We start from the raw sequence: 144,179 nt of genomic DNA, 5'->3' as shown, positions 1-144,179 counted from the left end.
CGCCGGAAAAAAGACTAAGTCCAAAAAAAAAATTTTTTCAACTTTTTTCAATTTTATGCCCGTGCGATATATATTCTACCCACACACATTTGGAACTCTCCTGGGGTACTCTCACACATATTATTCCCTCATTTAGCGGATATTTTCACAAAAAAGAGAAATTTTCAAAAATTCAGAAAAATGGCTGAAAACGACTAAATATCAAGGACTCATCGGGCGAATCGCTCTAGATCTGAAATCGGAATGCTCACTGACATTTCCCCTATCTGAAAGTCTGATAAACACCGGAAAAATGAATAAGTCCCAAAAAAATTTTTTTTCAACTTTTTTCAATTTTACCCCCGTGGGATATATATTCTAAAAACACACATTTGGAACTTTCCTGGGGTACTCTCACACATATTATTCCCTCATTTAGTGGATATTTTCACAAAAAAGTGAAATTTTCTAAAATTCAGAAAAATGGCTGAAGACGACTAAATATCAAGGACTCATTGGGCGAATCACTCTGGAACTGAAATCGGAATACTCACTGACATTTCCCCTATTTGAAAGTCTGATAAACGCCGGAAAAATGACTAAGTCCAAAAAAAAAAATTTTTCAACTTTTTTCAATTTTATCCCCGTGGGATATATATTCTACCCACAAACATTTGGAACTCTCCTGAGGTACTCTCACACATATTATTCCCTCATTTAGCGGATATTTTCACATAAAAGTGAAATTTTCAAAAATTCTGAAAAATGGCTGAAACGACTAAATATCAAGGACTCATCAGGCGAATCACTCTGGAACTGAAATCGGTACGCTCACTAACATTTCCCCTATTTGAAAGTCTGATAAACGCAGGAAAAAGGAATAAGTCCAAAAAAAAAATTTTTCAACTTTTTTCAATTTTACCCCCGTGGGATATATCTGCTACCCACACACATTTGGAATTCTCCTGGAGTACTATCACACATATTAATCCCTCAATTAGCGGATATTTTCACAAAAAAGTGAAAATTTCAAAAATTCCGAAAAATGGCTGAAAACGACTAAATATCATGGAGTCATTGGGCGAATCACTCTGGAACTGAAATCAGAATGCTCACTGACATTTCCCCTATGTGAAAGTCTGATAAACGCCGGAAAAATGACTAAGTCCAAAAAAAAAAATTTTTTCAACTTTTTTCAATTTTATGCCTGTGCGATATATATTCTACCCACAAACATTTGGAACTCTCCTGGGGTACTCTCACACATATTATTCCCTCATTTAGTGGATATTTTCACAAAGAAGTGAAATTTTCAAAAATTCAGAAAAATGGCTGAAAACGACTAAATATCATGGAGTCATTGGGCGAATCACTCTGGAACTGAAATCGGAATGCTCACTGACATTTCCCCTATCTGAAAGTCTGATAAACGCCGGAAAAATAACTAAGTCCAAAAAAACCATTTTTTAAACTTTTTTCAATTTTTCCCCCGTTGGATATATATTCTACCCACACACATTTGGAACTCTCCTGGGGTACTCTCACACATATTATTCCCTCATTTAGTGGATATTTTCACAAAAAAGTTAAATTTTCAAAAATTCAGAAAAATGGCTGAAAATGACTAAATATCAAGGACTCATCGGGAGAATAGCTCTGGAACTGAAATCGGAATGCTCACTGACATTTTCCCTATCTGAAAGTCTGATAAACGGCGGAAAAAAGACTAAGTCTAAAAAAAAATTTTTTTCAACTTTTTTCAATTTTATGCCCGTGCGATATATATTCTACCCACACACATTTAGAACTCTCCTGGGGTACTCTCACACATATTATTCCCTCATTTAGCAGATATTTTCACAAAAAAGAGAAATTTTCAAAAATTCTGAAAAATGGCTGAAAACGACTAAATATCAAGGACTCATCAGGCGAATCGCTCTAGATCTGAAATCGGAATGCTCACTGACATTTCCCCTATCTGAAAGTCTGATAAACACCGGAAAGAAGAATAAGTCGCAAAAAAATTTTTTTCAACTTTTTTCAATTTTATGCCCGTGCAATATATATTCTTCCCACACAAATTTGGAACTCTCCTGGGGTACTCTCACACATATTATTCCCTCATTTAGCAGATATTTTCACAAAAAAGAGAAATTTTCAAAAATTCTGAAAAATGGCTGAAAACGACTAAATATCAAGGACTCATCGGGCGAATCGCTCTAGATCTGAAATCGGAATGCTCACTGACATTTCCCCTATCTGAAAGTCTGATAAACACCGGAAGAAAGACTAAGTCCAAAAAATGACTAAGTCCAAAAAAAAAAATTTTCAACTTTTTTCAATTTTACCCCCGTGGGATATATATTCTACCCACACACATTTGGAACTCTCCTGGGGTACTCTCACACATATTATTCCCTCATTTAGCGGATATTTTCACAAAAACGTGAAAATTTCAAAAATTCAGAAAAATGGCTGAAAACGACAAAATATCAAGGACTCATCGGGCGAATCGCTCTGGAACTGAAATCAGAATGCTCACTGACATTTCCCCTATCTGAAAGTCTGATAAACGCCGGAAAAATGAATAAGTCCAAAAAAAATTTTTTTTCAACTTTTTTCAATTTTACCCCCGTGGGATATATATTCTAACCACACACATTTGGAACTCTCCTGGGGTACTCTCACACATATTATTCCCTCATTTAGCGGATATTTTCACAAAAAAGTGAAATTTTCAAAAATTCAGAAAAATGGCTGAAAACGAGTAAATATCAAGGACTCATTGCTAGTGTTGAGCCACCCCCGTAGTGTTCGAGTTCGGTTCGGTTCGTCGAACACCCGTGTGTTCGCCGAACTGTTCGTCGAACTGTTCGTCGAACACCTTCGAACACCGTTAAAACCAATGGCAGGCAAACAAAAACACATAGAAGCACATAGAAAACACCTTCAAAGGTGTCCAAAAGCTGACAAACTGCTCAGAAGACACAACTAACACATGGAAAAGTGACAAGTACATATAGTCATGCGAAAAGAAAAGAGGTGGAGGAGTAAAAGGAGGGGGAGACACAGATATAGGCATGTCATGCCCTTCTAAAATCCAAAAAGTGAGAAGCCGACACGTTCAGTCCGTTCCTGCCCGTGCCACCTCCGCATCGCCGGGTTTGTGCCAGAGCCGCGGTGAACCCTGACGGCCAGCCCCCCTCTCCCAATACTGGTGCCTGTCCGCTGGTGGGTCGAGCGAGCCCCCCTGTGGTGGAGGCAGCTCTAAGCTTTTTAATTTAAATTGTCTCTCTAATTTGAATGAATACACTTTAAATCCATTTACAAGGATCTATTGGAGGGCAAGTCTCATGCCAGCAGCCACGTAATTCCAGCTCCAGTAGCGTCCACTAAAGCTGCTGCAGTTAAAAAGCTTTTATAAGGATCGAGCTCGGCTGTCCACCGCAAGGCATCCTACTGCCAGTCCCAGCCCCTATGCCTTGGGGTGCCTCCTGATGCTCTTCACTGAGTATCCCATGGTCCCGAAGCATTTCCTTTGAAAAAATTAAGTGTCCAAACTACAGGTGGTGTAGCTTGCTTAACAGCCGGGATAATCCGCTGACTAGCAGACACTGCTACTAGGCACAAAGTATTTCCTGGGCTAGATGCAGTTAAAAATTTGTAATTAGATACTCTCGTTGGATGCTGAGAAAGCATTCCATAGAGTCTCCTGGCACGCCATATATGATTCTCTTAAAAAGCTTGGGGTAGGGGTCTAGGGGACCCTTTTATAGCCAAAATCACGGCCATGTATCGCAATACGTCACCTAGGCTGAAGATAAATGGAACTGTAGCACCCTGAGGGCTCGGTTGCTACAGAGGTATTGCACCTCACCCAGAGGTGTGCTATCTTACTCTCAGGTAAACATGTAGTGTGGATCAGGACCCGACACCTGCATGCATTACACCACATTGCCGTGGGGCAGGGCGACCAATATGCCCCTGAGATGGGCACGACAGTCCCTGTCCCTGGCTGGAGTGGGGGGAGGGAACACTGAGGAAGGGGAACCCTGTAGTGCAGGAGCAGGGAGGAAGCAGTTCCTGGGTGCATTGAGAAGGGAGTATAAAAGGTGGGCACCATCTTAGTTCAGTGCAGAGAAGTCTGAGCAGAAGTGGCAGGGAGCAGGGGCTCTGCATGAGCTCTGCTCCGGAGGCGGGCCTAGTAACAGAGGCCCAGGCCTCGAAGAGGGAGAAGGAAGGAAGAGGAGCGGAGAAGGCTCCAGGAACGAGGAACGAAGGGATCCCAGGGCTGCGGACGGGCGAGTCGCCACCGCACGCCCGAATCCACCTGCATGGAGGGGTCAGGCCAAAGGGGGAGACCGGTCCCCGAAACTAGTGGAGGCAGGAAATGACCCTCAGCTAGAAACAGGAGGTTGTGACATTTTATGTGGCGCAGCCCCTCGCTACACCCACTAGGAAGGCACCACATAGGGTCAGGGAAACTGGCGCCAAGTTTACCAAGAGGAGGCCCGAGGCAGCCGGACAGAAGGGTTGGTAAGAAAGGCCAGACAAAGGACACACAAAGGGGGTCCTGTGAAGCGCTCCAAAGTTATCTGGGAGTTGTCTGAGCCCCTCACCTGGTGAGCACAGTACAACGTGGGCAGCCGTTACCTGCAGACGTGGTCTAGATAATAAGAACCGTGAGTAAAGGCCCTGGACTGCATCACTGACTCCGTGTCGTTACTGCTGCTGCCCTGCACCATCACCCCCATCCTCCGCATACACTGCCCTGAGGCTATACTCCTCCCGTGGGGAGTTATGCTACGCTCTGCTGCACCCACAACACCAGCCTCAGCGGTCTGCCCTGGAGCGGCGGTTCACTCTGACCGCAATCCACGGGTGGCGTAGTCGGACATTTAAACATCAAAACCACATAAATAGTTCCGCCACTGGTTTGACCGCCCTGAGCCACGGAACCGGGTCGCCGCCACGGAGACTACAACCACCAGCATCCACCAAAAAGGGTCCGGCTCCGGGTGTCCCAAGGCCCAGGGGGCACGTCAGAACATTTTCATCACCTTTCACAATCACCAATGGGACAAGGCAGGGATGTTCTCTGTCCCCTCTCTTATACATCCTAGTGACGGAGCACCTGCTCTCATCAATTCGCCATAACCCCAATATTAGGTGGATTGAGGTGGGAGGCACCGAGTACAAGTGCTCTCTATTTGCTGATGATGTCCTAGTATATATCACTCAATCACATATATCCATCCATGCTGTTATGGCTGAAATAGATCACTTTGTTACCTGGTCAAATTTTAAAATCAATGCAGCGAAGTCTGAGGTTCTCGATGTCTCCCTCCCCAAATCCATATAGGATTCCATCCAGTCCAACTTTCCCTTTGCCTGGCCCTCACAGGGTATCAAATACTTAGGAATTCCTATTCATAGAGACCTCTCCCATCTATGTTATCTTAATTTTGGGCCTTTTATTGAACAACTCCATACAGACCACGGTTGGCAAGTTAGAACTGTAAGATTCACTACGTGAACCACTGGTGTTTTGTGGAAAAGCACATGTGCACTGTGTTCCAAATTATTATGCAAAAAGTGTTTAGGAGTGATAAGGGAAGAATTTGTTTGTTTGTCAGTTAAACTCATTGATGGTGATGTGTGTCAGGGCTCTTTATATCACTGTAAGCAATTGCAGACACCTGTGCTAATTAGTTTGGCAGGTGTGCCCAATGAAAGGCAAGACTACTTAAGAAGGCTGTCTCACATTATTAAGCAGCCTACATTTTCTGCCAAAATGGGAAAGAAAAAGGATGTGTCGGCTGCTGAGAAGCAACAAATTGTGGAGTGTTTAGGTCAAGGCATGACTACAATCAACATTGTGCGATGATCAGGATGAAGTGTCTTGGCAATCAAGAAGTATGTAGCTGATTCACAGTACACACGTGTGCGTGCTGATAAGGGCAAATTGAGGACTCTTTCCTACAGGCAATTACATCAGGTTGAAAGAGCAGCGGCAAAAAAGCCTTGTCATAGCAGCAGACAAGTTTTTGAAGCTGCTGGTGCCTCCAACGTCCCCCAAACAACAAGATGCAGGGTCCTTCAGAGGTTTGCAGCTGTGCATACGCCATCCTGTCGACCTTCTCAATCCACTTCACACAAGCAGAAACGGCTCCAGTGGGCCAAACATTACATGAAGACTGATTTCAAAACTGTTTTGTTCACGGATGAGTGCCGTGCAGCGCTCGATGGTTCAGATGGATGGAGTGGAGGATGGCTGGTTGATGGACACCCCACGCAAACACGGCTACAGCGCCAACAAGGAGGAGGTGGAATAATGTTTTGGGCTGGAATCATGGGGAGAGAGATTGTCGGCCCCTTTAGGATCCCTGAAGGCGCTAAAGATGAACTCCATAATGTATGTGGATTTTCTCAAACAGCACTTCCTGCCATGGTTCAAGAAGAAGAACCGTGTATTTCACAGCAAGATCATATTTTTGCATGATAATGCACCATCTCGTGCTGCACATAAAACATCTGCATCTCTGGCTGATATGGGCATAAAAGGGGACAAACTTATGGTGTGACCCCCATGCTCCCCTGACCTCTACCCCATTCAGAACCTTTGGAGCATCATTAAAAGGAGTGTCTATGATGGCGGGAGGCAGTTCACATCTAAGCAACAGCTCTGGGAGGGTATTCTGTCCTCATGCAAAACAATTGAAGCAGAAACCATCCAAAACCTGACAAATTCAATGGGCGAGAGAGTTCAGAAGCTCCTTTCGAACAAGGGGTCCTATGTGAAAATGTAACATCACCTAGAATAAAGTTTTGAGTTGAAAACTGTTTGATTTCAGTTTCTAACAACCTGCTAATGCTTATAATTTCAAAAATGACCATTTTTTTGGTCTTTATTAAAATGAAAAGGTTGATCGAAAAGTTTGGGGGATCTAAGCGTGTGGCAACCCAGTAGTCATGATTACTTCGAATTCTGACAATATGAGGGTCATGCTGCAGGTAGTGCAGCAAGAAGGCACTTATGTGTCTTGCGCATCTCGGAGCCCCAAAATTATTTTCCGGGCTAGATGCAGCTAAAAATTATTATTAATTTTAAATCTGGTGAAGCTTTAGTATAGATGGCCTAATAGGATCAGTGCTGCACACTGCTACAAAGCCCAAATTATTTTCCAGTCAAGATACAGATAAACATGATTAGTAATTTTAAATCTGGTGGAGCTTATTATAGATGGCCTAATAGAATCAGTGCTGCACACTGCTACAAAGCCCAAATTATTTTCCAGCCAAGATACAGATAAACATAATTAGTAATTTGAAAGCTTAAAACGGTTGGTAGGGTGATTTTAACCAATCATCAAGCTTTTACTCTCCCCAGGATGACACAGGGGTAGAAAAGTCGTTTTGGATCCATGATTTGTTCATCTTTATGAACGTGAGTCTGTCTACATTATCAGTGGAGAGCTGCGTGCGCTTATCTGTCAGCACACCATCAGCAGCGCTGAACACACGTTCAGACAGAACGCTGGCTGCGGGGCATGACAAGATCTCCAAGGCGTAAGTGGCTAGCTCCGGCCATTTATCCAGATTGGAAGCCCAAAAAGAGCAAGGGTCCAGTGACACAGTCATGGCTTCAATGTTTACTTGGAGATACTCCTGTACCATCGTCTCTAGGCGTTGACTATGTGTCAGATTTCTTGTCTCCTGTGGCCTTGCAAAGGATGGGCTAAAAAAGTGGTGAAATGATTCCGCAAAATTGATGTTACCAGCAGATACTGTGGTTCTGTTATGGTTTGAGTGCTGAATACTTGACGGTCCCACGGTTGGCAAGTTGGAACTGTGAGATTCACTACGTGCACCACTGGTATTTTGTGGAAAAGCACATGTAAGATTCTGCAACAGTCTCTGCTGATACTCCTGCATGCGTGCATCCCTTTCTATGGCAGGAATAATTTCTGCAAATTTACTTTTGAACCGGGGATCTAACAGTGTGGCAACCCAGTAGTCAGGATTATTTCTAATTCTCACAATTTGAGGGTCATGTTGCAGGTAGTGCAGCAAGAAGGCACTCATGTGTGTTGCGCATCCAGGAGCACCAAGTCCCTGTTGTGTTGGTGGCGAGGTAACAATCATGCTTCCTTCCTCTATCCTCTCCCCCCAACCTCGCACAACAGAAATGTGATCAAGGTCTCCCTCATCTGATGAGTAGTGTTGAGCGATACCTTCCGATATCAGGAAATATCGTATCGGATTGGATCGGGCCGATACCCAAAAAGTATCGGATATCGCCGATTCCGATACCGGAAACCAATGCAAGTCAATGGGACACAAATATCGGAATGAAAATAAACCCTTTCTTTCCTTGTAGGTTAATTCTACATGAAGTAAAACAACTAAGAATAATGTAGAATGACATGAAAAGCCGGCAATTCATCAGCGGCATTCACCGGTACCCGACAATTTACAACAGAAAGAATAGAGCTTCACACATAGATTAGATAGATAGAAACATGTCAGTCACATATATATGAAGTACAGTGACAGTGTTGCTTACTGTACTTGTCATTTAGTGTAAAGGATTTATTAAAAAAAATATTAGTGTTTTCGTGCACCGTCTCTTTAAAAAAGCCGGCCGGCAATTCAGCATCTGTACCCGACAATTTATAACAGACAGAATAGAGCTTCACACATAGATTAGATAGATAGAAACATGTCAGTCACATATATAAGAAGTACAGTGACAGTGTTGCTTACAGAACTTGTCATTTAGTGTAAAGGATTTATTTAAAAAAATAATAGTGTTTTCATGCACCGTCTCTTTAAGAAAGCCGGCCGGCAATTCAGCATCTGTACCCGACAATTTAGAATAGAAGGAATAGAGAATCACACATAGATTAGATAGATAGAAACATGTCAGTCACATATATATGAAGTACAGTGACAGTGTTGATTACTGTACTTGTCATTTAGTGTTAAAATAAAGGATTTATTTAAAAAAAAATTGGCGTGGGGTTCCCCTTAATTTTAGGCTCTAGCGGAGGTTAAGCAGACAGCTGGGGCAAATGTTTGAAGCCTGGGAAGGGGGTAATACCCACGGAGCTTCCCAGGCTACTAATATCAGCCCCCAGCTGAATACCTAGCCTTTACTAGCTATTAAAATGGGGGACCCCCCCAAAAAAATGACGTGGGGTCCCCCCTAATTTAATAGCTAGCACAGGCTAGGCAGACAGCTGGGGGCTGATATTAATAGCCCAGGAAGGGTGCCATGAATATTGGCCCCCTCCCAGGCTAGAAACACCAGCCGTCAGCCGCCCCAGAAATGGCGCATCCATAGGATGCGCCAATTCTGGCACTTAGCCTCGCTCTTCCACGCTGCCCTGGTGCGGTGGCAGGGGGTAATAGGGTTGGGGTTGATGTCAGCTTATAATGCCAGCTGACATCAAGCCCAGGTTAGTAATGGAGAGGCGTCTATAAGACACCCCCATTACTAACCCCATAGTCAAAGTTAAAAGAAAACACAAACACCCAGAGTAAAGTCCTTTAATTGAAATAAAGACACAATTCTTTATTGTTCTAAATTAAACCATACTTACCATCACGCCCATTCCAGCTGAAGCCAACGATCTCCTGCAATAAAAGAAAAATAATAAAGCAACCTCATCCTTACCTTTCGATGGTTCCCAGGACAGCTTCAGCTCTGCTACATCGAGATGACAGGCTGGACCGCAGCAGAAAGCTGCCATCCAGCCTGTCATCCCGCAGACACTGAGAAGCGCAGGCATGCTTGCGCTCCTCAGTGTCTCTCTGTGACGTCATCCAGATGAGCCGAGTTCATGTCCAATGAACTCAGCTCACCTCATGCACGTCACTGACAGCGTGGGAAAATTCTCCTGCACTCAGCGCTTCAGCGTGAGAATTCTCCCACGCTGTCAGTGACATACATGAGGTGAGGTCATGTCCAATGAACTCAGCTCACCTCATGCACGTCACTGACAGCGTGGGAAAATTCTCACGCTGAAGTGCTGAGTGCAGGAGAATTTTCCCACGCTGTCAGTGACGTACATGAAGTGAGCGGAGTTCATTGGACATGACCTCGGCTCATCTGGATGCCGTCACAGCCAGACACTGAGGAGTGGAAGTATGCCTGCGCTTCTCAGTGTCTGCGGGATGACAGGATGGATGGCAGCGTTCTGCTGCGGTCCAGCCTGTCATCTCGATGTAGCAGAGCTGAAGCTGTCGTGGGAGCCATGGAAAGGTAAGGATGAGGTTGCTTTATTATTTTACTTTTATTGCAGGAGATCGTTGGCTTCAGCTGGAATGGGCGTGGTGGTAAGTATGGTTTAATTTAGAACAATAAAGAATTGTGTGTTTATTTCAATTAAAGGACTTTATTCTGGGTGTTTGTGTTTTTTTTAAATACTTTACTAGAAATTCATGGTGGTCATGTCTAATATTGGCGTGACCCCATGAATTTTGGGCTTAGGGCCAGCTGATAATGCCAAGCTGGCCTTAACCCCTTTATTACCCAGTGAGCCACCGCACCAGGGCCCTGGATGAGTTGGGTACAGCGCCAGAAGATGGCGCTTCTATGAACGCGCCATTTTCTGGGGCGGCTGCGGACTGCAATTTGCAGCGGGGGTGGCCCAGAAAGCTTGGGTCTCCCTGCGCTGCGGATTCCAGCCCCCAGCTGCCTAGTTGTATCTGGCTGGGCACAAAAATAGGGCGAAGCCCCACGCATTTTTTTTTAAAATTATTTCATGAAATTCATGGAATAATTAAGAAAAAAAGGGCTTCCCTATATTGTTGTGTCCAACCAGGTACAAATAGGCAGCTGGTGGTTGGGGGCAGCCCATTCCTGCCTGCTGTACCTGGCTGGACACAAATATAGTGCGAAGCCCCACGTCAATTTTTTTTTAATTATTTCATGAAATAATTTTTTTAAAAAAGGGCTTCCCTATATTGTTGTGTCCGGCCAGGTACAAATAGGCAGCTGGTGGTTGGGGGCAGCCTGTTCCTGCCTGCTGTACCTGGCTGGACACAAATATAGGGCGAAGCCCCACGTCAATTTTTTTTAAAATAAGTCCTTTATTTTAACACTAAATGACATTTGAGGAGTTAATAAAGATGCAGTCCCTAAATTATTATTTATTTTTTAATTAATTTTTCCCAAAACTTTTGACGTGGGCTTCGCCATATTTTTGTATGCCAGCCAGGTACAGCATCCAGCTTCTATGAACGCGCCATTTTCCGGGGTGGCTGCGCACTGCAATTTTCAGCGGGGGGGGGGGGGGCAGAAAGCTTGGGCCTCCCTGCGCTGCAGATTCCATCCCCCAGCTGCCTAGTTGTACCTGGCTGGACACAAAAATAGGGAGAAGCTTCACGTATTTTTTTTTTTTAATTATTTCATGAAATTCATGAAATAATTAAGAAAAAAAGGGCTTCCCTATATTGTTGTGTCCAACCAGGTACAAATAGGCAGCTGGTGGTTGGGGGCAGCCCGTTCCTGCCTGCTGTACCTGGCTGGACACAAATATAGTGCGAAGCCCCACGTCAATTTTTTTTAAATCATTTCAGGAAATTCATGAAATAATTTAAAAAAATTGATGTGGGGCTTCGCCCTATATTTGTGTCCAGTCAGGTACAGCAGGCAGGAACGGGCTGCCCCCAACCACCAGCAGCCTATTTGTACCTAGCCGGACACAACAATATAGGGAAGCCCTTTTTTTCTGAATTATTCCATGAATTTCATGAATTTAAAAAAAAAAAAACGTGGAGCTTCGCCCTATTTTTGTGTCCAGCCAGGTACAACTAGGCAGCTGGGGGCTGGAATCTGCAGCGCAGGGAGGCCCAAGCTTTCTGGGCCCCACCCGCTGCAAATTGCAGTCCGCAGCCGCCCCGGAAAATGGCGCGTTCATAGAAGCGCCATCTTCTGGCGCTGTACCCAACTCATCCAGGGCCCTGATGCGGTGGCTCACTGGGTAATAAAGGGGTTAAGGCCAGCTTGGCATTATCAGCTGGCCCTAAGCCCGAAATTCATGGGGTCACGCCAATATTAGACATGACCACCATGAATTTCTAGTAAAGTATTTAAAAAAAACACAAACACCCAGAAAAAAGTCCTTTAATTGAAATAAACACACAATTCTTTATTGTTCTAAATTAAACCATACTTACCATCACGCCCATTCCAGCTGAAGCCAACGATCTCCTGCAATAAAAGAAAAATAATAAAGCAACCTCATCCTTACCTTTCCATGGCTCCCACGACGGCTCCAGCTCTGCTACATCGAGATGACAGGCTGGACCGCAGCAGAACGCTGCCATCCAGCCTGTCATCCCGCAGACACTGAGAAGCGCAGGCATACTTCCACTCCTCAGTGTCTGGCTGTGACGGCATCCAGATGAGCCGACAATGAACTCGGCTCACCTCATGTACGTCACTGACAGCGTGGGAGAATTCTCCTGCACTCAGCGCTTCAGCGTGAGAATTTTCCCACGCTGTCAGTGACGTGCATGAGGTGAGGTCATGTCCCATGAACTCGGCGCACCTCATGCACGTCACTGACAGCGTGGGAGAATTCTCACGCTGAAGCGCTGAGTGCAGGAGAATTTTCCCACGCTGTCAGTGACGTGCATGAGGTGAGCTGAGTTCATTGGACATGACCTCGGCTCATCTGGATGACGTCACAGAAAGACACTGAGGAGCGCAAGCATGCCTGCGCTTCTCAGTGTCCGCGGGATGACAGGCTGGATGGCAGCGTTCTGCTGCGGTCCAGCCTGTCATCTCGATGTAGCAGAGCTGAAGCTGTCCTGGGAACCATGGAAAGGTAAGGATGAGGTTGCTTTATTATTTTACTTTTATTGCAGGAGATCGTTGGCTTCAGCTGGAATGGGTGTGGCGGTAAGTATGGTTTAATTTAGAACAATAAAGAATTGTGTCTTTATTTCAATTAAAGGACTTTTTTCTGGGTGTTTGTGTTTTTTTTAAATACTTTACTAGAAATTCATGGCGGTCATGTCTAATATTGGCGTGACCCCATGAATTTCAGGCTTAGGGCCAGCTGATAATGCCAAGCTGGCCTTAACCCCTTTATTACCCAGTGAGCCACCGCACCAGGGCCCTGGATGAGTTGGGTACAGCGCCAGAAGATGGCGCTTCTATGAACGCGCCATTTTCCGGGGCGGCTGCGGACTGCAATTTGCAGCGGGTGGGACCCAGAAAGCTTGGGTCTCCCTGCGCTGCAGATTCCAGCCCCCAGCTGCCTAGTTGTACCTGGCTGGACACAAAAATAGGGCGAAGCGCCACACATTTTTTTTTTAATTATTTCATGAAATTCATGGAATAATTAAGAAAAAAAGGGCTTCCCTATATTGTTGTGTCTGGCTAGGTACAAATAGGCAGCTGGTGGTTGGGGGCAGCCCGTTCCTGCCTGCTGTACCTGGCTGGACACAATTATAGGGCGAAGCCCCACATAATTTTTTTTTAATTATTTCATGAATTTCCTGAAATAATTAAAAAAAAATTGACGTGGGGCTTCACACTATATTTGTGTCCAGCCAGGTACAGCAGGCAGGAACGGGCTGCCCCCAACCACCAGCTGCCTATTTGTACCTAGCCGGACACAACAATATAGGGAAGCCCTTTTTTTCTTAATTATTCCATGAATTTCATGAAATAATTAAAAAAAAAAAAACGTGGAGCTTCTCCCTATTTTTGTGTCCAGCCAGGTACAACTAGGCAGCTGGGGGATGGAATCTGCAGCGCAGGGAGGCCCAAGCTTTTTGCCCTCCCCCCCCCCGCTGAAAATTGCAGTCCGCGGCCGCCCCGGAAAATGGCGCGTTCATAGAAGCTGGATGCTGTACCTGGCTGGCATACAAAAATATGGCGAAGCCCACGTCAAAAGTTTTGGGAAAAATTTATTAAAAAATAAATAATAATTTAGGGACTGCATCTTTATTAAGTCCTCAAATGTCATTTAGTGTTAAAATAAAGGATTTATTTAAAAAAAAAATGGCGTGGGATCCCCCATAATTTTAGTCTCTAGCGGAGGTTAAGCAGACGGCTGGGGCAGATGTTTGAAGCCTGGGAAGGGGGTAAAACCCACGGAGCTTCCCAGGCTACTAATATCAGCCCCCAGCTGAATACCTAGCCTTTACTAGCTATTAAAATGGGGGACCCCCCAAAAAAAAATGACGTGGGGTCCCCTCTATTTTAATAGCTAGCAAAGGCTAGGCAGACAGCTGGGGGCTGATATTAATAGCTCAGGAAGGGTGCCATGAATATTGGCCCCCTCCCAGGCTAGAAACACCAGCCGTCAGCCGCCCCAGAAATGGCGCATCCATAGGATGCGCCAATTCTGGCACTTAGCCTCGCTCTTCCACGCTGCCCTGGTGCGGTGGCAGGGGGTAATAGTGGTGGGGTTCATGTCAGCGCCAGCTGCCATGAAGCCCAGGTTAGTAATGATGGCCGTCTATATGACACCCCCATTACTAACCTACAAAGTGTTAAAAAGAAAAAACACACTACACCCAGAAAAAAATAATTTATTTGAAATAAAACACCATTTTATTTAATTCTTAGTTTACTAAAAAAAAAATAGTTACCTGTCCACGTTCCTGCGCTGATCTCCCATGCACAGCTGTCACATCTGGAGATGGTGACAGCTGTGCATGGCTGCTGTAAGCTCACGCTGCCGGGAACACGTCCGCTCCCGGCAGCGGGAGCCACTGACTGAGGTCACCGGAGTGCATTCAGGCAGCGCAGCTCCGGAGACCTCCTTTACGGCAGTGCTGTACCGTGGGAATTTCTCACGATACAGCAGTGCCGTAAAGGAGCTAACCGGAGCAGCGCTGCCTGAACTCCGGTGAACCCTTACGGCCCCGTCATTCTAGCGGCGGCAGCGGTTCAGAGCGGTCACATTCTATGTGGCTGCTCTGAACTGGAGATCTTCGTGGGACACTCGTGGACTACTACGGAGGGGTAAGGATAAGGTTGTGGTTTATTATTTTATATTTTATTACAGGAGATCGATGGCTTCGGGGAATTAGGTGTCTAGGTGAGTATAGGTGTAGTTTTTTATTTTTTACTTTATTTCAGGTGGCGATCGGCGGGGACAGGTAATGTATGAACTAATTTCTTTTAGGTAACCACTGGCCACCAATGACATGTATTTAACATTTATTGGGGACACAGTAGGGCAATTTAAATAGCAGGATCAGGCTGATGGGAACTACTGCTCCCATCGAGCTGATCCTGCTGGCAGGAGTGGACGGGGGACAGACATAGGCCGATGGGAGTAGTAGTGTCACATCGGCCTATGTCTGCCCGCACACACACCCGCACACACACACCCCGCACACACACCCCGCACACACACACACCCCGCACACACACACCCCGCACACACACACACACCCCGCACACACACACCCCGCACACACACACACACCCCGCACACACACACACCCCGCACACACACACACCCCGCACACACACACACCCCGCACACACACTAATCATGACGGGTCCGGGAGGTGAGGCTGACCTGTGCGGCCGTGGGAAAGTTGATGTGAGTTCATGCAGTCAAGCATGAACTCACATGAACCCTCTGAGGGCACCGCGGCTACTTCAAATGAACAGCTGATCGGCATCACCTGATACCTCAGCTGTTCATTTGAAATAACCGGCGGGAAAGCGCAGCACAGAACGGGAAAGCCGGCGGTGAAGTCTTTTCACTGCCGGCTTCCCCGCCCGGGTCCTTCGCTCCTTGGTGCTGCGCTCCCCGCCCGGTCCTAATTTACGATCGGGATGGGAGGTGGCGAGGGGAGCGGAGGATCGGGGTGGGAGGCTGCGGGGAAGCAGTATGGGGCTGCGTGATTGTTTAAAAGCCGGCGGCTTTTTACCGCGCGCCGGCTTTTAAACAATCAGGAGAATTCTCCCACGCTGGGATGGCATTCTGATGACAAGCTGGATCGCAGCTGAGCGCTGCCATCCAGCTTGTCATCCTTCAGAGACACTGCAGAGCGCAGGCATTATGGGAACTTCCGATTCCGGTATTCGATATTATAAAAGTATCGGAATTAAGTATCGGAATTCCGATACAGTGAATATCGGCCGATACCCGATATTTCAGTATCGGAATGCTCAACACTACTGATGAGTCTTCCATCAGTTCGTCCTCCACTTTTCCTGGGCTCCTGCACCTTCCTCACTAGTTTGGCTGCTACCATGCGCCCTGGTAAAACCATCACCCCACCCTCACATGCCTGCCGCCTTGGTGCTGCCGACCGTCTGGACCTTGCAGATGTTAGCCCTTCCGCATACAACTCCTACTCCTCTACTTCCTCCACCTCCTCTTGTGCCACCACCTGACTCCGAATTCTGTTTAACATGTGCTCCAGCATGTAAATCACCGGAATAGTCATGCTGATAATGGCATCGTCAGCACTAAACATCTTCATCGCCATTTCAAAACTGTGCAGAAGGGTGCATAGGTCCCTGATCTGAGACCACTCCTCCAGCGTGATTTGCCCCACCTCTGGATCTCATTGGCCCAGGCTATACGTCAGAACGTATTGCACCAGGGCTTGTCGGTGCTGCCACAGTCGCTGCAACATGTGCAGAGTTGAATTCCACCGGGTAGGCACATCGCATTTTAGCCGGTGAAGTGGCAGGCCCAACGACTTCTGTAGAGATGTAAGTCGCTGAGCTGCGGGATGCGAACTGCGGAAGTGAGCACACAGCGACCGTGCCCTCTGCAGAAGGCCATCTAGTCTGGGATAGTGGGCTAAAAATTGCTGGACAACCAGGTTCAACACGTGAGCCATACAAGGCACGTGTGTGACATTGCCCCGGCGAAGGGCCGCACCCAGGTTTGCAGCATTGTCGCACACGGCCTTCCCTGGTTTCAGGTCCAGTGGAGACAACCATTCATGAAATTGGTTCTCCAGAGCTGACCACAACTCCTCAGCTGTGTGACTCACATTTCCCAGACATTTCAATGTAAAAACCGCCTGATGACGTTGAGCTCTACTGCCAGCATAGTAAGGAGGTGTGCAGGATCCCTTCTGCGCAGTTAGAAAGCTTGTGGCATGACCAGACAGGCTTTGGGTGCAGGTGGAAGACCGAGAGGAGGTTGAGGAGGCAGAAGCAGTGGAGGAACTTTGACATAAAGAGGATTGATGCACAACTCGTGGGGACGGCAAGACTTGGACAGCAGCACCTTGTCCTGCTGTCACCATAGTTACCCAGTGCCCAGTCAGCGACAAGTAACGCCCCTGTCCATGCCTACTCGTCCAAGTGTCTGTGGTGAAATGCACCCTGTCACACACAGAGTTTCTCAAAGAAGCGGTGATGTTGTGTGCGACATGCTGGTGGAGCGCAGGCACACCTTTCTTTGAGAAGTAGTGCCGACTGGGCATCTGGTACTGGGGCACTGCGACGGACATAAGGTCTCGAAAATCCTCTGTGTCCACCAGGCAGAAAGGCAGCATTTCTGTAGCCAAGAGCTTGCAGATGGTGAAATTCAACCTCTTAGCTTTCTCATGGCTAGGAGGAAATGGTCTTTTACTTGTCCACATCTGAGGGACCGAGAGCTGGCTATTGTGCTTAGACGGGGTTGATAAGGGTGTCCCCGGCAAACTGCCGGTCTGTGAGGAAGATGCAGGCGGACATGTTAGGTTGCCTTGATCCAAAGGTGGTGCTATCGATGTCGGACAGCGCTCAACACCAGCTGGTGTTACCACCTCCAAAGAAAATGATGACCTGCCAATCACGCTGGCTGTTGCGGGTAAAGAGGTGGCAGGTCTGCGCCCCAAAACAGGTGTGACTGCTGTCCCCCCAGTCACAGAGGATGAAGAGGCCGCGGATGCACAAGATATGGCAGACGGTGGTTGGCCCGGCCGGCTAGGCCGCATTGTAGCACACTGAGCTTCCCACTGCAACTTATGCTTCATGTCCATGTGCCGGTTCATGCATGAAGTACTCAAACTATGTATTTTTTGGCCTCTACTTAGCTTTTGCTGACAAATGTTACAGATAACACGAGTTGGGTCATCTTTATCGATCTGAAAAAATGCCCAGGCTATGCAAGGCTTAGCACCCATGCGACCTGAAGAGCCACCACGACTTGTGGTGAGAGGCAGAGTTGTGTTTGAGGATGCAGTTGTTGACGTGCTTCCAGTACTACGTCTCTGTCCAGGAAGGCGCAACCTGACCTCGTCGTCACTAGCATCTTCCTCCACCTCCTCTGCTGACCTCATCTCTTGGCTGACTGTGGGTTGACAGTAAGTGGGATCTCCAACCTCATCATCATCACCCTGTGCGTTATCACACCCGTCGTCCTCAGAGCCAACCTGTTCCTGCCCTGACAAAAAACTAAAGTTGTCGCTCCAATCAGGTATTTGAGTCTTATCATCATCTTCCTCATTGTCTCCACCAACAGGAGTTACAGTTTGGGAATGAGGGTTTACATTATGGTCAGAACCTTCTGCGTCTGGTCCTGGATCCGACTCATAAAGATTCTGGGCATCAGTGCAGATCATTTCCTCGTCTGGATTCACAGAAGCGCTGGAGTCGACCTCTGATTCCCAGGCTATAGTATGAGTAAACAGCTCTGCAGACTCAACCATCTGTTCTACCTCATACTCAGACGGGCAGCTGGAGATTTGGGAGCTGTGAGGAAGCAAGTGCGATTGGGGTGACACCTTTGAGGACTGGAGTATTTGTGATGTTGAAGTTGATGTGGAGGAGAGCCCACTTAAAGGAGCACTTGATATCCGTTGAAGCACCTGCTGTTTTTGTGCCTCATCTGGAATTTGTAGCGATTGGCGTGGCCGTAAGAAAGGGATCTTATCACATTGTCCGCTAAAAGAAGTAGACATTTTAGTTTGGCTGGAAGATGGTCTTTCTTCTGCAGATGTTACTGTTGCTTTAACACCTACCCCACGGACACAACCTTTTTTCCCCATCCCAACACGCCTATTCCCCTTTCCACCAGCAGCAGGCCTTTTTCCACTCATTTTGGTGGTTAACTAATTCACAACTCTGGAGTTGTTTGCACAAAAAAACAATGGATGGGAACCGAGCAGAGCTGAGTGGCCAAACTGTGGTATTAGACCAAAACTATTGGCTGGGTTAGATGCAGAAAAAAATTATATTCAATTTGCAACCTGATGGAGGTCAGTATAGATGGACTAATAGAACAAGTCCCAAACACAGCTAGAAGCCCAAATATTTTTTCAGAGGTAGATGCAGAAAATTTTTTTATTCAGTTTGCAACCTGATGGAGGTCTGTATAGATGGATTAATAGAACAAGTCCCACACACAGCTACAAGCCCAATATTTTTTCAGAGGTAGATGCAGAAAAAAAATATATTCAGTTTGCAACCTGATGGAGGTCAGTATAGATGGACTAATAGAGAAAGTCCCACACACTGCTAGAAGGCCAAATATTTTTTCAGAGCTAGATGCAGATAAAAATTATATTCAATTTGCAACTTGATGGAGGTCAGTATAGATGGACTAATAGAACAAGTCCCACACACAGCTAGAAGCCCAAATATTTTTTCAGAGGTACTGTAGATGCAGATAAAAATTATTTTTAATTTGCAACCTGATGGAGGTCAGTATAGATGGACTAATAGAGAAAGTCCCACACACTGCTAGAAGGCCAAATATTTTTTCAGAGCTAGATGCAGAAAAAAATTATATTCAGTTTGCAACCTGATGGAGGTCTGTATAGATGGATTAATAGAACAAGTCCCACACGCAGCTAGAAGCCCAAATATTTTTTCAGAGGTAGATGCAGATAAAAATTATTTTTAATTTGCAACCTGATGGAGGTCAGTATAGATGGACTAATAGAGAAAGTCCCACACACTGGTAGAAGGCCAAATATTTTTTCAGAGCTAGATGCAGATAAAAATTATTTTTAATTTGCAACCTGATGGAGGTCAGTATAGATGGACTAATAGAGAAAGTCCCACACACTGCTAGAAGGCCAAATATTTTTTCAGAGCTAGATGCAGAAAAAAATTACATTCAGTTTGCAACCTGATGGAGGTCAGTATAGATGGACTAATAGAGAAAGTCCCACACACTGCTAGAAGGCCACATATTTTTTCAGAGGTAGATGCAGAAAAAAATATATTCAGTTTGCAACCTGATGGAGGTCTGTGTAGATGGATTAATAGAACAAGTCCCACACACAGCTAGAAGCCCAATATTTTTTCAGAGGTAGATGCAGAAAAAAATATATTCAGTTTGCAACCTGATGGAGGTCAGTATAGATGGACTAATACAACAAGTCCCACACACAGCTAGAAGCCCAATATTTTTTCAGAGGTAGATGCAGAAAAAAATATATTCAGTTTGCAACCTGATGGAGGTCTGTATAGATGGATTAATAGAACAAGTCCCACACACAGCTAGAAGCCCAATATTTTTTCAGAGGTAGATGCAGAAAAAAATATATTCAGTTTGCAACCTGATGGAGGTCAGTATAGATGGACTAATACAACAAGTCCCACACACAGCTAGAAGCCCAATATTTTTTCAGAGGTAGATGCAGAAAAAAATATATTCAGTTTGCAACCTGATGGAGGTCTGTATAGATGGATTAATAGAACAAGTCCCACACACAGCTAGAAGCCCAATATTTTTTCAGAGGTAGATGCAGAAAAAAATATATTCAGTTTGCAACCTGATGGAGGTCAGTATAGATGGACTAATACAACAAGTCCCACACACAGCTAGAAGCCCAATATTTTTTCAGAGGTAGATGCAGAAAAAAATATATTCAGTTTGCAACCTGATGGAGGTCTGTATAGATGGATTAATAGAACAAGTCCCACACACAGCTAGAAGCCCAATATTTTTTCAGAGGTAGATGCAGAAAAAAATATATTCAGTTTGCAACCTGATGGAGGTCTGTATAGATGGATTAATAGAACAAGTCCCACACACAGCTAGAAGCCCAATATTTTTTCAGAGGTAGATGCAGAAAAAAATATATTCAGTTTGCAACCTGATGGAGGTCAGTATAGATGGACTAATACAACAAGTCCCACACACAGCTAGAAGCCCAATATTTTTTCAGAGGTAGATGCAAAAAAAAATATATTCAGTTTGCAACCTGATGGAGGTCTGTATAGATGGATTAATAGAACAAGTCCCACACACAGCTAGAAGCCCAATATTTTTTCAGAGGTAGATGCAGAAAAAAATATATTCAGTTTGCAACCTGATGGAGGTCAGTATAGATGGACTAATACAACAAGTCCCACACACAGCTAGAAGCCCAATATTTTTTCAGAGGTAGATGCAGAAAAAAATATATTCAGTTTGCAACCTGATGGAGGTCTGTATAGATGGATTAATAGAACAAGTCCCACACATAGCTAGAAGCCCAATATTTTTTCAGAGGTAGATGCAGAAAAAAATATATTCAGTTTGCAACCTGATGGAGGTCAGTATAGATGGACTAATACAACAAGTCCCAAACACAGCTAGAAGCCCAATATTTTTTCAGAGCTAGATGCAGAAAAATATTATATTCAATTTGCAACCTGATGGAGGTCAGTATAGATGGACTAATAGAATGATGCTATGCCCAAAAGATTTTACTTCACTAGGTGCAGTAAAAAAATTGGTATTCTATACACAGGTGGTATATCTTGCAACACAGATAGGCTACTCCACTAACTAACACACTCTGCAATAGGCCAAAAAGGATTAGCTTTGCTAGATTCAGCCAAATGCTGTGAAAAAAACTTGCAGAGCACTGGCACAGACCTGCCTGGCAAAAACTGATAGGAACTGATGTAACCTAGTCCTGAAAAGGACTCCAATTACAATTAGTCTTTACTCCCACAATCTATTTAAGAGCACAGACCTGCCTGATAAAAGTCGTAGGAAATGCTGTAACCTAGTCCTTAAAAGGACTGCAATCACAACTATTCCCTACTCCCAAGCTATCTGTAGATTTGTGCGAAAATTGGCTTGAAATTAACAAGGTATAGCGCACACAGCAACAGCGGTGCCGTCTAACACGCAGCTGCAGCAGTGAGAAAATGGTGGCGACGGGGAAAATGGCTTGGTCTTATAGGGCAAGGACATGTGACATACACTGCCAATGACACATGCCCTTGCTTGTGTGAAAAAAAGCACTTCGCTCCGTGTGTGCGCTGCTGATAGGCTGACAGATTGCACCTCCCCACTGTAAATGCGGGAAAGAGAAAAAAAAAATGGAGATCTTCATTGTTCCTGCAGAGATCCATCCCCTGCCCCTCCCCCCACCCCGCTGTACACTCAAACTGCGTATTAACATTAATTTTCATCATTACTGAGAAAAAATCCAGTTATGATTTTGGTGCACGAACAGTTATCGAACATAAACTCGAACAGCCGAATTTTTCTCAAATTGTTCGTGTTCGCCGAACGGCTCGAACACCGCCCAAAACAGCTCGAATTTGAGATTGGCGAACAGTTCGAGTAGAACAACGCTCATCTCTACTCATTGGGCGAATCACTCTGGAACTGAAATCGGAATGTAAATTTTTTTACACTTTTTTCAATTTTTCCCCCGTGGGATATATATTCTAGCCACACACATTTGGAACTCTCCTGGGGTACTCTCACACATATTATTCCCTCATTTAGCGGATATTTTCACAAAAAAGTGAAACTTTCAAAAATTCAGAAAAATGGCTGAAAACGACTAAATATCAAGGACTCATCAGGCGAATCGCTCTGGAACTGAAATCGGTATGCTCACTAACATTTCCCCTATCTGAAAGTCTGAAAAACGCCGGAAAATAGACTAAGTCCAAAAAAAAAATTTTTTTCAACTTTTTTCAATTTTACCCCCGTGGGATATATATTCTACCCACACACATTTGGAACTCTCCTGGGGTGCTCTCACACATATTATTCCCTCATTTAGCGGATATTTTCACAAAAAAGGGAAATTTTCAAAAATTCAGAAAAATGGCTGAAAACGACTAAATATCAAGGACTCATTGGGCGAATCACTCTGGAACTGAAATTGGAATGCTCACTGACATTTCCCCTATCTGAAAGTCTGATAAACGCCGGAAAAATAACTAAGTCCAAAAAAACAATTTTTTTCAACTTTTTTCAATTTTTCCCCCGTGGGATATAAATTCTACCCACACACATTTGGAACTCTCCTGGGGTACTCTCACACATATTATTCCCTCATTTAGCAGATATTTTCACAAAAGGAAACTTTCAAAAATTCAGAAAAATGGCTGAAAACGTCTAAATATCAAGGACTCATCGGGCGAATCACTCTGGAACTGAAATTGGAATGCTCACTGACATTTCCCCTATCTGAAAGTCTGATAAACGCCGGAAAAATAACTAAGTCCAAAAAAAAATTTTTTAAACTTTTTTCAATTTTTCCCCCGTGGGATATATATTCTAGCCACACACATTTAAAATTCTCCTGGGGTGCTATCACACATATTATTCCCTCATTTAGCGGATATTTTCACAAAAACGTGAAAATTTCAAAAATTCAGAAAAATGGCTTTAAATGACAAAATATCAAGGACTCATCGGGCGAATCGCTCTGGAACTGAAATCAGAATGCTCACTGACATTTCCCCTATCTGAAAGTCTGATAAACGCCGGAAAAATGACTAACTTCAAAAAAAAAATTTTTTCAACTTTTTTCAATTATACCCCCGTGGGATATATATTCTACCCACACACATTTGGAATTCTCCTGGGGTACTCTCACACATATTATTCCCTCATTTAGTGGATATTTTCACAAAAAAGTGAAATTTTCAAAAATTCAGAAAAATGGCTGAAAACGACAAAATATCAAGGACTCATTGGGCAAATCGCTCTGGAACTGAAATCGGAATGCTCACTGATATTTCCGCTATCTGAAAGTCTGATAAACGCCAAAAAAAAGACTAAGTCCAAAAAAAAAATTTTTGCAACTTTTTTCAATTTTATGCCCGTGCGATATATATTCTACCCACACACATTTGGAACTCTCCTGGGGTACTCTCACACATATTATTCCCTCATTTAGTGGATATTTTCACAAAAAAGTGAAATTTTCAAAAATTTAGAAAAATGGCTGAAAACGACTAAATATCAAGGACTCATTGGCGAATCACTCTGGAACTAAAATCGGAATGCTCACTGACATTTCCCCTATCTGAAAGTCTGATAAACACCGGAAAAAAGACTAAGTCCAAAAAATGACTGAGTCCAAAAAAAAAATTTTTCAACTTTTTGCAATTTTACCCCCGTGGGATATATTCTACCCACACACATTTGGAATTCTCCTGGGGTACTCTCACACATATTATTCCCTCATTTAGCGGATATTTTCACAAAAACGTGAAAATTTCAAAAATTCAGAAAAATGGCTGAAAACGACAAAATTTCAAGGACTCATCGGGCGAATCGCTCTGGAACTGAAATCAGAATGCTCACTGACATTTCCCCTATCTGAAAGTCTGATAAACGCCGGAAAAATGACTAAGTTCAAAAAAAATTTTTTTTCAACTTTTTTCAATTTTACCCCCGTGGGATATATATTCTACCCACACACATTTGGAATTCTCCTGGGGTACTCTCACATATATTATTAACTCATTTAGCGGATATTTTCACAAAAAAGTGAAATTTTCAAAAATTCAGAAAAATGGCTGAAAACGACAAAATATCAAGGACTCATCGGGCGAATCACTTTAGATCTGAAATCGGAATGCTCACTGACATTTCCCCTATCTGAAAGTCTGATAAACACCGGAAAAATAACTAAGTCCAAAAAAAACCTTTTTTTAAACTTTTTTCAATTTTTCCCCCGTGGGATATATATTCTACCCACACACATTTGGAACTCTCCTGGGGTACTCTCACACATATTATTCCCTCATTTAGTGGATATTTTCACAAAAAAGTTAAATTTTCAAAAATTCAGAAAAATGGCTGAAAACGACTAAATATCAAGGACTCATCGCGAGAATAGCTCTGGAACTGAAATCGGAATGCTCACTGACATTTCCCCTATCTGAAAGTTTGATAAACACCGGAAAAAAGACTAAGTCCAAAAAATGACTGAGTCCAAAATAAAAATTTTTCAACTTTTTTCAATTTTACGCCCGTGGGATATATATTCTACCCACACACATTTGGAACTCTCCTGGGTTACTCTCACACATATTATTCCCTCATTTAGCGGATATTTTCACGAAAAAGGGAAATTTTCCAGAATTCAGAAAAATGGCTGAAAACGACTAAATATCAAGGAATCATCGGGCGAATCGCTCTGGAACTGAAATCGGTACGCTCCCTGACATTTCCCCTATCTGAAAGTCTGATAAACGCCGGAAAAATGACTAAGTCCAAAAAAAAAAATTTTTCAACTTTTTTCAATTTTACCCCCGTGGGATATATTCTACCCACACACATTTGGAATTCTCCTGGGGTACTCTCACACATATTATTCCCTCATTTAGCGGATATTTTCACAAAAACGTGAAAATTTAAAAAATTCAGAAAAATGGCTGAAAACGACTAAATATCAAGGACTCATTGGGCGAATCACTCTGGAACTGAAATCGGAATGCTCACTGACATTTCCCCTATCTGAAAGTCTGCTAAACACCGGAAAAATGACTAAGTCCAAAAAATAACTAAGTCCAAAAAAAAAATTTTTCAACTTTTTTCAATTTTACCCCCGTGGGATATATATTCTACCCACACACATTTGGAATTCTCCTGGGGTACTCTCACACATATTATTCCCTCATTTAGCAGATATTTTCACAAAAAAGTTAAATTTTCAAAAATTCAGAAAAATGGCTGAAAACGACTAAATATCAAGCACTCATCGGGAGAATAGCTCTGGAACTGAAATTGGAATGCTCACTGACATTTTCCCTATCTGAAAGTCTGATAAACGGCGGAAAAATGACTAAGTCCAAAAAAAAATTTTTTTCAACTTTTTTCAATTTTACCCCCGTGGGATTTATATTCTATCCACACACATTTGGAAATCTCCTGGGGAACCCTCACACATATTATTCCCTCATTTAGTGGATATTTTCACAAAAAAGTGAAATTTTCAAAAATTCAGAAAAATGGCTGAAAACGACTAAATATCAAGGACTCATTGGGCGAATCACTCTGGAACTGAAATCGGAATGCTCACTGACATTTCCCCTATCTGAAAGTCTGATAAACACCGTAAAAATGATTAAGTCCAAAAAATGACTAAGTCCAAAATAAAAATTTTTCAACTTTTTTCAATTTTACCCCCGTGGGATATATATTCTACCCACACACATTTGGAACTCTCCTGGGTTACTCTCACACATATTATTCCCTCATTTAGCGGATATTTTCACCAAAAAGGGAAATTTTAAAAAATTCAAAAAATGGCTGAAAACGACTAAATATCAAGAACTCATCGGGCGAATCGCTCTGGAACTGAAATCGGTACGCTCCCTGACATTTCCCCTATCTGAAAGTCTGATAAACGCCGGAAAAATGACTAAGTCCAAAAAAAAAAATTTTTCAACTTTTTTCAATTTTACCCCCGTGGGATTTATATTCTATCCACACACATTTGGAAATCTCCTGGGGAACCCTCACACATATTATTCCCTCATTTAGTGGATATTTTCACAAAAAAGTGAAATTTTCAAAAATTCAGAAAAATGGCTGAAAACGACTAAATATCAAGGACTCATTGGGCGAATCACTCTGGAACTGAAATCGGAATGCTCACTGACATTTCCCCTATCTGAAAGTCTGATAAACACCGTAAAAATGACTAAGTCCAAAAAAAAAATTTTTCAACTTTTTTCAATTTTACCCCCGTGGGATATATATTCTACCCACACACATTTGGAACTCTCCTGGGGTACTCTCACACATATTATTCCCTCATTTAGCGGATATTTTCACCAAAAAGGGAAATTTTAAAAAATTCAAAAAATGGCTGAAAACGACTAAATATCAAGAACTCATCGGGCGAATCGCTCTGGAACTGAAATCGGTACGCTCCCTGACATTTCCCCTATCTGAAAGTCTGATAAACGCCGGAAAAATGACTAAGTCCAAAAAAAAAAATTTTTCAACTCTTTTCAATTTTACCCCCGTGGGATATATATTCTACCCACACACATTTGGAATTCTCCTGGGGTACTCTCACACATATTATTCCCTCATTTAGTGGATATTTTCACAAAAAAGTGAAATTTTCAAAAATTCAGAAAAATGGCTGAAAACGACTAAATATCAAGGACTCATTGGGCGAATCACTCTGGAACTGAAATCGGAATGCTCACTGACATTTCCCCTATCTGAAAGTCTGATAAACACCGTAAAAATGATTAAGTCCAAAAAATGACTAAGTCCAAAAAAAAAATTTTTCAACTTTTTTCAATTTTACCCCCGTGGGATATATATTCTACCCACACACATTTGGAACTCTCCTGGGGTACTCTCACACATATTATTCCCTCATTTAGCGGATATTTTCACCAAAAAGGGAAATTTTAAAAAATTCAAAAAATGGCTGAAAACGACTAAATATCAAGAACTCATCGGGCGAATCGCTCTGGAACTGAAATCGGTACGCTCCCTGACATTTCCCCTATCTGAAAGTCTGATAAACGGCGGAAAAATGACTAAGTCCAAAAAAAAATTTTTTTCAACTTTTTTCAATTTTACCCCCGTGAGATTTATATTCTATCCACACACATTTGGAACTCTCCTGGGGCACACTCACACATATTATTCCCTCATTTAGTGGATATTTTCACAAAAAAGTGAAATTTTCAAAAATTCAGAAAAATGGCTGAAAACGACTAAATATCAAGGACTCATTGGGCGAATCACTCTGGAACTGAAATCGGAATGCTCACTGACATTTCCCCTATCTGAAAGTCTGATAAACACGCTAAAAATGACTAAGTCCAAAAAATGACTAAGTCCAAAAAAAAAATTTTTCAACTTTTTTCAATTTTACCCCCGTGGGATATATATTCTACCCACACACATTTGGAACTCTCCTGGGGTACTCTCACACATATTATTCCCTCATTTAGCGGATATTTTCACCAAAAAGGGAAATTTTAAAAAATTCAGAAAAATGGCTGAAAACGACTAAATATCAAGAACTCATCGGGCGAATCGCTCTGGAACTGAAATCGGTACGCTCCCTGACATTTCCCCTATCTGAAAGTCTGATAAACGCCGGAAAAATGACTAAGTCCAAAAAAAAAAATTTTTCAACTCTTTTCAATTTTACCCCCGTGGGATATATATTCTACCCACACACATTTGAAATTCTCCTGGGGTACTCTCACACATATTATTTCCTCATTTAGCGGATATTTTCACAAAAAAGTTAAATTTTCAAAAATTCAGAAAAATGGCTGAAAACGACTAAATATCAAGCACTCATCGGGAGAATAGCTCTGGAACTGAAATCGGAATGCTCACTGACATTTTCCCTATCTGAAAGTCTGATAAACGGCGGAAAAATGACAGTCCAAAAAAAATTTTTTTTCAACTTTTTTCAATTTTACCGTCGTGGGATTTATATTCTACCCACACACATTTGGAACTCTCCTGGTTATACCCTCACACATATTATTCCCTCATTTAGTGGATATTTTCACAAAAAAGTGAAATTTTCAAAAATTCAGAAACATGGCTGAAAACGACTAAATATCAAGGACTCATTGGGCGAATCACTCTGGAACTGAAATCGGAATGCTCACTGACATTTCCCCTATCTGAAAGTCTGATAAACACCGTAAAAATGACTAATTCCAAAAAATGACTAAGTAGAAAAAAAAAATGTTTCAAATTTTTTCAATTTTACCCCCGTGGGATATATATTCTACCCACACACATTTGGAACTCTCCTGGGGTACTCTCACACATATTATTCCCTCATTTAGCGGATATTTTCACCAAAAAGGGAAATTTTCAAAAATTCAGAAAAATGGCTGAAAACGACTAAATATCAAGGACTCATTGGGCGAATCGCTCTGGAACTGAAATCGGAATGCTCACTGACATTTCCCCTATCTGAAAGTCTGATAAACACCGGAAAAATGACTAAGTCCAAAAAATGACTAAGTCCAAAAAAAAAATTTTTCAACTTTTTTCAATTTTACCCCCGTGGGATATATATTCTACCCACACACATTTGGAACTCTCCTGTGGTACTCTCACACATATTATTCCCTCATTTAGCGGATATTTTCACCAAAAAGGGAAATTTTCAAAAATTCAGAAAAATGGCTGAAAACGACTAAATATCAAGAACTCATCGGGCGAATCGCTCTGGAACTGAAATCGGTACGCTCCCTGACATTTCCCCTATCTGAAAGTCTGATAAACGCCAGAAAAATAACTAAGTCCAAAAAAAAAAATTTTTCAACTTTTTTCAATTTTACCCCCGTGGGATATATATTCTACCCACACACATTTGGAATTCTCCTGGGGTACTCTCACACATATTATTCCCTCATTTAGCGGATATTTTCACAAAAAAGTGAAATTTTCAAAAATTCAGAAAAATGGCTGAAAACGACAAAATATCCAGGACTCATCGGGCAAATCACTCTGGAACTGAAATCGGAATGCTCACTGACATTTCCCCTATCTTAAAGACTGATAAACGCCGGAAAAAGTACTAAGTCCAGAAAAAAAAATTTTTTTCAACTTTTTTAAATTTTATGCCCGTGCAATATATATTCTACCCACACACATTTGGAACTCTCCTTGGGTACTCTCACACATATTATTCCCTCATTTAGCGGATATTTTCACAAAAAAGAGAAATTTTCAAAAATTCTGAAAAATGGCTGAAAACGATTAAATATCAAGGACTCATCGGGCGAATCGCTCTGGATCTGAAATCGGAATGCTCACTGACATTTCCCCTATCTGAAAGTCTGATCAACACCGGAAAAATGAATAAGTCCAAAAAAAAAAATTTTTCAACTTTTTTCAATTTTATGCCCGTGCGATATATATTCTACCCACACACATTTGGAACTCTCCTGGGGTACTCTCACACATATTATTCCCTCATTTAGCGGATATTTTCGCAAAAAAGTGAAATTTTCAAAAATTCAGAAAAATGGCTGAAAACGACTAAATATCAAGGATTCATTGGGCGAATCACTCTGGAACTGAAATCGGAATGCTCACTGACATTTCCCCTATCTTAAAGTCTGATAAACGCCGGAAAAAATACTAAGTCCCAAAAAAAAAATTTTTTCAATTTTATGCCCGTGCGATATATATTCTACCCACACACATTTGGAACTCTCCTGGGGTACTCTCACACATATTTTTCCCTAATTTAGCGGATATTTTCACAAAAAAGAGAAATTTTCAAAAATTCTGAAAAATGGCTGAAAACGACTAAATATCAAGGACTCATCGGGCGAATCGCTCTGGATCTGAAATCGGAATGCTCACTGACATTTCCCCTATCTGTAAGTCTGATAAACACCAGAAAAATGAATAAGTCCAAAAAAAAAATTTTTTTCAACTTTTTTAAATTTTATGCCCGTGCGATATATATTCTACCCACACACATTTGGAACTCTCCTTGGGTACTCTCACACATATTATTCCCTCATTTAGCGGATATTTTCACAAAAAAGAGAAATTTTCAAAAATTCTGAAAAATGGCTGAAAACGACTAAATATCAAGGACTCATCGGGCGAATCACTCTGGATCTGAAATCGGAATGCTCACTGACATTTCCCCTATCTGAAAGTCTGATAAACACCGTAAAAATGACTAAGTCCAAAAAATGACTAAGTAGAAAAAAAAAATGTTTCAAATTTTTTCAATTTTAGCCCCGTGGGATATATATTCTACCCACACACATTTGGAACTCTCCTGGGGTACTCTCACACATATTATTCCCTCATTTAGCGGATATTTTCACCAAAAAGGGAAATTTTCAAAAATTCAGAAAAATGGCTGAAAACGACTAAATATCAAGGACTCATTGGGCGAATCACTCTGGAACTAAAATCGGAATGCTCACTGACATTTCCCCTATCTGAAAGTCTGATAAACACCGGAAAAAAGACTAAGTCCAAAAAATGACTGAGTCCAAAAAAAAAATTTTTCAACTTTTTTCAATTTTACGCCCGTGAGATATATATTCTGCCCACACACATTTGGAACTCTCCTGGGTTACTCTCACACATATTATTCCCTCATTTAGCGGATATTTTCACGAAAAAGGGAAATTTTCCAGAATTCAGAAAAATGGCTGAAAACGACTAAATATCAAGCACTCATCGGGAGAATAGCTCTGGAACTGAAATTGGAATGCTCACTGACATTTCCCCTATATGATAGTCTGATAAACGCCGGAAAAATGACTAAGTCCAAAAAAAAATTTTTTTCAACTTTTTTCAATTTTACCCCCGTGGGATATATATTCTACCCACTCACATTTGGAATTCTCCTGGGGTACTCTCACACATATTATTCCCTCATTTAGTGGATATTTTCACAAAAAAGTGAAATTTTCAAAAATTCAGAAAAATGGCTGAAAACGACACAATATCAAGGACTCATCGGGCAAATCGCTCTGGAACTGAAATCGGAATGCTCACTGACATTTCCCCTATCTTAAAGTCTGATAAACGCCGGAAAAAATACTAAGTCCCAAAAAAAAAATTTTTTCAATTTTATGCCCGTGCGATATATATTCTACCCACACACATTTGGAACTCTCCTGGGGTACTCTCACACATATTTTTCCCTAATTTAGCGGATATTTTCACAAAAAAGAGAAATTTTCAAAAATTCTGAAAAATGGCTGAAAACGACTAAATATCAAGGACTCATCGGGTGAATCGCTCTGGATCTGAAATCGGAATGCTCACTGACATTTCCCCTATCTGAAAGTCTGATAAACACCGGAAAAATGAATAAGTCCAAAAAAAAAATTTTTTTCAACTTTTTTAAATTTTATGCCCGTGCGATATATATTCTACCCACACACATTTGGAACTCTCCTTGGGTACTCTCACACATATTATTCCCTCATTTAGCGGATATTTTCACAAAAAAGAGAAATTTTCAAAAATTCTGAAAAATGGCTGAAAACGATTAAATATCAAGGACTCATCGGGCGAATCACTCTGGATCTGAAATCGGAATGCTCACTGACATTTACCCTATCTGAAAGTCTGATCAACACCGGAAAAATGAATAAGTCCAAAAAAAAATTTTTTTCAACTTTTTTAAATTTTATGCCCGTGCGATATATATTCTACCCACACACATTTGGAACTCTCCTTGGGTACTCTCACACATATTATTCCCTGATTTAGCGGATATTTTCACAAAAAAGAGAAATTTTCAAAAATTCTGAAAAATGGCTGAAAACGACTAAATATCAAGGACTCATCGGGCGAATCGCTCTGGATCTGAAATCGGAATGCTCACTGACATTTCCCCTATCTGAAAGTCTGATAAACACCGTAAAAATGACTAAGTCCAAAAAATGACTAAGTAGAAAAAAAAAATGTTTCAAATTTTTTCAATTTTACCCCCGTGGGATATATATTCTACCCACACACATTTGGAACTCTCCTGGGTTACTCTCACACATATTAGTCCCTCATTTAGCGGATATTTTCACGAAAAAGGGAAATTTTCCAGAATTCAGAAAAATGGCTGAAAACGACTAAAAATCAAGGACTCATTGGGCGAATCACTCTGGAACTGAAATCGGAATGATCACTGACATTTCCCCTATCTGAAAGTCTGATAAACGCCGGAAAAAATACTAAGTCTAAAAAAAAAATTTTTTTCAACTTTTTTAAATTTTATGCCCGTGCGATATATATTCTACCCACACACATTTGGAACTCTCCTTGGGTACTCTCACACATATTATTCCCTCATTTAGCGGATATTTTCACAAAAAAGAGAAATTTTCCAAAATTCTGAAAAATGGCTGAAAACGACTAAATATCAAGGACTCATCGGGCGAATCGCTCTGGATCTGAAATCGAAATGCTCACTGACATTTCCCCTATCTGAAAGTCTGATAAACACCGGAAAAATGAATAAGTCCAAAAAAAAATTTTTTTCAACTTTTTTCAATTTTACCCCCGTGGGATATATATTCTACCCACACACATTTGGAACTCTCCTGGGGTACTCTCACACATATTATTCCCTCATTTATTGGATATTTTCACAAAAAAGTTAAATTTTCAAAAATTCTGAAAAATGGCTGAAAACGACTAAATATCAAGGACTCATTGGGCGAATCGCTCTGGAACTGAAATCGGAATGCTCACTGACATTTCCCCTATCTGAAGGTCTGATAAACACCGGAAAAATGACTAAGTCCAAAAAATGACTAAGTCCAAAAAAAAAATTTTTCAACTTTTTTCAATTTTACCCCCGTGGGATATATATTCTACCCACACACATTTGGAACTCTCCTGGGGTACTCTAACACATATTATTCCCTCATTTAGCGGATGTTTTCACCAAAAAGGGAAATTTTCAAAAATTCAGAAAAATGGCTGAAAATGACTAAATATCATGAACTCATCGGGCGAATCGCTCTGGAACTGAAATCGGTACGCTCCCTAACATTTCCCCTATCTGAAAGTCTGATAAACGCCGGAAAAATGTCTAAGTCCAAAAAAAAAAATTTTTCAACTTTTTTCAATTTTACCCCCGTGGGATTTACATTCTACCCACACACATTTGGAATTCTCCTGGGGTACTCTCACACATATTATTCCCTCATTTAGTGGATATTTTCACAAAAAAGTGAAATTTTCAAAAATTCAGAAAAATGGCTGAAAACGACACAATATCAAGGACTCATCGGGCAAATCGCTCTGGAACTGAAATCGGAATGCTCACTGACATTTCCCCTATCTTAAAGTCTGATAAACGCCGGAAAAAATACTAAGTCCCAAAAAAAAATTTTTTTCAATTTTATGCCCGTGCGATATATATTCTACCCACACACATTTGGAACTCTCCTGGGGTACTCTCACACATATTTTTCCCTAATTTAGCGGATATTTTCACAAAAAAGAGAAATTTTCAAAAATTCTGAAAAATGGCTGAAAACGACTAAATATCAAGGACTCATCGGGCGAATCGCTCTGGATCTGAAATCGGAATGCTCACTGACATTTCCCCTATCTGAAAGTGTGATAAACACTGGAAAAATGAATAAGTCCAAAAAAAAAATTTTTTTCAACTTTTTTAAATTTTATTCCCGTGCGATATATATTCTACCCACACACATTTGGAACTCTCCTTGGGTACTCTCACACATATTATTCCCTCATTTAGCGGATATTTTCACAAAAAAGAGAAATTTTCAAAAATTCTGAAAAATGGCTGAAAACGATTAAATATCAAGGACTCATCGGGCGAATCACTCTGGATCTGAAATCGGAATGCTCACTGACATTTCCCCTATCTGAAAGTCTGATCAACACCGGAAAAATGAATAAGTCCAAAAAAAAATTTTTTTCAACTTTTTTAAATTTTATGCCCGTGCGATATATATTCTACCCACACACATTTGGAACTCTCCTTGGGTACTCTCACACATGTTATTCCCTCATTTAGCGGATATTTTCACAAAAACGTGAAATTTTCAAAAATTCAGAAAAATGTCTGAAAACGACTAAATATCAAGGACTCATTGGGCGAATCACTCTAGAACTGAAATCGGAATGCTCACTGACATTTCCCCTATCTGAAAGTCTGATAAACACCGGAAAAAAGACTAAGTCCAAAAAATGACTGAGTCCAAAAAAAAAAAATTTTCAACTTTTATCAATTTTACGCCCGTGGGATATATATTCTACCCACACACATTTGCAACTCTCCTGGGTTACTCTCACACATATTATTCCCTCACTTAGCGGATATTTTCACGAAAAAGGGAAATTTTCCAGAATTCAGAAAAATGGCTGAAAACGACAAAAAATCATGGACTCATTGGGCGAATCACTCTGGAACTGAAATCGGAATGCTCACTGACATTTCCCCTATCTGAAAGTCTGATCAACGCCGGAAAAATAACTAAGTCCAAAAAAAACATTTTTTAAACTTTTTTCAATTTTTCCCCCGTGGGATATATATTGTACCCACACACATTTGGAACTCTCCTGGGGTACACTCACACATATTATTCCCTCATTTAGTGGATATTTTCACAAAAAAGTGAAATTTTCAAAAATTCAGAAAAATGGCTGAAAACGACTAAATATCAAGGACTCATCAGGCGAATCTCTCTGGAACTGAAATCAGAATGCTCACTGACATTTCCCCTATCTGAAAGTCTGATAAACACCGGAAAAATGAATAAGTCCAAAAAAAAATTTTTTTCAACTTTTTTCAATTTTACCCCCGTGGGATATATATTCTACCCACACACATTTGGAACTCTCCTGGGGTACTCTCACACATATTATTCCCTCATTTATTGGATATTTTCACAAAAAAGTAAAATTTTCAAAAATTCTGAAAAATGGCTGAAAACGACTAAATATCAAGGACTCATTGGGCGAATCGCTCTGGAACTGAAATCGGAATGCTCACTGACATTTCCCCTATCTGAAGGTCTGATAAACACCGGAAAAATGACTAAGTCCAAAAAATGACTAAGTCCAAAAAAAAAATTTTTCAACTTTTTTCAATTTTACCCCCGTGGGATATATATTCTACCCACACACATTTGGAATTCTCCTGGGGTACTCTCACACATATTATTCCCTCATTTAGTGGATATTTTCACAAAAAAGTGAAATTTTCAAAAATTCAGAAAAATGGCTGAAAACGACACAATATCAAGGACTCATCGGGCAAATCGCTCTGGAACTGAAATCAGAATGCTCACTGACATTTCCCCTATCTTAAAGTCTGATAAACGCCGGAAAAAATACTAAGTCCCAAAAAAAAATTTTTTTCAATTTTATGCCCGTGCGATATATATTCTACCCACACAACATTTGGAACTCTCCTGGGGTACTCTCACACATATTTTTCCCTAATTTAGCGGATATTTTCACAAAAAAGAGAAATTTTCAAAAATTCTGAAAAATGGCTGAAAACGACTAAATATCAAGGACTCATCGGGCGAATCGCTCTGGATCTGAAATCGGAATGCTCACTGACATTTACCCTATCTGAAAGTCTGATAAACACAGGAAAAATGAATAAGTCCAAAAAAAAATTTTTTTCAACTTTTTTCAATTTTACCCCCGTGGGATATATATTCTACCCACACACATTTGGAACTCTCCTGGGGTAGTCTCACACATATTATTCCCTCATTTAGTGGATATTTTCACAAAAAAGTTAAATTTTCAAAAATTCAGAAAAATGGCTGAAAACGACTAAATATCAAGGACTCATTGGGCGAATCACTCTGGAACTGAAATCAGAATGCTCACTGACATTTCCCCTATCTGAAAGCCTGATAAACACCGGAAAAAAGACAAAGTCAAAAAAAAAAAATTTTTCAACTTTTTTCAATTTTATGCCCGTGCGATATATATTCTACCCACACACATTTGGAACACTCCTGGGGTACTCTCACACATATTATTCCCTCATTTAGCGGATATTTTCACAAAAAAGTGAAATTTTCAAAAATTCAGAAAAATGGCTGAAAACGTCTAAATATCAAGGACTCATTGGGCGAATCACTCTGGAACTGAAATCGGAATGCTCACTGACATTTCCCCTATCTGAAAGTCTGATAAACGCCGGAAAAAAAACTAAGTCCAAAAAAAAAATTTTTTTCAACTTTTTTAAATTTTATGCCCGTGCGATATATATTCTACCCACACACATTTGGAACTCTCCTTGGGTACTCTCACACATATTATTCCCTCATTTAGCGGATATTTTCACAAAAAAGTTAAATTTTCAAAAATTCAGAAAAATGGCTGAAAACGACTAAATATCAAGGACTCATTGGGCGAATCGCTCTGGAACTGAAATCGGAATGCTCACTGACATTTCCCCTATCTGAAAGTCTGATAAACACCGGAAAAATGACTAAGTCCAAAAAATGACTAAGTCCAAAAAAAAAATTTTTCAACTTTTTTCAATTTTACCCCCGTGGGATATATATTCTACCCACACACATTTGGAACTCTCCTGGTGTACTCTAACACATATTATTCCCTCATTTAGCGGATATTTTCACCAAAAAGGGAAATTTTCAAAAATTCAGAAAAATGGCTGAAAACGACTAAATATCATGAACTCATCGGGCAAATCGCTCTGGAACTGAAATCGGAATGCTCACTGACATTTCCCCTATCTGAAAGTCTGATAAACACCGGAAAAATGAATAAGTCCCAAAAAAATTTTTTTTCAACTTTTTTCAATTTTACCCCCGTGGGATTTATATTCTACCCACACACATTTGGAACTCTCCTGGGGTACCCTCACACATATTATTCCCTCATTTAGTGGATATTTTCACAAAAAAGTGAAATTTTCAAAAATTCAGAAAAATGGCTGAAAACGACTAAATATCAAGGACTCATTGGGCGAATCACTCTGGAACTGAAATCAGAATGCTCACTGACATTTCCCCTATCTGAAAGCCTGATAAACACCGGAAAAATGACTAAGTCCAAAAAAAAAAATTTTCAACTTTTTTCAATTTTACCCCCGTGGGATATATATTCTACCCACACACATTTGGAACTCTCCTGGGGTACTCTCACACATATTATTCCCTCATTTAGCGGATATTTTCACAAAAAAGTGAGAATTTCAAAAATTCAGAAAAATGGGTTAAAACGACAAAATATCAAGGACTCATCAGGCGAATCTCTTTGGAACTGAAATCAGAATGCTCACTGACATTTCCCCTATCTGAAAGTCTGATAAACGCCGGAAAAATGACTAAGTCCAAAAAATGACTACGTCCAAAAAAAAAATTTTTCAACTTTTTTCAATTTTACCCCCCGTGGGATATATATTCTACCCACACACATTTGGAACTCTCCTGGGGTACCCTCACACATATTATTCCCTCATTTAGCGGATATTTTCACAAAAAAGGGAAATTTTCAAAAATTCAGAAAAATGGCTGAAAACAACTAAATATCAAGGACTCATCAGGCGAATCGCTCTGGAACTGAAATCGGTACGCTCCCTGACATTTCCCCTATCTGAAAGTCTGATAAACGCCGGAAAAATGACAGTCCAAAAAAAAATTTTTTTCAACTGTTTTCAATTTTACCCCCGTGGGATTTATATTCTACCCACACACATTTGGAACTCTCCTGGGGTACCCTCACACATATTATTCCCTCATTTAGTGGATATTTTCACAAAAAAGTGAAATTTTCAAAAATTCAGAAAAATGGCTGAAAACGACTAAATATCAAGGACTCATTGGGCGAATCACTCTGGAACTGAAATCGGAATGTTCACTGACATTTCCCCTATCTGAAAGTCTGATAAACACCGTAAAAATGACTAAGTCCAAAAAATGACTAAGTCCAAAAAAAAAATTTTTCAACTTTTTTCAATTTTACCCCCGTGGGATATATATTCTACCCACACACATTTGGAACTCTCCTGGGTTACTCTCACACATATTATTCCCTCATTTAGTGGATATTTTCACGAAAAAGGGAAATTTTCCAGAATTCAGAAAAATGTCTTAAAACGACTAAATATCAAGGACTCATCAGGCGAATCGCTCTGGAACTGAAATCGGTACGCTCCCTGACATTTCCCCTATCTGAAAGTCTGATAAACGCCGGAAAAATGACAGTCCAAAAAAAATTTTTTTTCAACTTTTTTCAATTTTACCCCCGTGGGATATATTCTACCCACACACATTTGGAATTCTCCTGGGGTACTCTCACACATATTATTCCCTCATTTAGCGGATATTTTCACAAAAAAGTGAAATTTTCAAAAATTCAGAAAAATGGCTGAAAACGACTAAATATCAAGAACTCATCGGGCGAATCGCTCTGGAACTGAAATCGGTATGCTCCCTGACATTTCCCCTATCTGAAAGTCTGATAAACGCTGGAAAAAAGACTAAGTCCAAAAAAAAAATTTTTTCAACTTTTTTCAATTTTATGCCCGTGCAATATATATTCTACCCACACACATTTGGAACTCTCCTGGGGTACTCTCACACATATTATTCCCTCATTTAGTGGATATTTTCACAAAAAAGTGAAATTTTCAAAAATTCAGAAAAATGGCTGAAAACTACTAAATATCAAGGACACATTGGGCGAATCACTCTGGAACTGAAATCGGAATGCCCACTGACATTTCCCCTATCTGAAAGTCTGATAAACGCCAGAAAAATAACTAAGTCCAAAAAAAAAAATTTTTCAACTTTTTTCAATTTTACCCCCGTGGGATTTATATTCTACCCACACACATTTGGAACTCTCGTGGGGTACCCTCACACATATTATTCCATCATTTAGTGGATATTTTCACAAAAAAGTGAAATTTTCAAAAATTCAGAAAAATGGCTGAAAACGACTAAATATCAAGGACTCATCGGGCGAATCGCTCTGGAACTGAAATTGGAATGCTCACTGACATTTCCCGTATCTGAAAGTCTGATAAACACTGGAAAAATGACTAAGTCCAAAAAATGACTACGTCCAAAAAAAAAATTTTTCAACTTTTTTCAATTTTACCACCCGTGGGATATATATTCTATCCACACACATTTGGAATTCTCCTGGGGTACTCTCACACATATTGTTCCTTCATTTAGCGGATATTTTCACAAAAAAGGAAAATTTTCAAAAATTCAGAAAAATGGCTGAAAACAACTAAATATCAAGGACTCATCGGGCAAATCGCTCTGGAACTGAAATCGGAATGCTCACTGAGATTTCCCCTATCTTAAAGTCTGATAAACGCCGGAAAAAATACTTAGTCCAAAAGAAATTTTTTTTCAACTTTTTTCAATTTTACCCCCGTGGGATATATATTCTACCGACACACATTTGGAACTCTCCTGGGGTACTCTCACACATATTATTCCCTCATTTAGTGGATATTTTCACAAAAAAGTTAAATTTTCAAAAATTCAGAAAAATGGCTGAAAACGACTAAATATCAAGGACTCATCGCGAGAATAGCTCTGGAACTGAAATCGGAATGCTCACAGACATTTTCCCTATCTGAAAGTCTGATAAACGCCGGAGAAAAGACTAAGTGCAAAAATAAAAATTTTCAACTTTTTTCAATTTTAACCCTGTGGGATATATATTCTACCCACACACATTTGGAATTCTCCTGGGGTACTCTCACACATATTGTTCCCTCATTTAGCGGATATTTTCACAAAAAAGGGAAATTTTCAAAAATTAAGAAAAATGGCTGAAAACGACTAAATATCAAGGACTCATCAGGCGAATCGCTCTGGAACTGAAATCGGTATGCTCCCTGACATTTCCCCTATCTGAAAGTCTGATAAACGCCGGAAAAATGACTAAGTGCAAAAAAAATTTTTTTTCGACTTTTTTCAATTTTACCCCCGTGGGATATATATTCTACCCACACACATTTGGAACTCTCCTGGGGTACCCTCACACATATTATTCCCTCATTTAGCGGATATTTTCACAAAAAAGGAAAATTTTCAAAAATTCAGAAAAATGGCTAAAAACGACTAAATATCAAGGACTCATTGGGCGAATCACTCTGGAACTGAAATCGGAATGCTCCCTGACATTTCCCCTATCTGAAAGTCTGATAAACGCCAGAAAAATTACTAAGTCCAAAAAAAAAAATTTTCCAACTTTTTTCAATTTTACCCCCGTGGGATTTATATTCTACCAACACACATTTGGAATTCTCCTGAGGTACTCTCACACATATTATTCCCTCATTTAGTGGATATTTTCACAAAAAAGTGAAATTTTCAAAAATTCAGAAAAATGGCTGAAAACGACAAAATATCAAGGAGTCATTGGGCAAAACGCTCTGGAACTGAAATCGGAATGCTCACTGACATTTCCCCTATCTGAAAGTCTGATAAACACTGGAAAAATGACTAAGTCCAAAAAATGACTACGTCCAAAAAAAAAATTTTTCAACTTTTTTCAATTTTACCCCCGTGGGATATATATTCTACCCACACACATTTGGAATTCTCCTGGGGTACTCTCACACATATTATTCCCTCATTTAGCGGATATTTTCACAAAAAAGTGAAAATTTCAAAAATTCTGAAAAATGGCTGAAAACGACAAAATATCAAGGACTCATCAGGCGAATCGCTCTGGAACTGAAATCGGAATGCTCACTGACATTTCCCCTATCTGAAAGTCTGATAAACGCCGGAAAAAAGACTAAGTCCAAAAAAAAATTTTTTTTAACTTTTTTCAACTTTTTACAATTTTATGCCCGTGCGATATATATTCTACCCACACACATTTGGAATTCTCCTGGGGTACTCTCACACATATTATTCCCTCATTTAGCGGATATTTTCACAAAAAAGTGAAAATTTCAAAAATTCAGAAAAATGGCTGAAAACGACTAAATATCAAGGGCTCATCGGGCGAATCGCTCTGGAACTGAAATCGGTATGCTCCCTGACATTTCCCCAATCAGAAAGTCTGATAAACGCCGGAAAAAAGACTCAGACCAAAAAAAAAATTTTTTTAAACCTTTTTCAATTTTACCCCCGTGGGATATATATTCTACCCACACACATTTGGAACTCTCCTGGGGTACTCTCACACATATTATTCCTTCATTTAGCGGATATTTTCACAAAAAAGAGAAATTTTCAAAAATTCTGAAAAATGGCTGAAAACGACTAAATATCAAGGACTCATCGGGCGAATCGCTCTAGATCTGAAATCGGAATGCTCACTGACATTTCCCCTATCTGAAAGTCTGATAAACGCCGGAAAAATGACTAAGTCCCCAAAAAAATTGTTTTAACTTTTTTCAATTTTACCCCCGTGGGATAGATATTCAACCCACACACATTTGGTACTCTCCTGGGGTACTCTCACACATATTATTCCCTCATTTAGAGGATATTTTCACAAAAAAGGGAAATTTTCAAAAATTCAGAAAAATGGCTGAAAACGACTAAATATCAAAGACTCATCGGGCGAATCGCTCTGGAACTGAAATCGGTACGCTCACTCACATTTCCCCTATCTGAAAGTCTGATAAACGCCGGAAAAATGACTAAGTCCAAAAAAAACATTTTTTCAACATTTTTCAATTTTACCCCCGTGGGATATATTTTCTACCCACACACATTTGGAATTCTCCAGGGGTACTCTCACACATATTATTCCCTCATTTAGCGGATATTTTCACAAAAAAGTGAAATTTTCAAAAATTCAGAAAAATGGCTGAAAACGACAAAATATCAAGGACTCATCGGGCGAATCGCTCTGGAACTGAAATCGGAATGCTCACTGACATTTCCCCTATCTGAAAGTCTGATAAACGCCGGAAAAATGACTAAGTCCAAAAAAAACATTTTTTCAACTTTTTTCACTTTTACCCCCGTGGGATATATATTCTACCCACACACATTTGGAACTCTCCTGGGGTACCCTGACACATTTTATTCCCACATTTAGTGGATATTTTCACAAAAAAGTGAATTTTTCAAAAATTCAGAAAATGGCTGATAACGACTAAATATCAAGGACTCATCGGGCAAATCGCTCTGGAACTGAAATCGGTATGCTCCCTGACATTTCCCCAATCAGAAAGTCTGATAAACGCCGGAAAAAAGACTCAGTCCAAAAAAAATATTTTTTTAAACCTTTTTCAATTTTACCCCCGTGGGATATATATTCTACCCACACACATTTGGAACTCTCCTGGGGTACTCTCACACATATTATTCCTTCATTTAGCGGATATTTTCACAAAAAAGAGAAATTTTCAAAAATTCTGAAAAATGGCTGAAAACGACTAAATATCAAGGACTCATCGGGCGAATCGCTCTAGATCTGAAATCGGAATGCTCACTGACATTTCCCCTATCTGAAAGTCTGATTAACGCCGGAAAAATGACTAAGTCCCCCAAAAAATTGTTTTTAACTTTTTTCAATTTTACCCCCGTGGGATAGATATTCAACCCACACACATTTGGTACTCTCCTGGGGTACTCTCACACATATTATTCCCTCATTTAGCGGATATTTTCACAAAAAAGGGAAATTTTCAAAAATTCAGAAAAATGGCTGAAAACGACAAAATATCAAGGACTCATCGGGCGAATCGCTCTGGAACTGAAATCGGAATGCTCACTGACATTTCCCCTATCTGAAAGTCTGATAAACGCCGGAAAAATGACTAAGTCCAAAAAAAACATTTTTTCAACTTTTTTCACTTTTACCCCCGTGGGATATATATTCTATCCACACACATTTGGAACTCTCCTGGGGTACCCTGACACATTTTATTCCCACATTTAGTGGATATTTTCACAAAAAAGTGAATTTTTCAAAAATTCAGAAAATGGCTGATAACGACTAAATATCAAGGACTCATCGGGCAAATCGCTCTGGAACTGAAATCGGTATGCTCCCTGACATTTCCCCTATCTGAAAGTCTGATAAACGCCGGAAAAATGACTAAGTCCAAAAAAAAAATTTTCAATTTTTTTCAATTTTACACCCGTGGGATATATATTCTACCCACACACATTTGGAACTCTCCTGGGGTACTCTCACACATATTATTCCCTCATTTAGCGGATATTTTCACAAAAAAGGGAAATTTTCAAAAATTAAGAAAAATGGCTGAAAACGACTAAATATCAAGGACTCATCAGGCGAATCGCTCTGGAACTGAAATCGGTATGCTCCCTGACATTTCCCCTATCTGAAAGTCTGATAAACGCCGGAAAAATGACTAAGTGCAAAAAAAAATTTTTTTTGACTTTTTTCAATTTTACCCTCGTGGGATATATAATCTACCCACACACATTTGGAACTCTCCTGGGGTACTCTCACACATATTATTCCCTCATTTAGCGGATATTTTCACAAAAAAGTGAAAATTTCAAAAATTCAGAAAAATGGCTGAAAACGACAAAATATCAAGGACTCATCGGCCGAATCGCTCTGGAACTGAAATCAGAATGCTCACTGACATTTTCCCTATCTGAAAGTCTGATAAACGCCGGAGAAAAGACTAAGTCCAAAAAAAAAATTTTTTCAACTTTTTTCAATTTTACCCCCGTGGGATATATATTCTACCCACACACATTTGGAACTCTCCTGGGGTACTCTCACACATATTATTCCCTCATTTAGCGGATATTTTCACAAAAAAGAGAAATTTTCAAAAATTCAGAAAAATGGCTGAAAACAACTAAATATCAAGGACTCATCGGTCGAATCGCTCTGGAACTGAAATCGGTACGCTCCCTGACATTTCCCCTATCTGAAAGTCTGATAAACAGAGGAAAAATGACTAAGTCCAAAAAAAAAATTTTCAACTTTTTTCAATTTTACCCCCGTGGGATATATATTCTACCCACACACATTTGGAACTCTCCTGGGGTACTCTCACACATATTATTCCCTCATTTAGCGGATATTTTCACAAAAAAGGGAAATTTTCAAAAATTAAGAAACATGGCTGAAAACGACTAAATATCAAGGACTCATCAGGCGAATCGCTCTGGAACTGAAATCGGTATGCTCCCTGACATTTCCCCTATCTGAAAGTCTGATAAACGCCAGAAAAATGACTAAGTGAAAAAAAAAATTTTTTTCGACTTTTTTCAATTTTACCCCCGTGGGATATATATTCTACCCACACACATTTGCAACTCTCCTGGGGTACCCTCACACATATTATTCCCTCATTTAGTGGATATTATCACAAAAAAGTGAAATGTTAAAAAATTCTGAAAATTGGTTGAAAACGACTAAATATCAAGGAATCATCAGGCTAATCGCTCTGGAACTGAAATCGGAACGCTCACTGACATTTCCACTATCTGAAAGTCTGATAAACGCTGGAAAAATGACTAATTCCAAAAAAAAAATTTTCAACTTTTTTCAATTTTACCCCCGTGGGATATAAATTCTACCCACACACATTTGGAACTCTCCTGGAGTACCCTCACACATATTATTCCCTCATTTAGTGGATATTTTCACAAAAAAAGTGAAATTTTCCAAAATTCTGAAAATTGGCTGAAAATGACTAAATATCAAGGTCTCATCAGGCGAATCACTCTGGAACTGAAATCGGTACGCTCACTGACATTTCCCCTGTATCAAAGTCTGATAAATGCCGGAAAAATGGCTAAGTCCAAAAAAAAATTTTTTTCAACTTTTTTCAATTTTACCCCGTGGGATTTATATTCTACCCACACACATTTGGAACACTCCTGGGGTACTCTCACATATATTATTCCCACATTTAGTGGATATTTTCGCAAAAAAGTGAAATTTTCAAAAATTCTGAAAAATTGCTGAAAACGACTAAGTATCAAGGACTCATCGGGAGAATAGCTCTGGAACTGAAAACGGAACGCTCACTGACATTTCCCCTATCTGAAAGTCTGATAAACGCCGGAAAAATGACTAATTCCCCCAAAAAAATTTTTTAAACTTTTTCCAATTTTACCCCCGTGGGATATATAATCTACCCACTCACATTTGGAACTCTCCTGGGGTACTCTCACACATATTATTCCCTCATTTAGCGGATATTTTCACAAAAAAGTGAAATTTTCAAAAAATCTGAAAATTGGCTGAAAATGACTAAATATCAAGGACTCATCAGGCGAATCGCTCTGGAAATAAAATCGGTACGCTCACTAACATTTCCCCTATCTGAAAGTCAGATAAACGCCGGAAAAATGACTAAGTCCCCAAAAAAAAATTTTAAACTTTTTTCAATTTTACCCCCGTGGGATATACATTCTACCCACACACATTTGGACCTCTCCTGGGGTACTCTCACACATATTATTCCCTCATTTAGCGGATATTTTCACAAAAAAGTGAAGTTTTCAAAAATTCAGAAAAATGGCTGAAAACGACTAAATATCAAGGACTCATCGGGCGAATCGCTCTGGAACTGAAATCGGAATGCTCACAGACATTTCCCCTATCTGAAAGTCTGATAAACGCCGGAAAAATGACTAAGTCCAAAAACAAAATTTTTAAACTTTTTTCAATTTTACCCCCGTGGGATATATATTCTACCCACACACATTTGGAACTCTCCTGGGGTACTCTCACACATATTATTCCCTCATTTAGTGGATATTTTCACAAAAAAGTGAAATTTTCAAAAATTTAGAAAAATGTCTGAAAACGACAAAATCTTAAGGACTCATTGGGCGAATCGCTCTGGAACTGAAATCGGAATGCTCACTGACATTTCCCCTATCTGAAAGTCTGATAAACGCCGGAGAAAAGACTAAGTACAAAAAAAAAATTTTTTAAACTTTTTTCAATTTTTCCCCCGTGGGATATATATTCTTCCCACACACATTTGGAACTCTCCTGGAGTACTCTCACACATATTATTCCCTCATTTAGCGGATATTTTCACTAAAAAGGGAAATTTTCAAAAATTCAGAAAAATGGCTGAAAACGACTAAATAACAAGGACTCATCGGGCGAATCGCTCTGGAACTGAAATCTGTATGCTCCCTGACATTTCCCCTATCTGAAAGTCTGATAAAAGACGGAAAAATGACTAAGTCCAAAAAAAAAAATTATTCAACTTTTTTCAATTTTACCCCCGTGGGATACATATTCTACCCACACACATTTGGAATTCTCCTGGGGTACTCTCACACATATTATTCCCTCATTTAGCGGATATTTTCACAAAAAAGTGAAATTTTCAAAAATTCAGAAAAATGGCTGAAAACGACAAAATATCAAGGACTCATCGGGCGAAACGCTCTGGAACTGAAATCGGAATGCTCACTGACATTTTCCCTATCTGAAAGTCTGATAAACGCCGGAAAAATGACTAAGTCCCCAAAAAAAAATTTAAAACTTTTTTCAATTTTACCCCCGTGGGATATATATTCTACCCACACACATTTGGAACTCTCCTGGGGTACTCTCACACATATTATTCCCTCATTTAGTGGATATTTTCACAAAAAAGTGAAATTTTCCAAAATTCTGAAAGTTGGCTGAAAACGACTAAACATCAAGGACTCATCGGGAGAATCGCTCTGGAACTGAAATCGGAATGCTCACTGACATTTTCCCTATCTGAAAGTCTGATAAACGCCGGAAAAATGACTAAGTCCAAAAAAAAAATTTTTAAACTTTTTTCAATTTTACCCCCGTGGGATATATATTCTACCCACACACATTTGGAACTCTCCTGGGGTACTCTCACACATATTATTCCCTCATTTATTGGATATTTTCACAAAAAAGTGAAATTTTCCAAAATTTTGAAAGTTGGCTGAAAACGACTAAACATCAAGGACTCATCAGGAGAATCGCTCTGGAACTGAAATCGGAATGCTCACTGACATTTTCCCTATCTGAAAGTCTGATAAACCCCGGAAAAATGACTAAGTCCAAAAAAAAAATTTTTTCCATTTTTTTCTATTTTACACCCGTGCGATATATATTCTACCCACACACATTTGGGGCTCTCCTGGGGTGCCCTCACACATTTTTATTTCCACATTTAGCGGATATTTTCACAAAAAAGTTAAATTTTCAAAAATTCTGAAAAATTGCTGAAAACGACTAAATATCAAGGACTCATCGGGCGATTCGCTTTGGAACTGAAAACGGAACGCTCGCTGACATTTCTCCTATCTGAAAGTCTGATGAACGCCGGAAAAATGACTAAGTCCAAAAAAAAATTTTTTTCAACTTTTTTCAATTTTACCCCTGTGGGTTATATATTCTACCCACACACATTTGGAACTCTCCTGGGGTACTCTCACACATATTATTCCCTCATTTAGCGGATATTTTCACAAAAAAGTGAAATTTTCAAAAATTCATAAAAATGGCTGAAAACGACTAAATATCAAGGACTCATCGGGCGAATCGCTCTGGAACTGAAATCGGACTGCTCACTGACATTTCCCCTATCTGAAATTCTGATAAACGCCGGAAAAATGACTGAGTCCCAAAAAAAAATTTTTTTACTTTTTTCAATTTTACCCCCGTGGGATATACATTCTACCCACACACATTTGGAACTCTCCTGGGGTACTCTCACACATATTATTCCCTCATTTAGTGGATATTTTCACAAAAAAGTGAAATTTTCAAAAATTTAGAAAAATGTCTGAAAACGACAAAATCTTAAGGACTCATTGGGCGAATCGCTCTGGAACTGAAATCGGAATGCTCACTGACATTTCCCCTATCTGAAAGTCTGATAAACGCCGGAGAAAAGACTAAGTACAAAAAAAAAATTTTTTTAACTTTTTTCAATTTTTCCCCCGTGGGATATATATTCTTCCCACACACATTTGGAACTCTCCTGGAGTACTCTCACACATATTATTCGCTCATTTAGCGGATATTTTCACTAAAAAGGGAAATTTTCAAAAATTCAGAAAAATGGCTGAAAACGACTAAATAACAAGGACTCATCGGGCGAATCGCTCTGGAACTGAAATCTGTATGCTCCCTGACATTTCCCCTATCTGAAAGTCTGATAAAAGACGGAAAAATGACTAAGTCCAAAAAAAAAAATTATTCAACTTTTTTCAATTTTACCCCCGTGGGATACATATTCTACCCACACACATTTGGAATTCTCCTGGGGTACTCTCACACATATTATTCCCTCATTTAGCGGATATTTTCACAAAAAAGTGAAATTTTCAAAAATTCAGAAAAATGGCTGAAAACGACAAAATATCAAGGACTCATCGGGCGAATCGCTCTGGAACTGAAATCGGAATGCTCACTGACATTTCCCCTATCTGAAAATCTGATAAACGCCGGAAAAAAGACTAAGTCCAAAAAAAAAATTTTATTCAACTTTTTTCAATTTCACCCCCGTGGGATATATATTCTACCCACACACATTTGGAACTCTCCTGGGGTACTCTCACACATATTATTCCCTCATTTGGCAGATATTTTCACAAAAAAGGGAAATTTTCAAAAATTCAGAAAAATGGCTGAAAACGACTAAATATCAAGGACTCATCGGGCGAATCGCTTTGGAACTGAAAACGGTACACTCCCTGACATTTCCCCTATCTGAAAGTCTGATAAAAACAGGAAAAATGACTAAGTCCAAAAAAAAAATTTTTCAACTTTTTTCAATTTTACCCCGGTGGGATATATATTCTACCCACACACATTTGGAACTCTCCTGGGGTACTCTCACACATATTATTCCCTCATTTAGCGGATATTTTCACTAAAAAGTGAAATTTTCAAAAATTCAGAAAAATGGCTGAAAACGACTAAATATCAAGGACTCATCAGTCGAATCGCTCTGGAACTGAAATCGGTACGCTCACTGACATTTCCCCTATCTGAAAGTCTGATAAACGCCGGAAAAAAGACTAAGTCCAAAAAAAAAATTTTATTCAACTTTTTTCAATTTCCCCCCATGTGGGATATATATTCTACCCACACACATTATATCTCTCCTGGGGTACTCTCACACATATTATTCCCTCATTTAGCAGATATTTTCACAAAAAAGGGAAATTTTCAAAAATTCTGAAAAATGGCTGAAAACGACTAAATATCAAGGACTCATCGGGCGAATCGCTTTGGAACTGAAAACGGTACGCTCCCTGACATTTCCCCTATCTGAAAGTCTGATAAAAACAGGAAAAATGACTAAGTCCAAAAAAAAAATTTTTCAACTTTTTTCAATTTTACCCCCGTGGGATATATATTCTACCCACACACATTTGGAACTCTCCTGGGGTGCTCTCACACATATTATTCCCTCATTTAGCGGATATTTTCACAAAAAAGTTAAATTTTCAAAAATTCAGAAAAATGGCTGAAAACGACAAAATATCAAGGACTCATCGGGCGAATCGCTCTGGAACTGAAATCGGTATGCTCACTGACATTTCCCCTATCTGAAAGTCTGATAAACGCCGGAAAAATGTCTAATTCCCCCAAAAAAACTTTTTAAACTTTTTTCAGTTTTACCCCCGTGGGATATATATTCTACGCACACACATTTGGAACTCTCCTGGGGTACTCTCACACATATTATTCCCTCATTTAGCGGATATTTTCACAAAAAAGTGAAATTTTCAAAAATTCAGAAAAATGGCTGAAAACGACTAAATATCAAGGAGTCATTGGGCGAATCTCTCTGGAACTGAAATTGGTACGCTCACTGACATTTCCCCTATCTCAAAGTCTGATAAACGCCGGAAAAATGACTAAAGTCCAAAAAAAAATTTTTTTCAACTTTTTTAAATTTTACCACCGTGGGATATATATTCTACCCACACACATTTGGAACTCTCCTGGGGTACTCTCACACATATTATTCCCTCATTTAGTGGATATTTTCACTAAAAAGTTAAATTTTCAAAAATTCAGAAAAATGGCTGAAAACGACTAAATATCAAGGACTCATCAGGCGAATCGCTCTGGAACTGAAATCGGTACGCTCACTAACATTTCCCCTATCTGAAAGTCTGATAAACGCCGGAAAAAAGACTAAGTCCAAAAAAAAAATTTTATTCAACTTTTTTCAATTTCACCCCCGTGGGATATATATTCTACCCACACACATTATAACTCTCCTGGCGTACTCTCACACATATTATTCCCTCATTTAGCAGATATTTTCACAAAAAAGGGAAATTTTCAAAAATTCTGAAAAATGGCTGAAAACGACTAAATAACAAGGACTCATCGGGCGAATCGCTCTGGAACTGAAATCTGTACGCTCCCTGACATTTCCCCTATCTGAAAGTCTGATAAAAGACGGAAAAATGACTAAGTCAAAAAAAAAAAAATTATTCACCTTTTTTCAATTTTACCCCCGTGGGATACATATTCTACCCACACACATTATAACTCTCCTGGAGTACTCTCACACATATTATTCCCTCATTTAGCAGATATTTTCACAAAAAAGGGAAATTTTCAAAAATTCAGAAAAATGGCTGAAAACGACTAAATAACAAGGACTCATCGGGCGAATCGCTCTGGAACTGAAATCTGTACGCTCCCTGACATTTCCCCTATCTGAAAGTCTGATAAAAGACGGAAAAATGACTAAGTCAAAAAAAAAAAAATTATTCACCTTTTTTCAATTTTACCCCCGTGGGATACATATTCTACCCACACACATTTGGAATTCTCCTGGGGTACTCTCACACATATTATTCCCTCATTTAGCGGATATTTTCACAAAAAAGTGAAATTTTCAAAAATTCAGAAAAATGGCTGAAAACGACAAAATATCAAGGACTCATCGGGCGAATCGCTCTGGAACTGAAATCGGAATGCTCACTGACATTTCCCCTATCTGAAAGTCTGATAAAAACAGGAAAAATGACTAAGTCCAAAAAAAAAATTTTTCAACTTTTTTCAATTTTACCCCTGTGGGATATATATTCTACCCACACACATTTGGAACTCTCCTGGGGTACTCTCACACATATTATTCCCTCATTTAGCAGATATTTTCACAAAAAAGGGAAATTTTCAAAAATTCAGAAAAATGGCTGAAAACGACTAAATATCAAGGACTCATCAGGTGAATCGCTCTGGAACTGAAATTTGTACGCTCACTAACATTTCCCCTATCTGAAAGTCTGATAAACGCCGGAAAAAAGACTAAGTCCAAAAAAAAAATTTTTTTCAACTTTTTTCAATTTTACCCCCGTGGGATATATATTCTACCCACACACATTTGGAATTCTCCTGAGGTACTCTCACACATATTATTCCCTCATTTAGCGGATATTTTCACAAAAAAGTGAAATTTTCAAAAATTCAGAAAAATGGCTGAAAACGACTAAATATCAAGGACTCATCGGGCGAATCGCTCTGGAACTGAAATCGGAATGCTCACTGACATTTTCCCTATCTGAAAGTCTGATAAACGCCGGAAAAATGACTAAGTCCAAAAAAATAAATTTTTCAACTTTTTTCAATTTTACCCCCGTGGGATATATATTCTACCCACACACATTTGGAATTCACCTGGGGTACTCTCACACATATTATTCCCTCATTTAGCGGATATTTTCACTAAAAAGTGAAATTTTCAAAAATTCAGAAAAATGGCTGAAAACGACTAAATATCAAGGACTCATCAGGCGAATCGCTCTGGAACTGAAATCGGTACGCTCACTAACATTTCCCCTATCTGAAAGTCTGATAAACGCCGGAAAAAAGACTAAGTCCAAAAAAAAAATTTTATTCAACTTTTTTCAATTTCACCCCCGTGGGATATATATTCTACCCACACACATTATAACTCTCCTGGGGTACTCTCACACATATTATTCCCTCATTTAGCAGATATTTTCACAAAAAAGGGAAATTTTCAAAAATTCTGAAAAATGGCTGAAAACGACTAAATATCAAGGACTCATCGGGCGAATCGCTTTGGAACTGAAAACGGTACGCTCCCTGACATTTCCCCTATCTGAAAGTCTGATAAAAACAGGAAAAATGACTAAGTCCAAAAAAAAAATTTTTCAACTTTTTTCAATTTTACCCCCGTGGGATATATATTCTACCCACACACATTTGGAACTCTCCTTGGGTGCTCTCACACATATTATTCCCTCATTTAGCGGATATTTTCACAAAAAAATTAAATTTTCAAAAATTCAGAAAAATGGCTGAAAACGACAAAATATCAAGGACTCATCGGGCGAATCGCTCTGGAACTGAAATCGGTACGCTCACTGACATTTCCCCTATCTGGAAGTCTGATAAACGCCGGAAAAATGTCTAATTCCCCCAAAAAAACTTTTTAAACTTTTTTCAGTTTTACCCCCGTGGGATATATATTCTACGCACACACATTTGGAACTCTCCTGGGGTACTCTCACACATATTATTCCCTCATTTAGCGGATATTTTCACAAAAAAGTGAAATTTTCAAAAATTCAGAAGAATGGCTGAAAACGACTAAATATCAAGGCGTCATTGGGCGAATCTCTCTGGAACTGAAATTGGTACGCTCACTGACATTTCCCCTATCTCAAAGTCTGATAAACGCCGGAAAAATGACTAAAGTCCAAAAAAAAATTTTTTTCAACTTTTTTAAATTTTACCCCCGTGGGATATATATTCTACCCACACACATTTGGAATTCTCCTGAGGTACTCTCACACATATTATTCCCTCATTTAGCGGATATTTTCACAAAAAAGTGAAATTTTCAAAAATTCAGAAAAATGGCTGAAAACGACAAAATATCAAGGAGTCATTGGGCGAATCTCTCTGGAACTGAAATCAGTACGCTCACTGACATTTCCCCTATCTGAAAGTCTGATAAACGCCGGAAAAATGACTAAGTCCAAAAAAAAAATTTTTTCCATTTTTTTCTATTTTACCCCCGTGGGATATATATTCTACCCACACACATTTGGGACTCTCCTGGGGTGCGCTCACACATTTTTATTCCCACATTTAGCGGATATTTTCACAAAAAAGTGAAATTTTCAAAAATTCTGAAAAATGGCTGAAAACGACTAAATATCAAGGACTCATCGGGCGATTCGCTTTGGAACTGAAAACGGAACACTCGCTGACATTTCTCCTATCTGAAAGTCTGATGAACGCCGGAAAAATGTCTAATTCCCCCAAAAAAACTTTTTAAACTTTTTTCAGTTTTACCCCCGTGGGATATATATTCTACCCACACACATTTGGAACTCTCCTGGGGTACTCTCACACATATTATTCCCTCATTTAGCGGATATTTTCACAAAAAATTGAAATTTTCAAAAATTCAGAAAAATGGCTGAAAACGACTAAATATCAAGGACTCATCGGGCGAATCGCTCTGGAACTGAAATCGAAATGCTCACTGACATTTCCCCTATCTGAAAGTCTGATAAACGCCGGAAAAATAACTAATTCCAAAAACAAAATTTTTAAACTTTTTTCAATTTTACCCCCGTGGGATATAAATTCTACCCACACACATTTGGAATTCTCCTGGGGTACTCTCACACATATTATTCCCTCATTTAGCGGATATTTTCACAAAAAAGTGAAATTTTCAAAAATTCTGAAAAATGGCTGAAAACGAATAAATATCAAGGACTCATCAGGCGAATGGCTCTGGAACTGAAATCGGTACACTCACTAACATTTCCCCTATCTGAAAGTCTGATAAACGCCGGAAAAAAGACTAAGTCCAAAAAAAAAATGTTTAAACTTTTTTCAATTTTACCCCCGTGGGATATATATTCTACCCACACACGTTTGGAACTCTCCTGGGGTACTCTCACACATATTATTCCCTTATTTAGCGGATATTTTCACAAAAAAGTGAAATTTTCAAAAATTCTGAAAAATGGCTGAAAACGACAAAATATCAAGGACTCATCGGGCGAATCGCTCTGGAACTGAAATCGGAATGCTCACTGACATTTCCCCTATCTGAAAGTCTGATAAAAACAGGAAAAATGACTAAGTCCAAAAAAAAAATTTTTCAACTTTTTTCAATTTTACCCCTGTGGGATATATATTCTACCCACACACATTTGGAACTCTCCTGGGGTACTCTCACACATATTATTCCCTCATTTAGCAGATATTTTCACAAAAAAGGGAAATTTTCAAAAATTCAGAAAAATGGCTGAAAACGACTAAATATCAAGGACTCATCAGGTGAATCGCTCTGGAACTGAAATTTGTACGCTCACTAACATTTCCCCTATCTGAAAGTCTGATAAACGCCGGAAAAATGACTAAGTCCAAAAAAATAAATTTTTCAACTTTTTTCAATTTTACCCCCGTGGGATATATATTATACCCACACACATTTGGAATTCACCTGGGGTACTCTCACACATATTATTCCCTCATTTAGCGGATATTTTCACTAAAAAGTGAAATTTTCAAAAATTCAGAAAAATGGCTGAAAACGACTAAATATCAAGGACTCATCAGGCGAATGGCTCTGGAACTGAAATCGGTACGCTCACTAACATTTCCCCTATCTGAAAGTCTGATAAACGCCGGAAAAAAGACTAAGTCCAAAAAAAAAATTTTATTCAACTTTTTTCAATTTCACCCCCGTGGGATATATATTCTACCCACACACATTATAACTCTCCTGGAGTACTCTCACACATATTATTCCCTCATTTAGCAGATATTTTCACAAAAAAGGGAAATTTTCAAAAATTCAGAAAAATGGCTGAAAACGACTAAATAACAAGGACTCATCGGGCGAATCGCTCTGGAACTGAAATCTGTACGCTCCCTGACATTTCCCCTATCTGAAAGTCTGATAAAAGACGGAAAAATGACTAAGTCAAAAAAAAAAAAATTATTCACCTTTTTTCAATTTTACCCCCGTGGGATACATATTCTACCCACACACATTTGGAATTCTCCTGGGGTACTCTCACACATATTATTCCCTCATTTAGCGGATATTTTCACAAAAAAGTGAAATTTTCAAAAATTCAGAAAAATGGCTGAAAACGACAAAATATCAAGGACTCATCGGGCGAATCGCTCTGGAACTGAAATCGGAATGCTCACTGACATTTCCCCTATCTGAAAGTCTGATAAAAACAGGAAAAATGACTAAGTCCAAAAAAAAAATTTTTCAACTTTTTTCAATTTTACCCCTGTGGGATATATATTCTACCCACACACATTTGGAACTCTCCTGGGGTACTCTCACACATATTATTCCCTCATTTAGCAGATATTTTCACAAAAAAGGGAAATTTTCAAAAATTCAGAAAAATGGCTGAAAACGACTAAATATCAAGGACTCATCAGGTGAATCGCTCTGGAACTGAAATTTGTACGCTCACTAACATTTCCCCTATCTGAAAGTCTGATAAACGCCGGAAAAAAGACTAAGTCCAAAAAAAAAATTTTTTTCAACTTTTTTCAATTTTACCCCCGTGGGATATATATTCTACCCACACACATTTGAAATTCTCCTGAGGTACTCTCACACATATTATTCCCTCATTTAGCGGATATTTTCACAAAAAAGTGAAATTTTCAAAAATTCAGAAGAATGGCTGAAAACGACTAAATATCAAGGCGTCATTGGGCGAATCTCTCTGGATCTGAAATTGGTACGCTCACTGACATTTCCCCTATCTGAAAGTCTGATAAACGCCGGAAAAATGACTAAAGTCCAAAAAAAAATTTTTTTCAACTTTTTTAAATTTTACCCCCGTGGGATATATATTCTACCCACACACATTTGGAATTCTCCTGAGGTACTCTCACACATATTATTCCCTCATTTAGCGGATATTTTCACAAAAAAGTGAAATTTTCAAAAATTCAGAAAAATGGCTGAAAACGACAAAATATCAAGGAGTCATTGGGCGAATCTCTCTGGAACTGAAATCAGTACGCTCACTGACATTTCCCCTATCTGAAAGTCTGATAAACGCCGGAAAAATGACTAAGTCCAAAAAAAAAATTTTTTCCATTTTTTTCTATTTTACCCCCGTGGGATATATATTCTACCCACACACATTTGGGACTCTCCTGGGGTGCGCTCACACATTTTTATTCCCACATTTAGCGGATATTTTCACAAAAAAGTGAAATTTTCAAAAATTCTGAAAAATGGCTGAAAACGACTAAATATCAAGGACTCATCGAGCGATTCGCTTTGGAACTGAAAACGGAACGCTCGCTGACATTTCTCCTATCTGAAAGTCTAATGAACGCCGGAAAAATGTCTAATTCCCCCAAAAAAACTTTTTAAACTTTTTTCAGTTTTACCCCCGTGGGATATATATTCTACCCACACACATTTGGAACTCTCCTGGGGTACTCTCACACATATTATTCCCTCATTTAGCGGATATTTTCACAAAAAATTGAAATTTTCAAAAATTCAGAAAAATGGCTGAAAACGACTAAATATCAAGGACTCATCGGGCGAATCGCTCTGGAACTGAAATCGAAATGCTCACTGACATTTCCCCTATCTGAAAGTCTGATAAACGCCGGAAAAATAACTAATTCCAAAAACAAAATTTTTAAACTTTTTTCAATTTTACCCCCGTGGGATATATATTCTACCCACACACATTTGTAACTCTCCTGGGGTACTCTCTCACATATTATTCCCTCATTTAGCAGATATTTTCACAAAAAAGGGAAATTTTCAAAAATTCAGAAAAATGGCTGAAAATGACTAAATATCAAGGACTCATCGGGCGAATCGCTCTGGAACTGAAATTGGTACACTCCCTGACAGTCTGAAAGTCTGATAAACACAGGAAAAATGACTAAGTCCAAAAAAAAAATTTTTTCAACTTTTTTCAATTTTATGCCCGTGCGATATATATTCTACCCACACACATTTGGAACTCTCCTGGGGTACTCTCACACATATTATTCCCTCATTTAGCGGATATTTTCACAAAAAAGTGAAATTTTCAAAAATTCAGAAAAATGGCTGAAAACGACTAAATATCAAGGACTCATTGGGCGAATCACTCTGGAACTGAAATCGGAATGCTCACTGACATTTCCCCTATCTGAAAGTCTGATAAACGCCGGAAAAATAACTAAGTCCCAAAAAAAAATTTTTTAAACTTTTTTCAATTTTTCCCCCATGGGATATATATTCTACCCACACACATTTGGAACTCTCCTGGGATACTCTCACACATATTATTCCCTCATTTAGTGGATATTTTCACAAAAAAGTGAAATTTTCAAAAATTCAGAAAAATGGCTGAAAATGACTAAATATCAAGGACTCATCGGGCGAATCGCTCTGGAACTGAATCGGTACGTTCCCTGACATTTCCCCTATCTGAAAGTCTGATAAACACAGGAAAAATGACTAAGTCCAAAAAAAAAATTTTTTCAACTTTTTTCAATTTTATGCCCGTGCGATATATATTCTACCCACACACATTTGGAACTCTCCTGGGGTACTCTCACACATATTATTCCCTCATTTAGCGGATATTTTCACAAAAAAGGGAAATTTTCAAAAATTCAGAAAAATGGCTGAAAATGACTAAATATCAAGGACTCATCGGGCGAATCGCTCTGGAACTGAAATTGGTACACTCCCTGACATTTCCCCTATTTGAAAGTCTGATAAACGCCGGAAAAAAGACAGTCCAAAAAAAAAATTTTATTCAACTTTTTTCAATTTCACCCCCGTGGGATATATATTCTACCCACACACATTTGGAACTCTCCTGGGGTACTCTCACACATATTATTCCCTCATTTAGCGGATATTTTCACAAAAAAGGGAAATTTTCAAAAATGCAGAAAAATGGCTGAAAACGACTAAATATCAAGGACTCATCGGGCGAATCGCTCTGGAACTGAAATCGGTACGCTCACTGACATTTCCCCTATTTGAAAGTCTGATAAACGCCGGAAAAATGACTAAGTCCAAAAAAAAAATTTTTTCCATTTTTTTCTATTTTACCCCTGTGGGATATATATTCTACCCACACACATTTGGAACTCTCCTGGGGTGCCCTCACACATTTTTATTCCCACATTTAGCGGATATTTTCACAAAAAAGTGAAATTTTCAAAAATTCTGAAAAATGGCTGAAAACGACTAAATATCAAGGACTCATCAGGCGAATGGCTCTGGAACTGAAATCGGTACACTCACTAACATTTCCCCTATCTGAAAGTCTGATAAACGCCGGAAAAAAAACATTCCAAAAAAAAAATTTTTAAACTTTTTTTAATTTTACCCCCGTGGGATATATATTCTACCCACACACATTTGTAACTCTCCTGGGGTACTCTCTCACATATTATTCCCTCATTTAGCAGATATTTTCACAAAAAAGGGAAATTTTCAAAAATTCAGAAAAATGGCTGAAAATGACTAAATATCAAGGACTCATCGGGCGAATCGCTCTGGAACTGAAATTGGTACACTCCCTGACATTTCCCCTATCTGAAAGTCTGATAAACGCCGGAAAAATGACTAAGTCCCAAAAAAAAATTTTCAACTTTTTTCAATTTTACCCCCGTGGGATATATATTCTACCCAAACACATTTGGAACTCTCCTGGGGTACCCTCACACATATTATACCCTCATTTAGCGCATATTTTTTACAAAAAATTGAAATTTTAAAAAATTCAGAAAATTGGCTGAAAACGACTAAATATTAAGGACTCATCATGTGAATCACTCTGGAACTGAAATCGTAACACTCACTGACATTTCACCTATCTGAAAGTCTGATAAACGCAGTAAAAATGACTAAGTCCAAAAAAAAATAATTTTTTTTCAACTTTTTTCAATTTTACCCCGGTGGGATATATATTCTACCCAAACACATTTGGAACTCTCCTGGGGTACCCTCACACATATTATTCCCTCATTTAGCGGATATTATCACAAAAAAGTGACATTTTCAAAAATTCAGAAAACTGGCTGAAAACGACTAAATATCAAGGACTCATCGGGCGAATCGCTCTGGAACTGAAATCACAACGCTCACTCACATTTCCCCTATAGGAAAGTCTGATAAACGCCAGAAAAATGACTAAGTCCCAAAAAAATTTTTTTTCAACTTTTTTCAATTTTACCCCCGTGGGATAAATATTCTACCCACACACATTTGGAACTCTCCTGGGGTACCCTCACACATATTATTCCGTCATTTAGTGGATATTTTCACAAAAAACTGAAATTATCAAAAATTCAGAAAATTGGCTGAAAATGACTAAATATAAAGTACTCATCGGGCGAATCGCCCTGGAACTGAAATCGGAACGCTCACTGACCCCAATCTGAAAGTCTGATAAACGCCGGAAAAATGACTAAGTCCAAAAATAATTTTTTTTAAACTTTTTTCAATTTTACCCCCGTGGGATATATATTCTACCCACACACATTTGGAACTCTCCTGGGGTACCCTCACACATATTATTCCGTCATTTAGTGGATATTTTCACAAAAAAGTGAAATTTTAAAAAATTCTGAAAATTGTTGAAAATGACTAAATATGAAGGACTCATCGGGCGAATCGCTCTGGAAATGAAATCGGAACGCTCACTGACCCCAATCTGAAAGTCTGATAAACGCCGGAAAAATGACTAAGTCCATAAATAATTATTTTTCAACTTTTTTCAATTTTACCCCTGTGGGATATATATTCTACCCACACACATTTGGAACTCTCCTCGGGTACCCTCACACATATTATTCCCTGATTTACCGGATATTTTCACAAAAAAGTGAAATTTTCAAAAATTCAGAGAATTGGCTGAAAATGACTAAATATCAAGGACTCATCGGGCGAATCACTTTGGATCTGAAATTGGAATGCTCACTGACATTTCCCCTATCTGAAAGTCTGATAAATGCCAAAAAAATGACTAAGTCCAAAATAAAATTTTTTTCAACGTTTTTTCATTTTAACCCCGTGAGATATATATTCTACCCACACACATTTGGAACTCTCCTGGGGTACCCTCACACATATTATTCCCTCATTTAGTGGATATTTTCACAAAAAAGTGAAATTTTCAAAAATTGGCTGAAAACGACTAAATATCAAGGACTCATCGGGCGAATCGCTCTGGAACTGAAATTGGAATGCTCTCTGACTTTTACCCTCTCTGAAAGTCTGATAGACGCCGGAAAAATGAATACGTCCAAAAAAATTTTTTTTTTTACTTTTTTCAATTTTACCCCCGTGGGATATATATTCTACCCACACACATTTGGAACTCTCCTGGAGTACCCTCATACATATTATTCCGTCATTTAGTGGATATTTTCACAAAAAAGTGAAATTTTCAAAAATTCAGAAAATTGTCTGAAAACGACTAAATATAAAGGACTCATCGGGCGAATCGCTCTGGAACTATAATCGGAACGCTCACTGACCCCAATCTGAAAGTCTAATAAAAGCCGGAAAAATGACTAAATCCCCCCAAAAAAATTTTTCAACTTTTTTTAATTTTACCCCCGTGGGATATATATTCTACCCACACACATTTGGAACTCTCCTGGGGTACCCTCACACATAATATTCTGTCATTTAGTGGACATTTTCACAAAAAAGTGAAATTTTCAAAAATTGGCTGAAAACGACTAAATATCAAGGAATCATCGGGCAAATCGCTCTGGAACTTAAATCGGAACGATCACTGACATTTCCCCTATCTGAAACTCTGATAAACGACGGAAAAATGACTAAGTCAAAAAAAAAATTTTTTTTCAATTTTACCCCCTAGGGATATGTATTCTACCCACACACATTTGGAACTCTCCTGGGGTACCCTCACACATATTATTCCCTCATTTAATGGATATTTTCACGAAAAAGTGAAATTTTCAAAAATTCAGAAAATTGACAGAAAACGACTAAATATCAATGACTCATCGGGCGAATCGCTCTGGAACTGAAATCAGAATGCTCACTGTCATTTCCCCTATCTGAAAGTCTGATAAACGCCGGAAAAATGACTAAGTCCAAAAGAAAATTTTTTTCAACTTTTTTCAATTTTACCCCCGTGGGATATATATTCTACCCACACACATTTGGAACACTCCTGGTGTACCCTCACACATAATATTCTGTCATTTAGTGGATATTTTCACAAAAAAAGTGAAATTTTCAAAAATTCAGGAAATTGGCTGAAAACGACGAATTATCAAGGACTCTTCAGGCGAATCACTCTGGAACTGAAATCGGAACACTCACTGACCCCAATCTGAAAGTCTGATAGACGACGGAAAAATGACTAAGTCCAAAAAAAAATTTTTTTTTCAACTTTTTTCAATTTTACCACCGTGCAATATGTGTCCTACCCACACACATTTGGAACTCTCCTGGGGTACCCTAACACATAATATTCTGTCATTTAGTGGATATTTTCACAAAAAAGAGAAATTTTCAAAAATTGGCTGAAAACGACTAAATATCAAGGACTCATCGGGCGAATCGCTCTGGAACTGAAATTGGAATGCTGTCTGACTTTTACCCTGTCTGATAGACGCCGGAAAAATGAGTACGTCCCAAAAAATTTTTTTTTTTTACTTTTTTCAATTTTACCCCCGTGGGATATATTTTCTACCCACACACATATTTAACTCTCCTGGGGTACCCTCACACATATTATTCCCTCATTTAGCGGATATTTTCACAAAAGAGTAATTTTCAAAAATTCTGATAATTGGCTGAAAACGACTAAATATCAAGGACTCATCGGGCGAATCGCTCTGGAACTGGAATCGAAATGCTCACTGATATTTCCCCTATCTGAAAGTCTGATAAACGCCGGAAAAATGATTAAGTCCCAAAAAAAAAAATTTTTCAACTTTTTTCAATTTTACCCCTGTGGAATACATATTTTACCCACACACATTTGGAACTCTCCTGGGGTACCCTCACACATATTATTCTGTCATTTAGTGGATATTTTCACAAAAAAAGTGAAATTATCAAAAATTCAGAAAATTGGCTGAAAACGACTAAATATAAAGGACTCTTCGGGCGAATCGCTCTAGAACTGAAATCGGAACGCTCACTGACCCCAATCTGAAAGTCTGATAAACGCCGGAAAAATGACTAAGTCCAAAAATATTTTTTTTTCAACTTTTTTCAATTTTACCCCCGTGGGATACATATTCTACCAACACATTTGGAACTCTCCTGGGGTACCCTCACACATATTATTCAGTCATTTAGCGGATATTTTCACAAAAAAAGTGAAATTTTCAAAAATTCTGAAAATTGGCTGAAAACGACTAAATATCAAGGACTCATCGGCAGAATCGCTCTGGAGCTGTAATCGGAATGCTCACTGACATTTCCCCTATCTGAAAGTCAGATAAACGCCGGAAAAATGACTAAGTAGCAAAAAAATTTTTTTTAACTTTTTTCAATTTTACCCCCGTGGGATATATATTCTACCCACACACAGTTGGAACTCTCCTGTGGTACCCTCACACGTATTATTCCCTCATTTAGCGTATATTTTCACAAAAAAGTGAAATTTTCAAAAATTCAGAAAATTGGCAGAAAACGTCTAAATATCAAGGACTCATCGGGCGAATCGCTCTGGAACTGAAATCGGAATGCTCACTGACATTTCCCCTATCAGAAAGTCTGATAAACGCCGGAAAAATGACTAATTCCAAAAAAAATTTTTTTTCAATTTTACCCCCGTGGGATATATATTCTACCCACACACATTTGGAACTCTCCTGGGGTACCCTCACACATATTATTCCCTCATTTAGTGGATATTTTCACAAAAAAGTTAAATTTTCAAAAATTCAGAAAAATGGCTGAAAACGACTAAATATCAAGGACTCATCGGCGTATAGCTCTCTTAACTGAAATCAGAACGCTCACTGACATATCCCCTATCTGAAATGCTGATTAAACGCTGGAAAAATGACTAAGTCCAAAAAAAAAATTTTTTTCAACTTTTTTCAATTTTACCCCCGTGGGATATGTATTCTACCCACACACATTTGGAACTCTCCTGGGGTACCCTCACACATATTATTCCCTCATATAGCAGATATTTTCACAAACAAGTGAAATTTCCAAAAATTCTGAAAATTGGCTGAAAACGACTAAATATCAAGCACTCATCGGGCGAATCGCTCTGGAACTGAAATGGGAACGTTCACTGACATATTCACTATCTGAAAGTCTGATAAACGCCGTAAAAATGACTAAGTGCAAAAAGAAATATTTTTTTCAACTTTTGTCAATTTTACCCCCTTTTGATATATATGCTACCCACACTCATTTGGAACTCTCCTGGGGTATCCTCACCCAAATGATTCCCTCATTTAGTGGATATTTTCACAAAAAAGTGAAATTTTCAAAAATTCTGAAAATTGGCTGAAAACGACTAAATATCAAGGACTCATCTGGCGAATTGCTCTGGAAATGAAATAGGAAAGTTCACTGACATTTCCCCTATCTGAAAATCTGATAAACGGCCGAAAAATGACTAAGTCCAAAAAAAATTTTTTTTCAACTTTTTTCAATTTTACCCCTGTGGGATAGGTATTCTACCCACACACATTTGGAACTCTACTGGGGTATCCTCACACATATTATTCCCTCATTTAGTGGATATTTTCACAAAAAAGTGAAATTTTCAAAAATTCAGAAAATTGGCTGAAAACGACTAAATATCAAGGACTCATCGGGCGAATCGCTCTGGAACTGAAATAGGAATGCTCACTGACATTTCCCCTATCTGAAAGTCTGATGAACGGCAAAAAAATAACCAAGTTCCAAAAAAAATTTTTTTCAACTCTTTTCAATTTTACACCCGTGGGATATGTATTCTACCCACACACATTTGGAACTCTCCTGGCGTACCCTCACATATTATTCCCTGATATAGCAGATATTTATCACAAAAAAGTGAAATTTTCAAAAATTCAGAAAATTGGCTGAAAACGACTAAATATCAAGGACTCATCGGGAGAATCGCTCTGGAACTGAAATCGGAACGCTCACTGACATTTCCCATATCTGAAAGTCTGAGAAACGCCAGAAAAATAACCAAGTTCCAAAAAAATTTTTTTTCAACTCTTTTCAATTTTACACCCGTGGGATATGTATTCTACCCACAAACATTTGGAACTCTCCTGGCGTACCCTCACATATTATTCCCTGATATAGCAGATATTTTCACAAAAAAGTGAAACTTTCAAAAATTCTGAAAATTTGCTGAAAACGACTAAATATCAAGGACTTATCGGGCGAATCGCTCTGGAACTGAAATCGGAATGCTCACTGACATATCCCCTATCTGAAAGTCTGATAAACGCCGGAAAAATGACAAAGCCCAAAAAAAAATATTTTTTTCAACTTTTGTCAATTTTACCCCCTTTAGATATATATGCTACCCACACACATTTGGAACTCTCCTGGGGTATCCTCACACAAATTATTCCCTCATTTAGTGGATATTTTCACAAAAAAGTGAAATTTTCAAAAATTCTGAAAATTGGCTGAAAACGACTAAATATCAACGACTCATCTGACGAATCGCTCTGGAAATGAAATAGGAAAGTTCACTGACATATCCCCTATCTGAAATGCTGATAAATGCCGGAAAAATGACTAAGTCCAAAAAAAAAATTTTTTCATCTTTTTTCAATTTTACCCCCGTGGGATACATATTCTACCCACACACATTTGGAACTCTCCTGGGGTACCCTCACACATATTATTCCCTCATTTAGTGGATATTTTCACAAAAAAGTGACATTTTCAAAAATTCAAAAAATTGGTTGAAAACGACTAAATATCAAGGACTCATCAGCGTATAGCTCTCTAACTGAAATCAGAACGCTCACTGACATATCCCCTATCTGAAATGCTGATTAAACGCTGGAAAAATGACTAAGTCCAAAAAAAAAAATTTTTTCAACTTTTTCCAATTTTACCCCCGTGGGATATGTATTCTACCCACACACATTTGGAACTCTCCTGGGGTACCCTCACACATATTATTCCCTCATATAGCAGATATTTTCACAAAAAAGTGAAATTTTCAAAAATTCTGAAAATTAGCTGAAAACGACTAAAGATCATGGACTAATCGGTCGAATCGCTCTGGAAATGAAATAGGAAAGTTCACTGACATTTCCCCTATCTGAAAATCTGATAAACGGCAGAAAAAAGACTAAGCCCAAAAAAATATATTTTTTTCAACTTTTGTCAATTTTACACCCTTTTGATATAGATGCTACCCACACACATTTGGAACTCTCCTGGGGTATCCTCACACAAATTATTCCCTCATTTAGTGGATATTTCACAAAAAAGTGAAATTTTCGAAAATTGGCTGAAAACGACAAAATATCAAGGACTCATCTAGTGAATCGCTCTGGAAATGAAATTGGAAAGTTTACTGACATTTCCGCTATCTGAAAATCTGATAAACGGAGGAAAAATGACTAAGTCCAAAAAAACATTTTTTTAAACTTTTTTCAATTTTACCCCCGTGGGATATGTATTCTACCCACACACATTTGGAACTCTCCTGGCGTACCCTCACACATATTATTCCCTCATATAGCAGATATTTTCACAAAAAAGTGAAATTTTCAAAAATTCTGAAAATTGGCTGAAAACGACTAAATATCAAGGACTCATCGGGCGAATGGCTCTGGAAATGAAATAGGAAAGTTCACTGACATTTCCCCTATCTGAAAATCTGATAAACGGCGGAAAATGACTAAGCCCAAAAAAAAATATTTTTTTCAACTTTTGTCAATATTACCCCCGTTTTATATATATGCTACCCACACACATTTGGAACTCTACTGGGGTATCCTCACACATATTATTCCCTCATTTAGTGGATATTTTCACAAAAAAGTGAAATTTTCAAAAATTCAGAAAATTGGCTGAAAACGACTAAATATCAAGGACTCATCGGGCGAATCGCTCTGGAACTGAAATCGGAACGCTCACTGACATTTCCCCTATCTGAAAGTCTGATAAACGCCAGAAAAATAACCAAGTTCCAAAAAAAATTTTTTTCAACTCTTCAATATTACACCCGTGGGATATGTATTCTACCCACACACATTTGGAACTCTCCTGGCGTACTCTCACATATTATTCCCTGATATAACAGATATTTTCACAAAAAAAGTGAAATTTTCAAAAATTCAGAAAAATGGCTAAAACGACTAAATATCAAGGACTCATCGGGCGAATAGCTCTGGTACTGAAATCGAAACACTCACTGACATTTCCCCTATCTGAAAGTCTGATAAACGCCGGAAAAATGACTAAGTCCAAAAAAAAAATGTTTTCAACTTTTTTCAATTTTACCCCCGTGGGATATGTATTCTACCCACACACATTTGGAACTCTCCTGGGGTACCCTCACACATATTATTCCCTCATTTAGTGGATATTTTCACAGAAAAGTGACATTTTCAAAAATTCAGAAAATTGGTTGAAAACGACTAAATATCAAGGACTCATCGGACGAATCGCTCTGGAACTGAAATCGGAACGCTCACTGACATATCCCCTATCTGAAAGTCTAATAAACGCCGGAAAAATGACTAAGCCCAAAAAAAAAATTTTTTTTCAACTTTTGTCAATTTTACCCCCCTTTGATATATATGCTACCCACACACATTTGGAACTCTACTACGGTATCCTCACACATATTATTCCCTCATTTAGTGGATATTTTCACAAAAAAGTGACATTTTCAAAAATTCAGAAAATTGGCTGAAAACGACTAAATATCAAGGACTCATCGGGCGAATCGCTCTGGAACTGAAATCGGAACGCTCACTGACATAATCCCCTATCTGAAAGTTTGATAAACGCCGGAAAAATTACTAAGCCCCAAAAAAAATAATTTTTTCAACTATTTTATATTTTACCCCCGTTTGATATATATGCTACCCACACACATTTGGAACTCTCCTGGGGTACCCTCACAACATATTATTCCCTCATTTAGCAGATATTTTCACAAAAAAGTGAAATTTTCAAAAATTCAGAAAATTGGCTGAAAATGACTAAATATCAAGGACTCATCGGGCGAATCGCTCTGGTACTGAAATCGGAACGCTCACTGACATTTCCCCTATCTGAAATGCTGATAAACGCCGGAAAAATGACTAAGTCCAAAAAAAAATTTTTTTTTCAGCTTTTTTAAATTTTAACCCTGTGGGATATATATTCTACCCACACACATTTGGAACTCTCCTGGGGTACCCTCACACATATTATTCCCTCATTTAGCAGATATTTTCACAAAAAAGTGACATTTTCAAAAATTCAGAAAATTGACTGAAAACAACTAAATATCAAGGACTCATCGGGCGAATCGCTCTGGAACTGAAATCGGAACGCTCACTGACATTTCCCATATCTGAAAGTCTGAGAAACGCCAGAAAAATAACCAAGTTCCAAAAAAATTTTTTTTCAACTCTTTTCAATTTTACACCCGTGGGATATGTATTCTACCCACAAACATTTGGAACTCTCCTGGCGTACCCTCACATATTATTCCCTGATATAGCAGATATTTTCACAAAAAAGTGAAACTTTCAAAAATTCTGAAAATTTGCTGAAAACGACTAAATATCAAGGACTTATCGGGCGAATCGCTCTGGAACTGAAATCGGAACGCTCACTGACATATCCCCTATCTGAAAGTCTGATAAACGCCGGAAAAATGACAAAGCCCAAAAAAAAATATTTTTTTCAACTTTTGTCAATTTTACCCCCTTTAGATATATATGCTACCCACACACATTTGGAACTCTCCTGGGGTATCCTCACACAAATTATTCCCTCATTTAGTGGATATTTTCACAAAAAAGTGAAATTTTCAAAAATTCTGAAAATTGGCTGAAAACGACTAAATATCAACGACTCATCTGACGAATCGCTCTGGAAATGAAATAGGAAAGTTCACTGACATATCCCCTATCTGAAATGCTGATAAATGCCGGAAAAATGACTAAGTCCAAAAAAAAAATTTTTTCATCTTTTTTCAATTTTACCCCCGTGGGATACATATTCTACCCACACACATTTGGAACTCTCCTGGGGTACCCTCACACATATTATTCCCTCATTTAGTGGATATTTTCACAAAAAAGTGACATTTTCAAAAATTCAAAAAATTGGTTGAAAACGACTAAATATCAAGGACTCATCAGCGTATAGCTCTCTAACTGAAATCAGAACGCTCACTGACATATCCCCTATCTGAAATGCTGATTAAACGCTGGAAAAATGACTAAGTCCAAAAAAAAAAATTTTTTCAACTTTTTCCAATTTTACCCCCGTGGGATATGTATTCTACCCACACACATTTGGAACTCTCCTGGGGTACCCTCACACATATTATTCCCTCATATAGCAGATATTTTCACAAAAAAGTGAAATTTTCAAAAATTCTGAAAATTAGCTGAAAACGACTAAAGATCATGGACTAATCGGTCGAATCGCTCTGGAAATGAAATAGGAAAGTTCACTGACATTTCCCCTATCTGAAAATCTGATAAACGGCAGAAAAAAGACTAAGCCCAAAAAAATATATTTTTTTCAACTTTTGTCAATTTTACACCCTTTTGATATAGATGCTACCCACACACATTTGGAACTCTCCTGGGGTATCCTCACACAAATTATTCCCTCATTTAGTGGATATTTCACAAAAAAGTGAAATTTTCGAAAATTGGCTGAAAACGACAAAATATCAAGGACTCATCTAGTGAATCGCTCTGGAAATGAAATTGGAAAGTTTACTGACATTTCCGCTATCTGAAAATCTGATAAACGGAGGAAAAATGACTAAGTCCAAAAAAACATTTTTTTAAACTTTTTTCAATTTTACCCCCGTGGGATATGTATTCTACCCACACACATTTGGAACTCTCCTGGCGTACCCTCACACATATTATTCCCTCATATAGCAGATATTTTCACAAAAAAGTGAAATTTTCAAAAATTCTGAAAATTGGCTGAAAACGACTAAATATCAAGGACTCATCGGGCGAATGGCTCTGGAAATGAAATAGGAAAGTTCACTGACATTTCCCCTATCTGAAAATCTGATAAACGGCGGAAAATGACTAAGCCCAAAAAAAAATATTTTTTTCAACTTTTGTCAATATTACCCCCGTTTTATATATATGCTACCCACACACATTTGGAACTCTACTGGGGTATCCTCACACATATTATTCCCTCATTTAGTGGATATTTTCACAAAAAAGTGAAATTTTCAAAAATTCAGAAAATTGGCTGAAAACGACTAAATATCAAGGACTCATCGGGCGAATCGCTCTGGAACTGAAATCGGAACGCTCACTGACATTTCCCCTATCTGAAAGTCTGATAAACGCCAGAAAAATAACCAAGTTCCAAAAAAAATTTTTTTCAACTCTTCAATATTACACCCGTGGGATATGTATTCTACCCACACACATTTGGAACTCTCCTGGCGTACTCTCACATATTATTCCCTGATATAACAGATATTTTCACAAAAAAAGTGAAATTTTCAAAAATTCAGAAAAATGGCTAAAACGACTAAATATCAAGGACTCATCGGGCGAATAGCTCTGGTACTGAAATCGAAACACTCACTGACATTTCCCCTATCTGAAAGTCTGATAAACGCCGGAAAAATGACTAAGTCCAAAAAAAAAATGTTTTCAACTTTTTTCAATTTTACCCCCGTGGGATATGTATTCTACCCACACACATTTGGAACTCTCCTGGGGTACCCTCACACATATTATTCCCTCATTTAGTGGATATTTTCACAGAAAAGTGACATTTTCAAAAATTCAGAAAATTGGTTGAAAACGACTAAATATCAAGGACTCATCGGACGAATCGCTCTGGAACTGAAATCGGAACGCTCACTGACATATCCCCTATCTGAAAGTCTAATAAACGCCGGAAAAATGACTAAGCCCAAAAAAAAAATTTTTTTTCAACTTTTGTCAATTTTACCCCCCTTTGATATATATGCTACCCACACACATTTGGAACTCTACTACGGTATCCTCACACATATTATTCCCTCATTTAGTGGATATTTTCACAAAAAAGTGACATTTTCAAAAATTCAGAAAATTGGCTGAAAACGACTAAATATCAAGGACTCATCGGGCGAATCGCTCTGGAACTGAAATCGGAACGCTCACTGACATAATCCCCTATCTGAAAGTTTGATAAACGCCGGAAAAATTACTAAGCCCCAAAAAAAATAATTTTTTCAACTATTTTATATTTTACCCCCGTTTGATATATATGCTACCCACACACATTTGGAACTCTCCTGGGGTACCCTCACAACATATTATTCCCTCATTTAGCAGATATTTTCACAAAAAAGTGAAATTTTCAAAAATTCAGAAAATTGGCTGAAAATGACTAAATATCAAGGACTCATCGGGCGAATCGCTCTGGTACTGAAATCGGAACGCTCACTGACATTTCCCCTATCTGAAATGCTGATAAACGCCGGAAAAATGACTAAGTCCAAAAAAAAATTTTTTTTTCAGCTTTTTTAAATTTTAACCCTGTGGGATATATATTCTACCCACACACATTTGGAACTCTCCTGGGGTACCCTCACACATATTATTCCCTCATTTAGCAGATATTTTCACAAAAAAGTGACATTTTCAAAAATTCAGAAAATTGACTGAAAACAACTAAATATCAAGGACTCATCGGGCGAATCGTTCTGGAACTGAAATCGAAACGCTCACTGACATATCACCTATCTGAAAGTCTCATAAACGCTGGAAAAATTACTAAGCCCCAAAAAAAATATTTTTTTCAACTTTTTGTCAATTTTACAGCCGTTTGATATATATGCTACCCACACACATTTGGAACTCTACTAGGGTATCCTCACACATATTATTCCGTCATTTAGTGGATATTTTCACAAAAAAGTGACATTTTCAAAAATTCAGAAAATTGGTTGAAAACGAATAAATATCAAGGACTCATCGGGCGAATAGCTCTGTAACTGAAATCAGAACGCTCACTGACATTTCCCCTATCTGAAAGTCTGATAAAAGCCGGAAAAATTACTACGTCGAAAAAAAAGAAAAATTTTTTAAACTTTTTTCAATTTTACCCCCGTGGGATAAGTATTCTACCCACACACGTTTGGAACTCTCCTGGGGTACCCTCACACACATTATTCCCTCATTTAGTGGATATTTTCACAAAAAAGTGAAATTTTCAAAAATTCAGAAAATTGGCTGAAAACGACTAAATATCAAGGACTCATCGGGCGAATCACTCTGGAACTGAAATCGGAACGCTCACTGACATTTCCCCTATCTGAAACTCTGATAAACGCCGGAAAAATAACTAAGTCAAAAAAATAATTTTTTTCAACTTTTTTCAATTTTACCCCCGTGGGATATATATGCTACCCACACACATTTGGAACTCTCCTGGGGTATCCTCACACATATTATTCCCTCATTTAGCAGATATTTTCACAAAAGAAGTGAAATTTTCAAAAATTCAGAAAATTCGCTGAAAACAACTAAATATCAAGGACTCATCGGGCGAATCGGCCTGCAACTGAAATCGGTATGCTCAGTGACATTTCCCCTATCTGAAAGTCTGATACACGCCGGAAAAATTTCTAAGCCCCCCAAAAAATATTTTTTTCAACTTTTTGTCAATTTTACCCCCGTTTGATATATATGCTACCCACACACATTTGGAACTCTACTGGGGTATCCTCACACATATTACTCCCTCATTTAGTGGATATTTTCACAAAAAAGTGAAATTTTCAAAAATTCAGAAAATTGGCTGAAAACGACTAAATATCAAGGACTCATCGTGCGAATCGCTCTGGAACTGAAATCGGAACACTCACTGACATTTCCCCTATCTGAAAGTCTGATAAACGCCGGAAAAACGACCAAGTTCCAAAAAAAATTTTTTTCAACTTTTTTCAATTTTACACCTGTGGAATATGTATTCTACCCACACACGTTTGGAACTCTCCTGGGGTACCCTCACACACATTATTCCCTCATTTAGTGGATATTTTCACAAAAAAGTGAAATTTTCAAAAATTCAGAAAATTGGCTGAAAACGACTAAATATCAAGTACTCATCGGGCGAATCGGCCTGCAACTGAAATCGGAATGCTCACTGACATTTCCCGTATCTGAAAGTCTGATAAAAGCCGGAAAAATGACTAAGTCGAAAAAAAAGAAAAAATTTTAAAACTTTTTTCAATTTTACCCCCGTGGTATATATATTCTACCCACAAACATTTGGAACTCTCCTGGGGTACCCTCACACATATTATTCCCTCATTTAGTGGATATTTTCACAAAAAAGTGACATTTTCAAAAATTCAGAAAATTGGTTGAAAACGACTAAATATCAAGGACTCATCGGACGAATCGCTCTGGAACTGAAATTGGAACGCTCACTGACATATCCCCTATCTGAAAGTCTAATAAACGCCGGAAAAATGACAAAGCCCCCAAAAAAATATTTTTTTCAACTTTTGTCAATTTTACCCCCATTTGATATATATGCTACCCACACACATTTGGAACTCTACTGGGGTATCCTCACACATATTATTCCCTCATTTAGTGGATATTTTCACAAAAAAGTGACATTTTCAAAAATTCAGAAAATTGGCTGAAAACGACTAAATATCAAGGACTCATCGGTCGAATCGCTCTGGAACTGAAATCAGAACGCTCACTGACATATCCCCTATCTGAAATGCTGATGAATGCCGGAGAAATGACTAAGTCCAAAAAATAATTTTTTTCAACTTTTTTCAATTTTACCCCCGTGGGTTATGTATTCTACCCACACACATTTGGAACTCTTCTGGGGTACCCTCACACATATTATTCCCTCATTTAGCAGATATTTTCACAAAAAAGTGAAATTTTAAAAAATTCAGAAAATTGGCGGAAAAATGACTAAATCTGAAGGACTCAACGGGCGAAACACTATGGAACTGAAATTGGAATGCTCACTGACATTTCCCCTATCTGAAAGTCTGATAAACGCCGGAAAAATGACTAAGTCCAAAAAAAATGTTTTCAACTTTTTTCAATTTTACCCCCGTGGGATATATATTCTACCCACACACATTTGGAACTCTCCTGGGGTACCCTCACACATATTATTCCCTCATTTAGTTGATATTTTCACAAAAAAGTGAAATTTTCAAAAATTCAGAAAATTGGCTGAAAACGACTAAATATCAAGGACTCAGCGGGCGAAACGCATTGGAACAGAAATAGGAACGCTCACTGTCCCCTATCTGAAATTCTGATAAACGCCGGAAAAATGACTAAGTCCAAAAAAATTTTTTTTCAACTTTTTTCAATTTTACCCCCGTGTGAGATATATATTCTTCCCACACACATTTGGAACTCTCCTGGGGTACCCTCACACATATTATTCCTTCATTTAGTGGATATTTTCACAAAAAAGTGAAATTTTCAAAAATTCAGAAAATTGGCTGAAAACGACTAAATATCAAGGACTCATCGGGCGAAACGCTCTGGAACTGAAATCGGAACGCTCACTGTCCCCTATCTGAAATTCTGATAAACGCCGGAAAAATGACTAAGTCCAAAAAAATTTTTTTTCAACTTTTTTCAATTTTACCCTCGTGTGGGATATATATTCTTCCCACACACATTTGGAACTCTCCTGGGGTACCCTCACACATATTATTCCTTCATTTAGTGGATATTTTCACAAAAAAGTACAATTTTCAAAAATTCAGAAAATTGGCTGAAAACGACTAAAAATCAAGGACTCATTGGGCAAAACACTCTGGAACTGAAATGTCAATGCTCACTGACCCCTATCTGAAAGTCTGATAAACGCCGGAAAAATGACTAAGTTAAAAAAAAAAAATTTTTCAACTTTTTTTAATTTTACGTCCTTGGGATATATATTCTACCCACACACATTTGGAACTCTCCTGGGGTACCCTCACACACATTATTCCCACATTTAGCAGATATTTTCACAAAAAAGTGAAATTTTCAAAAATCCTGAAAATTGGCTGAAAATGACTAAATATCAAGGACTCATCAGGCGAAACACTCTGGAACTGAAATTGGAACGCTCACGGACATTTCCCCTATCTGAAAGTCTGATAAACGCAGGAAAAATGACTAATTCCAAAAAAAATTAATTTTCACCTTTTTTCAATTTTACCCCTGTGGGATATATATTCTACCCACACACATTTGGTCTTCTCCTGGGGTACACTCACACATATTATTCCCACATTTAGTGGATATTTTCACAAAAAAGTGAAATTTTCAAAAATTTTGAAAATTGGCTGAAAATGACTAAATATCAAGGACTCATCGGGCGAAATGCTCTGGAACTGAAATCGGAACGCTCACTGTTATTTCCCCTATCTGAAAGTCTGATAAAAGCCGGAAATATGACTAAGTCCAAAAAAATTTTTTTTCAATTTTTTTCAATTTTACCCCCGTGGGATACATATTCTACCCACACACATTTGGAACTCTCCTGGGGTACCCTCACACATATTATTCCCTTATTTAGCAGATATTTTTACAAAATTATAATTTTCAAAAATTCAGAAAATTGAATGAAAACGACGAAATATCAAGGACTCATCGGGCGAATCACTGTGGAACTGTGATCGGAACACTCACTGACATATCCCCTATCTGAAAGTCTAATAAACGCCGGAAAAATGACTAAGTCCAAAAAATAAATGTTTTCAACTTTTTTCAATTTTACTACCGTGGGAAATATATTCTACCCACACACATTTGGAACTCTCCTGGGGTACCCTCACACATATTATTCCCACATTTAGCGGATTTTTTCGCAAAAAAGTGAAATTTTCAAAAATTCAGAAAATTTGCTAAAAAAGACTAATTATCACGGACTTATCGATTATCGCTCTGGAACTGAAATCGGAACGGTCACTGACATATCCCCTATCTGAAAGTCTGATAAACGCCGGAAAAATGAATAAGTCCAAAAAAAAATTTTTTTCAACTTTTTTCAATTTTACCCCCGTGGGAAATATATTCTACCCACACACATTTGGAACTCTCCTGGGGTACCCTCACACATATTATTCCCACATTTAGCGGATATTTTCGCAAAAAAGTGAAATTTACAAATGTTCAGAAAATTGGCTGAAAATGACTAAATATCAAGGACTCATCGGGCGAATCGCTCTGGAACTGACATCGGAACACACACTTACATTTACCCTATCTGAAAGTCTGATAAACGGCGGAAAAATGACTAAGTCCAAAAAAAAAAATTTTTTTCAATATTACCCCCGTGGGATATATATTCTACCCGCACACATGTGGAACTCTCCTGGGGTACCGTCACACATATTATTCCCTCATTTAGCGGATATTTTCACAAAAAAGTGAAATTTTCAAAAATTCTGAAAATTGGCTGAAAACGACTAAATATCAAGGACTCATTGGGCGAATCGCTGTGGAACTGAAACCGGAACGCTCATTGACATTTCCCTATCTGAAAGTCTGATAAACGACGTAAAAATGACTAAGTCCAAAAAAAAATTTTTTTAAACTTTTTTCAATTTTACCCCCGTGGGATATATATTCTACCCACACACATTTGGAACTCTCCTGGGGTACCCTCACACATATTATTCCCTTATTTAGTGGATATTTTTACAAAAAGTATAATTTTCAAAAATTCCAAAAATTGGCTGAAAACGACTAAATATCAAGGACTCATCGGGCGAATCACTCTGGAATTGAAATCGAAACACTCACTGACATATCCCCTATCTGAAAGTCTGATAAACTCCGGAAAAATGAATAAGTCCAAAAAAAAATTTTTTTTACATTTTTTCAATTTTACCCCCGTGGGAAATATATTCTACCCACACACATTTGGAACTTTCCTGGGGCACACTCACACATATTATTCCCTCATTTAGTGGATATTTTCACAAAAAATGAAATTTTCAAAAATTCTGAAAATTGGCTGAAAACGACTAAAAATCAAGGACTAATCGGGCAAAACTCTCTGGAACTGAAATTGGAACGCACACTGAACACTATCTGAAAGTATGATAAACGCCGGAAAAATGACTAAGTCCAAAAAAAAAATTTTTTAAACTTTTTTCAATTTTTTCCCCCGTGGGATATATTCTACCCACACACATTTGGCACTCTCCTGGGGTACCCTCACACATATTATTCCCACATTTAGCGGATATTTTCACAAAAAAATTAAAATTTTCAAAAATTCAGAAAATTGGCTGAAAACGACTAAATATCAAGGACTCATCTGGCGAATCGCAATGGAACAGAAATCGTAACTCTCACTGACATTTCCCCTATCTGAAAGTCTGGTAAATGCCTGAAAATTGACAATCCAAAAAAAAAAAATTTTTCAACCTTTTTCAATTTTACCCCCGTGGGATATATATTCTACCCACACACATTTGGAACTCTCCTGTGGTACCCTCACACATATTATTCCCACATTTAGCGGATATTTTCACAAAAAAGTGAAATTTTCAAAAATTCAGAAAAATGGCTGAAAACGACTAAATATCAAGGACTCATCGGGCAAATCGCTTTGGAACTGAAATCGGAACGCTCACTGACATTTCCCCTATCTGAAAGTCTGATAAACGCCGGAAAAATAACTAAGTCCCAAAAAATTTTTTTTTCAACTTTTTTAAATTTTACCCCGTAGGATATGTATTCTACCCACACACATTTGGAACTCTCCTGGGGTACCCTCACACATATTATTCCCACATTTAGTTGTTATTTTCACCAAAAAATTGAAATTTTCAAAAATTCAGAAAAATGGCTGAAAACGACTAAATATCAAGGACTCATCGGGCAAATCGCTCTGGAACTGAAATCGGAATGCTCACTGACATTTCTCCTATATGAAAGTCTGATAAACGCCGGAAAAATGACTAATTCCAAAAAAAACAATTTTTCAACTTTTTTCAATTTTACCCCCATGGGATATATATTCTACCCACACACATTTGGAACTCTCCTGGGGTACCCTCACACATATTATTCCCACATTTAGCGGATATTTTCACAAAAAAGTGAAATTTTCAAAAATTCAGAAAAATGGCTGAAAACGACTAAATATCAAGGACTCATCGGGCGAATCGCTCTGGAGCTGAAATCGGAACGCTCAGTGACATTTCCCCTATCTGAAAGTCTGATAAACGCCGTAAAAATGACTAAGTCTAAAAAAAATTTTTTTCAACTTTTTTCAATTTTACCCCCATGGGATATATATTCTACCCACACACATTTGGAACTCTCCTGGGGTACCCTCACACATATTATTCCCACATTTAGTTGTTATTTTCACCAAAAAATTGAAATTTTCAAAAATTCAGAAAAATGGCTGAAAACGACTAAATATCTAGGACTCATCGGGCAAATCGATCTGGAACTGAAATCGGAATGCTCACTGACATTTCTCCTATATGAAAGTCTGATAAACGCCGGAAAAATGACTAAGTGTAAAAAAAATTTTTTTCAACTTTTTTCAATTTTACCCCCATGGGATATATAGTCTACCCACACACATTTGGAACTCTCCTGGGGTACCCTCACACATATTATTCCCACATTTAGCGGATATTTTCACAAAAAAGTGAAATTTTCAAAAATTCTGAAAATTGGCTGAAAATGACTAAATATCAAGGACTCATCGGGCAAATCGCTCTGGAACTGAAATCGGAACGCTCACTGACATTTCCCCTATCTGAAAGTCTGAGAAACGCCGGAAAAATTAGTAAGTAAAAAAAAAAATGTTTTCAACTTTTTTCAATTTTACCCCCGTGGGATATATTTTCTACACACACACATTTGGAACTCTCCTGGGGCACCCTCACACATATTATTCCCTCATTTAGTGGTTATTCTCACAAAAAAAGTGAAATTTTCAAAAATTCAGAAAAATGGCTGAAAACGACTAAATATCAAGGACTCATCGGGCGAATCGCTCTGGAACTGAAATCGGAATGCTCACTGACATTTCCCCTATCTGAAAGTCTGATAAACGCCGGAAAAATAACTAAGTCCAAAAAAAATTTTTTGTTAACTTTTTTAAATTTTGCCCCCGTGGGAAATATATTCTACCCACACACATTTGGAACTCTCCTGGGGTACCCTCACACATATTATTCCCACATTTAGTGGTTATTTTCACAGAAAAAGTGAAATTTTCAAAAATTCAGAAAAATGGCTGAAAACGACTAAATATCAAGGACTCATCGGGCAAATCACTCTGGAACTGAAATCGGAATGCTAACTGACATTTCCCCTATCTGAAAGTCTGCTAAATGCTGGAAAAATGACTAATTCCAAAAAAAACATTTTTTTAACTTTTTTCAATTTTACCCCCGTGGGATGTATATTCTACCCACACACGTTTGGAACTCTCCTGGGGTACCCTCACACATATTATTCCCACATTTAGTGGATATTTTCTCAAAAAAGTGAAATTTTCAAAAAATCAAAAAATTGGCTGAAAACGACTAAATATCTAGGACTCATCGGGCGAATCGCTCTGGAACTGAAATCGGAAAGCTCATTGACATTTCCCCTATCTGAAAGTCTGATAAATGCCGTAAAAAAGACTAATTCCCCCACAAAAAAATTTTCAACTTTTTTCAATTTTACCCCCATGGGATATATATTCTACCCACACACATTTGGAACTCTCCTGGGGTACCCTCACACATATTATTCCCACATTTAGCGGATATTTACACAAAAAAGTGAAATTTTCAAAAATTCAGAAAATTGGCTGAAAACGACTAAATATCAAGTGCTCATAGGGCGAATCGCTCTGGAACTGAAATCGGAATGCTCACTGACATTTCTCCTATATGAAAGTCTGATAAACGCCGGAAAAATGACTAATTCCAAAAAAAACAATTTTTCAACTTTTTTCAATTTTACCCCCATGGGATATATATTCTACCCACACACATTTGGAACTCTCCTGGGGTACCCTCACACATATTGTTCCCACATTTAGCGGATATTTTCACAAAAAAGTGAAATTTTCAAAAATTCAGAAAAATGGCTGAAAACGACTAAATATCAAGGACTCATCGGGCGAATCGCTCTGGAGCTGAAATCGGAACGCTCAGTGACATTTCCCCTATCTGAAAGTCTGATAAACGCCGGAAAAATGACTAAGTCTAAAAAAAATTTTTTTCAACTTTTTTCAATTTTACCCCCATGGGATATATAGTCTACCCACACACATTTGGAACTCTCCTGGGGTACCCTCACACATATTATTCCCACATTTAGCGGATATTTTCACAAAAAAGTGAAATTTTCAAAAATTCTGAAAATTGGCTGAAAATGACTAAATATCAAGGACTCATCGGGCAAATCGCTCTGGAACTGAAATCGGAACGCTCACTGACATTTCCCCTATCTGAAAGTCTGAGAAACGCCGGAAAAATTAGTAAGTAAAAAAAAAAAATGTTTTCAACTTTTTTCAATTTTACCCCCGTGTGATATATTTTCTACACACACACATTTGGAACTCTCCTGGGGCACCCTCACACATATTATTCCCACATTTAGTGGTTATTCTCACAAAAAAAGTGAAATTTTCAAAAATTCAGAAAAATGGCTGAAAACGACTAAATATCAAGGACTCATCGGGCGAATCGCTCTGGAACTGAAATCGGAATGCTCACTGACATTTCCCCTATCTGAAAGTCTGCTAAATGCTGGAAAAATGACTAATTCCAAAAAAAATTTTTTGTTAACTTTTTTAAATTTTGCCCCCGTGGGAAATATATTCTACCCACACACATTTGGAACTCTCCTTGGGTACCCTCACACATATTATTCCCACATTTAGTGGTTATTTTCACAGAAAAAGTGAAATTTTCAAAAATTCAGAAAAATGGCTGAAAACGACTAAATATCAAGGACTCATCGGGCAAATCACTCTGGAACTGAAATCGGAATGCTAACTGACATTTCTCCTATCTGAAAGTCTGCTAAATGCTGGAAAAATGACTAATTCCAAAAAAACATTTTTTTAACTTTTTTCAATTTTACCCCCGTGGGATATATATTCTACCCACACACATTTGGAACTCTCCTGGGGTACCCTCACACATATTATTCCCACATTTAGTGGATATTTTCTCAAAAAAGTGAAATTTTCAAAAAATCAAAAAATTGGCTGAAAACGACTAAATATCTAGGACTCATCGGGCGAATCGCTCTGGAACTGAAATCGGAAAGCTCATTGACATTTCCCCTATCTGAAAGTCTGATAAATGCCGTAAAAAAGACTAATTCCCCCACAAAAAAATTTTCAACTTTTTTCAATTTTACCCCCATGGGATATATATTCTACCCACACACATTTGGAACTCTCCTGGGGTACCCTCACACATATTATTCCCACATTTAGCGGATATTTACACAAAAAAGTGAAATTTTCAAAAATTCAGAAAATTGGCTGAAAACGACTAAATATCAAGTGCTCATCGGGCGAATCGCTCTGGAACTGAAATCGGAGCGCTCACTGACATTTCCCCTATCTGAAAGTATGATAAATGCCTCAAAAATGACTAATTCCCCAAAAAAAATTTTTCAACTTTTTTCAATTTTACCCCCGTGGGATATATATTCTACCCACACACATTTGGAACTCTCCTGGGGTACCCTCACACATATTATTCCCTCATTTAGTGGATATTTTAACAAAAAAGTGAAATTTTCAAAAATTCTGAAAAATTGGTGAAAATGACTAAATATCAAGGACTCATCGGGCGAACGCTCTGGAACTGAAATCGGAACGCTCACTGACATTTCCCCTATCTGAAAGTCTGATAAACGCCGGAAAAATGACTAATTCCCAAAAAAACAATTTTTCAACTTTTTTAATTTTACCCCCGTGGGATGTGTATTCTACCACACACATTTGGAACTCTCCTGGGGTAACCTCACACATATTATTCCCACATTTAGCAGATATTTTCACAAAAAAGTGAAATTTTCAAAAATTCTGAAAATTGGCTGAAAACGACTAAATATCAAGGACTCATCAGGCGAATCGCTCTGGTACTAAAATCAAAATGCTCACTGACATTTCCCCCTATCTGAAAGTCTGAAATGACTAAGTCCAATAAAAAATTTTTTTCAACTTTTTTCAATTTATCCCCCGTGGGATATATATTCTACCCACACACACTTGGAACTCTCCTGGGGTACCCTCACACATATTATTCCCTCATTTAGCGGATATTTTCACAAAAAAGTGAAATTTTCAAAAATTCAGAAAATTGGCTGAAAACGACTAAATATCAAGGACTCATCGGGCGAATCGCTCTGGAACTGAAATCGGAACGCTCACTGACATTTACCCTATCTCAAAGTCTGATAAACGCCCGGAAAATGACTAAGTCCAAAAAAAAAATATTTTCAACTTTTTACAATTTTACCCCCGTGTATTCTACCCACACACATTTGGAACTCTCCTGGGGTTCCCTCACACATATTATTCCCTCATTTAGCAGATATTTTCACAAAAAAAGTGAAATTTTCAAAAATTCTGAAAATTGTCTGAAAATGACTAAATATCAAGGACTCATCGGGCGAATCGCTCTGGAACTGAAATCGGAACGCTCACTGACATTTCCCCTATCTGAAAGTTTGATAAATGCCGGGAAAAAGACAAAGTCCAAAAAAAAAAATGTTTCAACTTTTTTCAATTTTACCCCCGTGGGATATGTATTCTATCCACACACATTTGGAACTCTCCTGGGGTACCCTCACACATATTATTTCCTCATTTAGCGGATATTTTCAAAAAAAAGTGAAATTTTCAAAAATTCAGAGAATTGGCTGAAAACGACTAAATATCAAGGAATCATCGGGCGAATCGCTCTGGAACTGAAATCGGAACGCTCACTAACATTTCCCCTATCTGAAAGTCTGATAAATGCCCGAAAAATGACTAAGTCCAAAAAGAAAATGTTTTCAACTTTTTTCAATTTTACCCGCGTGGGATGTGTATTCTACCACACACATTTGGAACTCTCCTGGGGTACCCTCACACATATTATTCCCTCATTTACCAGATATTTTCACAAAAAAGTGAAATTTTCAAAAATTCTGAAAATTGGCTGAAAACGACTAAATATCAAGGATTCATCGGGCGAATCACTCTGGAACTGAAATCGGAACGCTCACTGACTTTTCCCCTATCTGAAAGTTTGATAAATGCCGGGAAAAAGACAAAGTCCAAAAAAAAAAAATGTTTCAACTTTTTTCAATTTAACCCCCGTGGGATATATATTCTACCCACACACATTTGGAACTCTCCTGGGGTACCCTCGCACATATTATTCCCTCATTTAGCAGATATTTTCATAAAAAAGTGAAATTTTCATAAATTCAGAAAATTGGCTGAAAACGACTAAATATTAAGGACTCATCGGGCCAATCGCTCTGGAACTGAAATCGGAACGCTCACTGACATGTCCCCCTCTCTGAAAGTTTGGAATGACTAAGTCCAAAAAGAAAATGTTTTCAAAATTTTTCAATTTTACCCCCGTGGGATATGTATTCTACCCACACACATTTGGAACTCTCCTCGAGTACCCTCACACATATTATTTCCTCATTTAGCAGATATTTTCACAAACAAGTGAAATTTTCAAAAATTCAGAGAATTGGCTGAAAACGACTAAATATCAAGGACTCATCGGGCGAATCGCTCTGGAACTGTAATCGGAACGCTCACTGACATTTTCCCTATCTGAAAGTCTGATAAACGCCGGAAAAATGACTAAGTCCAAAAAAAAAATGTTTTCAGCTTTTTTCAATTTTACCCCCGTGGGATATGTATTCTATCCACACACATTTGGAACTCTCCTGGGGTACCCTCACACATATTATTTCCTCATTTAGCGGATATTTTCAAAAAAAAGTGAAATTTTCAAAAATTCAGAGAATTGGCTGAAAACGACTAAATATCAAGGAATCATCGGGCGAATCGCTCTGGAACTGAAATCGGAACGCTCACTGACATTTCCCCTATCTGAAAGTCTGATAAATGCCCCAAAAATGACTAAGTCCAAAAAGAAAATGTTTTCAACTTTTTTCAATTTTACCCGTGTGGGATGTGTATTCTACCACACACATTTGGAACTCTCCTGGGGTACCCTCACACATATTATTCCCTCATTTACCAGATATTTTCACAAAAAAGTGAAATTTTAAAATATTCTGAAAATTGGCTGAAAACGACTAAATATCAAGGACTCATCGGGCGAATCGCTCTGGAACTAAAATCGGAACGCTCACTGACATTTACCCTATCTGAAAGTCTGATAAACGCCCGGAAAATGACTAAGTCCAAAAAGAAAATATTTTCAACTTTTTACAATTTTACCCCCGTGGGATGTGTATTCTACCCACACACATTTGGAACTCTCCTGGGGTTCCCTCACACATATTATTCCCTCATTTAGCAGATATTTTCACACAAAAAGTGAAATTTTCAAAAATTCTGAAAATTGGCTGAAAATGACTAAATATCAAGGACTCATCGGGCGAATCGCTCTGGAACTGAAATCGGAACGCTCACTGACATTTCCCCTATCTGAAAGTTTGATAAATGCCGGGAAAAAGACAAAGTCCAAAAAAAAAAAATGTTTCAACTTTTTTCAATTTAACCCCCGTGGGATATATATTCTACCCACACACATTTGGAACTCTCCTGGGGTACCCTCGCACATATTATTCCCTCATTTAGCAGATATTTTCATAAAAAAGTGAAATTTTCATAAATTCAGAAAATTGGCTGAAAACGACTAAATATTAAGGACTCATCGGGCCAATCGCTCTGGAACTGAAATCGGAACGCTCACTGACATGTCCCCCTCTCTGAAAGTTTGGAATGACTAAGTCCAAAAAGAAAATGTTTTCAAAATTTTTCAATTTTACCCCCGTGGGATATGTATTCTATCCACACACATTTGGAACTCTCCTGGGGTACCCTCACACATATTATTTCCTCATTTAGCGGATATTTTCAAAAAAAAGTGAAATTTTCAAAAATTCAGAGAATTGGCTGAAAACGACTAAATATCAAGGAATCATCGGGCGAATCGCTCTGGAACTGAAATCGGAACGCTCACTGACATTTCTCCTATCTGAAAGTCTGATAAATGCCCGAAAAATGACTAAGTCCAAAAAGAAAATGTTTTCAACTTTTTTCAATTTTACCCGTGTGGGATGTGTATTCTACCACACACATTTGGAACTCTCCTGGGGTACCCTCACACATATTATTCCCTCATTTACCAGATATTTTCACAAAAAAGTGAAATTTTCAAAAATTCTGAAAATTGGCTGAAAACGACTAAATATCAAGGATTCATCGGGCGAATCACTCTGGAACTGAAATCGGAATGCTCACTGACATTTCCCCTATCTGAAAGTCTGATAAACGCCCGAAAAATGACTAAGTCCAAAAAAAATATATTTTTCAACTTTTTTCAATTTTACCCCCGTGGGATATATATTCTACCCACACACATTTGGAACTCTCCTGGGGTACCCTCACACATATTATTTCCTCATTTAGCAGATATATTCACAAAAAAATGAAATTTTCTAAAATTCAGGAAATTGGCTGAAAACGACTAAATATCAACGACTTATCGGGCGAATTGCTCTGGAACTGAAATCGGAATGCTCACTGACTTTTCCCTATCTGAAAGTCTGATAAACGCTGGAAAAATTAATAAGTCCAAAAAAAAAAGGTTTCCACTTTTTTCAATTTTACCCTTGTGGGATATATATTCTACCCACACTCATTTGGAACTCTCCTGGGGTACCCTCCCACATATTATTCCCTCATTTAGCAGATATTTTCACAAAAAAGTGAAATTTTCAAAAATTCAGAAAGTTGGCTGAAAACGACTAAATATCAAGGACTCATCGGGCGAATCGCTCTGGAACTGAAATCGAAATGCTCACTGTCATTTCCCGTATCTGAAAGTCTGATAAACGCCAGGAAAATGACTAAGACCAAAAAATATATATTTTTCAACTTTTTTCAATTTTACCCCCGTGGGATATATATTCTACCACACACATTTGTAACTCTCCTGGGGTACCCTCACATATATTATTCCCTCATTTAGTGGATATTTTCACAAAAAAGTGAAAGTTTAAAAAATTCAGAAAAATGGCTGAAAACGACTAAATATCAAGGACTCATCGGGCGAATCGCTCTGGAACTGAAATCGGAACGCTCACTGACATTTCCCTTATCTGAAAGTCTGTTAAACGCCGGAAAAATGACTAAGTCCAAAAAGAAAATGTTTTCAACTTTTTTCAATTTTACCCCCGTGGGATGTGTATTCTACCACACACTTTGGAACTCTCCTGGGGTACCCTCACACATATTATTCCCTCATTTAGCAGATATTTTCACAAAAAAGTAAAATTTTAAAAAATTCAGAAAAGTGGCTGAAAACGACTAAATATCAAGGATCCATCTGGCGAATCGCTCTGGAACTGAAATCGGAATGCTCTCTGACATTTCCCCTATCTGAAAGTTTGATAAACGCCGAAAAAATTACTAAGTCCAAAAAAAAAAATGTTTCAACTTTTTTCAATTTAACCCCCGTGGGATATATATTCTACCCACACACATTTGGAACTCTCCTGGGGTACCCTCGCACATATTATTCCCTCATTTAGCAGATATTTTCATAAAAAAGTGAAATTTTCATAAATTCAGAAAATTGGCTGAAAACGACTAAATATTAAGGAATCATCGGGCCAATCGCTCTGGAACTGAAATCGGAACGCTCACTGACATGTCCCCCTATCTGAAAGTTTGGAATGACGAAGTCCAAAAAGAAAATGTTTTCAAAATTTTTCAATTTTACCCCCGTGGGATATGTATTCTACCCACACACATTTGGAACTCTCCTGGAGTACCCTCACACATATTATTTCCTCATTTACCAGATATTTTCACAAAAAAGTGAAATTTTCAAAAATTCTGAAAATTGGCTGAAAACGACTAAATATCAAGGATTCATCGGGTGAATCACTCTGGATCTGAAATCGGAACGCTCACTGACATTTCCCCTATCTGAAAGTCTGATAAACGCCCGAAAAATGACTAAGTCCAAAAAAAAAAAGTTTTCAACTTTTTTCAATTTTACCCGCATGGGATATGTATTCTACCCACACACATTTGTAACTCTCCTGGGGTACCCTCAAACACATTATTCCCTCATTTAGCAGATATTTTCACAAAAAAAGTGAAATTTTCAAAAATTCTGAAAATTGGCTGAAAACGACTAAATATCAAGGACTCATCGGGCGAATCGCTCTGGAACTGAAATCGGAACGCTCACTGACATTTCCCATCTCTGAAAGTATGATAAACGCCCGGAAAATGACTAAGTCCAAAAAAAAAAAATTTCAACTTTTTTCAGTTTTACCCCCGTGGGATATATATTCTACCCACACACATTTGTAACTCTCCTGGGGTACCCTCACATATATTATTCCCTCATTTAGTGGATATTTTCACAAAAAAGTGAAAGTTTAAAAAATTCAGAAAAATGGCTGAAAACGACTAAATATCAAGGACTCATCGGGCGAATCGCTCTGGAACTGAAATCGGAACGCTCACTGACATTTCCCTTATCTGAAAGTCTGTTAAACGCCGGAAAAATTACTAAGTAAAAAAAAAAATTGTTTTCAACTTTTTTCAATTTTACCCTTGTGTGATATATATTTTACCCACACTCATTTGGAACTCTCCTGGGGTACCCTCACACATATTATTCCCTCATTTAGTGGTTGTTTTCAAAAAAAGTGAAATTTTCAAAAATTCAGAAAAATGGCTGAAAACGACTAAATATCAAGGACTCATCGGTCGGTTCGCTCTGGAACTAAAATCGGAACGCTCACTGACATTTCACCTATCTGAAAGTGTGATGAACACCGGGCTTCCCATACACATTTGGAACTCTCCTGGGGTACCCTCACACATATTATTCCCTCATTTAGCGGATATTTTCACAAAAAAGTGAAATTTTAAAAAATTCTGAAAATTAGCTGAAAACGACAAAATATCAAGGACTCATCGTTCGAATTGCTCTGGAACTACAATCGGAACGCTCACTGACATTTCCCCTATCTGATAAACGCCGGAAAAATGATTAAGTCCAAAAAAAATTATTTTTCAATTTTACCCCCGTGGGATATATATTCTACCCACACACATTTGGAACTCTCCTGGGGTACCCTCACACATATTATTCCCTCATTTAGCAGATATTTTCACAAAAAAGAGAAAATTTGAAAAATTCAGAAAATTGGCTGAAAACGAATAAATATCAAGGACTTATCGGGTGAATCGCTCTGGAACTGAAATCGGAATGCTCACTGACATTTCCCCTATCTTAAAGACTGATAAACGCCGGAAAAATGACTAATTGGAAAAAAAAAATTTTTTTCAACTTTTTTCAATTTTACCCCCTTGGGATATATATTCTACCCACACACATTTGGAACTCTCCTGGGGTACCCTCACACATATTATTCCCTCATTTAGCAGATATTTTCACAAAAAAGTGAAATTTTCAAAAATTCTAAAAATTGGCTGAAAACTACTAAATATCAAGGACTCATCGGGCGAAGCGCTTTGGAACTGAAATCGGAACGCTCACTGAAATTTCCCCTATCTGAAAGTCTGATAAACGCCGGGCTACCCACACACATTTGGAACTCTCCTGGGGAACCCTCACACATATAATTTCCTCATTTAGCGGATATTTTCACAAAAAAAGTGAAATTTTAAAAAATTCTGAAAATTGGCTGAACACGACTAAATATCAAGGACTTATCGGGTGAATCACTCAGATCGGAATGCTCACTGACATTTCCCCTATATGAAAGTCTGATAAACGCCGGAAAAATGAATAAGTCCAAAAGAATTTTTTTTCAACTTTTTTCAATTTTACCCCCGTGGAATATATATTCTATCCACACACATTTGGAACTCTCCTGGGGTACCCTCACACATATTATTCCCTCATTTAGCAGATATTTTCACAAAAAAGTGACAATTTTCAAAAATTCTAAAAAATTGGCTGAAAACGACTAAATATCAAGGACGCATTGGGCGAATCGCTCTGGAACTGAAATTGGAACGCTCACTGACATTTCTCCTATCTGAAAGTCTGATAAACGCAGGAAAAATGACAGTCCAAAAAAAAAATTTTTTCAGCTTTTTTCAATTTTACCCCGTTGGATATATATTCTACCCACACACATTTGGAACTCTCCTGGGGTACCCTCACACATATTATTTCCCCATTTAGCGGATATTTTCACAAAAAAGTGAAATTTTCAAAAATTCAGAAAAATAGCTGAAAACGACTAAATATAAAAAACTTATCGGGCGAATCGCTCTGGAACTGAAATCGGAATGCTCACTGACATTTCCCCTATCTGAAAGTCTGATAAACGCCAGAAAAATGACAATGTCCAAAAAAAAAATGTTTTAAACTTTTTTCAATTTTACCCCCATGGGATATATATTCTACTCACACACAATTTGAACTCTCCTGGGGTACTCTCACACATATTATTCCCTCATTTAGCAGATATTTTCACAAAAAAGAGAAATTTTCAAAAATTTTGAAAATTGGCTGAAAACGACTAAATATCAAGGACTCATGGGGAGAATCGCTCTGGAACTGAAATCGGAGTGCTCACTGACATTTCCCTATCTGAAAGTCTGATAAACGCTGGAAAAATGACTAAGTCCAAAAAAAAAAATGGTTTCCACTTTTTTCAATTTTACCCCCGTGGGACATGTATTCTACGCACACACATTTGGAACTCTCCTGGGGTACCCTCACACATATTATTCTCTCATTTAGCAGATATTTTCACAAAAAAGTGAAATTTTCAAAAATTCAGAAAAATGGCTGAAAATGACAAAATATCAAGGACTTATCGGTCGAATTGCTCTGGAACTGAAATCGGAACGCTCACTGACATTTCCCCTATCTGAAAGTCTGATAAACGCCGGAAAAATGACTAATTTAAAAAAAAAAATGTTTTCAACTTTTTTCAATTTTACCCTTGTGGGATATATATTCTACCCACACTCATTTGGAACTCTCCTGGGGTACCCTCCCACATATTATTCCCTCATTTAGTGGTTATTTTCAAAAAAAGTGAAATTTTCAAAAATTCAGAAAAATGGCTGAAAACGACTAAATATCAAGGACTCATCGGGCGAATCGCACTAGAACTGAAATCGGAACACTCACTGACATTTCCCCTATCTGAAAGTGTGATAAACGCCGGAAAAAATGACTAAGTCCAAATAAAATTTTTTTCAACTTTTTTCAATTTTACCCCCATGGGATATATATTCTACCCACACACATTTGGATCTCTATTGGGGTACCCTCACACATATTATTCCCACATTTAGCAGATATTTAAAAAAAAAAAGTGAAATTTTCAAAAATTCAGAACATTTGCTGAAAACGACTAAATACCAAGAACTCATCGGGTGAAGCGCTCTGGAACTGACATCGGAACGCTCACTAACATTTCCCCTATCTGAAAGTCTGATAAACACCGGGCTACCCACACACATTTGGAACTCTCCTGGGGTACCCTCACACATATTATTCCCTCATTTAGCGGATATTTTCACAAAAAAAGTGAAATTTTAAAAAATTCAGAAAATTGGCTGAAAGTGACTAAATATCATGAACTCATCGGGCGAATGGCTCTGGAACTGAAATCGGAACGCTCACTGACATTTCCCCTATCTGAAAGTCTGATAAACGCCTGGAAAATGACTAAGTCCAAAAAATATTTTTTTTAAACTTTTTTCAATTTTACCCCCGTGGGATATATATTCTACCCACACACATTTAAAAAAAAAGTGAAATTTTCAAAAATTCAGAACATTGGCTGAAAACGACTAAATACCAAGGACTCATTGGGCGATTCGCTCTGCTGCTGAAATCGGAACGCTCACTGACATTTCCCGTATCTGAAAGTCTGATAAACGCCGGGCTACCCACACACATTTGGAACTCTCCTGGGGTACCCTCACACATATTATTCCCTCATTTAGCAGATATTTTCACAAAAAAGTGAAATTTTAAAAAATTCTGAAAAGTGGCTGAAAACGACTAAATATCAAGGACTCATCGGGCGAATCGCTCTGGAACTGAAATCGGAATGCTCACTGACATTTCCCCTATCTGAAAGTCTGATAAACGCCGGGAAAATGATTAAGTAAAAAAAAAAATTTTTTTCAACTTTTTTCAATTTTACCCTCGTGGGATATATATTCTACCCACACACATTTGGAACTCTCCTGGGGTACCCTCACACATATTATTCCCACATTTAGCGGATATTTTCACAAAAAAGTAAAATTTTCAAAAATTCTGAAAATTGGCTGAAAACTTCTAAATATCAAGGTCTCATTGGGCGACTCGCTCTGGTACTGAGATCGGAACGCTCACTGACATTTCCCGTATCTGAAAGTCTGATCAACGCCGAGCTACCCACACACATTTGGAACTCTCCTGGGGTACCCTCACACATATTATTCCCACATTTAGCGGATATTTTCACAAAAACCTGAAATTTTCAAAAATTCAGAAAATTGGCTGAAAACGACTAAATATCAAGTACTCATTGGGTGTTTCGCTCTGGTACTGAAAACGGAACGCTCACTGACATTTCCCCTATCTGAAAGTCTGATAAACGCCAGGAAAATGACTAAGTACAAAAAAAAAATGTTTTCAACTTTTTTCAATTTTACCACCTTTGGGATATATATTCTACCCACACACATTTGGAACTCTCCTGGGGTACCCTCACACATATTATTCCCTCATTTAGCAGATATTTTCACAAAAAAGTGAAATTTTAAAAAATTCAGAAAAGTGGCTGAAAACGACTAAATATCAAGGACTCATTGGGCGAATCGCTCTGGAACTGAAATCGGAATGCTCACTGACATTTCCCCTATCTGAAAGTCTGATAAACGCCGGAAAAATGACTAATTCCAAAATAAAAAGTGTTTTCAACTTTTTTCAATTTACCCCCGTGGGATTTTTCTTCTACCAACACACATTTGGAACTCTCCTGGGGTACTCTCATACATATTATTCCCTCATTTAGTAGATATTTTCAAAAAAAAAAAGTGAAATTTTCAAAAATTCTGAAAATTGACTGAAAACGACTAAATATCAAGGAATCATCAGTCAAATCACTCTGGAACTGAAATCGGAATGTTCACTGACATTTCCCCTATCTGAAAGTCTGATAAATGCCGGAAAAATGACTAAGTCCAAAGAAAAATTTTTTTCAACTTTTTTCAATTTTATCCCAGTGGGATATATATTCTACCCACACACATTTGGAACTCTCCTGGGGTACCCTCACACGTATTATTCCCTTATTTAGTGGATATTTTCACAAAAAAGTGAAGTTTTCAAAAATTCTGAAAATTGGCTGAAAACGACAAGATATCAAGGACTCATCAGGCGAATCGCTCTGGAACTGAAATCGGAACGCTCACTGACATTTCTCCTATCTGAAAGTCTGATAAACGCCGGAAAAAGGACTAAGTCCAAAAAAAATTTTTTTTCAAATTTTTTCAATTTTACCCCCGTGGGATATATATTCTACCCACACACATTTGGAAATCTCCTGGGGTACCCTCACACGTATTATTCCCTCATTTAGTGGATATTTTCACAAAAAAGTGAAATTTTCAAAAATTCTGAAAAATGGCTGAAAACTACTAAATATCAGGGACTCATCGGGCGAATCACTCTGGAACTGAAATCGGAATTCTCACTGACATTTCTCCTATCTGAAAGTCTGATAAACGCTGGAAAAATGACTAATTCCCCCCCAAAAAATTTTCAACTTTTTTCAATTTTACCCCCGTGGGATACATAATCTACCCACACACATTTGGAACTCTCCTGGCGTACCCTCACACATATTATTCCCTCATCTAGCGAATATTTTCACAAAAATGTGAAATTTTCAAAAAATCTGAAAATTGGCTGAAATCGACTAAATATCAAGGACTCATCGGGCGAATCGCTCTGGAACTGAAATCGGAATGCTCACTGACATTTCCCCTATCTGAAAGTCTGATAAACGCCGGAAAAATGAGTAATTCCCTCCAAAAAAAATTTTCAAATTTTTTCAATTTTACCCCCGTGGGATATATATTCTACCCACACACATTTGGAACTCACCTGGGGTACCATCACACATATTATTCCCTCATTTAGCGGATGTTTTCACAAAAATGTGAAATTTTCAAAAAATCGGAAAATTGGTTGAAATCGACTAAATATCAAGGACTCATCGGGCGAATCGCTGTGGAACTGAAATCAGAATGCTCACTGACATTTCCCCTATCTGAAAGTCTGATAAACGCCGGAAAAATGACTAAGTCCAAAAAAAAATTTTTTTCAACTTTTTTCTATTTTACCTCCGTGGGATATATATTTTACCCACACACATTCAGAACTCTCCTGGGGTACCCTCACACTTATTATTCCCTCATTTAGCAGTTATTTTCACAAAAAAGTGACATTTTCAAAAATTCTGAAAATTGGCTGAAAATGACTAAATATCAAGGACTCATCGGGCGAATCGCTCTGGAACTGAAATCAGAATGCTCACTGACATTTCCCCTATCTGAAAGTCTGATAAACGCCGGAAAAATGACTAAGTCCAAAGAAAAATTTTTTTCAACTTTTTTCAATTTTACCCCCGTGGGATATATATTCTACCCACACACATTTGGAATTCTCCTGGGGTACTGTCACACCTGTTATTCCCTCATTTAGCGGATATTTTCACAAAAAAGTGAAATTTTCAAAAATTCTGAAAATTGACTGAAAACGACTAAATATCAAGGACTCATCGGGCGAAGCACTCTGGAACTGAAATCGGAACGCTCACTGACATTTCCCCTATCTGAAAGACTCATAAACGCCAGAAAAATGACTAATTCACCCCCAAAAAAATTTTCAACTTTTTTCAATTTTACCCCCGTAGGATATATAATCTACCCACACACATTTGTAACTCTCCTGGGGTACCCTCACACATATTATTCCCTCATTTAGCAGATGTTTTCACAAAAATGTGAAATTTTCAAAAAATCTGAAAATTGGCTGAAATCGACTAAATATCAAGGACTCATCGGGCGAATCGCTCTGGAACTGAAATCGGAATGCTCAATGACATTTCCCCTATCTGAAAGTCTGATGAACGCCGGAAAAATGACTAAGTCCAAAAAAAATTTTTTTCAACTTTTTTCATCTTTCCCCCCGTGGTATATATATTCTACCCACACACATTTGGAAATCTCCTGGGGTACCCTCACACGTATTATTCCCTCATTTAGTGGATATTTTCACAAAAAAGTGAAATTTTCAAAAATTCAGAAAAATGGCTGAAAACTACTAAATATCAGGGACTCATCGGGCGAATCACTCTGGAACTGAAATCGGAATGCTCAATGACATTTCTCCTATCTGAAAGTCTGATAAACGCTGGAAAAATGACTAAATCCCCCCAAAAAAAAATTTCAACTTTTTTCAATTTTACCCCCGTGGGATATATAATCTACCCACACACATTTGGAACTCTCCTGGGGTACCCTCACACATATTATTCCCACATTTAGCGGATATTTTCACAAAAAAGTGAAATTTTAAAAAAATCGGAAAATTGGCTGAAAACGACTAAATATTCAGGACTCATCGGGAGAATCGCTCTAGAACTGAAATCGGAACACTCACTGACATTTCCCCTATCTGAAAATCTGATAAACGCCGGATAAATGACTAATTCCACAGAAAAATTTTTTTCAACTTTTTTCAATTTTACCCCCGTGGGATATATATTCTACCCACACACATTTGGAATTCTCCTGGGGTACTGTCACACCTGTTATTCCCTCATTTAGCGGATATTTTCACAAAAAAGTGAAATTTTCAAAAATTCTGAAAATAGGCTGAAAATGACTAAATATCATGGAATCATCGGGCAAATCGCTCTGGAAGTGAAATCGGAATGTTCACTGACATTTCCCCTATCTGAAAGTCTGATAAACGGCGAAAAATGACTAAGTCCAAAAATAAAGTGTTTTCAACTTTTTTCAATTTTACCCCCGTGGGATATATATTCTACACACACACATTTGGAACTCTCCTGGGGTACTCTCAGACATATTATTCCCTCATTTAGTGGATATTTTCACAAAAAAGTGAAATTTTTAAAAATTCTGAAAATTGACTGAAAACGACTAAATATCAAGGACTCATCGGGCAAATCGCTCTGGAACTGAAATCGGAAAGATCACTGACATTTCCCCTATCTGAAAGACTCATAAACGCCGGAAAAATGACTAATTCCCCCCCCAAAAAAATTTCAACTTTTTTCAATTTTACCCCCGTAGGATATATAATCTACCCACACACATTTGTAACTCTCCTGGGGTACCCTCACACATATTATTCCCTCATCTAGCGAATGTTTTCACAAAAAAGTGAAATTTTCAAAAAATCTGAAAATTGGCTGAAAACGAGTAAATATTAAGGACTCATTGGGCGAATCGCTCTGGAACTGAAATCGGAACGCTCACTGACACTTCCCCTATCTGAAAGTCTGATAAACGCCGGAAAAATGACTAATTCCCTCCAAAAAAATTTTTCACATTTTTTCAATTTTACCTCCGTGGGATATATATTCTACCCACACACATTTGGAACTTTCCTGGGGTACCATCACACATATTATTCCCTCATTAAGCAGATGCTTTCACAAAAATGTGAAATTTTCAAAAAATCTGAAAATTGGCTGAAATCGACTAAATATCAAGGACTCATTTGGCGAATCGCTCTGGAACTGAAATCGGAACGCTCACTGACATTTCCCCTATCTGAAAGTCTGATGAACGCCGGAAAAATGACTAATACCCTCCAAAAAAAATTTTCTAATTTTTTCAATTTTACCCCCGTGGGATATATATTCTACCCACACACATTTGGAACTCTCCTGGGGTACCCTCACACGTATTATTCCCTCATTTAGTGGATATTTTCGCAAAAAAGTGAAATTTTCAAAAATTCAGAAAAATGGCTGAAAACGACTAAATATCAAGGACTCATCGGGCGAATCGCTCAGGAACTGAAATCGGACTGCTCACTGACATTTCCCCTATCTGAAAGTCTGATAAACGCCGCATAAATGACTAATTCCCAAAAAAAAATTTTTTCAACTTTTTTCAATTTTACCACCGTGGGATATGTATTCTACACAAACACATTTGGAACTCTCCTGGGGTACCCTCACACATATTATTCCCACATTTAGTGGATATTTTCACAAAAAAGTGAAATTTTCAAAAATTGAGAAAATTGGCTGAAAACGACGAAATATCAAGGAATCAACAGGCGAATCACTCTGGAACTGAAATCGGAATGCTCACTGACATTTCCCCTATCTGAAAGTCTGATAAACGCCGGAAAAATGACTAATACCCTTCAAAAAAAATTTTCAAATTTTTTCAATTTTACCCCCGTGGGATATATATTATACCCACACACATTTGGAACTCTCCTGGGGTACCCTCACACGTATTATTCCCTCATTTAGTGGATATTTTCGCAAAAAAGTGAAATTTTCAAAAATTCAGAAAAATGGCTGAAAACGACTAAATATCAAGGACTCATCGGGCGAATCGCTCAGGAACTGAAATCGGACTGCTCACTGACATTTCCCCTATCTGAAAGTCTGATAAACGCCGGAAAAAGGACTAAGTCAAAAAAAATATTTTTTTCAACTTTTTTCTATTTTACCTCCGTGGGATATATATTCTACCCACACACATTCAGAACTCTACTGGGGTACCCTCACAGGTATTATTCCCTCATTTAGCAGATATTTTCACAAAAAAGTGACATTTTCAAAAATTCGGAAAATTGGCTGAAAATGAATAAATATAAAGGAGTCATCAGACGAATCACTCTGGAACTGAAATCAGAATGCTCACTGACATTTCCCCTATCTGAAAGTCTGATAAACGGCGGAAAAATGAGTAATTCCCCCCCCAAAAAATTTTCACCTTTTTTCAATTTTACCCCTGTGGGATATATAATCTACGCACACACATTTGGAACTCTCCTGGGGTACCCTCACACATATTATTCCCTCATCTAGCGAATATTTTCACAAAAAAGTGAAATTTTCTAAAAATCTGAAAATTGGCTGAAAACGAGTAAATACTAAGGACTCATTGGGCGAATCGCTCTGGAACTGAAATCGGAACGCTCACTGACATTTCCCCTAACTGAAAGTCTGATAAACGCCGGAAAAATGACTAAGTTCAAAGAAAAATTTTTTTCAACTTTTTTCAATTTTACCCCCGTGGGATATATATTCTACCCACACACATTTGGAACTCTCCTGGGGTACCCTCACACATATTATTCCCACATTTAGCGGATATTTTCACAAAAAAGTGAAATTTTCAAAAATTTAGAAAATTGGCTGAAAACGACGAAATATCAAGGAATCATCGGTCGAATCGCTCTGGAACTGAAATCGGAATGCTCACTGACATTTCCCCTATCTGAAATTCTGATAAACGCCTGAAAAATGAGTAATTCCCTCCAAAAAAAAATTTCAAATTTTTTCAATTTTACCCCCGTGGGATATATATTCTACCCACACACATTTGGAACTCTCCTGGGGTATCCTCACACATATTATTCCCTCATTTAGCGGATGTTTTCACAAAAATGTGAAATTTTCAAAAAATCTGAAAATTGGCTGAAATCGACTAAATATCAAGGACTCATCGGGAGAATCGCTCTGGAACTGAAATCGGAATGCTCACTGACATTTCCCCTATCTGAAAGTCTGATAAACGCCGGAAAAATGACTAAGTCCAAAAAAAATTTTTTTCAACTTTTTTATATTTTACCTCCGTGGGATATATATTCTACCCACACACATTTGGAACTCTCCTGGGGTACCCTCACACATATTATTCCCTCATTTAGCGGATGTTTTCACAAAAATGTGAAATTTTCAAAAAATCTGAAAATTGGCTGAAATCGACTAAATATCAAGGACTCATCGGGAGAATCGCTCTGGAACTGAAATCGGAATGCTCACTGACATTTCCCCTATCTGAAAGTCTGATAAACGCCGGATAAATGACTAATTCCAAAAAAAATGTTTTTTCAACTTTTTTCAATTTTACCCCCGTGGGATATATATTCTACCCACACACATTTGGAACTCTCCTGGGGTACCCTCACACATATTATTCCCACATTTAGCGGATATTTTCATAAAAAAGTGAAATTTTCAAAAATTGAGAAAATTGGCTGAAAACGACGAAATATCAAGAAATCATCGATCGAATCGCTCTGGAACTGAAATCGGAATGCTCACTGACATTTCCCCTATCTGAAAGTCTCATAAACGACGGAAAAATGACTAATTCCCTCCAAAAAAATTTTCACATTTTTTCAATTTTACCCCCGTGGGATATATATTCTACCCACACAAATTTGGAACTCTCCTGGGGTACCATCACACATATCATTCCCTCATTTAGCGGATGTTTTCACAAAAAAGTGAAATTTTCAAAAAATCAGAAAATTGGCTGAAAACGACTAGATATTCAGGACTCATCGGGGGAATCGCTCTGGAACTGAAATCGGAACGCTCACTGACATTTCCCCTATCTGAAAGTCTGATAAATGCCGGAAAAATGACTAAGTCCCAAAAAAAAGTGTTTTCAACTTTTTTAAATTTTACCCCCGTGGGATATATATTCTACACACACACATTTGGAACTCTCCTGGGGTACCCTCACACATATTATTCCCTCATTTAGCGGATATTTTCACAAAAAAGTGAAATTTTCAAAAATTCTGAAAATTGGCTGAAAATGACTAAATATCAAGGACTCATCGGTCGAATCGCTCTGGAACTGAAATCGGAACGCTCATTGACATTTCCCCTATCTGAAAGTCTCATAAACGATGGAAAAATGACTAATTCCCCCCCCAAAAAATGTTCAACTTTTTTCAATTTTACCCCCGTGGGATATATAATCTACCCACACACATTTGGAACTCTCCTGGGGTACCCTCACACATATTATTCCCTCATTTAGCGGATGTTTTCACAAAAAAAGTGAAATTTTCAAAAATTGAGAAAATTGGCTGAAAACGACGAAATATCAAGGAATCATCAGTCGAATCGCTCTGGAACTGAAATCTGAATGCTCACTGACATTTCCCCTATCTGAAAGTCTGATCAACGCCGGAAAAATGACTAATTCCCTCCAAAAAAATTTTCAAATTTTTTCAATTTTACCCCCGTGGGATATATATTCTACCCAAACACATTTGGAACTCTCCTGGGGTACCATCACACATATTATTCCCTCATTTAGCGGATGTTTTCACAAAAAAGTGAAATTTTCAAAAAATCTGAAAATTGACTGAAATCGACTAAATATCAAGGACTCATCGGGCGAATCGCTCTGGAACTGAAATCGGAACGCTCACTGACATTTACCCTATCTGAAAGTCTGATAAAAGCTGGAAATATGACTAAGTCCAAAAAAAATTTTTTTCAACTTTTTTCATCTTTCCCCCCGTGGTATATATATTCTAACCACACACATTTGGAAATCTCCTGGGGTAACCTCACAAGTATTATTCCCTCATTTAGTGGATATTTTCACAAAAAAGTGAGATTTTCAAAAATTCTGAAAAATGGCTGAAAACTACGAAATATCAGGGACTCATCGGGCGAATCACTCTGGAACTGAAATCGGAATGCTCACTGACATTTCTCCTATCTGAAAGTCTGATAAACGCTGGAAAAATGACTAATTCCTCCCCAAAAAAATGTTCAACTCTTTTCAATTTTACCCCAGTGGGATATATAATCTACCCACACACATTTGGAACTCTCCTGGGGTACCCTCACACATACCAGGAGAGGAGTCCTGAGGAGATAATTTGCATATTCCCACTGCATTTTGGGGTAAGTGAAGAGTCTCCGTGAGCTCAAAGAACACTGGATTTTGGCTGTTGGAGCTGAAAAGAGGACATCGGTAAACCAGGGGAGGAGTCCTGAGGAGATAATTTGCATATTCCCACTGCATTTTGGGGTAAGTGAAGAGTCTCCGTGAGCTCAAACAACACTGGATTTTGGCTGTTGGAGCTGAAAAGAGGACATCGGTAAACCGCGCGCCTACCGGCGTGCGCATTTTGAAGCTTTTTTTTGAAGCTTTTTTCACTGTTTTCAGAACATTAACAGTAAGAACATGGAAGAGTCCAGGAGCTATTTGGTGAGCTGCATATCCTGCTACATGTTCACAGACTTGCCAGTGGAAAAGCCAAACTTCACATGCCAGAAATGCAAGCTTGTGTCCCTGTTGGAGGAAAAGTTGCGAAATCTAGAAGAGAGGTTAACTACCTTGAAAATCATTAAGGAAGGTGAAGAGTTCTTAGACAGAGCAGAATTATCTCTTCATGATTCAGAAAGAGAAGAAATTCGAACTGCACCTGAGGAAACTGAGGAATGGAAGCATGTGACCCAGAGAAGCAGGAGGATAGAGAGGCAGTCAGCACCCATACTGCTCAGGAACCAGTACCAGGCTCTCTCGCAGGAGAACCATGAAGAAATACAGCAAGATAAGACTTTGCCAGCAATGAATAACCTTGTAAGTCCTCAGAATCCTCCTGGATGGAGAAAGAAGAATGTTGTGAAGAAAAAACGGAGAGTGGTGGTCATGGGGGATTCCCTGTTAAGAGGAACAGAGGCTGCTATCTGCAGACCAGACATAACCTCAAGAGAAATGTGCTGTCTTCCAGGAGCAAAAATTAAAGATGTGTCTGACAGGATATCAAGACTCTTCAGACCTACAGATCACTACCCATTCCTGCTAATACATGTGGGGACAAATGACACCGCAAGAAAGGACCTGGAAACCATCTGCAGTGACTTTGAAGACTTGGGCAAGAAAGTGAAAGAATTGGGAGCGCAGGTGGTCTTCTCATCCATCCTCCCAGTGGATGGCCATGGAACAATGAGGTGGAATAAGATTCTACAGGTGAACAACTGGCTACGTCGATGGTGCCGTCAACAAGGATTTGGATTTCTGGATCACGGAATGAATTACCTATACGATGGACTACTTGCTAGAGATGGGGTGCACCTTACGAAGACTGGAAAACATGTATTTGGAAATTGCCTTGCTGCACTCATCAGGAGAGCTTTAAACTAGAACAATGTGGGAAGGGAAGCAAAAGGCCAGAAAAAGCCATACAGCTGACAAATACTATTGAGATCTCTGCTACTGGAAGTGGAAAGGAAGAACAAAGACAAAACAATTTAAATAATAAAAATATGGGAGGAAGAGAAACCAATCACAAACTAAAATGTTTTTATACAAATGCACAAAGCATGGGCAACAAACAAGGAGAATTAGAACTACTAACGCAGGAAAAGAAATATGATGTCATTGGAATCACTGAAACTTGGTGGGACGATACACATGATTGGAATAAAAGGCTAAAAGGATACAACTTATTTGCAAGAAACAGACTTGATAAACGAGGAGGAGGTGTCGCATTGTATGTTAGAAAAGCGTATATCTGCACAGAGATTGAAGCTTCAGAGACTGGGAGTTCTGTGGAAACTGTTTGGGTAAGAATACAAGGAGAGAACAACGGAAAGGACACCATTGTAGGCATTTATTACAGGCCACCTGGGCAAGCTGAAGATATGGATGAACTCTTTATGTATCAAATGACCAAGTTCTCCAAAAAATATGACGTAGTGGTCATGGGAGATTTCAACTATCCAGACATTTGTTGGGAATCTCTCTCAAGTAAAACTAACAGGTCAAGCAAATTCTTATCCTCTCTTGCTGACAACTTTATCTTCCAAAAGGTAGGGGAGAAAACAAGGGGATCTGCTACTTTGGATCTAATCCTTAAAAACAAGGAGGAAATGGTTGAGGAGGTAAAAGTGGCTGGGACCCTAGGAGGCAGCGATCATGCTATTATAGAATTTTGGATAACTAGAGGAGGAAGACATGTGAAGACTCAAACTTCAAGGTTAGATTTTAGAAAGGCAGATTTTAAGAGACTCAGAAAGAGAATAGGAGGGATACAATGGCTGGATGTCCTTAAGGACAAAAATGTCCAGGAAGGATGGGAAATTTTTAAAAATGAGATTCTCAAAGCACAATCGTTAACAATCCCGAAAAGTAGGAAGAATGGGAAGCATTTAAGGAAACCAGGATGGATGAACACAGAACTTAAACACATGCTAAAAAGAAAGAAAGAAATGTTTATTAAATGGAAAGAGGGAAGCATATCTAAAGAAGATTATAATGCAGTCTGCAGATCCTGCAGAGCATGTATCAGGTTAGCTAAAGCTGACAATGAATTAAGGCTTGCAAGAGATGTCAAAAGCAATAAAAAAGGATTTTGGGGGTATGTCAAAAGTAAAAGAAAAGTCAAAGATGCTATAGGATTTTTACAGGATGAAAATGGAGAAATGGTAAGAGAGGATGTTGAGAAGGCCAAACTTTTTAATTCCTATTTTGCATCTGTTTTCTCTCAGAAAGAAAATGTAACATCAACTGATCTTCACTGTCCTTTTAAAGGAATAGAAGAATCCAAGTTATCTGTAAACAGAAAGATTGTGAGGGAATATTTAGCTAACATAAATGAGTTCAAGTCTCCAGGTCCAGATGAATTACACCCCAGAGTACTGAAGGAGATCGTAGAAGAAATTTTAGAACCACTCTCCATAATCTTTGAAAATTCTTGGAGAACAGGAGAAGTCCCAGAAGACTGGAGAAGAGCAAATGTTGTTCCTATCTTCAAAAAGGGGAAGAAGGTGGACCCAGGGAACTATAGGCCGGTGAGTCTGACTTCTATACCAGGAAAGATCTTTGAACAAATTATTAAACAACATGTATGTAAGTACCTGGATAAGAATGAAGTGATTAACCAGAGTCAGCATGGGTTTATAACTAACAAGTCATGTCAGACTAACTTAATTTCCTTCTATGACAGAATCACTGACTGGGTGGATCAGGGAAATGCTGTAGATATAGTATATCTTGACTTCAGCAAAGCATTTGACAAAGTATCTCACACCATCCTTATTGAAAAAATGACAAAGTATGCAATGGACCAGGCAACTGTTAGGTGGATTCATAACTGGCTTAGTGATCGGACTCAAAGGGTGATTGTAAATGGCTTCACATCCAGCTGGATGAATGTCTCAAGTGGGGTACCACAGGGCTCCGTCCTGGGACCTGTATTGTTCAACATCTTTATCAATGATTTAGATGAAGGAATTGAGGGTAAACTGATTAAATTTGCTGATGACACAAAGCTAGGAGGGATAGCTAATACTAGAGAAGAGAGAAAGAGGATTCAAAAAGACCTAAATAAACTGGAGCAGTGGGCAGCAACCAACAGAATGGTTTTTAACAGGGAAAAATGCAAAGTACTACATCTGGGCAATAAAAATGAAAAAAGCATATACAGAATGGGAGGAATAGAGCTAAGCAACAGTACATGTGAAAAAGACTTAGGTATACTAATAGATCATAGACTGAACATGAGTCAACAGTGTGATGCAGCAGCAAAAAAGGCAAATACAATTCTGGGATGTATTAACAGAAGCATACAGTCTAGATCACGTGAAGTCATTATTGGTCTTTATTCCTCTTTGGTCAGACCTCATCTGGAATACTGTGTACAGTTTTGGGCACCACATTTTAAAAAAGACATAGACAAACTGGAGCAAGTTCAGAGAAGAGCGACCAGAATGGTGACTGGTCTGCAAACCATGTCCTATGAGGAACGGTTGCAGGATTTGGGAATGTTTAGCTTGCAAAAAAGAAGACTGAGAGGAGACTTAATAGCTGTCTACAAATATGTCAAGGGCTGTCACATTGTAGAAGGATCATCTTTATTCTCATTTGCACAAGGAAAGACTAGAAGCAATGGGATGAAACTAAATGGGAGGAGACACAGATTAGATATTAGAAAAAACTTTTTGACAGTTAGGGTGATTAATGAGTGGAACAGGCTGCCACGAGAGGTGGTGAGTTCCCCTTCAATGGACGTCTTCAAACAGAGGCTGGACAGACATCTGTCTGAGATGATTTAGTGAATCCTGCTTTGAGCAGGGGGTTGGACCAGATGACCCAGGAGGTCCCTTCCAACTATACCATTCTATGATTCTATGATTATTCCCTCATTTAGCGGATGTTTTCACAAAAAAGTGAAATTTTCAAAAAATCTGAAAATTGGCTGAAATCGACTAAATATCAAGAACCCATCGGGCGAATCGCTCTGGAACTGAAATCGGAACGCTCACTGACATTTCCCCTATCTGAAAGTCTGATAAACGCCGGAAAAATGACTAAGTAACTAACAAGTCATGTCAGACTAACTTAATTTCCTTCTATGACAGAATCACTGACTGGGTGGATCAGGGAAATGCTGTAGATATAGTATATCTTGACTTCAGCAAAGCATTTGACAAAGTATCTCACACCATCCTTATTGAAAAAATGACCAAGTATGCAATGGACCAGGCAACTGTTAGATGGATTCATAACTGGCTTAGTGATCGGACTCAAAGGGTGGTTGTAAATGGCTTCACATCCAGCTGGATGAATGTCTCAAGTGGGGTACCACAGGGCTCCGTCCTGGGACCTGTATTGTTCAACATCTTTATCAATGATTTAGATGAAGGAATTGAGGGTAAACTGATTAAATTTGCTGATGACACAAAGCTAGGAGGGATAGCTAATTCTAGAGAAGAGAGAGAGAGGATTCAAAAAGACCTAAATAAACTGGAGCAGTGGGCAGCAACCAACAGAATGGTTTTTAACAGGGAAAAATGCAAAGTACTACATCTGGGCAATAAAAATGAAAAAAGCATTTACAGAATGGGAGGAATAGAGCTAAGCAACAGTACATGTGAAAAAGACTTAGGTATACTAATAGATCATAGACTGAACATGAGTCAACAGTGTGATGCAGCAGCAAAAAAGGCAAATACAATTCTGGGATGTATTAACAGAAGCATACAGTCTAGATCACGTGAAGTCATTATCGGTCTTTACTCCTCTTTGGTCAGACCTCATCTGGAATACTGTGTACAGTTTTGGGCACCACATTTTAAAAAAGACATAGACAAACTGGAGCAAGTTCAGAGAAGAGCGACCAGAATGGTGACTGGTCTGCAAACCATGTCCTATGAGGAACGGTTGCAGGATTTGGGAATGTTTAGCTTGCAAAAAAGAAGACTGAGAGGAGACTTAATAGCTGTCTATAAATATCTCAAGGGCTGTCACATTGTAGAAGGATCATCTTTATTCTCATTTGCACAAGGAAAGACTAGAAGCAATGGGATGAAACTAAATGGGAGGAGACACAGATTAGATATTAGAAAAAACTTTTTGACAGTTAGGGTGATTAATGAGTGGAACAGGCTGCCACGAGAGGTGGTGAGTTCCCCTTCAATGGACGTCTTCAAACAGAGGCTGGACAGACATCTGTCTGAGATGATTTAGTGAATCCTGCTTTGAGCAGGGGGTTGGACCAGATGACCCAGGAGGTCCCTTCCAACTCTACCATTCTATTCTATTCTATTCTATTCTAAGTCCAAAAAAAAATTTTTTTCAACTTTTTTCATCTTTCCCCACGTGGTATATATATTGTACCCACACACATTTGGAAATCTCCTGGGGTACCCTCACACGTATTATTCCCTCATTTAGTGGATATTTTCACAAAAAAGTGAAATTTTCAAAAATTCAGAAAAATGGCTGAAAACTACTAAATATCAAGGACTCATCGGGCGAATCACTCTGGAACTGAAATCGGAATGCTCACTGACATTTCTCCTATCTGAAAGTCTGATAAACGCTGGAAAAATGACTAATTCCCCCCCCAAAAAATGTTCAACTTTTTTCAATTTTACCCCCGTGGGATATATAATCTACCCAAACACATTTGGAACTCTCCTGGGGTACCCTCACACATGTTATCCCCGCATCTAGCGAATATTTTCACAAAAAAGTGAAATTTTCAAAAAATCGGAAAATTGGCTGAAAACGACTAATTATTCAGGACTCATCGGGAGAATCACTCTGGAACTGAAATCGGAACGCTCACTGACATTTCCTCTATCTGAAAGTCTGATAAACGCCGGATAAATGACTAATTCCAAAAAAAATTTTTTTTCAACTTTTTTCAATTTTACCCCCGTGGGATATATATTCTACCCACACACATTTGGAACTCTCCTGGGGTACCCTCACACATATTATTCCCACATTTAGCGGATATTTTCACAAAAAAGTGAAATTTTCAAAAATTGAGAAAATTGGCTGAAAACAACGAAATATCAAGGAATCATCAGTCGAATCGCTCTGGAACTGAAATCTGAATGCTCACTGACATTTCCCCTATCTGAAAGTCTGATAAACTCCGGAAAAATGACTAATTCCCTCAAAAAAAATTTTAAAATTTTTTCAATTTTACCACCGTGGGATATATATTCTACCCACACACATTTGGAACTCTCCTGGGGTACCATCACACATATTATTCCCTCATTTAGCGGATGTTTTCACAAAAAAGTGAAATTTTCAAAAAATCTGAAAATTGGCTGAAATCGACTAAATATCAAGGACTCATCGGGCGAATCGCTTTGGAACTGAAATCGGAACGCTCACTGACATTTCCCCTATCTGAAAGTCTGATAAACACCGGAAAAATGACTAAATCAAAAAAAAAATTTTTTTCAACTTTTTTCATCTTTTTCCCCCGTGGCATATATATTCTACCCACACACATTTGGAAATCTCCTGGGGTACCCTCACACGTATTATTCCCACATTTAGTGGATATTTTCACAAAAAAGTGAAATTTTCAAAAATTCTGAAAATTGGCTGAAAATGACTAAATATTCAAGGACTCATCGGGCGAAGCGCTCTGGAACTGAAATCGGAATGCTCACTGACATTTCCCCTATCTGAAAGTCTGATAAATGCCGGAAAAATGACTAAGTCCCAAAAAAAATTTTTTCAACTTTTTTCATCTTTCCCCCCGTGGTATATATATTCTACCCACACACATTTGGAAATCTCCTCGGGTACCCTCACACGTATTATTCCCTCATTTAGTGGATATTTTCACAAAAAAGTGAAATTTTCAAAAATTCTAAAAAATGGCTGAAAACTACTAAATATCAGGGAATCATCGGGTGAATCACTCTGGAACTGAAATCGGAATGCTCACTGACATTTCTCCTATCTGAAAGTCTGATAAACGCTGGAAAAATGACTAATTCCTCCCCAAAAAAATGTTCAACTTTTTTCAATTTTACCCCCGTGGGATATATAATCTACCCACACACATTTGGAACTCTCCTGGGGTACCCTCACACATATTATTCCCTCATCTAGCGAATATTTTCACAAAAAAGTGAAATTTTCAAAAAATCTGAAAATTGGCTGAAAACGACTTAATATTCAGGACTCATCAGGAGAATCGCTCTGGAACTGAAATCGGAATGCTCACTGACATTTCCCCTATCTGAAAGTCTCATAAACGACGGAAAAATGACTAATTCCCCCCCAAAAAAATTTTGAACTTTTTTCAATTTTACCCCCGTGGGATATATAATCTACCCACACACATTTGGAACTCTCCTGGGGTACCCTCACACATATTATTCCCTCATTTAGCGAATGTTTTCACAAAAAAGTGAAATTTTCAAAAAATCTGAAAATTGGCTGAAATCGACTAAATATCAAGGACCCATCGGGCGAATCGCTCTGGAACTGAAATCGGAACGCTCACTGACATTTACCCTATCTGAAAGTCTGATAAACGCCGGAAAAATGACTAAGTCCAAAAAAAAATTTTTTTCAATTTTACCCCCGTGGGATATATATTCTACCCACACACATTTGGAACTCTCCTTGGGTACTCTCACACATATTATTCCCTCATTTAGCGGATATTTTCACAAAAAAGTGAAATTTTCAAAAATTCAGAAAAATGGCTGAAAACGACTAAATATCAAGGAATCATCTGGCGAATCGCTCTGGAACTGAAATTGGTACGTTCACTGACATTTCCCCTATCTGAAAGTCTGATAAACGCTGGAAAAATTAAGTCCAAAAAAAATTTTTTTTCAACTTTTTTCAATTTTATGCCCGTGGGATATACAGTTATATGAAAAAGTTTGGGCACCCCTATTAATCTTAAACTTAATGGTTTATAAAAATTGGCGTTTTGCAACAGCTATTTCAGTTTGATATATGTAATTACTGTTGGACACAGTAGTGTTTCTGCCTTGAAATGAGGTTTATTGTACTAACAGAAAATGTGCAATCTGCATTCAAACAAAATTTAACAGGTGCATAAGTATGGGCACCCTTATCATTTTCTTGTTTTAAATACTCCTACCTACTTTTTACTGACTTACTAAAGCACTTTTTTTGGTTTTGTAACCTCATTGAGCTTTGAACTTCATAGCCAGGTGTATGCAATCATGAGAAAAGCTACTTAAAGTGGCCACTTGCAAGTTGTTCTCCTGTTTGAATCTCCTCTGAAGAGTGGCATCATGGGCTCCTCAAAACAACTGTAAAATGATCTGGAAGCAAAGATTATTCAACATAGTTGTTCAGGGGAAGGATACAAAAAGCTGTCTCAGAGATTTAACCTGTCAGTTTCCACTGTGAGGAACATAGTAAGGAAATGGAAGAACACAGGGACAGTTCTTGTTAAGGCCAGAAGTGGCAGGCCAAGAAAAACATCAGAAAGGCAGAGAAGAAGAATGGTGAGATCAGTCAAGGACAATCCTCAGACCACCTCCAGAGAGGTGCAGCATCAACTTGCTGCAGATGGTGTCACTGTGGATCGGTCAACTATACAATGCACTTTGCACAAGGGGAAGCTGTATGGAAGAGTGATGCGAAAGAAGCCGTTTCTGCAAGCACGCCACAAACAGAGTCCGCTGAGGTATGCAAAAGCACATTTGGAGAAGCCAATTTCTTTTTGGAAGAAGGTCCTGTGGACTGATGAAACCAAGATTGAGTTGTTTGGTCATGCAAAAAGGCGTTATGCATGGCGGCAAAAAAACACAGCATTCCAAGAAAAACACTTGCTACCCACAGTAAAATTTGGTGGAGGTTCCATCATGCTTTGGGGCTGTGTGGCCAATGCAGGCACCGGGAATCTTGTTAAAGTTGAGGGACGCATGGATTCCACTCAGTATCAGCAGATTCTTGACAATAATGTTCAAGAATCAGTGATAAAGTTGAAGTTACGCAGGGGATGGATCTTTCAGCAAGACAATGATCCAAAACACAGCTCCAAATCTACTCAGGCATTCATGCAGAGGAACAATTACACTGTTCTGGAATGGCCATCCCAGTGCCCAGACCTAAATATCATTGAACATCTGTGAGATCATTTGAAGAGGGCTGTCCATGCTCGGCGACCATTAAACTTAACTGAACTGGAATTGTTTTGTAAAGAGGAATGGTCAAAAATACCTTCATCCAGGATCCAGGAACTCATTAAAAGATACAGGAAGCGACTAGAGGCTGTTATTTTTGCAAAAGGAGGATCTACTAAATATTAATGTCACTTTTCTGGTGAGGTGCCCATACTTATGCACCTGTCAAATTTTGTTTGAATGCAGATTGCACATTTTCTGTTAGTACAATAAACCTCATTTCAAGGCAGAAACACTACTGTGTCCAACAGTAATTACATATATCAAACTGAAATAGCTGTTGCAAAAACACCAATTTTTATAAAACATTAAGCTTAAGATTAATAGGGGTGCCCAAACTTTTTCATATAACTGTAGATTCTACCCACACACATTTGGAACTCTCCTAAGGTACTCTCACACATATTATTCCCTCATTTAGTGGATATTTTCATAAAAGAGATAAATTTTCAAAAATTCAGAAAAATGGCTGAAAACGACTGAATATCAAGGACTCATCGGGCGAATCGCTCTGGAACTGAAATCGGAACGCTCACTGACATTTCCCCTATCTGAAAGTCTGATAAACGCCGTAAAAATGACTAAGTCCAAAAAAAAAATTTTTTTCAACTTTTTTCAATTTTACCCCCGTGGGATATATATTCTACCCACACACATTTGGAACTCTCCTGGGGTACTCTCACACATATTATTCCCTCATTTAGTGGATATTTTCACAAAAAAGTGAAATTTTCAAAAATTCAGAAAAATGGCTAAAAACGACTAAATATCAAGGACTCATCGAGCGAATCGCTCTGGAACTGAAATGGGTATGCTCACTGACATTTCCCCTATCTGAAAGTCTGATAAGCGCCGGAAAAATGACTAAAGTCCAAAAAAATATTTTTTTTAAACTTTTTTCAATTTTACCCCCGTGGGATTTATATTCTACCCACACACATTTGGAACTCTCATGGGGTACTCTCACACATATTATTCCCTCATTTAGTGGATATTTTCACAAAAAAGTGAAATTTTCAAAAATTCAGAAAAATGGCTGAAAACAACTAAATATCAAGGACTCATCAGGCGAATCGCTCTGGAGCTGAAATCGGAATGCTCACTGACATTTCCCCTATCTGAAAGTCTGATAAACGCCGGAAAAATGACAGTCTAAAAAAAAATTTTTTTAAACTTTTTTCAATTTTACCCCGTGGGATATATATTCTACCCACACACATTTGGAACTCTCCTGGGGTACTCTCACACATATTATTCCCTCATTTAGTGGATATTTTCACAAAAAAGTGAAATTTTTGAAAAATTCAGAAAATTGGATGAAAACGACTAAATATCAAGGAATCATCGGGCGAATCGCTCTGGAACTGAAATCGGAATGCTCACTGACATTTCCCCTATCTGAAAGTCTGATAAACGGCAGAAAAATTACTAAGTCCAAAAAAAAATTTTTTTCAATTTTTTTCAATTTTACCCCCGTGGGATATATATTCTACCCACACACATTTGGAACTCTCCTGGGGTACCTTCACACATATTATTCCCTCATTTAGTGGTTATTTTCACAAAAAAGTGACATTTTAAAAAATTCTGAAAAATGGCTGAAAACGACTAAATATCAAGCACTCATCAGGCGAATCGCTCTGGAACTGAAATCGGTACGCTCACTGACTTTTCCCCTATCTGAAAGTCTGCTAAATGCCGGAAAAATGACTAAGTCCAAAAAAAAATTTTTTTAAACTTTTTTCAATTTTATGCCCGTGCGATATATATTCTACCCACACACATTTGGAACTCTCCTGGGGTACCCTCACACATATTATTCCCTCATTTAGTGGATATTTTCACAAAAAAGTGAAATTCTCAAAAATTCTGAAAATTGGATGAAAACGACTAAATATCAAGGAACCATCGGGCGAATCGCTCTGGAACTGAAATCGGAATGCTCACTGACATTTCCCCTATCTGAAAGTCTGATAAACGACTGAAAAATGACTAAAGTCCAAAAAAAAATTTTATTAAACTTTTTTCAATTTTACCCCCGTGGGATATATATTCTACACACACACATTTGGTATTCTCCTGGGGTACTCTCACACATATTATTCCCTCATTTAGCGGATATTTTCACAAAAAAGTGAAATTTTCAAAAATTCTGAAAATTGGCTGAAAACGACTAAATATCAAGGACTCATCGGGTGAATCGCTCTGGAACTGAAATCGGTATGCTCACTGACATTTCCCCTATTTCAAAGTCTGATAAACGCCGGAAAAATGACTAAGTCCTAAAACAAATATTTTTCAACTTTTTTCAATTTTACCCCCGTGGGATATATAATCTACCCACACACATTTGGAACTCTCCTGGGGTACCCTCACACATATTATTCCCTCATCTAGCGAATATTTTCACAAAAAAGTGAAATTTTCAAAAAATCTGAAAATTGGCTGAAAACGACTTAATATTCAGGACTCATCGGGAGAATCGCTCTGGAACTGAAATCGGAATGCTCACTGACATTTCCCCTATCTGAAAGTCTCATAAACGACGGAAAAATGACTAATTCCCCCCCAAAAAAATTTTGAACTTTTTTCAATTTTACCCCCGTGGGATATATAATCTACCCACACACATTTGGAACTCTCCTGGGGTACCCTCACACATATTATTCCCTCATTTAGCGAATGTTTTCACAAAAAAGTGAAATTTTCAAAAAATCTGAAAATTGGCTGAAATCGACTAAATATCAAGGACCCATCGGGCGAATCGCTCTGGAACTGAAATCGGAACGCTCACTGACATTTACCCTATCTGAAAGTCTGATAAACGCCGGAAAAATGACTAAGTCCAAAAAAAAATTTTTTTCAATTTTACCCCCGTGGGATATATATTCTACCCACACACATTTGGAACTCTCCTTGGGTACTCTCACACATATTATTCCCTCATTTAGCGGATATTTTCACAAAAAAGTGAAATTTTCAAAAATTCAGAAAAATGGCTGAAAACGACTAAATATCAAGGAATCATCTGGCGAATCGCTCTGGAACTGAAATTGGTACGTTCACTGACATTTCCCCTATCTGAAAGTCTGATAAACGCTGGAAAAATTAAGTCCAAAAAAAATTTTTTTTCAACTTTTTTCAATTTTATGCCCGTGGGATATACAGTTATATGAAAAAGTTTGGGCACCCCTATTAATCTTAAACTTAATGGTTTATAAAAATTGGCGTTTTGCAACAGCTATTTCAGTTTGATATATGTAATTACTGTTGGACACAGTAGTGTTTCTGCCTTGAAATGAGGTTTATTGTACTAACAGAAAATGTGCAATCTGCATTCAAACAAAATTTAACAGGTGCATAAGTATGGGCACCCTTATCATTTTCTTGTTTTAAATACTCCTACCTACTTTTTACTGACTTACTAAAGCACTTTTTTTGGTTTTGTAACCTCATTGAGCTTTGAACTTCATAGCCAGGTGTATGCAATCATGAGAAAAGCTACTTAAAGTGGCCACTTGCAAGTTGTTCTCCTGTTTGAATCTCCTCTGAAGAGTGGCATCATGGGCTCCTCAAAACAACTGTAAAATGATCTGGAAGCAAAGATTATTCAACATAGTTGTTCAGGGGAAGGATACAAAAAGCTGTCTCAGAGATTTAACCTGTCAGTTTCCACTGTGAGGAACATAGTAAGGAAATGGAAGAACACAGGGACAGTTCTTGTTAAGGCCAGAAGTGGCAGGCCAAGAAAAACATCAGAAAGGCAGAGAAGAAGAATGGTGAGATCAGTCAAGGACAATCCTCAGACCACCTCCAGAGAGGTGCAGCATCAACTTGCTGCAGATGGTGTCACTGTGGATCGGTCAACTATACAATGCACTTTGCACAAGGGGAAGCTGTATGGAAGAGTGATGCGAAAGAAGCCGTTTCTGCAAGCACGCCACAAACAGAGTCCGCTGAGGTATGCAAAAGCACATTTGGAGAAGCCAATTTCTTTTTGGAAGAAGGTCCTGTGGACTGATGAAACCAAGATTGAGTTGTTTGGTCATGCAAAAAGGCGTTATGCATGGCGGCAAAAAAACACAGCATTCCAAGAAAAACACTTGCTACCCACAGTAAAATTTGGTGGAGGTTCCATCATGCTTTGGGGCTGTGTGGCCAATGCAGGCACCGGGAATCTTGTTAAAGTTGAGGGACGCATGGATTCCACTCAGTATCAGCAGATTCTTGACAATAATGTTCAAGAATCAGTGATAAAGTTGAAGTTACGCAGGGGATGGATCTTTCAGCAAGACAATGATCCAAAACACAGCTCCAAATCTACTCAGGCATTCATGCAGAGGAACAATTACACTGTTCTGGAATGGCCATCCCAGTGCCCAGACCTAAATATCATTGAACATCTGTGAGATCATTTGAAGAGGGCTGTCCATGCTCGGCGACCATTAAACTTAACTGAACTGGAATTGTTTTGTAAAGAGGAATGGTCAAAAATACCTTCATCCAGGATCCAGGAACTCATTAAAAGATACAGGAAGCGACTAGAGGCTGTTATTTTTGCAAAAGGAGGATCTACTAAATATTAATGTCACTTTTCTGGTGAGGTGCCCATACTTATGCACCTGTCAAATTTTGTTTGAATGCAGATTGCACATTTTCTGTTAGTACAATAAACCTCATTTCAAGGCAGAAACACTACTGTGTCCAACAGTAATTACATATATCAAACTGAAATAGCTGTTGCAAAAACACCAATTTTTATAAAACATTAAGCTTAAGATTAATAGGGGTGCCCAAACTTTTTCATATAACTGTAGATTCTACCCACACACATTTGGAACTCTCCTAAGGTACTCTCACACATATTATTCCCTCATTTAGTGGATATTTTCATAAAAGAGTTAAATTTTCAAAAATTCAGAAAAATGGCTGAAAACGACTGAATATCAAGGACTCATCGGGCGAATCGCTCTGGAACTGAAATCGGAACGCTCACTGACATTTCCCCTATCTGAAAGTCTGATAAACGCCGTAAAAATGACTAAGTCCAAAAAAAAAATTTTTTTCAACTTTTTTCAATTTTACCCCCGTGGGATATATATTCTACCCACACACATTTGGAACTCTCCTGGGGTACTCTCACACATATTATTCCCTCATTTAGTGGATATTTTCACAAAAAAGTGAAATTTTCAAAAATTCAGAAAAATGGCTAAAAACGACTAAATATCAAGGACTCATCGAGCGAATCGCTCTGGAACTGAAATGGGTATGCTCACTGACATTTCCCCTATCTGAAAGTCTGATAAGCGCCGGAAAAATGACTAAAGTCCAAAAAAATATTTTTTTTAAACTTTTTTCAATTTTACCCCCGTGGGATTTATATTCTACCCACACACATTTGGAACTCTCATGGGGTACTCTCACACATATTATTCCCTCATTTAGTGGATATTTTCACAAAAAAGTGAAATTTTCAAAAATTCAGAAAAATGGCTGAAAACAACTAAATATCAAGGACTCATCAGGCGAATCGCTCTGGAGCTGAAATCGGAATGCTCACTGACATTTCCCCTATCTGAAAGTCTGATAAACGCCGGAAAAATGACAGTCTAAAAAAAAATTTTTTTAAACTTTTTTCAATTTTACCCCGTGGGATATATATTCTACCCACACACATTTGGAACTCTCCTGGGGTACTCTCACACATATTATTCCCTCATTTAGTGGATATTTTCACAAAAAAGTGAAATTTTTGAAAAATTCAGAAAATTGGATGAAAACGACTAAATATCAAGGAATCATCGGGCGAATCGCTCTGGAACTGAAATCGGAATGCTCACTGACATTTCCCCTATCTGAAAGTCTGATAAACGGCAGAAAAATTACTAAGTCCAAAAAAAAATTTTTTTCAATTTTTTTCAATTTTACCCCCGTGGGATATATATTCTACCCACACACATTTGGAACTCTCCTGGGGTACCTTCACACATATTATTCCCTCATTTAGTGGTTATTTTCACAAAAAAGTGACATTTTAAAAAATTCTGAAAAATGGCTGAAAACGACTAAATATCAAGCACTCATCAGGCGAATCGCTCTGGAACTGAAATCGGTACGCTCACTGACTTTTCCCCTATCTGAAAGTCTGCTAAATGCCGGAAAAATGACTAAGTCCAAAAAAAAATTTTTTTAAACTTTTTTCAATTTTATGCCCGTGCGATATATATTCTACCCACACACATTTGGAACTCTCCTGGGGTACCCTCACACATATTATTCCCTCATTTAGTGGATATTTTCACAAAAAAGTGAAATTCTCAAAAATTCTGAAAATTGGATGAAAACGACTAAATATCAAGGAACCATCGGGCGAATCGCTCTGGAACTGAAATCGGAATGCTCACTGACATTTCCCCTATCTGAAAGTCTGATAAACGACTGAAAAATGACTAAAGTCCAAAAAAAAATTTTATTAAACTTTTTTCAATTTTACCCCCGTGGGATATATATTCTACACACACACATTTGGTATTCTCCTGGGGTACTCTCACACATATTATTCCCTCATTTAGCGGATATTTTCACAAAAAAGTGAAATTTTCAAAAATTCTGAAAATTGGCTGAAAACGACTAAATATCAAGGACTCATCGGGTGAATCGCTCTGGAACTGAAATCGGTATGCTCACTGACATTTCCCCTATTTCAAAGTCTGATAAACGCCGGAAAAATGACTAAGTCCTAAAACAAATATTTTTCAACTTTTTTCAATTTTACCCCCGTGGGATATATATTCTACCCACACACATTTGGAACTCTCCTGGGGTACTCTCACACATATTATTCCCTCATTTGGGCGGATATTTTCACAAAAAAGGGAAATTTTCATAAATTCAGAAAAATGGCTGAAAACGACTAAATATCAAGGACTCATCTAGCGAATCGCTCTGGAACTGAAATCGGTATGCTCACTGACATTTCCCCTATCTGAAAGTCTGATAAACGCTGGAAAAATGACTAAAGTCCAAAAAAAAAATTTTTACAACTTTTTTCAATTTTACCATCTTGGGAAATATATTCTACCCACACACATTTGGAACTCTCCTGGGGTACCCTCACACATATTATTCCCTCATCTAGTAGATATTTTCCCAAAAAAGTGAAATTTTAAAAAAATCTGAAAATTGGCTGAAAACGACTAAATATCAAGGACTCATTGGGAGAATCGCTCTGGAACTAAAATCGGAAGGCTCACTGACATTTTCCCTATCTGAAAGTCTGATAAATGCCCCAAAAATGACTAAGTCCAAAAAGAAAATGTTTTCAACTTTTTTCAATTTTACCCGTGTGGGATGTGTATTCTACCACACACATTTGGAACTCTCCTGGGGTACCCTCACACATATTATTCCCTCATCTAGTAGATATTTTCCCAAAAAAGTGAAATTTTAAAAAAATCTGAAAATTGGCTGAAAACGACTAAATATCAAGGACTCATTGGGAGAATCGCTCTGGAACTAAAATCGGAAGGCTCACTGACATTTTCCCTATCTGAAAGTCTTATAAACGCCGGAAAAATCACAGTCCAAAAAATTTTTTTTTCAACTTTTTTCAATTTTACCCCGTGGGATATATATTCTACCCACACACATTTGGAACTCTCCTGGGGTACTCCCACACATATTATTCCCTCATTTAGCAGATATTTTCACAAAAAAGTGAAATTTTTAAAAATTCAGAAAAATGGCTGAAAGCGACTAAATATCAAGGACTCATCGGGAGAATCGCTCTGGAACTGAAATCGGAATGCTCACTGACATTTCCCCTATCTGAAAGTCTGATAAACGCCGGAAAAATGACAGTCCAAAAAAAAATTTTTTTAAACTTTTTTCAATTTTACCCCCGTGGGATATATATTCTACCCACACACATTTGGAACTCTCCTGGGGTACTCTCACACATATTATTCCCTCATTTAGCGGATATTTTCACAAAAAAGAGAAATTTTCAAAAATTCAGAAAAATGACTGAAAACGACTAAATATCAAGGACTCATCGGGCGAATCGCTCTGGAACTGAAATCAGAATGCTCACTGACATTTCCCCTATCTGAAAGTCTGATAAACGCCGGAAAAATGACTAAGCCCAAAAAAAAAAATTTTTTCAACTTTTTTCAATTTTACCCCCGTGGGATATATATTCTACCCACACACACTTGAAATTCTCCTGGGGTACTCTCACACATATTATTCCCTCATTTAGTGGATATTTTCACTAAAAAGTGAAATTTTGAAAAATTCTGAAAAATAGCTGAAAACGACAAAATATCAAGGACTCATCGGGCGAATCGCTCTGGAACTGAAATCGGAATGCTCACTGACATTTCCCCTATCTGAAAGTCTGATAAACGCCGGAAAAAGACTAAGTCCAAAAAAAAAAATTTTTTCAACCTTTTTCAATTTTATGCCCGTGCGATATATATTCTACCCACACACATTTGGAACTCTCCTGGGGTACCCTCACACATATTATTCCCTCATTTAGTGGATATTTTCACAAAAAAGTGAAATTTTCAAAAATTATGAAAGTTGGCTGAAAACGACTAAATATCAAGGACTCTTCGGGAGAATCGCTCTGGAACTGAAATCGGAATGCTCACTGACATTTCCCCTATCTGAAAGTCTGATAAACGCCGGAAAAAAGACTAAGTCCAAAAAAAACATTTTTTCAACTTTTTTCAATTTTATGCCCGTGCGATATATATTCTACCCACACACATTTGGAACTCTCCTGGGGAACCCTCACACATATTATTCCCTCATTTAGAGAATATTTTCACAAAAAAGTGAAATTTTTAAAAATTCAGAAAAATGGCTGAAAACGACTAAATATCAAGGAATCATCTGGCGAATCACTCTGGAACTGAAATCGGTATGCTCACTGACATTTCCTCTATCTCAAAGACTGATAAACGCCAGAAAAATGACTAAGTCCAAAAAAAAATATTTTTCAACTTTTTTCAATTTTACCCCCGTGGGATATATATTCTACCCACACAAATTTGGAACTCTCCTGGGGTACTCCCACACATATTATTCCCTCATTTAGCGGATATTTTCACAAAAAAGTGAAATTTTTAAAAATTCAGAAAAATGGCTGAAAGCGACTAAATATCAAGGACTCATCGGGCAAATCGCTCTGGAACTGAAATCGGAATGCTCACTGACATTTCCCCTATCTGAAAGTCTGATAAACGCCGGAAAAATGACAGTCCAAAAAAAAATTTTTTTAAACTTTTTTCAATTTTACCCCCGTGGGATATATATTCTACCCACACACATTTGGAACTCTCCTGGGGTACTCTCACACATATTATTCCCTCATTTAGCGGATATTTTCACAAAAAAGGGAAATTTTCAAAAATTCAGAAAAATGACTGAAAACGACTAAATATCAAGGACTCATCGGGCGAATCGCTCTGGAACTGAAATCAGAATGCTCACTGACATTTCCCCTATCTGAAAGTCTGATAAACGCCGGAAAAATGACTAAGCACAAAAAAAAAAATTTTTCAACTTTTTTCAATTTTACCCCCGTGGGATATATATTCTACCCACACACACTTGAAATTCTCCTGGGGTACTCTCACACATATTATTCCCTCATTTAGTGGATATTTTCACTAAAAAGTGAAATTTTCAAAAATTCTGAAAAATAGCTGAAAACGACAAAATATCAAGGACTCATCGGGCGAATCGCTCTGGAACTGAAATCGGAATGCTCACTGACATTTCCCCTATCTGAAAGTCTGATAAACGCCGGAAAAAGACTAAGTCCAAAAAAAAAATTTTTTTCAACTTTTTTCAATTTTATGCCCGTGCGATATATATTCTACCCACAGACATTTGGAACTCTCCTGGGGTACCCTCACACATATTATTCCCTCATTTAGTGGATATTTTCACAAAAAAGTGAAATTTTCAAAAATTATGAAAGTTGGCTGAAAACGACTAAATATCAAGGACTCTTCGGGAGAATCGCTCTGGAACTGAAATCGGAATGCTCATTGACATTTCCCCTATCTGAAAGTCTGATAAACGCCGGAAAAAAGACTAAGTCGAAAAAAAACATTTTTTCAACTTTTTTCAATTTTACCCCCATGGGATATATAATCTACCCACACACATTTGGAACTCTCCTGAGGTACTCTCACACATATTATTCCCTCATTTAGCGGATATTTTCACAAAAAAGTGAAATTTTCAAAAATTCAGAAAAATGGCTGAAAACGACTAAATATCAAGGACTCATCAGGCGAATCGCTCTGGAACTGAAATCGGAATGCTCACTGACATTTCCCCTATCTGAAAGTCTGATAAACGCCGGAAAAAAGACTAAGTCCAAAAAAAACTTTTTTCAACTTTTTTCAATTTTACCCCCATGGGATATATAATCTACCCACACACATTTGGAACTCTCCTGAGGTACTCTCACACATATTATTCCCTCATTTAGCGGATATTTTCACAAAAAAGTGAAATTTTCAAAAATTCAGAAAAATGGCTGAAAACGAATAAATATCAAGGACTCATCAGGCGAATTGCTCTGGAACTGAAATCGGAATGCTCACTGACATTTCCCCTATCTGAAAGTCTGAAAAGCGCCGGAAAAATGACTAAGTCCAAAAAAAAAATTTTTTTCAACTTTTTTCTCTTTTATGCCCGTGGGATATAGATTCTACCCACACACATTTGGAACTCTCCTGGGGAACCCTCACACATATTATTCCCTCATTTAGAGAATATTTTCACAAAAAAGTGAAATTTTTAAAAATTCAGAAAAATGGCTGAAAACGACTAAATATCAAGGACTCATCAGGCGAATCGCTCTGGAACTGAAATCGGAATGCTCACTGACATTTCCCCTATCTGAAAGTCTGAAAAGCGCCGGAAAAAAGACAGTCCAAAAAAAATTTTTTTCAACTTTTTTCAATTTTACCCCGTGGGATATATATTCTACACACACACATTTGGAACTCTCCTGGGGTACTCTCATACATATTATTCCCTCTTTTAGCGGATATTTTCACAAAAAAGTGAAATTTTTAAAAATTCTGAAAAATGGCTGAAAATGACTAAATATCAAGGACTCATCGGGCGAATCGCTCTGGAACTGAAATCGGAATGCTCACTGACATTTCCCCTATCTGAAAGTCTGATAAATGCCGGATAAATGACTAAAGTCCAGAAAAAAAAAATTTTTCAACTTTTTTTAATTTTACCCCCGTGGGATTTATATTCTACCCACACACATTTGGAACTCTCCTGGGGTACCCTCACACATATTATTCCCTCATTTAGTGGATATTTTCACAAAAAAGTGAAATTTTCAAAAATTCTGAAAAATGGCTGCAAATGACTAAATATCAAGGACTCATCGGGCGAATCGCTCTGGACATGAAATCGGTATGCTCCCGGACATTTCCCCTATCTGAAAGTCTGATAAACGCCGGAAAAATGACTAAGTCCAAAAAAAAAATTGCTCAACTTTTTTCAATTTTACCCCCGTGGGATATATATTCTACCCACACACATTTGGAATTCTCCTGGGGTACTCTCACACATATTATTCCCTCATTTAGCGGATATTTTCACAAAAAAGTTAAATTTTCAAAAATTCAGAAAAATGGCTGAAAACGACTAAATATCAAGGACTCATCGGGCGAATCGCTCTGGGAACTGAAATCGGAATGCTCACTGATATTTCCCCTGTCTGAAAGTCTGATAAACGCCGGAAAAATGACTAAGTCCAAAAAAAACATTTTTTCACCTTTTTTCAATTTTACCCCCGTGGGATATATATTTTACCCACACACATTTGGAACTCTCCTGGGGTACTCTCACACATATTATTCCCTCATTTAGCAGATATTTTCACAAAAAAGGGAAATTTTCAAAAATTCAGAAAAATGGCTGAAAATGACTAAATATCAAGGACTCATCGGGCGAATCGCTCTGGAACTGAAATCGGTACGCTCCCTGACATTTCCCCTATCTGAAAGTCTGATAAACACAGGAAAAATGACTAGGTCCAAAAAAAAAAATTTTCAACTTTTTTCAATTTTACCCCCGTGGGATATATATTCTACCCACACACATTTGGAACTCTCCTGGGGTACTCTCACACATATTATTCCCTCATTTAGCGGATATTTTCACAAAAAAGGGACATTTTCAAAAATTCAGAAAAATGGCTGAAAACGACTAAATATCAAGGACTCATCGGGCGAATCGCTCTGGAACTGAAATCGGTACGCTCCCTGACATTTCCCCTATCTGAAAGTCTGATAAACGCCGGAAAAATGACTAGTGTTGAGCCACCCCCATAGTGTTCGGGTTCGGTTCGGTTCGTCGAACACCGGGATGTTCGAGGAACTGTTCGTCGAACTGTTCGTCGAACACCTTAGAACACCGTTAAAACCAATTGTAGGCAAACAAAAACACATAGAAACACATAGAAAACACCTGCAAAGGTGTCCAAAAGCTGACAAACTGCTCAGAAGACACTCTCTTTAAAAAAGCCGGCCGGCAAATTCAGCAGCGGCATACATCGGTACCCGACAATTTAGACAAGAAGGAATAGAGCATCACACATAGATTAGATAGATAGAAATATGTCAGTCACATATATAAGAAGTACAGTGACAGTGTTGGTTACTGCACTTGTCATTTAGTGTAAAGGATTTAGTAAAAAAAATAATAGTGTTTTCATGCACCGTCTCTTTAAAAAAGCCGGCCGGCAATTCAGCATCTGTACCCGACAATTTATAACAGACAGAATAGAGCTTCACACATAGATTAGATAGATAGAAACATGTCAGTCACATTTATAATAAGTACAGCGACAGTGGTGGTTACTGCACTTGTCATTTAGTGTAAAGGATTTAGTAAAAAAAATATTAGTGTTTTCATGCACCGTCTCTTTAAAAAAGCCGGCCGGCAATTCAGCAGCGGTACCCGACAATTTAGAACAGAAAGAATAGAGCTTCACACATAGATTAGATAGATAGAAACATGTCAGTCACATTTATAATAAGTACAGCGACAGTGTTGGTTACTGTACTTGTCATTTAGTGTTAAAATAAAGGATTTATTAAAATAAAAATTGGCGTGGGATTCCCCGTAATTTTAGTCTCTAGCGGAGGTTAAGCAGAGGGCTGGGGCAGATGTTTGAAGCCTGGGAAGGGGGTAATACCCACGGATCTTCCCAGGCTACTAATATCAGCCCCCAGCTGAATACTTAGCCTTTACTAGCTATTAAAATGGGGGACCCCCCCCAAAAAAATGACGTGGGGTCCCCCCTATGTTAATAGCTAGCAAAGGCTAGGCAGACAGCTGGGGGCTGATATTAATAGCTCAGGAAGGGTGCCATGAATATTGGCCCCCTCCCAGGCTAGAAACACCAGCCGTCAGCCGCCCCAGAAATGGCGCATCCATAGGATGCGCCAATTCTGGCACTTAGCCTCGCTCTTTCCACTGCCCTGTAGCGGTGGCAGTGGGGTAATAGGGTTGGGGTTGATGTCAGCTTATAACGCCTGCTGACATCAAGCCCAGGTTAGTAATGGAGAGGCGTCTATAAGACACCCCCATTACTAACCCCATAGTAAAAGTTAAAAAAACACAAACACCCAGAATAAAGTCCTTTAATTGAAATAAACACACAATTCTTTATTGTTCTAAATTAAACCATACTTACCATCACGCCCATTCCAGCTGAAGCCAACGATCTCCTGTAATAAAAATAAAATAATAAACCAACATCATCCTTACCTTTCGATGGTTCCCAGGACAGCTCCAGCTCTGCTACATCGAGATGACAGGCTGGACCGCAGGAGAACGCTGCCATCCAGCCTGTCATCCTGCGGACACTGAGAAGCGCAGGCATGCTTGCGCTCCTCAGTGTCTCGCTGTGACGGCATCCAGATGAGCCGAGGTCATGTCCAATGAACTCGGCGCACCTCATGCACGTCACTGACAGCGTGGGAAAATTCTCCTGCACTCAGCGCTTCAGCGTGGGAGAATTCTCACGCTGAAGCGCTGAGTGCAGGAGAATTCTCCCACGCTGTCAGTGACGTGCATGAGGTGAGCAGAGATCATTGGACATGAACTCACCTCATGCACGTTACTGACAGCGTGGGAAAATTCTCACGCTGAAGCGCTGTCAGTGACGTGCATGAGGTGATTTCATGTCCAATGATCTCTGCTCACCTCATGCACGTCACTTACAGCGTGGGAGAATTCTCCTGCACTCAGCATTTCAGCATGAGAATTTTCCCACGCTGTCAGTGACGTGCATGAGGTGAGCTGAGTTCATTGGACATGACCTCGGCTCATCTTTATGCCGTCACAGCGAGACACAGAGGAGCGCAAGCATGCCTGCTGTTATGCACACGCCCGGGCTGAGCGGCGTGTGCGTGTGATTGTAGTGATTCCACTGGACCGTGCCGGAGAGTGAATGCCTGGATGGGCGTAACTAGGTATTCACCCGATCCGACCAGGGTCGCACGACGGCATACGACGCCAGTGCACCAAGGAGGAACCGAGCAGAGGGACCAGGTACTACTCCAGGACAGACCCCGGACACGGCTGTTGACCCACACAGGCGAATACAGGAACAGACTGGTAGGCTGGCACACAGAATGGTGGGTATAGGCAGGCACGACTGGTATGCAGGCAGGCGGGTACAGGCAAGCACAGCTAGAGTGCAGACAGGGAGGCACTAGCAGGTAGGGACACTGGCGGGATAGGACCCAGTACACACTGGGACTCAGGAACAGAACCACAGATGTGGCAGACAAACACAGCAGAGTGAGGCCGCCCAGAGAGGTGAGCGAGAACAGGGCAGGACAAGGCTGCCTGGAGCGGTGAGCAAGAGTAGAGCAGGACAAGGCCGCCAGGAGCGGTGAACAAAGGATCAGAGCTGAGCGAGACTGCTGGAGCAGTGAGCAAGAGTAAAGCAGGACGAGGCCGCCTGGAGCGGTGAGCAAGAGTGGAGCGAGACTGCCGGAGCAGCAAGCAAAAGGGTCAGAGCGGAGCAAGGCTGCCAGAGCAGCGAGCAAAGGAGTCAGAGCAGGCTAGAACCGCCGGAGCGGTGAGCAAAGGAGTCAGAGCAGGCTAGAACCGCCGGAGCAGTGAGCAAAGGAGTCAGAGCAGGCAAGGCTGAGTAGGGGGGACAGGGCTCTGTTCACACGGAACAGACAGGAAGAGAAAGGCAGAGCCAGATACCCACAGGGTACTTGCAGTGAAGTAACGAGTGGACCACAAACTCACAAACGGGAGTACAGAGACAACAAACAGGAGTTAGGTACAAGTTCAGACTCTGCAGAAAAAGGAAAGGAACGGACATAGAGGCAAAACAGGTAAAGGATAGGAGAGAGTTCAGACTGGAACTGAGCGTACGGAGGAGACTGACACTGCAGCGGGATACAGGAGCGGGTCTGGGAATACGGCCCCCAGAGAGGCGGGACGAACAGGCAAGGAGCGTGTTCAGACAGGACAGACAAGATACAGGAGCGGGTCTAGGTAATCGGCCCCTAGAAGGCGGGAGGAACAGGCTAGGAGCGTGTTCAGACAGGACAGACAAGATACAGGAGCGGGTCTAGGTAATCAGCCCCTAGAAGGCAGGAGGAACAGGCTAGGAGCGTGTTCAGACAGGCCTGGAAATACAGCCTCCAGGATAGGCAGACAAGAGAACACAGAACGGGACCTGGCACCTTCAGAGTGCGAGCACACACTGAATGAAACACTATGCTCAGGCAGGGATAGATGGGAGCAGCTGAGCTATATACCAGGTGACAGACAGCAATAGGCTGAGGACGCACAAGGGGTGTGACCCACAGCAGGTACAAAAAGCAGGAAGTGATCGGGCGCCGCCCTTAAGCAGCAGAAACAGACACAAACAGACAGCATGGAGGGAAGCCAGAGAGACATTCTGGACTGGAGATCAAGTGCGCGCTCTTGCACAGTGGGAGATGGACCACCATGCAAGGACGCCGCCAGGTATGTTACAGTACCCCCCCCCCCCTTACGCCCCCTCTTCTTCAGGCCTGCCAGAATCTTCCGCAGGGAATTCGAGGACCAGTCATTCACTTCAAGGAGATCACTTCCACTGTCCACAGGAAAAACTGATCTCATCTGGTTAGCTAGGATGCTACCTCCTATCCAGCCATCCTCAGCAACAGACGAAACGGGTGGAGTACCAGGAACAGCACACAAGGAAGTCTCTCTCCATTTGTCATCGAGCGGTATCCCGGAGGATTCAGGAGGCAACAGGGGGTCCTCCACCAGGTAGTAGAGGTGCACAGACTCTGAGGTAACCACAGCTTTGGAGCATCCTTGGACATGCACACCGGTTAAAGTGGGTGAAGCATCTGATGCCGGGTGCAGGAAGTTCTCCTGTGTGGAGTCTGGATGGGCAGAAGTCTCTTCGGGCAGGAGAACTGGTGCACTACCCATGCACATTACCCGTTGGGGCTTCTCCGGGATACAGGGAGATGAAGCTTCAGTAGGGACTTCAAGGTTGGGGTCAGGAGGTCTCAGGGAGGACAGACCCTGGCATGACGGCTTGCCTCTACGTCTAGCACGTCTGGACTGCCTCTTGAGGTTGGGAGAAGTATTCCAGAAAGCGTAGTCACCCTGTGAGGATTCTGGGTGGGCAGTAGTCTCATTGGGCTGGAGGACTATTGCGCTACCCACACACATTACCCGTCGGGGCTGCTTCAGGATATTGGGAAGTGAAGCTTCAGCAGGGGCTTCAGGGTTAGGGTCCTCGAAGACCATACGAAAGGCCACCAGGAAGGCCTGCAGGTCAAGGACGACAGGATCCCATGCTTCCCATAGGGGGGTGACCCATTTCAAGGCATCACCCGCTAGGTAGTCAATCATAAAGGCCACTTTAGCCCAATCGGAAGGAAAATAGAGAGGGTAGGCCTTAAAGTGTAGCATGCATTGCTCCACAAATGCACGACACTGTCTTGGATCCCCATAGTAACGTGGCGGATCCGCAGGAACGAGAGCTGATAGATCCATCTGGACGGTTCGTAATTCGCCTGGAACTCAGCTAAGGAAAAAAAAATGTATTTATTTATTTTAATGCATGTATTCGCTGGAAAACTTCTCAGAGAGCGAAGGCCGTGGGGCTCAACGGGAACCATGGCCTGAGCACGCTGTTATGCACACGCCCGGGCTGAGCGGCGTGTGCGTGTGATTGTAGTGATTCCACTGGACCGTGCCGGAGAGTGAATGCCTGGAGGGGCGTAACTAGGTATTCACCCGATCCGACCAGGGTCGCACGACGGCATACGACGCCAGTGCACCAAGGAGGAACCGAGCAGAGGGACCAGGTACTACTCCAGGACAGACCCCGGACACGGCTGTTGACCCACACAGGCGAATACAGGAACAGACTGGTAGGCTGGCACACAGAATGGTGGGTATAGGCAGGCACGACTGGTATGCAGGCAGGCGGGTACAGGCAAGCACAGCTAGAGTGCAGACAGGGAGGCACTAGCAGGTAGGGACACTGGCGGGATAGGACCCAGTACACACTGGGACTCAGGAACAGAACCACAGATGTGGCAGACAAACACAGCAGAGTGAGGCCGCCCAGAGAGGTGAGCGAGAACAGGGCAGGACAAGGCTGCCTGGAGCGGTGAGCAAGAGTAGAGCAGGACAAGGCCGCCAGGAGCGGTGAACAAAGGATCAGAGCTGAGCGAGACTGCTGGAGCAGTGAGCAAGAGTAAAGCAGGACGAGGCCGCCTGGAGCGGTGAGCAAGAGTGGAGCGAGACTGCCGGAGCAGCAAGCAAAAGGGTCAGAGCGGAGCAAGGCTGCCAGAGCAGCGAGCAAAGGAGTCAGAGCAGGCTAGAACCGCCGGAGCGGTGAGCAAAGGAGTCAGAGCAGGCTAGAACCGCCGGAGCAGTGAGCAAAGGAGTCAGAGCAGGCAAGGCTGAGTAGGGGGGACAGGGCTCTGTTCACACGGAACAGACAGGAAGAGAAAGGCAGAGCCAGATACCCACAGGGTACTTGCAGTGAAGTAACGAGTGGACCACAAACTCACAAACGGGAGTACAGAGACAACAAACAGGAGTTAGGTACAAGTTCAGACTCTGCAGAAAAAGGAAAGGAACGGACATAGAGGCAAAACAGGTAAAGGATAGGAGAGAGTTCAGACTGGAACTGAGCGTACGGAGGAGACTGACACTGCAGCGGGATACAGGAGCGGGTCTGGGAATACGGCCCCCAGAGAGGCGGGACGAACAGGCAAGGAGCGTGTTCAGACAGGACAGACAAGATACAGGAGCGGGTCTAGGTAATCGGCCCCTAGAAGGCGGGAGGAACAGGCTAGGAGCGTGTTCAGACAGGACAGACAAGATACAGGAGCGGGTCTAGGTAATCAGCCCCTAGAAGGCAGGAGGAACAGGCTAGGAGCGTGTTCAGACAGGCCTGGAAATACAGCCTCCAGGATAGGCAGACAAGAGAACACAGAACGGGACCTGGCACCTTCAGAGTGCGAGCACACACTGAATAAAACACTATGCTCAGGCAGGGATAGATGGGAGCAGCTGAGCTATATACCAGGTGACAGACAGCAATAGGCTGAGGACGCACAAGGGGTGTGACCCACAGCAGGTACAAAAAGCAGGAAGTGATCGGGCGCCGCCCTTAAGCAGCAGAAACAGACACAAACAGACAGCATGGAGGGAAGCCAGAGAGACATTCTGGACTGGAGATCAAGTGCGCGCTCTTGCACAGTGGGAGATGGACCACCATGCAAGGACGCCGCCAGGTATGTTACACCTGCGCTTCTCAGTGTCTGCGGGATGACAGGCTGGATGGCAGCGTTCTGCTGCGGTCCAGCCTGTCATCTCGATGTAGCAGAGCTGGAGCCGTCCTGGGAACCATGGAAAGGTAAGGATGATGTTGGTTTATTATTTTTCTTTTATTGCAGGAGATCGTTGGCTTCAGCTGGAATGGGCGTGACGGTAAGTATGGTTTAATTTAGAACAATAAAGAATTGTGTGTTTATTTCAATTAAAGCACTTTATTCTGGGTGTTGTGTTTTTTTTAAATACTTTACTAGAAATTCATGGCGGTCATGTCTAATACTGGCGTGACCCCATGAATTTTGGGCTTAGGGCCAGCTGATAATACCAAGCTGTCCCTAACCCCTTTATTACCCAGTGAGCCACCGCACCAGGGCCCTGGATGAGTTGGGTACAGCGCCAGAAGATGGCGCTTCTATGAAAGCGCCATTTTCCGGGGTGGCTGCGGACTGCAATTTGCAGCGGGGGCAGAAAGCTTGGGCCTCCCTGCGCTGCAGATTCCAGCCCCCAGCTGCCTAGTTGTACCTGGCTGGACACAAAAATAGGGCGAAGCCCCACGTATTTTTTTTTTAATTATTTCATGAAATTCATGAAATAATTAAGAAAAAAAGGCCTTCCCTATATTGTTGTGTCCGGCCAGGCACAAATAGGCAGCTGGTGGTTGGGGGCAGCCCGTTCCTGCCTGCTGCACCTGGCTGGACACAAATATAGTGCGAAGCCCCACTTCAATTTTTTTTTATTATTTCATGAAATTCATGAAATAATTAAGAAAAAAAGGCCTTCCCTATATTGTTGTGTCTGGCCAGGTACAAATAGTCAGCTGGTGGTTGGGGGCAGCCCGTTCCTGCCTGCTGTACCTGGCTGGACACAAATATAGTGCGAAGCCCCACTTCAATTTTTTTTTATTATTTCATGAAATTCATGAAATAATTAAGAAAAAAAGGCCTTCCCTATATTGTTGTGTCCGGCCAGGTACAAATAGGCAGCTGGTGGTTGGGGGCAGCCCGTTCCTGCCTGCTGTACCTGGCTGGACACAAATATAGTGCGAAGCCCCACTTCAATTTTTTTTTATTATTTCATGAAATTCATGAAATAATTAAGAAAAAAAGGCCTTCCCTATATTGTTGTGTCCGGCCAGGTACAAATAGGCAGCTGGTGGTTGGGGGCAGCCCGTTCCTGCCTGCTGTACCTGGCTGGACACAAATATAGTGCGAAGCCCCACTTCAATTTTTTTTTATTATTTCATGAAATTCATGAAATAATTAAGAAAAAAAGGCCTTCCCTATATTGTTGTGTCCGGCCAGGTACAAATAGGCAGCTGGTGGTTGGGGGCAGCCCGTTCCTGCCTGCTGTACCTGGCTGGACACAAATATAGTGCGAAGCCCCACTTCAGTTTTTTTAAATTATTTCAGGAAATTCATGAAATAATTTAAAAAAAATTGACGTGGGGCTTCGCACTATATTTGTGTCCAGTCAGGTGCAGCAGGCAGGAACGGGCTGCCCCCAACCACCAGCTGCCTATTTGTACCTGGCCGGACACAACAATATAGGGAAGCCCTTTTTTTCTTAATTATTTCATGAAATAATTTAAAGAAAATTGACGTGGGGCTTCGCCCTGTTTTTGAGTCCAGCCAGGTACAACTAGGCAGCTGGGGGCTGGAATCCGCAGCGCAGGGAGGCCCAAGCTTTCTGGGCCACCCCCGCTGCAAATTGTAGTCCGCAGCCACCTCGGAAAATGGCGCGTTCATAGAAGCGCCATCTTCTGGCGCTGTACCCAACTCATCCAGGGCCCTGATGCGTTGGCTCACTGGGTAATAAAGGGGTTAGGGCCAGCTTGGCATTATCAGCTGGCCCTAAGCCCGAAATTCATGGGGTCACGCCAATATTAGACATGACCACCATGAATTTCTAGTAAAGTATTTAAAAAAAACACAACACCCAGAAAAAAGTTCTTTAATTGAAATAAACACACAATTCTTTATTGTTCTAAATTAAACCATACTTACCGTCACGCCCATTCCAGCTGAAGCCAACGATCTCCTGAAATAAAAGAAAAATAATAAAGCAACATCATCCTTACCTTTCCATGGTTCCCAGGACAGCTCCAGCTCTGCTACATCGAGATGACAGGCTGGACCTGCAGAACGCTGCCATCCAGCCTGTCATCCCGCAGACACTGAGAAGCGCAGGCATGCTTGCGCTCCACAGTGTCTCTCTGTGAGGGCATCCAGATGAGCCGAGTTAATGTGCAATGAACTCGGCTCACCTCATGCACGTCACTGACAGCGTGGGAAAATTCTCCTGCACTCAGCGCTTCAGCGTGGGAGAATTCTCACGCTGAAGCGCTGAGTGCAGGAGAATTTTCCCACGCTGTCAGTGACGTGCATGAGGTGAGCTGAGTTCATTGGACATGAGCTCACCTTATGCACGTCACTGACAGCGTGGGAGAATTCTCCTGCACTCAGCGCTTCAGCGTGAGAATTTTCCCACGCTGTCAGTGACGTGCATGAGGTGAGCCGAGTTCATTGGACATGACCTCGGCTCATCTGGATGCCGTCACAGAGAGACGCTGAGGAGCGCAAGCATACCTGCGCTTCTCAGTGTCCACGGGATGACAGGCTGGATGGCAGCGTTCTGCTGCGGTCCAGCCTGTCATCTCGATGTAGCAGAGCTGAAGCTGTCGTGGGAACCATGGAAAGGTAAGGATGATGTTGCTTTATTATTTTTATTTTATTGCAGGGGATCGTTGGCTTCAGCTGGAATAGGCGTGACGGTAAGTATGGTTTAATTTAGAACAATAAAGAATTGTGTCTTTATTTCAATTAAAGGACTTTATTCTGGGTGTTCGTGTTTTTTTTTAACTTTGACTATGGGGTTAGTAATGGGGGTGTCTTATAGACGCCTCTCCATTACTAACCTGGGCTTGATGTCAGCTGGCATTATAAACTGACATCAACCCCAGCCCTATTACCCCACTGCCACCGCTACAGGGCAGTGGGAAGAGCGAGGCTAAGTGCCAGAATTGGCGCATCCTATGGATGTGCCATTTCTGGGGCGGCTGACGGCTGGTGTTTCTAGCCTGGGAGGGGGCCAATATTCATGGCACCCTTCCTGGGCTATTAATATCAGCCCCCAGCTGTCTGCCTAGCCTTTGCTAGCTATTAAAATAGGGGGACCCCACGTCAATTTTTTGGGGGGTCCCCCATTTTAATAGCTAGTAAAGGCTAGGCATTCAGCTGGGGGCTGATATTAGTAGCCTGGGAAGCTCCATGGGAATTACCCCCTTACCAGGCTTCAAACATCTGCCCCAGCCGTCTGCTTAACCTCCGCTAGAGCCTAAAATTAAGGGGAACCCCACGCTAATTTTTTTTAAAATAAATCCTTTATTTTAACACTAAATGACAAGTACAGTAATCAACACTGTCACTGTACTTCATATATATGTGACTGACATGTTTCTATCTATCTAATCTATGTGTGATGCTCTATTCCTTCCATTCTAAATTGTCGGGTACCGCTGCTGAATTGCCGGCCGGCTTTTTTAAAGAGACGGTGCATGAAAACACTAATATTTTTTTTAATAAATCCTTTACACTAAATGGCAAGTACAGTAATCAACACTGTCACTGTACTTCTTATATATGTGACTGACATGTTTCTATCTATCTAATTTATGTGTGATTCTCTATTCCTTCTGTTCTAAATTGTCGGGTACCGCTGCTGAATTGCCGGCCGGCTTTTTTAAAGAGACGGTGCATGAAAACACTAATATTTTTTTTTATAAATCCTTTACACTAAATGACAAGTACAGTAATCAACACTGTCACTGTACTTCATATATATGTGACTGACATGTTTCTATCTATCTAATCTATGTGTGAAGCTCTATTCTTTCGGTTCTAAATTGTCGGGTACCGGTGTATGCCGCTGCTGAATTGCCGGCTTTTCATGTTTCACTGTGAGCACAGTTCCCATCGATTTGGGCAATCACTCTAATGCCACAACCACCATGGCTGTGGCATTACAGTGAGTGGCAGACAATCCCTGCATTATTGGTGCTCTAAATAGCGCCAGACATGCAGGACACGCTTTTGGTGCACGAACAGTTATCGAACATAACCTCGAACAGCCGAATTTTTTGCAAATCGTTCGGGTTCGTCGAACAACTCGAACACCGCCCAAAACAGCTCGAATTTGAGATTGGCGAACAGTTCTAGTCGAACACCGCTCATCTCTAAAAAAGACTAAGTCCAAAAAAAAAATTTTATTCAACTTTTTTCAATTTCACCCCCGTTGGATATATATTCTACCCACACACATTTGGAACTCTCCTGGGGTACTCTCACACATATTATTCCCTCATTTAGCAGATATTTTCACAAAAAAGTGAAATTTTCAAAAATTCAGAAAAATGGCTGAAAATGACTAAATATCAAGGACTCATCGGGCGAATCGCTCTGGAACTGAAATCGGTACACTCTCTGACATTTCCCCTATCTGAAAGTCTGATAAACACAGGAAAAATGACTAAGTCCAAAAAAAAAATTTTTCAACTTTTTTCAATTTTACCCCCGTGGGATATATATTCTACCCACACAAATTTGGAACTCTCCTGGGGTACTCTCACACATATTATTCCCTCATTTAGTGGATATTTTCACAAAAAAGTTACATTTTCAAAAATTCAGAAAAATGGCGGAAAACGACTAAATATCAAGGACTCATCAGGCGAATCGCTCTGGAACTGAAATCGGTACGCTCACTAACATATCCCCTATCTGAAAGTCTGATAAACGCCGTAAAAAAGACTAAGTCCAAAAAAAAAATTTTATTCAACTTTTTTCAATTTCACCCCCGTGGGATATATATTCTACCCACACACATTTGGAACTCTCCTGGGGTACTCTCGCACATATTATTCCCTCATTTAGCAGATATTTTCACAAAAAAGTGAAATTTTCAAAAATTCAGAAAAATGGCTGAAAATGACTAAATATCAAGGACTCATCGGGCGAATCGCTCTGGAACTGAAATCGGTACGCTCCCTGACATTTTCCCTATCTGAAAGTCTGATAAACACAGGAAAAATGACTAAGTCCAAAAAAAAAATTTTCAACTTTTTTCAATTTTACCCCCGTGGGATATATATTCTACCCACACACATTTGGAACTTTCCTGGGGTACTCTCACACATATTATTCCCTCATTTAGCGGATATTTTCACAAAAAAGGGAAATTTTCAAAAATTCAGAAAAATGGCTGAAAACGACTAAATATCAAGGACTCATCGGGCGAATCGCTTTGGAACTGAAATCGGTACGCTCCCTGACATTTCCCCTATCTGAAAGTCTGATAAACGGCGGAAAAATGACTAAGTCCAAAAAAAAAAATTTTTCAACTTTTTTTCAATTTTACCCCCGTGGGATATATATTCTACCCACACACATTTGGAATTTTCCTGGGGTACTCTCACACATATTATTCCCTCATTTAGTGGATATTTTCACAAAAAAGTGAAAATTTCAAAAATTCAAAAAAATGGCTGAAAACAACAAAATATCAAGGACTCATTGGGCGAATCGCTCTGGAACTGAAATCAGAATGCTCAATGACATTTCCCCTATCTGAAAGTCTGATAAACGCCGGAAAAATGACTAAGTCCAAAAAAAAAAATTTTTTCAACTTTTTTCAATTTTACCCCCGTGGGATATATATTCTACCCACACACATTTGGAATTCTCCTGGGGTACTCTCACACATATTATTCCCTCATTTAGCGGATATTTTCACAAAAAAGTGAAATTTTCAAAAATTCAGAAAAATGTCTGAAAACGACTAAATATCAAGGACTCATCGGGCGAATCAATCTGGAACTGATATCGGTATGCTCACTGACATTTCCCCTATCTCAAAGACTGATAAACGCCGGAAAAATGACTAAGTCCAAAAAAAAATATTTTTCAACTTTTTTCAATTTTACCCCCGTGGGATATATATTCTACCCACACACATTTGGAACTCTCCTGGGGTACTCTCGCACATATTATTCCTTCATTTAGCGGATATTTTCACAAAAAAGTGAAATTTTCAAAAATTCAGAAAAATGGCTGAAAACGACTAAATATCAAGGACTCATCAGGCGAATCGCTCTGGAACTGAAATCGGTACGCTCACTAACATTTCCCCTATCTGAAAGTCTGATAAACGCCGGAAAAAAGACTAAGTCCAAAAAAAAAATTTTTTTCAACTTTTTTCAATTTTACCCCCATGGGATATATATTCTACCCACACACATTTGGAACTCTCCTGGGGTACTCTCACACATATTATTCCCTCATTTAGCAGATATTTTCACAAAAAAGGGAAATTTTCAAAAATTCAGAAAAATGGCTGAAAATGACTAAATATCAAGGACTCATCGGGCGAATCGCTCTGGAACTGATATCGGTACGCTCCCTGACATCTCCCCTATCTGAAAGTCTGATAAACACAGGAAAAATGACTAAGTGCAAAAAAAAAAATTTTTTTCAACTTTTTTCAATTTTACCCCCGTGGGATATATATTCTACCCACACACATTTGGAATTCTCCTGGGGTACTCTCACACATTTTATTCCCTCATTTAGCGGATATTTTCACAAAAAAGTGAAAATTTCAAAAATTCAGAAAAATGGCTGAAAACGACAAAATATCAAGGACTCATCGGGCGAATCGCTCTGGAACTGAAATCATAGAATCATAGAATGGTAGAGTTGGAAGGGACCTCCTGGGTCATCTGGTCCAACCCCCTGCTCAAAGCAGGATTCACTAGATCATCTCAGACAGATGTCTGTCCAGCCTCTGTTTGAAGACGTCCATTGAAGGGGAATTCACTACCTCTCGTGGCAGCCTGTTCCACTCATTAATCACCCTAACTGTCAAAAAGTTTTTTTCTAATATCTAATCTGTGTCTCCTCCCATTTAGTTTCATCCCATTGCTTCTAGTATTTCCTTGTGCAAATGAGAATAAAGATGATCCTTCTACAATGTGACAGCCCTCGACATATTTGTAGACAGCTATTAAGTCTCCTCTCAGTCTTCTTTTTTGCAAGCTAAACATTCCCAAATCCTGCAACCGTTCCTCATAGGACATGGTTTGCAGACCAGTCACCATTCTGGTCGCTCTTCTCTGAACTTGCTCCAGTTTGTCTATGTCTTTTTTAAAATGTGGTGCCCAAAACTGTACACAGTATTCCAGATGAGGTCTGACCAAAGAGGAGTAAAGACCGATAATGACTTCACGTGATCTAGACTGTATGCTTCTGTTAATACATCCCAGAATTGTATTTGCCTTTTTTGCTGCTGCATCACACTGTTGACTCATGTTCAGACTATGATCTATTAGTATACCTAAGTCTTTTTCACATGTACTGTTGCTTAGCTCTATTCCTCCCATTCTGTATGTGCTTTTTTCATTTTTATTGCCCAGATGTAGTACTTTGCATTTTTCCCTGTTAAAAACCATTCTGTTGGTTGCTGCCCACTGCTCCAGTTTATTTAGGTCTTTTTGAATCCTCTCTCTCTCTTCTCTAGTATTAGCTATCTTTCCTAGCTTTGTGTCATCAGCAAATTTAATCAGCTTACCCTCAATTCCTTCATCTAAATCATTGATAAAGATGTTGAACAATACAGGTCCCAGGACGGAGCCCTGTGGTACCCCACTTGAGACATTCATCCAGCTGGATGTGAAGCCATTTGCAACCACCCTTTGAGTCCGATCACTAAGCCAGTTATGAATCCACCTAACAGTTGCCTGGTCCGTTGCATACTTGGTCATTTTTTCAATAAGGATGGTGTGAGATACTTTGTCAAATGCTTTGCTGAAGTCAAGATATACTATATCTACAGCATTTCCCTGATCCACCCAGTCAGTGATTCTGTCATAGAAGGAAATTAAGTTAGTCTGACATGACTTGTTAGTTACAAACCCATGCTGACTCTGGTTAATCACTTCATTCTTATCCATGTACTTGCATACATGTTGTTTAATAATTTGTTCAAAGATCTTTCCTGGTATAGAAGTCAGACTCACCGGCCTATAGTTCCCTGGGTCCACCTTCTTCCCCTTTTTGAAGATAGGAACAACATTTGCTCTTCTCCAGTCTTCTGGGACTTCTCCTGTTCTCCAAGAATTTTCAAAGATTATGGAGAGTGGTTCTAAAATTTCTTCTACGATCTCCTTCAGTACTCTGGGGTGTAATTCATCTGGACCTGGAGACTTGAACTCATTTATGTTAGCTAAATATTCCCTCAAAATCTTTCTGTTTACAGATAACTTGGATTCCTCTATTCCTTTAAAAGGACAGTGAAGATCAGTTGATGTTACATTTTCTTTCTGAGAGAAAACAGATGCAAAATAGGAATTAAAAAGTTCGGCCTTCTCAACATCCTCTCTTACCATTTCTCCATTTTCATCCTGTAAAAATCCTATAGCATCTTTGACTTTTCTTTTACTTTTGACATACCCCCAAAATCCTTTTTTTTGCTTTTGACATCTCTTGCAAGCCTTAATTCATTGTCAGTTTTAGCTAACCTGATACGTGCCCTGTAGGATCTGCAGACTGCATTATAATCTTCTTTAGATATGCCTCCCTCTCTCCATTTAATAAACATTTCTTTCTTTCTTTTTAGCATGTGTTTAAGTTCTGTGTTCATCCATCCTGGTTTCCTTAAATGCTTCCCATTCTTCCTACTTTTCGGGATTGTTAACGATTGTGCTTTGAGAATCTCATTTTTAAAAATTTCCCATCCTTCCTGGACATTTTTGTCCTTAAGGACATCCAGCCATTGGATCCCTCCTATTCTCTTTCTGAGTCTCTTAAAATCTGCCTTTCTAAAATCTAACCTTGAAGTTTGAGTCTTCACATGTCTTCCTCCTCTAGTTATCCAAAATTCTATAATAGCATGATCGCTGCCTCCTAGGGTCCCAGCCACCTTTACCTCCTCAACCATTTCCTCCCTGTTTATAAGGATTAGATCCAAAGTAGCAGATCCCCTTGTTTTCTCCCCTACCTTTTGGAAGATAAAGTTGTCAGCAAGAGAGGATAAGAATTTGCTTGACCTGTTAGTTTTACTTGACAGAGATTCCCAACAAATGTCTGGATAGTTGAAATCTCCCATGACCACTACGTCATATTTTTTGGAGAACTTGGTCATTTGATACATAAAGAGTTCATCCATATCTTCAGCTTGCCCAGGTGGCCTGTAGTAAATGCCTACAATGGTGTCCTTTCCGTTGTTCTCTCCTTGTATTCTTACCCAAACAGTTTCCACAGAGCTCCCAGTCTCTGAAGCTTCAGTCTCTGTGCAGATATACGCTTTTCTAACATACAATGCGACACCTCCTCCTCTTTTATCAAGTCTGTTTCTGGCAAATAAGTTGTATCCTTTTAGCCTTTTATTCCAATCATGTGTATCGTCCCACCAAGTTTCAGTGATTCCAATGACATCATATTCCTTTTCCTGCATTAGTAGTTCCAATTCTCCTTGTTTGTTGCCCATGCTTTGTGCATTTGTATAAAAACATTTTAGTTTGTGATTGGTTTCTCTTCCTTCCATATTTTTATTATTTAAATTGTTTTGTCTTTGTTCTTCTTTTCCACTTCCAGTAGCAGAGATCTCAATAGTATTTGTCAGCTGTATGGCTTTTTTCTGGCCTTTTGCCTCCCTTCCCACATTGTTCTAGTTTAAAGCTCTTCTGATGAGTGTAGCAAGGCGACTTCCAAATACATGTTTTCCAGTCTTCGTAAGGTGCACCCCATCTCTAGCAAGTAGTCCATCGTATAGGTAATTCATTCCGTGATCCAGAAATCCAAATCCTTGTTGACGGCACCATCGACGTAGCCAGTTGTTCACCTGTATAATCTTATTCCACCTCATTGTTCCATGGCCATCCACTAGGAGGATGGATGAGAAGACCACCTGCGCTCCCAATTCTTTCACTTTCTTGCCTAAGTCTTCAAAGTCACTGCAGATGGTTTCCAGGTCCTTTCTTGCGGTGTCATTTGTCCCCACATGTATTAGCAGGAATGGGTAGTGATCTGTAGGTCTGAAGAGTCTTGATATCCTGTCAGACACATCTTTAATTTTTGCTCCTGGAAGACAGCACATTTCTCTTGAGGTTATGTCTGGTCTGCAGATAGCGGCCTCTGTTCCTCTTAACAGGGAATCCCCCATAACCACCACTCTCCGTTTTTTCTTCACAACATTCTTCTTTCTCCATCCAGGAGGATTCTGAGGGCTTACAAGGTTATTCATTGCTGGCAAAGTCTTATTTTGCTGTATTTCTTCATGGTTCTCCTGCTTGAGAGCCTGGTACTGGTTCCTGAGCAGTATGGGCGCTGACTGCCTCTCGATCCTCCTGCTTCTGTGGGTCACATGCTTCCATTCCTCGGTTTCGTCAGGTGCAGTTCGAATTTCTTCTCTTTCTGAATCATGAAGAGATAATTCTGCTCTGTCTAAGAACTCTTCACCTTCCTTAATGATTTTCAAGGTAGTTAACCTCTCTTCTAGATTTCGCAACTTTTCCTCCAACAGGGACACAAGCTTGCATTTCTGGCATGTGAAGTTTGGCTTTTCCACTGGCAAGTCTGTGAACATGTAGCAGGATATGCAGCTCACCAAATGGCTCCTGGACTCTTCCATGTTCTGAAAACAGTGAAAAAAGCTTAAAAAAAAAGCTTCAAAATGCAGGCGCGCGGTTTACCGATATCCTCTTTTCAGCTCCAACAGCCAAAATCCAGTGTTCTTTGAGCTCGCGGAGACTCTTCACTTACCCCAAAATGCAGTGGGAATATGCAAATTATCTCCTCAAGACTCCTCCCCTAGTTTACCGATGTCCTCTTTTCAGCTCCAACAGCCAAAATCCAGTGTTCTTTGAGCTCGCGGAGACTCTTCACTTACCCCAAAAAGCAGTGGGAATATGCAAATTATCTCCTCAAGACTCCTCCCCTGGTTTACCGATGTCCTCTTTTCAGCTCCAACAGCCAAAATCCAGTGTTCTTTGAGCTCGCGGAGACTCTTCACTTACCCCAAAATGCAGTGGGAATATGCAAATTATCTCCTCAAGACTCCTCCCCTGGTTTACCGATGTCCTCTTTTCAGCTCCAACAGCTAAAATCCAGTGTTCTTTGAGCTCGCGGAGACTCTTCACTTACCCCAAAATGCAGTGGGAATATGCAAATTATCTCCTCAAGACTCCTCCCCTGGTTTACCGATGTCCTCTTTTCAGCTCCAACAGCCAAAATCCAGTGTTCTTTGAGCTCGCGGAGACTCTTCACTTACCCCAAAATGCAGTGGGAATATGCAAATTATCTCCTCAAGACTCCTCCCCTGGTTTACTGATGTCCTCTTTTCAGCTCCAACAGCCAAAATCCAGTGTTCTTTGAGCTCGCGGAGACTCTTCACTTACCCCAAAATGCAGTGGGAATATGCAAATTATCTCCTCAAGACTCCTCCCCTGGTTTACCGATGTCCTATTTTCAGCTCCAACAGCCAAAATCCAGTGTTCTTTGAGCTCGCGGAGACTCTTCACTTACCCCAAAATGCAGTGGGAATATGCAAATTATCTCCTCAGGACTCCTCCCCTGGTTTACCGATGTCCTCTTTTCAGCTCCAACAGCCAAAATCCAGTGTTCTTTGAGCTCGCGGAGACTCTTCACTTACCCCAAAATGCAGTGGGAATATGCAAATTATCTCCTCAGGACTTCTCCCCTGGTTTTGCTCACTGACATTTCCCCTATCTGAAAGTCTGATAAACGCCGGAAAAATGACTAAGTCCAAAAAAAAATTTTTTTCAACTTTTTTCAATTTTACCCCCGTGGGATATATATTCTACCCACACACATTTGGAATTCTCCTGGGGTACTCTCACACATATTATTCCCTCATTTAGCGGATATTTTCACAAAAAAGTGAAATTTTCAAAAATTCAGAAAAATGGCTGAAAACGACAAAATATCAAGGACTCATCGGGCGAATCGCTCTGGAACTGAAATCGGAGTGCTCACTGACATTTCCCCTATCTGAAAGTCTGATAAACGCAGGAAAAATGACTAAGTCAAAAAAAAAAATTTTTTAACTTTTTTCAATTTTACCCCCGTGGGATATATATTCTACCCACACACATTTGGATCTCTCCTGGGGTACTCTCACACATATTATTCCCTCATTTAGCGGATATTTTCACAAAAAAGTGAAAATTTCAGAAATTCTGAAAAATGGCTGAAAACGACAAATTATCAAGGAGTCTTCGGGCGAATCGCTCTGAAACTGAAATCAGAATGCTCACTGACATTTCCCCTATCTGAAAGTGTGATAAACGCCGGAAAAATGACTAAGACCAAAAAAAAATTTTTTTCAACTTTTTTCAATTTTACCCCCGTGGGATATATATTCTACCCACACACATTTGGAATTCTCCTGGGGTACTCTCACACATATTATTCCCTCATTTAGCGGATATTTTCACAAAAAAGTGAAATTTTCAAAAATTCAGAAAAATGGCTGAAAACAACAAAATATCAAGGACTCATCGGTCGAATCGCTCTGGAACTGAAATCGGAATGCTCACTGACATTTCCCCTATATGAAAGTCTGATAAACGCCGGAAAAATGACTAAGTCCAAAAAAAAAATTGTTAAACTTTTTTCAATTTTACCCCCGTGGGATATATATTCTACCCACACACATTTGGAACTCTCCTGGGGTACTCTCACACATATTATTCTCTCATTTAGCGGATATTTTCACAAAAAAGAGAAATTTTCAAAAATTCAGAAAAATGGCTGAAAACGACTAAATATCAAGGACTCATCGGGCAATTCGCTCTGGAACTGAAATCGGAACACTCACTGACATTTACCCTATGTGAAAGTCTGATAAACGCCGGAAAAATGACCAATTCCAAAAAAAAAATGTTTCAACTTTTTTCAATTTTACCCCCGTAGGATATATATTCTATCCACACACATTTGGAACTCTCCCGGGGTACCCTCACACATATTATTCCCACATTTAGCGGATATTTTCACAAAAAAGTAAAATTTTCAAAAATTCTGAAAATTGGCTGAAAATCACTTAATATCAAGGACTCGTCAGGCGAATTGCTCTGGAACTGAAATCGGAACGCTCACTGACATTTCCCCTATCTGAAAATCTGATAAACACCGGAAAAAAGACTAATTGCAAAAAAAATAATTTTTTCAACTTTTTTCAATTTTACCCCCGTGGGATATATATTCTACCCACACACATTTGGAACTCTCCTGGGGTACCCTCACGCATATTATTCCCACATTTAGTGGATATTTTCACAAAAAAGTGAAATTTTCAAAAATTCTGAAAATTGGCTGAAAATGACTTAATATCAAGGAATCACCAGGCGAATTGCTCTGGAACTGAAATCGGAACGCTCACTGACATTTCCCCTATCTGAAAGTCTGATAAACGCGCGAAAAATGACTAATTCCAAAAAAAAAATGTTTCAACTTTTTTCAATTTTACCCCTGTGGGATATATATTCTACCAACACACATTTGGAACTCTCCTGGGGTACCCTCACACATATTATTCCCACATTTAGCGGATATTTTCACAAAAAAGTGAAAAAATTTCAAAAATTCAGAAAATTGCCTGAAAACGACTTAATATCAAGGACTCATCGGGCGAATCGCTCTGGAACTGAAATCGGAACGCTCACTGACATTTCCCCTATCTGAATGTCTGATAAACGCCGGATAAATGACTAATTGCAAAAAAAAAAAATTTTTCTACTTTTTTCACTTTTACCCTCGTGGGATATATATTCTACCCACACACATTTGGAACTCTCCTGGGGTACCCTCACGCATATTATTCCCACATTTAGTGGATATTTTCACAAAAAAGTGAAATTTTCAAAAATTCTGAAAATTGGCTGAAAACGACTTAATATCAAGGACTCATCAGGCGAATTGCTCTGGAACTGAAATCGGAACGCTCACTGACATTTCCCCTATGTGAAAGTCTGATAAACGCCGGAAAAATGACTAATTCCAAAAAAAAAATGTTTCAACTTTTTTCAATTTTACCCCGGTGGGATATATATTCTACCCACACACCTTTGGAACTCTCCTGGGGTAACCTCACACATACTATTCCCACATTTAGTGTATATTTTCACAAAAAAGTGACATTTTCAAAAATTCGGAAAATTGGCGGAAAACGACTAAATATCAAGGACTCATCGGGCGAATCGCTGTGGAACTGAAATCGGAACGCTCACTGACATTTCCCCTATCTAAAAGTCTGATAAACGCCGGAAAAATGACTAATTCCAAATAAAATTTTTTTTTATCTTTTTTCAATTTTACCCCCGTGGGATAAATATTCTACCCACACACATTTGGAACTCTCCCGGGGTACCCTCACACATATTATTCCCTCATTTAGCGGATATTTTCACAAAAAAGTGAAATTTTCAAAAATTCAGAAAATTGCCTGAAAACGACTAAATATCAAGGACTCATCGGGCGATTCGCTCTGGAACTGAAATGGGAACGCTCACTGACATTTCCCCTATGTGAAAGTCTGATAAACGCCGGAAAAATGACTAATTCCAAAAAAAACATTTTTCAACTTTTTTCAATTTTACCCCCGTGGGATATATATTCTAACCACACACATTTGGAACTCTCCTGGGGTACCCTCACGCATATTATTCCCACATTTAGTGGATATTTTCACAAAAAAGTGAAATTTTCAAAAATTCTGAAAATTGGCTGAAAACGACTTAATATCAAGGAATCATCAGGCGAATTGCTCTGGAGCTGAAATCGGAACGCTCACTGACATTTCCCCTATCTGAAAGTCTGATAAACGCCGGAAAAATGACTAATTCCAAATAAAAAATTTTTTACAACTTTTTTCAATTTTACCCCCGTGGGATATATATATATTCTACCCACACACATTTGGAACTCTCCTGGGGTACCCTCACAGATATTGTTCCCTCATTTAGCGGACATTTTTACAAAAAAGTGAAATTTTCAAAAATTCTGAAAATTGGCAGAAAACGGCTTAATATCAAGGACTCATCTGGCGAATTGCTCTGGAACTGAAATCGGAACGCTCACTGACATTTCCCCTAGCTGAAAATCTAATAAACGCCGGATAAAAGACTAATTGCAAAAAAAACATTTTTTTCAACTTTTTTCAATTTTACCCCCGTGGGATATATATTCTACCAATACACATTTGGAACTCTCCTGGGATACCCTCACGCATATTATTCCCACATTTAGTGGATATTTTCACAAAAAAGTGAGATTTTCAAAAATTCAGAAAATTGGCTGAAAATGACTAAATATCAAGGACTCATCAGGCGAATCGCTCTGGAACTGAAATCGGAACGCTCACTGACATTTCCCCTATCTGAAAGTCTGATAAACGCCGGATAAATGACTAATTCCAAAAAAAAAAAATTTCAACTTTTTTCAATTTTACCCCCGTGGGATATATATTCTACCCACACACATTTGGAACTCTCCAGAGGTACCCTCACACATATTATTCCCACATTTAGAGGATATTTTCACAAAAAAATTACATTTTCGAAAATTCTGAAAATTGGTTGAAAACGACTAAATATCAAGGACTCATCGGGCGAATCGCTCTGGAACTGAAATTGGAACGCTCACTGACATTTCCCCTATCTGAAAGTCTGATAAACGCCGGAAAAATGACTAATTCCAAAAAATATTTTTTTTTATCTTTTTTCAATTTTACCCCCATGGGATATATATTCTACCCACACACATTTGGAACTCTCCTGGGGTA

Source organism: Phyllobates terribilis, unplaced genomic scaffold (genome assembly GCF_046119375.1).
Source record: "Phyllobates terribilis strain yellow unplaced genomic scaffold, ASM4611937v1 Scaffold_9__5_contigs__length_417890890, whole genome shotgun sequence".
In the NCBI taxonomy this organism is placed as follows: Eukaryota; Metazoa; Chordata; class Amphibia; order Anura; family Dendrobatidae; genus Phyllobates; species Phyllobates terribilis.
Note: the sequence above shows the minus strand (reverse complement) of the source record.